General features: G+C 43.5%; 4 protein-coding genes and 1 pseudogene across 30 annotated transcripts in view; 3 read left to right on the top strand and 2 right to left on the bottom strand.

Annotated features, from left to right (window-relative positions):
• The window catches only part of LOC136315237 (acidic mammalian chitinase-like), a 10,851-nt gene extending 5,138 nt beyond the window's left edge, over positions 1-5,713 (bottom strand). The window contains 7 exon segments of the mRNA XM_066246675.1: positions 606-730; positions 1,618-1,783; positions 2,196-2,214; positions 2,217-2,251; positions 3,517-3,718; positions 3,816-3,839; positions 5,680-5,713. Coding sequence (XP_066102772.1) covers positions 606-730; positions 1,618-1,783; positions 2,196-2,214; positions 2,217-2,251; positions 3,517-3,718; positions 3,816-3,839; positions 5,680-5,704 — 596 coding nt within the window. The 5' untranslated portion in view covers positions 5,705-5,713.
• LOC136315236 (small ribosomal subunit protein eS10-like) lies at positions 5,074-7,681 on the top strand (annotated as a pseudogene).
• Positions 7,682-22,906: 15,225 nt separating this feature from the next.
• Positions 22,907-41,456, top strand: DENND2D (DENN domain containing 2D). 3 transcript variants are annotated; one of them, XM_066246350.1, is made up of 12 exons: positions 22,907-23,131; positions 27,527-27,702; positions 28,568-28,680; positions 29,407-29,476; positions 30,200-30,277; positions 31,952-32,092; positions 33,484-33,632; positions 36,361-36,538; positions 39,406-39,447; positions 39,865-39,937; positions 40,268-40,507; positions 40,957-41,456. In XM_066246350.1, exons 1-12 carry the CDS (start codon positions 23,074-23,076, stop codon positions 41,031-41,033), a joined length of 1,395 nt encoding a protein of 464 aa, XP_066102447.1. In that variant the 5' UTR covers positions 22,907-23,073; the 3' UTR covers positions 41,034-41,456. The 3 variants fall into 3 exon arrangements, with proteins under 3 accessions (XP_066102447.1, XP_066102448.1, XP_066102446.1); XM_066246351.1 differs by lacking the exon at positions 22,907-23,131 and adding an exon at positions 26,101-26,901 and having other exon boundaries at positions 33,568-33,632; XM_066246349.1 differs by lacking the exon at positions 22,907-23,131 and adding an exon at positions 26,104-26,901.
• A 912-nt stretch (positions 41,457-42,368) lies between these two features.
• Positions 42,369-82,838, bottom strand: CEPT1 (choline/ethanolamine phosphotransferase 1). Of its 3 annotated transcripts, none has more exons than XM_066246355.1 (9): positions 82,734-82,838; positions 73,920-74,329; positions 64,886-65,033; positions 62,983-63,124; positions 56,799-56,883; positions 45,237-45,368; positions 44,328-44,486; positions 43,703-43,828; positions 42,369-43,129 (listed from the first exon to the last, which is right to left on the bottom strand). In XM_066246355.1, the coding sequence occupies exons 2-9, from the start codon at positions 74,256-74,258 to the stop codon at positions 43,010-43,012; spliced, it is 1,251 nt and encodes a 416-aa protein (XP_066102452.1). In that variant the 5' UTR covers positions 74,259-74,329; positions 82,734-82,838; the 3' UTR covers positions 42,369-43,009. The 3 variants fall into 3 exon arrangements, with proteins under 3 accessions (XP_066102452.1, XP_066102450.1, XP_066102449.1); XM_066246353.1 differs by lacking the exons at positions 56,799-56,883; positions 82,734-82,838 and adding exons at positions 51,620-51,704; positions 82,160-82,283; XM_066246352.1 differs by lacking the exon at positions 82,734-82,838 and adding an exon at positions 82,160-82,283.
• On the top strand, positions 82,356-116,464 carry DRAM2 (DNA damage regulated autophagy modulator 2). Of its 23 annotated transcripts, none has more exons than XM_066246362.1 (11): positions 82,401-82,471; positions 83,500-83,627; positions 84,580-84,631; positions 90,303-90,406; positions 91,449-91,592; positions 95,320-95,387; positions 96,653-96,792; positions 100,849-101,026; positions 101,561-101,643; positions 103,111-103,203; positions 103,723-116,464. In XM_066246362.1, exons 5-11 carry the CDS (start codon positions 91,462-91,464, stop codon positions 103,828-103,830), a joined length of 801 nt encoding a protein of 266 aa, XP_066102459.1. In that variant the 5' UTR covers positions 82,401-82,471; positions 83,500-83,627; positions 84,580-84,631; positions 90,303-90,406; positions 91,449-91,461; the 3' UTR covers positions 103,831-116,464. The 23 variants fall into 23 exon arrangements, with proteins under 23 accessions (XP_066102475.1, XP_066102476.1, XP_066102477.1 ...); XM_066246366.1 differs by having other exon boundaries at positions 91,452-91,592; XM_066246363.1 differs by having other exon boundaries at positions 90,303-90,396.
• The last annotated feature ends 11,652 nt before the right edge of the window (positions 116,465-128,116 follow it).

A 128,116-nucleotide genomic window follows, 5' to 3' on the forward strand; every position in this document is an offset into this window, starting at 1 on the left:
GAGCTACAGCAAGTTAAAGCATATAATAATAATTACTTACCAAGTACTTTATGTTGGATTTTCACTAAGTTTGGCAGAATAAATCTTTATAAAACAACTTACTATAGTTAAATCTATCTTTTTATTTATACTTTGGTTGCTCCGCTATTGCCCACCATGAAAGCTGGAGCGCCCACTAGTGGGCGGTAGGGACCAGGTTGACTACCACTGTAATAATACATTGTTTGCAATCATGCCATAAGGCAATGTGCTTTAGTATTTCCATTTCATTCTTCCTCACGTTTATCTCAAGAATACCTGGTGTATAGAAAGCATACAATCCATAATCGATATAGAGAGCAGCACTCAGACCTTCAAAACTTGTCGAAGTTAGAGACACAACTTTCTCCAAATAGCCTTTTATCATTGAAAAATCTTAGAAAGAGATTTAGAAATAAGTCCAGTGCTCCTGCTGGCTCCTCATATCTCTCAGGAGTTAGGATCATCTTATTCCTTTGGGATAGATCCCTCTGTGTCCAGGATACCTGGGCATTGGCCAATCTATGGGGGAGGTACCAGGGTTGCTTAGCCCTGAACCTGGGCTCCCGGGCTTGGGGTTTACTTACTTAGACATCTCAGGGATCTGGTAGGCGGTCTCAATGGTGCCTTTGCCGGCCGACACGGCTGCAGAAATCAGCAACCTCGGCTTGTGACTCTGCATAGCCTCTTGCTCAAAAGTCTCATACAGTTCCTATGGAACAGAGGACGGTGGACTCAGGCTGGAGGTTCCTGTGATCATGTGACAAGGTCACAGTTCTTAGGAGGAAACCTGCAAAGTGCTCAGTGTAGAGCATAGAGTCCTTTGACCCCAAATACTGTTGTTCGTATCTGGAGACAACAGTAAATTAGTTGTCGCCCAAAAACTTGTAAATGAGGGAACATTGATGACCCTCTGAGCGTTATACTTTAAAATGGATCAATAATGTCCAGAGCAGAAAATTAAAACACACACACACACACACACACACACACACACACACCACGTTATATTTTGACACAGATGGCGCCTAGCTCTGCAAACTATATGTGATTGAATTTAATAATCAGAAAAACCAGCTATGGAAGAAAAGGAAATAAGGGTATCAAAGAAAACATTGGTGCTCAGGCAAGTGTGACCAGGGGAGAGGGTGCCCTCACCCAATAACTGCCTGGTCCTGGTGGCAGGAGGGCCCACGTCTCAGAGTATGGGCTGCTGAACTTCTGTGACCAGCCCATCGTGCCCGACATGCTGCCCACCATGCACCTGTCTGAGGGCTGTCTGACTTCCCACAGCGGTGCCCAGAGATGGGGTGGGAGTGTCTCTGTGCCCTTGGCAGTCATAGTTCTCACTGTTAGCCTATGATATTTCATCAGGTTGCCCAATGTCAGTCTCTATAACTTGGCCACGTGAGTTTTCCCTGAAAAAAAAAAGATCTGATCTTGTATTAAAGAAATTGGACTTTGAGCCAGAAAGGCTGAGAGCGCTACCCTGGGCTGAGGTGTGTCCAGCCTCTGAGAACCCCTACCAGATAGAGACCTTCTCCTTGGACAGTTGTGGGTCAGATCCTCTGTTCTTTGGACATGGGGAGGGCGAGTCACCTTCAACAGGACAGTGAAGAGCTGCTGGGTGTCCGCAGGACTGCCACGGTTGCCCGGATACTCCCAGTCAATGTCCAGCCCGTCGAAGTTGTACTTCCTCAGAAATTGAATGGCTGACTGGATGAAGGTCTGGCGGTTCTCAGCAGTGGCCACCATGTTGGAGAATCTGGAGTCAACACATCACTATGGCCACTGTGGCAGTGATGGGCTTTGATAGGGACTTTCTCAAGGGCAGGATTCTCTCATGGGGCAGACACAATAGTCGCCTAAGGTCCTGGGTCCTCTGCCTTGTCATTGAGCCTCCTGACTATTTGTCTGGATAGATATTCAGTTATTCAGTCATTTCTTAGACATTGAGTAGTGCTGGGGTATAGTGGTGAGTAAAGTAGAGTTTCTGCCTCGGAGAAGCTCATGTAGAAGAAGGCAGAGATAAGTAACTAGAGCTATAATGGACAGAACAGACTGCGGGAGAGCTCTGGCCAGGGAGGTCTAAACTGAGATCAGAGAAACTCAGAGCCCTAAGTAAGCTTGGAAGAGACTAATGTGGGAGTGAGTCAGCCGAGGCTACAAGGTCTTACCCCTGGGTTCCAAAGTTCAGCCACCAACAGAGAGCAGGGTTTTCAGATCTGTGTTGCTGAAGATCAAAAGATATCGATGTGAAATAAATTCCACTGACAAGGAGATACCGTTGCTGGTCAGGCCCTCCGTCCTCCCATCCCACCCCTAAGCAGCCTCAGAGCTGCCCCCTCGCTAGTCTAAGATCTTGGGTTGGGAGCAGAGGTCTCTGTAAAAGCAAGATGCTCTCTTGCCATGGGCACCTCCAGGCACAGGATAAGTAGTCATTGAACAGGCTGTCACTCCCAATTCTGCCAGTGGGTGGACGGATACTGGTATGGCAGGGAGATTCAGAGGAAGAAAAGGCGGGGCATCCTGGGAAGTGGGAGGAGCCTAAAAGCGGTCTCTCAGCACAGGTGGTGGGCAGGCTGGAGTTTAGCACAGGCAGTGGGCAGGCTGGAGTTGTTGGGATAAAGCTGGAAAGAGGCAAGTCTGAGTCTCTTAGAGGGAAGAGCAGGAGTAAGGCAGTGAAATGTCTACCGTCTCCTGAGTGCCTACCAAGTGCTATTGTTTCTATTAGTCTCGTCTGACCTTTAGGTGATATTCAGAGGATAAGCAATGTGTTCAAGATCACCCATCCAGTAAAGTAGCAGAGCCAGGGTTCAAACTGAACTCCTCTAACTCATAGTGTCTCCCAGCAGGCACCAAGAGCCGGTGTCCTTGACCTGCAAACTTACCCGTTGGGTTCCCAACTGGACCAGATTGTTAATTAACCCATCTGATAAACTGGTGAGCCGTTCCTGGGTTCTGCCACTTACTGGGCTAGGGAAACCTTTTAACATCTTCATAGTTCAGTTTCTTTAAGTTTAGAAATTGTTCTTTAAAATTTTCATATGCCTACATTATAGTGTTTGTTATGAGGGTTACATACATAATAAATAAAAAAACACCTAGAAAAACGTCTGACATAGCAGCCACCTGATTAATACGCTCAGCAATTAACTGGCCCAAGAACCATCTTAGGTTATCTGGGGAGCTAGCTCACAGGTTGGTGTGGGATGCACTGTAGCATGGCAAACTCTAGGGGGCACTCTTCACAATGGTCCCATCTGGGCACATCCCGGGTCAGACAGACTACAATCTGGTAAGAAAGTAACCCAGAAAAATGACAGCAACCTGCCACTCCCGGGCAGAACATGCTGACCACTCTGCCAACGAGGCGTGAGAGGGATTGTGGTCGGTACTCAAAGACTGGGCCTGCTGGTGCTGGTATCACTCGGGGAACTTCTGAAAGGCCCGTATGGAAACCTCCAACCCAGCGCAGAGCCCAAGCCCAGGACGCACTAGCTCTTGAGGCCGTTGATGCCGGCGTAGAGGACCTCGTCGTTCCACTCGATGGTTTTGATCCGGCTGTCGGCCATGCCCGCGAAGGTGTAGACGAGGTGTGTGCAGAGACAGGGGTCCACGTTCCCCGGCAGGTAGCCGCCAGCCCCGGGGCGGTACTGGCTCCAGTTGGTGAAGTAACACACGATTTTGGTTGCTGTGCCTGGAATGCAGGAAGTAAGAGATGACCCCGGTGCTGACTAATGTCCCCCTCCCCTGAGGGACCCTGGCACTCCCCGTCCTCGCAGGGGGGCACTTACCCAGCTGCAGCAGGAGGGCCATCCCTACAGAAGAGAAGAGACCTCGGTCAGAGGGTGGCAGGGTCATCCTTGCCCTGGACAGAGAGACCAGCCCTGGGGAGCACCGGCTGGTGAGGAGAGAGGAACATCCGCGGTCTATGTCCCCTCCGCTCCGGGTGTCCAACCTGGACCCTGGCGTCAGGCTTCGGGGGAGGGTGGCTAACGCAGGCATTATGTCCCCTCCGCTCCAGGTGTCCAACGTGGACCCTGGCATCAGGCTTCGGGGGAGGGTGGCTAACGCAAGCATTATGTCCCCTCCGCTCTAGGTGTCCAACGTGGACCCTAGCGTCAGGCTTCGGGGGAGGGTGGCTAACGCAGGCATTCAGAGAGCCACCTGCGAGCTCGGGTGACAGAGTGCAGCTCAGGAACCAGACAACCGATTGTTATTCTTTCAACAAACTCATATGAAGTGCTGTGTGCTGGAGATAAAAAAGAAAAAACTAGACAAGGTCTCTGCCCTCAAATTGCTCACAGCCAGACGGGAAGGTGGAACCCGTGAGCACAAAGGTGCAGCGCAGTGTGACACAATGATAAAATTCAGATGCACACAGAGTCTCGTGACAAACATGGAAGACTTCTCAAGAGAGGTGACATTTGGGCCGGGTCTCTCGGCTCTCTCTCCCTCTGGTGTTGGTGGTGGCTAATCTCCTTCTCAGCACTTGTCACTCTGAAAGATCATGATCTGTCTCTTCCCGTTAGACCGTGAGCTCTCCCAGGGCAGAGACTGTGCTTCCCGCTGAGCCTCCACCACCCGGCACAGAGCCTGGTACACAGTCACCCTTCGATCAACATGTGCTGAATGAAAGGACCCGAATTGGAGCCGAACTGGAGGAGAAGCGGGTTCGGGCAGTGGGTCCCTTCCCACAGCAGTCTCCCCACACTGAGAACTAGCCCTCACTTCTCCCAGAACCGCCTTCGGGCTACTCTTCAACTCAGATGACGCTTCCGGACTGGATTCCCTTTCAAGCCGCCCAACCAGATGCGGACGAGCTGTTGTGCCCGCCGGCTCCCTGATCTTTCCCGTGGGCGGCTACTCACAGCTCAGGCATCATCGCGGGGAAGGAGTCAGCGTGGGAGAAACGGCATTAGCTCTTCAAGGCCTTTCCAGCCCCCTCACCCCTGTCCCTACCTACTGTACACATTCAGATAAAATCTGCCTCATCCACTTTTTTCTACTAATTGCTCCTGTTCTCTGAGTAACCCTGGGTCAAGTCCATGCATGGAGCTCCTGCTCTGTGTCTAGCGGTGAGGAGAAAACACAGAACACGAGGATGGAAGAGGCTAGCCCAAGTCTTCCATCACCCCACCTGGGGGAAATGACCTTGTCCTGGTACACCAGAGTTATCCATTGCCCTCCTATCTGAAGCCCTCGGGTGCTCAGTGGGCCCCTTCTTCCTCCCTCCTTCCTTCCCTCCTTCCCTCCCTCCCCCTCTCTCTCCTCCTTTCCTTCCTCCCTCCCTCCTTCCTTCCCTCCTTCCATCCCTCCCTCCCTCCCTCCCTCTCTTCCTCCTTCCTTCCCTCCCTCCCCCTCTCTCTCCTCCTTTCCTTCCTCCCTCCCTCCTTCCTTCCCTCCTTCCATCCCTCCCTCCCTCCCTCCCCCTCTTCCTCCTTCCTTCCCTCCCTCCCTCCCTCCCCCTCTCTCTCTCCTCCTTTCCTTCCTCCTTTCCTCACTTCCTTCCCAACTATGGGATTACCCAAGGAGTCCGCAAGGGCGACAGGGGAGAGTGCAGGTGGCCGTGGCGCACAGAGTGGGGGTGGGGACGCAGTGAATGGAGAAGGAGCAGCTACTCCGGAAGCTGAACTGGGTCACCTGGGAAAGACTCACCAGCAAGAACCAGCAATTTGCCCATTTCGGTGGGAAGTCCTAAATGCAAGTTCCAGGCCTGAACGAACACCTGAGAAGGTTTTTATAGGGAGCATGGCAGGCCCTCCCTAGCCTGCACCTGGCTCCCTTCCACAGGCAAGGTGGGAGTCAGGAGCAGAGGGACAGGGGGTCACACGGCCCCGTCTACCCTCTGACTTTTATCTGTGTTTGCCTTGTTGGGTAATCAACACAATGGAGACTCCGTGAGAACAGCCCTAAAAGGCTGTTGACTGATGGTATACTTAGGAAAATGGCACAGCTGGCACCGGTACGAGGCTGGCCCAGGGTTCAAAGTCATTTCAGAGTGGGCCCCAAGGGGAGGAGTGTAGACGAGGGGAGTCAGGCAGCCACTGGCTGGCCAGACAATGTGGCCGACCCTGCCCAGCCTCTAACTCCTTAATCCTGTTGTAGCGAGAGATGTCAGGTAGTGGCTAGAAGGATGACGTTTCACCAGGTTTGGGACGAGAAAGCATTACTGGCCAGGGGTGCTTCTGTTTAACTGAAGGTGGCCCGGTTTGCAGAGGCTGGAGGGAATTCCTGGGGGAGGGCAGACACCTCTTATTAGGCTTTGACTCAGAAGGGAGAAGCAGCGAGAGGCCCAGGCCCGGGACAACGAGTCATGCAGATCAGAGAAGACAGCTGCAAAAATGCCTGTGGGTGGAGGCTGAGAATCACACTGCTTTAGGATCTCCCTTCACTCCATTCCCAGCCTTACTGCCCATACAGAAAGGGATGCACCTACAGGAAGCCCACCAGGATGCCACATCCCAGAAGGCAACGAGAGGAGCAAAGGCATGGCTGCTGTCCTCTGGAAGGACGCAGGTCCAGTTAGGACAGGGTGGCACTGTGGGCTGGCAATGTGGTAGCACCTCCCATTTAAAGATCTACCAGATGAGTTCTCAAGATCTTCTGAAAGGTACTGATCAGATCCTTGGGAACTCTGGATCCAGCCTCATTTAAGGACAGTCTGGGTTCACAGGAAATGCGGGAGTGGGTCCCTCAGATGTCTGGTATATGTTATGGAAGGCTGATGGCATTTCCACAGCTATTATCCACAGCCTCCCGATCCTTCTCAGACCTCCAGCTCAGCTGGCTTCTGTCTGAACCCTAGTCATTGACCGCCAAGAACTTGAGGCGTTGCCGAACCAGTACTGGGCCGGTCTTAAAACTAATAAAGGCTAACATTCACTCGGAATGCCATGTGCCAAGCGCTAAACAAGAGGCTCTTTCCTCCTTAATCTTCTGCATGTTTGCAAAGCAAATGGTTCTCTCCTCATAGCAGGTATGAGAGATGGCTCCGGAGAGTTTGGGGCTTGGAGCCCAAGACAGAGACCTCTGGTGGACACACAGGCTCCAAGCAAGGCCGAGGTTAAGGTGTTGGGCAACTGTCCATGATGATCAAAGTAACAACAAACAGAGAACATGTGACCTCTCCGGCTCCAGCCCCGAGGCAGCAGCCGTGGTGATGTTATGCCCAAGCACAAGCAGATTGCCACTGATGAACTCCTTTTTAAGGAGGGGGTGATGGTGCCCCAAAAGGTGTGCCCACACTTAACACCCCGAGCTGGCAGACAAGAACGTGCCTGATCTTCACATCAAAAAAGCCATGCAGTATCTCAAATCACGAGGCTATATGAAGAAATAGTTTGCCTGGAGGCATTTTTACTGGTACCTTAGCAACGAGAGCATCAGGGTCTCCGTGGTTACCTCCTCCTCCCCTGAGATCATGCCTGCTACTTTGCATGCAGCTGGCCTGAGACTGGCAGGCCAAGGCCTGAAGGTCTGGAGGGTGAGTGACCCACAAGATGCATAGCAGAAGAAGCCACAGAGACACCTACAGACAGAACACTGTGCCCTCCGGTGCCCACAAGAAAGCTGAGGCCAGGCCTCAGTCAGCAACCGAATGAATTCCAGTTTAGAGGTGGATTTATTTGGTCGTGGACATGGTCAACCAGCTCAATAAAGTTAGAGGGATTATTTTATGTTGAATTAACTCATGGTCAGAAAATGTAAGCCCAGCCTGTCCAGGCAGTGGCGCAGTGTATAGAGCATCTGACTGGGATGCTGAGGACCCAGGTTCGAGACCCTGAGGTTGCCAGCTTGAGCGCGGGCTCATCTGGTTTGAGCAAAAGCTCACCAGCTTGGACCCAAGGTCGCTGGCTCGAGCAAGGGGTTACTGGGTCTGCTGAAGGCCCGTGGTCAAGGCACATATGAGAAAGCAATCAATGAATAACTAAGATGTCGCAATGAGCAACGAAAAACTAATGATTGATGCTTCTCATCTCTCCATTCTTGTCTGTCTCTCCTTGTCTATCCCTCTCTCTCACTTTCTGTCTCTGTAAAAAAAAAAAAAAAAAAAAAAAAAGAAAGAAAAAGAAAAAAGAAAAAAAGAAAAAAAGAAAGAAAAAGAAAATGTAAGCCCTGGCTGGCCAGTTTGGTTGGTTAGAGCATCATCCTGATTCACCAAGGTTCCAGGTTCGATCCTTGGTCAGGACACATACAGAAACAAATTGATGTTCTTCACTCTCTCTCTCTTTATTTCTCTCCCTCCCTCTCTCTCTAAAGTCAATAATTTTTTTTTTTTTAATTTAAAGAAAATTTTAAAAGGAAAAATGTTTGTGGTGTGTCAGGCACTAGCCTAAATGCTTTGCAAATAGTAACTTACCCCTCATATCTCTGGGAGCTGGGCCCTCTTATTATCCCCATTTTACAGATAAGAAAACTGAGGCACTGAGAAAGTAAATAAACTGCCCAAGGCTACACAGCCTGTAAGTTAGTGACAAAGCCAGGAAGTGAACCTGGGACGTCTGACTCCTGACTATGCTATTTTAACTCTTCAGCAATTCTGCTTCTTGGGAACGTGGTGGCCAGAGGTGGAAAAAGACTGACCCAAGTTAGAAAACCAGAGAAGCGCCCCAAACAATGTCAACTGGAAAGTAAGAAGATCTGAGCATGGGGGCAGCGTTTAGGGGGCTTTGGGGACTAAGTTCCCCCAGTCTCCAGCAGGGCTCACCACCACTCTTCTTTGGTACATATATCCAGGCCTTCTCAATCATAAGGGAATATCCAAAGCAGTTTTGGAATAAATCCCCTAGTATTCCACTCTCGCTCCCCTTTGGATCACGTGGCCATCGCTAAGCTCCTCCTCTGCAGAAATTCGGGTGCTGCCACCACTTACCAGACATGTGACCTTACATTCCTTGAGCCCGTTAGTTCATCTGCAAATTGGACTTACACGACCTCCTTCATAAGCCATGAGGATTTAAAATGCACATCAAAGTGTTGTTCGAAGTGTAGGATAAAAATTGTTTTTCGAGAAGGCAAGGATAGATAAGTGAGAGATGGCGAAAAACAACGTATCCTGAAACGAGAGAGTGTGCAAGCCTTAGACCTGGGCAGCCTCGGTCCCTTCTTTAGCACCGTGCCTGGGAGGAAGAATCGCCAACTTTTCTGTCAGTGGTAAGATAGTAATATTCTAGGCGTTGCAGGCCACACTGTCTCTGCCCTCTTGACCCTGCCATTGGAGAGCGAAGGCAGTCATAGACAACATGTAAACAAACAGCGCTCGGTGTGTTCCAGTAGAATTTTATTTACAAAAACCAGGCAATGGACTGGATTGACCCATGAGCTGGACTGGACTGTGTCCTGCTGTTGAGGGTTCCGCTGTGGTCTTCCTCCAGCCGCACCCTCGCCATGAGGGGAGGAGACTGCAGGGCCGGGCACATCCGCCTGGAGCCTGTATCCCTCCTTCTTGAACCGTGCGTGATGTAGACGCTCCGATTCCTGCCCGTATAGCCTGTGCCCACGTTCAGGGCCTGTGCCGGCCTTTATCCGCTCATACTTATTGGGTTGCTTATCTTTTTTGGTATTGCTTTTTAAGAGTTCTCTCTGTACTATATAAATTTATCTTTTCTCTTCCATATTTAATTTTTTCACTTTCTATTTTGTTCATATCGTCCTTGTGTGATTTAAAAAAAAAATTTTTTTAAGGAGTCCATTCTGTCTCTTTTTATTTATAGTTCCATCTAACCTGGCAGAGCTCTGCTAGGTGGGCTATGTAAGATGTAGGGTGAAGGAGACAAGAATTAAGTGCAAACAGCGCTAGCAGTGCCCCTGATGGAATGGGGGACTGGGGTGAATGGAATGACTATGGGACCGGGACGGGGGGGGGGGGGGGGGGGGACCAGCCCACTTCCTCCAGGAAGCGCGTTTTGAGATAGGATTAGGAAGGTCTGGGCACTGCCAGGGTGCAGGAAAGACAAACATACCCTGCAGCCGGGTCTTAAGGAAGTCTCAGGGGTGTGAAGTCACATCTGGTGAAGAAGTGTGGGCGATGAGGGTTTAGGGGCCCATAGGAACTGGGAGTTGCTGGATGCAATGGAGTATGAAGCTGTCCATTTGTTGGTGGATGAAGTCAGATTTAATGCCAGCCCGGTCACCTCGATTTATTTCCTGAAGCCTCAGAAGGCTTGGTCTAACTTTGTTCCAAACCCCGAGGAGCACCCGAATCCCTAAAGGTGGGAAAAAACTACAAACCCAAGGTTTGGTCAGAGATATGCTTTAGAGACTTGCTTGAGGAGGAAATTCAGAACTCAGTTCTACCACAGATGGAAATAAAAATGAAGGAGGCTTTTATTAGTCAGTGAGGAAACTGAGGCACTGTCGCTGGTCCAGATGGAATCCTGGGTCCAGCCCACTCCTCCAACCCACACGCAGTGCTTCTGCCCCGCCCCCAACCGATACAGGGAGAGAGCCTCATGCAGTGGACCGGGGGACGTGGCGCCCTCTGGTGGTGGTTGGCAGCTGGCTCAACACCTGGTGGGCGCTGGGCTTGTGTCCTGGGAAGGTGCTGTCTCCCCCCAACCTCTCAGTCTCTCTTCTTGGGGTGGAGATTGTCTCAGAGAAGTTGAGAGGCTGAGTAGGGAGAGAGGAGGAGTCCATGACCTGGCTCATGGAGAAAGAGTGGACCCCAAAATGGAGGAGGCAGAGGGAGAACCCTGGGGAAGGTTGAAGGGGACAAGGCAGAAGATCCATTTCTCCACATTCTGCCCTGAGTAGGAGAAATGGATTTTCCTCATCTGTCCCAACACAAACGCACTCCAGAGGCTCGGCACCTTCCCTCCTTGCCTTCTGGGCCTGGTTCAGGCCTAGACTTGGCATTACAAATGGGGCTTTGTTAGTGTACCCTTGGGCAGAAGAGTCGGGCTCTTTCTTCGGGTGTCAGCCTGGGACATGAGGGACGTGTGTGAAGAGAGCCCCTCCACAAAGCAGGACACTGGGGGTGGGGGCGGGGGGGGGAACGAGGCCAGATGTCCAGGAAGGAGAGCAGACTCAGGAAGGCATTTGCTCCCTGGTGAGAGGGGTGGGCCTGGGCCCCCCCCCCCAGAGAACCTAAATAGAAAGACCTGCCCCCTAAAAGAACTAGGAAGGAAGAAAACAAACAGAAGGAAACACTCCAATACGCACGTTGTCTGGAAACCCCTTTTGCATGAGAAGTTACTATCAAAACCGAACTGAAAATCTCTTGCACATTCTTCGGGACTGTGTGTGAGACTGGACTATGGTATAGAGTCGTTTACAATGAACTCTAAGCTTCTGCCTGTTACTAAGTGAAATGTGAGGTCAAGACGGTTTTGTGCTCCCCGCCAGATCTTTAAGACTTGTCTCAGACAAAATAGGATCTCAGTAAGTCACTGTTAAATAAATACACAAGTGGGAGAATAAATGAACAGGTCATTTAGCTGTGTCCCCCCAGCCTGCCCCTGTACATGCAGGTGCAGCAGCCGCAGTTTGTTATTGATGAATGAAAGAATGAGTGAGTGACCTCTTGGGAGCCCAGAATTGGTGGAGTCTTGAAGGGTGTTGCATAAAGCCTTGCCTTGGTTGAACCACTGGTGGGAACTTTGCTCAAGTACAGGATGTGGGCTGCGAGTTTCTCACCTTCCTATTTTCGAGTGTGGGGGTTGGGCACTGAAAGTACTTCTGATTTGCTGGTGGCACCCATGCAGTGGCCGCCAGATTGGCAGAATCGAGAGTTGGGGCAGGAAGGTGGCATGGGACGGTGGCAACAGCAGCCAGAGATGAAGAGGAAGCTGTTGTCAGGGCTCCTGCTGCAGAAGATGGGGCCCAGGTCCGGGAGGGGCCCTGAAATTATCAGCACGTCCGTCCGTCAGTCCATGGGCCTGCCCCCGTTCTCTGCAGGATTGGGATACTAAGATGATCTTCCCTTTAGATTTCTGGTGGGAATTAAATAAATATGATCAGGTGTGTGAGGCACTTAGCAGAGTGCCTGGATCAGAATGGACACTCAGTAAATATCTCATATCCTGCTCCAGTACCTTCTAGCTATTTGTCTCCTTTTCCTGTCACATTGGCAAAGAAGGGAGATGGAGAGGTGGGAGGAGCCCAAACCGGTGGGGTCAGGGTGAGCTTCCTAGGGACTCATCACCCACTCCTTGACCTTGAGGTGCTGGCTGCAGGGGACCCGGACTCCTTGTGCTGCCAAAGCCCATTGGTGGTTTCCTAGGTCATAAGTCAGGTTCTCCAGAAACAGATGTGGAGTCAGAGCTTGGGCACACTTGTTCACATGTGAAAGGAAGGGAGAGGGACAGGCCTGGGCAGCGGGGAGCTGAGACACGACGCAGCTCTGACAAAGCTTCAGCCAACCTGGCCAGGAGCTCTAGAACAAGCGTGTCCATCAGTGTTGTCCTGTTTCACGCTGAAATGCCTGGGCCTGGACTCCCAACTCCTTTAGTCCCTCCCTACACGTGGGCTACCCTGGCAGGGGCCTGACCTTGGGGGAGGAGGATATCTGCAGATCCTGGGAAACCGGCTGGAGCGGACTCTCTGCCTCTGTACCCACAGCTGGGCGGCAGGCCCTAGAACGAGTGCTCCAGGCCCTAGAACGAGTGTTCCGGGCCCTAGAATGAGTGCTGCAGGCCCTAGAACGAGTGCTCCGGGCCCTAGAACGAGTGCTCTGGGCCCTAGAACGAGTGCTCTGGGCCCTAGAACGAGTGCTCTGGGAGAAAGGGCGCCTTTTACTTGTGACCCTCAGCCCCTTGTGGCCCGACACGCAGAAGCAGATGTTTATTGTTCTGATTACCTTCCGATGACTCCCATTTGCTTAAGTGTTGCTGTTTACAACACAATTTCACAGACACGGTCCCAGACATGCTAGAGGCCATCGGAGCAAATCTGAAGCAGATACCAAAGGGGAGAGAATCAAAAAAGCTCATCCCATGGGCTCGTGAAGCAGTGGGTCTTAGTCCTTCTCAATGGTCTGAATACACCTGGGCCCGACAGACCTCTCCCAGCTAGTCTGAAAGAGGTGGGCATGGGAAAGGCGTTGGAGGGGGCCTGGCTAAAGAGGCTGGGATTCCAGGTGTTAGAAGACGGGAGCTGAGGGACAGCCAGTGCTCGGAGGAGCTCAGCTGGGGGTGGGAGGGGATCGGACAACTTGCGTGTGAGGAAGAGCCTGAGAACGTGGAAGACCTGGACACGACTCCTAGTTCCTCACTCTGGGTTTCAGCTCCTCTACCACATGGCAATGAACTCACACTCAACTTCACATCCTAGTAACAGGCGTGGGGGCTGCAGGGCACTACCGATGTCAACAGTGTTTATGGTCAGCCTCAGTTACGACTGAGTAACCCTCAAGCCCTGAACTAGAAAACCACATCCAATACATGTTTTCAGACCGCAGGCAACGTGCAGTGCAGCATTGTGAACCCCGAGAGAGGGAAGGAAACAAATGGAGGTGAAGCCCTACCGATACCCCAGATGTGTGCCCTGGGGCAGTTTCCAGACTGCCACACATGGAAGGGGGGGTCCTGTGAAGAGCATGGTGGTCTCACTGAGCCGAGGAAACAAAAGCTGGAGTTGGAAGAAGCTTGAGATGTGTGGAAGTTGTACAATAGAGTATAAGAGATAAGGGAGCAATACAGAAAAACAGCTCCAGAAATCTGTGCGAAGCTCCCTCGGATCTTTGGCTAAATGTAAAGTTGTATATACATAAGGTGAAACTCCAGAAAAATGGGCAATGGACAATGACCCGGGAGAAACACCCTCCCAGAGAGCTGAAGGCTGGACGAACACTAGAGCTTACACAGGGCTGGGAGACACTGGCCATCAGACTGGCCAGAGGGGGAAGTCTTGGTTGAGCGGCTGGAAAATTAAATTGGGATCTCACAAGGTTCAATCTTTATTAAAGGGCACCCTGGCCCTGAAGAAAACTCTAGACCTTCCCTAACAAAGCTTAAACACAAGCTTCATAATGCTCAGGTCAGTCGGCGAGTAAATTAACTGCCTGGCAACACAATCTAAACATTCGACAATACGTAGTTACGATGTCCAGCATCCAATAAGAAATTACCAGATGTGTCAAAGAGACGGGAAATGTGACCCATAACCACCAGAAAAAAGTCTCAATGGAAACAGATCAGAAGTGACAGAGATTAACATGCAAGGGCCTTAAAGCAGCTATTGTAAGTATGTGCAAGGATTTAAAGGGGACCATGAATATACAGGGAGTCCTTGGGTTATGACGGTCTTGACACACGACATTTTGAGTTTACAGTACTCACTCCCATAAAAACTTAAAGAAATTGAGACATGAGTGTTCCAGCTTATGCCGTTAGCATCGTACTTACGGGACTCCGTGGGTGAGCTGGTTTGTTCGTGCGGAGGAAGAACATGCAGTTACGCGGCCTGTGAGTGAGGGCGTTGGTGTCCCCCAGGACGCTTACCCATGCATCTTGGACTGTTAAAAAGCACAAGTGTTCTGTTTGTGTTAGGCTAGGGTGTGTTTTCGACTTACACCAAATTGGGGTTATGTCACTGTCATAGGAATGGAACTGTGTCATAACCCAAGGACCCCCTGTATTGAAGAGAGGAAAAAGCACAATGTCAGTCTTCCAGGGAAAAAGAAATGGCAAAGAGACCAAAAGGGAGTCTGCCGGTTGAGTCTGCTCCTTTGTACCCAGAAAGGTAAAGCTCCCGGAAGCCACATCCAGCAAGCTCCCCCTCAGACCTCAATGGTTCCTGGAGCCAACCTCAGGAGAATGAGATTCCTACGTGTAGTCTAGGTGAATTGCAATTCATTCCTGACGGCCAGAGCAGGGGGTCTACTCTTCCCCAAATCAAAGGATTTGTGCTGGTGGCTGAACAAACCCGGGTTCTATCAGCGGAACAGAAAGGGCGTGCGCTGGGAAGGATGTCGGGTTGGTGGTGGACGCTTCCTACCTTGGATTCCGTTCTGCAATTTTGTTACCAAACAGCTCCCCCAACCTAGTGTTTGGCAGGTGTATACTGTGTACTAACCATGTACTGTGGCACAGCGACTTAAATAAATCAGCTGACTGAAAGAAAGACATAGAAGGAACATGCAGGGGGAAAGCGTTGGTTGGGAGGGCATGGCTGGTTTCAGATTGTTAAAAACATGGCCTGAGTGGAGCAATGCCCTAGGGACTCATGAAGGCTATAAAACACTGTCTCTGAACCTCAGGTCAGCGGATAACCTTCATACAATATCAGGGTGGTTAACTCTTCCCCAGACTGGCACAAAATTTCTGGTGGATGAGCCCCAGTCTGCGGACCCGCAGTTGAAAACCACCGCTATAAAAGATGGCGGGCCAGTTTGGGAGTGCAGAGTGAAGAACCAGTAGAGCCGTGAGGCAAGAAAAATGCATGCTATATTCAAGTTGGAGGCCTGACCAGGCGGTGGCGCAGTGGATAGAGCGTGGGACTGGGACGCAGAGGATCCAGATTCGAAACCCCGAGACCACTGGCTTGAGCGCGCGCTCATCTGGTTTGAGCCCACCAGCTTGAGCCCAAGGTCACTGGCTTGAGCAAGGGGTCACTCGGTCTGTTGTAGCCCCCCCCCCCCCGTCAAGGCACATATGAGAAAGCAATCAGTGAACAACTAAGATGCCGCAACGAAGAATTGATGCTTCTCATCTCTGTCCCTATCTGTCTCTCTCTCTGCCTCTTCTCTTGTCTCTGTCGCGCCCCCCCCCCAGTCACCCCCCAAAAAAGAAAAAAAAGGCTGGAGGCAGAATTCTTTTTGGAGAAGAAATTTTGTTGTTAGTGTCAGCAAAACACTTGCAATTCAGAAAAGTTAGGTTCCAGGATCTGGTTTAAAAAGCAATAACAAAAACAAAAACAGAAAAAAACTGAAACAAAATGAAATTGTTGGAAAAAATAAAGTAAAAAGCATTTTGAGTTTTGGCTGTTCATACAAGAAGAGAGGGTACGGGAATACTGGGACCTGGGAAAGAAAGGGGAAAATTTTAATGGATGGGAGAGAAAGTTACAAAACCCTCAGAGCTAGTGTTTGTTATACCCTCTCTTCATTTTACAGGGAGCAGGGTCATGCAGCTTTCAAACAGCAGAGCCAGGACTTAAATGCAGGAACTCAAAAGCCCGGTGCTCTTTCAGCTTGAAGCCTCCCCCCCAGGATACATGAGAAGTTCAAGTTTGAGCTGGGAGGTGGTGGTGGGTCATTCATAAATCCTCCCACCTAATCTGTGGAAGAACTCTGAGGTGAAGGTTACAACTAAGTCAGAGGGCTCGGGTCCTCTGCGGAAAGCCCCACAGTGACTTTGGGAACAGGCAGTTTCCTCCGGTTAGTGCTCTGGGTGATAGTCCCACCTCTTCCCCGGAACAAGCCGCTGGTAAACAACCTTAGCTCCGTCTCTGGCCCCCACGCCTCTTGCAACCAGGCCTCTGTGCAACCCAGGTTTTCAACTTCCTGATAAACAGGAGACTGGTACCTGGGCCCCTAAAGAATAAAGTACGGTACCTATTTGCATTTGGTTTCCTTTGTATATGACAAGAAGGAAGAGGAGGAGGAGGAGGAGAAAAAAAACATAAAGAAAACAAAAGCAAAACAAAACAGAATTAATTGCATGGCCCGTTCACCCTGGGAATCTGATTCTCACCGTTTCTCATGCTTTTACAGCTTGACTGCTGCTCAGACCTCAGACCCTCCATGCGGTCCCACAGGTGCTGTGCACCGAGTTCTACTTCCTGTCGGTGGTGAGGACAATAGTGAGCTGTTGCACATTCCATTGAAGTATATGGCAATCAATTAGATCAGAGACTCCAGTTGTTCAAAGCACTTTCATAGCTAAAATCCCCCTTGGTTTTCACAGGACTCCTACAAGGTATGTTGGGTGTGGGAACTCTCTTATGAGCTGAGATAGTAACTCTCCTTGGAGCCAGGTTCAAGTTTGTGTGGTTCATCCTACAGCGCCCAGCAGCATGCCTGGGACACGGGAGACGCTCAGGAAATGACAGCGGCGTGAAGCGAGTGACTGTAAAGTGAGCTGAGAGGTGGAGAATGACGAAGGCTGTGGCCCTTTTCGTCTCTTAAAAGTGTCTGATAAGGGCATCCGCCCAGACTGAGACTGGCCCTTATCCTCCGATCGGTATGGAAGTTCCAGCGTGCGAGCTCCCTGGGCACGAGTTTGAGAGGCTCAGAGTCTGGTTTAGGGACAGGTGTCCATTTGGTGCCTATAATAAATAAATACAGGGGCATCTATGTGAGTGTGTGCATATGTACATACACACACTTGTGTGTATCTATCTCTTAAAATATGACCAAGACAGCCTGACCTGTGGTGGCGCAGTGGATAAAGCGTCGACCTGGAATGCTGAGGTTGCCGGTTCGAAACCTGTACTTGTCTGGTCAAGGCACATATGGGAGTTGATGCTTCCTGCTCCTCCTTTCTTTCTTTCTCTCTCTCTCTCTCTCTCTCTCTCTCTCTCTCTCTCTCTCTCCTCTCTAAAATGAATAAATAAAAAAAAAATAAAAAAAATATGACCAAGACAGAAGACGGAATCATATTCTCTGCCAGAGCCAGAAGAAAGAAGAAGACAGGTTCTGAGACCCCAGTGGCAGCTGTGGTTGTGAGGGTGATGCCAGCCCTGCACCCAGCCTCTCTGCCCAACCACCTTTCTCTCCTCCCTCTGGATCACTGCCCACTGTGACCTTCCCCCTTTCTTCACATGCTTGTCTTGCAAAGCCTTTCGCCATTTCCTTAGCTTCCCCTACACAATGGCTGTGGTCCCTGAGCAAATGGCCCTTCGGTCTTACCGGGCAGGGGTGAGGGGAGAAGGGAGAGGAAGGGAACCCTGGTGGCGTGAGGGTCATACCATCTAGGGCTCTGCTATGAGGGTGCACGTGGACAGCTGGGGATCAATGTCATTAACCGTTCAATGAACCGATGAACAAGTACTTACTGATCCCTGTGTTCTAGGGCTGTCCTAAGCCTTTGCTGCTCTGTTATCTCAGTTCACTAAGTAAAAAGAGGGAAGATCAGAAGACAATCAGCTACCAGCTCTCTTCCCTGGTCTGAAGAAAGGGGCTTGGACAGAGCCATCTCCTGGGTTCTGTCCTGACAGCCACTAGCTAGCTGTGTGATGACGAGACTTCACCCCCCAGCAAGGGTGCCAAGGACTGGCGACTCTCAGTTCTCAAGGTGGACATTCCCTCTTGCCGAGACGGTGCCGGTAGCGGTGTCAGCACTTGGCAGGGACAGCCTGGGGCGGAGGACTGCCTCTGATACTGTCCCTTCTGACTTGACATGCTACAGTTCTGGTTTCTGTCTATCAATAAAAGGCCAGAATGGGACGGTTAATGAACAAACGAGACTTCATTGCAATCCAGGCAAGAACAGAACATTTCAATTCAAATTAGTCCGTTCAAATTCATTTGGAAAACATCTCAATAAACGTTATAAACTATCACTGTTCAAAATAAATAAATTAATTAATTAAAAAGGTCATAGAAGATGCACTGGATTGCAAGAAAGGGTATAGGTTTTGAAGCCAGATGGTAAGAAGCTAGGGAAATTCCTTGGCAAGTAGTATGGGGAAACTGAGACAGCTGAACACACTGGCCGAGCAATTTACAGCCAGACACAGGTCACCTCCCCAGAGGTAACACCTAGACCTCAGTTGTATTTTAGCCCCAGGCCCAGGTGGGCAACCCCAGGAGCAGCTGTGATGCCCGGGGGTTGACCAATCGATGGAGACCACGACCCTGAAAGGACACATCTGGAAAAGCTGACGGATATTCTATTGAAATCCTCCTCGCTATTCCCAGTCTTGAAAAACCCTCGGAACAAAGGAGCCAGCGCGCCCTCCCTCCTGGGAGAGCACCCGTGCCTTTCCCTGCCCACCCTTCTCCCGTGTCAGCCCCCACAGGAGTGTATCTCCTAAACTCTCAGGGTCCCCATAAGACGTCAGGCAGGGGAAGCCACAGGCAGTGGCACTTTGTCCTGGGCTAACAGCTTGAACCTGTCTCTCCAGTTTCCTTGTGTGGGCTCATGTCTCTCCCGGAAGGTTTCTGGAGAGCCACGCAGCCCCTCCGAGGCTTTCCTGCTGCGTCTTCCAACCTCGGCCCCTTCTGGCTTTCCCGTTCCCAGCTTTAAAAAAACATTCTCTCATAATCATCCAGACTCATCTTGTGAAATCTTTCCTTCATGAAGTCAAGAACCCACACACTACCGGTCGGCTCAAGGCAGACCCAAAGGGCCAGGTCCCCTTTCCGGTAATATTTTCAGAACTCATCCAGCATGATCTTGGATTTAATGTAAAAACCTTGTTTTCCCTATCCAGAGTCTCAGACCAAACCCTGATTCTGAAATGTCAGTTCCCACAGTCATGGGACGGAGGCAGTTCTTAAGTTTCCCTTATTTGAATGAGAAAAACATGTCGTTCTGGAAATTGTACTAATAAGTAGTGCTTTGCGTACCGTACCGGGCCACTTGTCAACTTCACAGAAGAGGCCACAAGCAACTGTTGGGGCACTCGTCATCAGCGCCCCAAGAACCTGGAGATAAGGTTCCCATCTGCGTAGGAATTAAAAATTTACTTTATCAGCTTTTTTTTTTTTTTTTTACTTTTTACTTTGGGCAAGTTTCTTAACATCTCTGAACCTGTTTCTACATCTACAAATTAATCAACATCTGTTTCCAGTCTGATTTCTTTTCTTTCCTTCAAACTAAATACCCTTTTCCTATGTAAAGCTAACATTTTCCCTACACCCCTGACGTCCACCTTCTCGCTCTCCTCTCAGACCCTGTTCCACCTGCCACACTGTTCCTCTCACCCCTGCTGGTCCTTAGCCCTAACGCCTATGAACACATTCTAATCTTTTCTGTCTTAACCCATCACTCACAGCCCAGCTCTCCCTCTAACTGTGGACCAGAGAACTTTTCACTGTTGTTCCGCACACTTCTCAAAATGTAGATTTATACTTGTTAACTATATTCCCTTACATCCCAATAATTTCTTGATTCAGTCTCAACTCAAACTAGCTTATATCTCCATTTATATCACCCTGATATCCTAATGAATACTTTAAAAATCTTTTCAAATTAAAGTCTCATATACATACAGAAAAATGCATAGAAGTGTGCAGTACAAAGAATGATCACATAGCCTGACCAGGCAATGGCACAGTGAATAGAGCATTGGACTGGGACACGGAGGACCCAGGTTTGAAACCCCGAGGTCACCGGCTTGAGTGCTGGCTCATCCAGCTTGAGCAGGGGCTCACCAGCTTGAGTGCGGGGTCACTGGCTTGAGTGTGGGCTCACTGGCTTGAGCGTGGAATCGTAGACATGATCCCATGGTCACTGGCTTGAGCCCAAGATCACTGGCTTGAAGCCCAAGGTTGCTGGCTTAGAGCCCAAGGTTGTTGGCTTGAGTAAGGGGTCACTCGCTCTGCTGTAGCCCCCAACCAAGGCACATATGAGAAAGCAATCAATGAACAATTAAGGAGACTAAGGAACCACAATGAAGAATTGATGCTTCTTATCTCTCTCCCTTTCTGCCTGTCTGTCCCTATCTGTCCCTCTCTCTCTGTCTCTTTCTCTGGCATACACACACACACACACACACACACACACACACACAAAAGATCACATAGTGAACACACCTATGTATCTGCCACCAGGTTAAGAAATAAGATATCAGCAGCACCCAGAATCCCTATGGTGTCCTCCCAATTATTACTTCCTCTTTCCTCTCTAAATCTAACATTATCCTGACTTCTCATACCATATATTTGTTTTGTCTATTTTTAATTTTATATAAATGGAAACTTACATTAGGTATTCTTTTGTGTCTGGCTTTTTTGCTCTATTATGTTTGTGTGAAATAGCCATGTCGTTGTCTGTAACAGTGGGGTATTCATTTTTTTTACTGCTGTATAGTATTCCATTGTAAGGATGTGCTACAATTCATCTGTTTCACTATTTATAAACATTTGAGGCCATTTCCAATTGGAAGCTATTTCAAACAGGGTTTCCAGGATCATTCTTGTGCAGATCTTTTTGGTGTACATGTGCACATATTTCTTCATCAGTTTTGAAAGGAAAGAAGTAGTTTGGTTGGGACCACCTTAAAATAGGTTGGGAAAATTAAGGCACAATAATATTCGACCAATTGGATGAGGTTATCATGAAGAAGTTCTAAATTTACCCAGAGATGCCTAAGACACAGGGCAGCCAAGAGAAGGTATTTGGGAAAGACATGTGCCCTTGTACGTGGGAATACACCAAGAATAGGGAACAGAAATACACTGTGTAATTAAGTACAAAATTGCAGAGGCCCAGAGTAGAGGCGACTTTTAGAATTTCAGGGCTAAAACTAGACAGTTTAATACCAGGGCTGGACTCCTCACTTCTGCTCACCCATAGTCTGTGACAAGAGAGTCACCTGGAGGCCAAGCACAAGAGGGGGAAGGGAGCTGCAGCTTGGGGGGGTCACATCTATAGATCCTAGACATCTTACCGCCAGAGCGTCTTCTTCCCTCCGCCTCACACACCTGAAACTGAGGCTAATACCTCTGGGGAAGGAGCAACTGAAGAGGACTCTATTCCTCCCACTCTTCTCACTCTGGTCCTGGGAGGGGAAGGGAGCCAGGGAAGTTGCCCTGGGAGCAAGTGGGGCTTATCAGATGCAGACTTTCACACCTGACAACCGCTAGAGGTCTGGGCATGTCTGGAGGAAACCAGTAGACATGAGAAGGATGCAGGAGGAGCTGAAAGATTGCATTGGGATTTGGGATTAGAAAACGGAGTGTGAATAGCTGCAACTATACCATCACCACCATCCCTTACATGTGTATTACAGAAGAGCTTACAAAGAGCTTTCTGTTCCTTATCTTTGACACGTCAGTGCGGAGAGGGGGGCAGGACAGGGCCTACCCACATTTTGTTCATCTGATCAGGAACACGCTGGCTGGTTTGTTCCTTTTTATTTTATATTCCACATATCAGTGCTATCATACTGTTCTTGTCCTTTCTCATCTGACTTTTTTCACTTTGCATAACACCCTCCAGACCCACCCGTGTCACAAATGGCAAGATTTTATCTTTTTGTGGCTGAGTAGTATTCCACCGTATAAAAAAAGCAGGAGTGAGGGTGGGTGCAGATATAGGTGCTCCATCTTTCTGTAGTCATCCAGTGAAGGAGAAAACGAACAAAAAACAGACTCATAGATACATACAACAGATGGAAGGGGTGTGTGGGAAGAAAAAGAGAGTAAAGAGGGGTAAATACATGGTGATGGAAGGAAATTAAACTTCTCTGGGTGGTGAGCACACAAGAGATGTTGAATTATAAGGTTGTACCTCTGAAATTTATATAATGTTATTAACCAACGTTACTGCAATAAATTGAAGAGAAAAAAAAAGACACAGCGAAGGCAGGGTCTGGACCCTTGGCCACATCTCCAGTCCCCGCCCAGGAGCCCATCTGGCTGTCCTCGGTTCCCCTTGGTTCCTGGGGGGAAGTGGAACAGGGCTTTGAGCAGAGCAGGCACAGACGCCCGCGCTAGAAGGACAAGCACGGCAGAAGATCTGGAACTGACAGTTGCAGGGAAAGAGATGGAGGGCATGGAAAGGCGGAACCGCGCTGAAAAAGCGATCCCCTTACGGGATAAGTGGGGACCGGTCTGGAAGGTGCGCGGGCGGCCACTGGCACTCCTAGCCCGTGCTGGGCTGACCTCTCCGGGACCCCGCGCGCGTTTGAGAACGGCGGGGTTAGAGAGGCGAACTTCCCGGGGCGCTCACGGAGGGTGGGAGCGAGGTGGCACCGCCCCGCCCCGACGCGCGTCGAGCGCCCTCTGTCACCCCACGCAGCGCTCGGCCCGGCCAAGGAAAGAGTGGGCCCGCCCAGGTGCGCCGTGGGTTGGGCCGAGTCCGGAAGGTGCGCCGCCCCGCCCGGGGCGGGTCCCCTCGGCCTCTCCCCCCGCGTGAAAGTGAAAGTGTCAGCCCTCCGGAGGTCGGCACGGGGGGCGGGGCCGGCGCGGACCTGGGACCGGGCGCCGGGCACCAAAGGGCCATGGATGGGCTCGGCCGTCGCCTCCGAGCCAGCCTGAGACTGAAGCGCGGCCGTGGGGGTTAGTGCCGGGCAGGGGCGCGGGCCAAGGGCGCGGGGGTGGCACGGGGACCCGGGCCAGGACACGAGGTGACCGCGGCGGAGGCCGGGGAAGAGGCGCGGAGGGTCGGGATCCGGGAGCAGTCTGTCGTTCACTCGGGAGGGCTGGGCAGGGCTCAGGTGAGCGGAGAGGGCGCAGGTAAGGGTGGACAGCGCCAGGTGAGGACAAGGTCGGAGGTCAGAAGAGCGGCCAGGCCAAAGGGGATGAAGTGGGAGGCGGCAGGGCAGAGGAAACCGTGGTGGGGCCCCGGGGCCACGTGTCCTCCGGCCAGGAAGCTTGCGGTGCAACCACAGAGTGCATGGAGCGCCCTCCCGGGGACCCCGCCTCAGCCCGCGGGTGCCCGCCGCCCCGCCCCCTGACTCGTCCCTGCGCCGCAAATTAGCCACCCGCCAGAAAAACTGGTCTCCGGGACGACGCACCACCCCCGCCCAAGGCAGTCAAGGGGCCACCGAGAGTGTGGCCAAGAGCAGAGCTGGGGTGGCGCCTGCTCTGTGGCTTCCTTCGAGTGTGTGAACCACGCAAGTCCCGCCTCCCCGACCCCCCCCCCCTCCCGGCGGTGAAGTGAGGATAAGTCCTCCCAGTGTTGTGGGGATCGCATTAGAAGTCGATGCTCATTTCCTCCTGCGCAGGGCCACTGCGCTTTGGGAGGAAGGCAGTTAGGAATTCATTCATTTTCTTCAATCGATTGGCAAACATTTATTGCTGCTTACCACTAGCCAGTGCGGTGGTTGAGCAGCCAGAGCCCTCAGTACTCAGCCCGAAGGTCCCTATGTGCGTGGCGGAGAGAGCGATTGGACAGTACGGACCACCTCTTCTAGCACTGGCGAATCAATAGGTTGAGTGAAGCCACCCTGTGCCCCCATAACCAAGCCCCAGAGGTGGGAAGACTGGGGGTGAGCTCAGTGCTCCTGCTATCATCCCAGCCTTGCTAGTCTCCCTAAACATGGGGTTCCAGTATCTGTCATATCACCCCAGGCAAGGCAGAGAGGTCAGAGACCACGGGTGGGGACAGAGGTCTGGAGTGTGCAGTGGCCAGAGCAGAACGCAGGGTAGAGCTGCAGTGCTCTCCTCTCTGGCGAGCACTGGCCTGCTCCTTCCTGGCCCCCCTCACCCCGGAGACCTCGGTGTGAATGAAAGGGTCTGCCATTCAGCCCAGAGGCGACATTCCAGTTCTTTCCACCCACCCTGGCCCCCCAAACGAGGTGATGATTGTGCCCAGAGGAGCTTCCTGGAGGTGGAGGAAGTGGAAGATGAGCAGCCAGTACTACCTGTACTGACATCAGGCAGCTGCCAGGTCATGAGAGTGTGACTTTGTCATCTTCCGTACCTTCCGTCTGTCCTCCACTTTCCTGCAGTCCCCCTCCCTCCGAGGCAGCTGTGCGGTAGGAGGATGTGTGTGTGTGTGAGTACATGGGCACATACAAATGTGTAAATCATCCTGGTAGAAGGAGTGGCAATCAGGGTGGTGGTCTTGGGTTGAGAGTAGCTGAGCTAGAGGAGGGAAGGCCAGCTTTTCAGATGAAGGTTCCAGAAACTCAGCTCACCTATATTCTAGCCAGTCTGGGACTTCCCTCAGGTGGCTGTGGGAGGAGCTTCCTGGTGGAGGAACAAGTGTAACCAGACTACTTTCTTCCTTGGAAAGGGTGGCTCCCTCCTCAATTAAAAACCCCAGGTAAGAATTCCTTTCCAGGGCACTGGGGATTAAATGAGGTGACCTATATGAAATATGTGTGTGTGGTGGGTGTTTTCTCTTCTGCTAACCCCCTTGGAAAGATAGGGGAGAGCTATCTTTTTCTGGCTTCCTTGGGCCTCAGGCCAGAAGTCTTGTCACTTACTTGTTTGAGTTGGTGAGTTTTGCTGTTCTCTTGGCTCTCCTGGTGAAGCAGGAAGGGAGTGGGCTGTACATTGCAACTCAAAGGATTCGAGCAAAGGAATAATTTACTGAGGTTCTGGAATGATCAGAGAAATGATTTTGGTTCTCAAAGTCCTTTGCAAACAGGAGGCATCACACATTTATGGGATGTTCTGTGTGTACTGCACCCACAAGGCAGGAGAATGGGTCTAGGATTCTCATCGTTCCCACCCCCAACAGATTCTGTCAATAGTCCCTGACCTACTTTGCGCCTCAGTTTCCCCATCTGTATCAGCAAGATGTTTATTCCTTAGACAGGTGGTGAGGCATGGGCAACAAACCTGTGCAGTGTGCGAGCAAAGAGTGGCGAGAGTTCTGTGTTCTGGGTCACTGTTCTCATTGTTACAGTATGTGTAACGTCCTTATTTACTGTGATGGGAGTAAATGGTGGGGCTGCTAAGGGCTTGCTTCTATCAGTCCCATGAAAGCCAGGTCCAAAGCTCTTAAGAGCAAGGCAGCCATCGTATCTATTCCAGTATCCCTTTTTCTTCCAGCAGGCTGCTAATTCTCTGCAGGTGTGGCAGACACTGTCACCAACTGCCTTTGCCTCCTGACTTCTGTTAGGCACAGCTTCCTGGCCAAAGTCCTTCTCCCTTACATTGTGCATTTACTCACTCGGGGCTTATATGAGGCTCCTGTGTGATTTATTGCTATTTTTTTTATCTCTCCCCCAGCCCCCAGACACAGCCTCCAGACACCACTAGATCCCCAAGAGGTGCAGCTGCTTGGGGGGAACCATTGACCTAACCCAGGGAAAAAAGCAGGAGTGGGGGTGGGGTGCAGAGAACCCGAATGCTTTCTACTGTCACTGAGTGACCCTCAGGCTGCTGATGCAACCAGTTCCCTACTGTAGGCCAGGGAGAATGTCCTGAGTCAGTGCTTTCTGTTTGCAAGAGGAACTCTTTGCTGGGACCCTGCAATAGATCCCAGTGAGAGAAGTCTGTCTCAGGAGGTGTTGTGAGGGTGAGTGATGCTCCATGCCAGACCTGAAATGTCAGGAACGTTCCAGCCTGGAGGGAGACTTTGCTCTCTGTGTCACCGCCGGGAGAGAAGGCTTTCGGTTCGCCTTGATTTCCAGGTTTCCCTCGTACTAGAATTTCTCCTGGTAGATGTCAGGGAGAGCTGCGGTATCCCACAGCTTGAGGGGAGGGTTTGGTCCTGTGTTCTTGCTTGCGGCCCCAAAGTCCTGCACGTCCCAGTGTGCGGCAGATGTCCTTGCAGGGGTTTGGGACTGCTGTCGACCAGGTTGAGAAGTGAAAGGCCCCAAGAATCAAAGAAATGGGGATAGAAGATCCAGGTCTTGGGTCTAGTGAGGCCCCAGTGCCCACAGTCTGATGTTATCTGGCATTCTCCACTCACCAGAGATTGTAAATAAACCCGGTCCAACCTGCAGCCCAGAATTCAGAGCCCTTAGCCCAGAAGCAGCAGGGCCTTGGAGGTGTTTGCTCATGACCTTTTGTCTCACCACACCCTGGGGCTCTTGGGAGGAGCTGAGGTCTGAGCTGTTGTGCCAGGATGCTGCCTTTGTCAGTGCGAGCCTCCTGCCGCCTTCCTGGGTCCCGTCACATCCTTCTTGCTCAACCATGGGGTGCCCAAGATGGAAACTGCGCTCCCCCATCAGGAAGACAGCGTGGGGCTTGTCTTCATAGCGCTGGGGCCGGACCCTGAAGCAGCGGCCGCTTTTTCAGGCTTTCTGTAGCCAGTTGTTGCCGGAGGAGAGGGCAGAGCTCCATGCCTCGCAGGCCCGGGAAGATGGAAGGACAAGTGGTAGGCGGGATGCTCAGGCTGTTCCGCAAACGGCCTCCTCGACTCCGAGCAGGTCTGGACTGGATTGCCTACTTCCTTCCCACCCCACCCCCCCACCCCCACCCCGCCGTGACTCTCTTTCATGGGGCTGTTCCTTCCTTGAAACACTTCTTTTTCTTCTTCCTTTTAAATCTTGCCCTCCACCTAGTCCCCATGTGACTGGGCTGGGAGGCTTTCCCTGCTGGTTTTTAGAGCCTGTCATGCCCCCGGGTGTGTGTGTGTTGGGGGTGGGGGGTTGTGTGGTCACAGCCACATGGCCCTTGAGCCTCTTCTGATTTAGTAAGTGCTGGTCTACTGGGCATAGTGTTTCAGCAACTGCACTGGGCACCCAATGGGTCGGCAGAGTCTCTGGTACTCTGGGGCACAGGGCCTCCCAGGGGGCCTCCCTGGTACATTTCCTTGGCTTTCAAATCCGTGGTTTCTTTTCTCCTGGCTCCGCGTGACTTCACATCTCCCAGGGCAGGCACGGAAACTCCCCAGCTGGCTCTGACCCCGTTCCAGAGCCTCAGGTGCTGGCTCCAGGGACCTCAGAGTCTCGGCTGGCCGGCCTTCAGGTGCTGAAGCCGCCTGGAGCCGCGCAGTCTCCACCTGGGTCGTGGATCTGTGAGGTAGCCAGCGGCCCCGTGTCTTGGTTTCAGGATCTGTCCAGGACAACCCGGGGGAAGCTGCAAAGGAACCAGAAAGGGCCCAGGAGCCCTGTCTGCCCACCTTCGTTGGAGGACAGCATTTCTTTGAATACCTCCTCGTTGTTTCCCTCAAAAAAAAGCGGTCAGGGGACGACTATGAGCCTACGATCACCTACCAGTTTCCCAAGGTAAGGGCTGCAGGAGGGGGCAGGGGAGACAGAGGATGGGGCGTCTGAGAGACAGCAGGGGTACCCTCGCTCTCGCCGTAGCCATAGCGGGCCGGGCTGGCTCCAGTTCGGAGCTGCCCTGAGCCTGCCTGCTCCTGCTCCCTGCAGGCCCAGCCCCAGTGTTCTATCAGCCACAGAATCTAGGTCTGGCTGCCTTGTGAGGAGCTGACCTGGGCTCCCTGGCCGGGAAACTAGGCTAGTTCTTCCGCCCCCTTTGGAACCCCCTAGTTCTCCCAGATTCCATGTCCAGTCACCCTGCTCTATGGAGAGGATTACCTTCTGCAGGAGCTCCTGGCAGGAATCCCCTCCCTGGGGTGGGTGGGACAGCCGCACAGCTGGTGGCCAGACTCAGCCCAGCCCGTGGCCACAGCCCACGCGCTGGGCTCCTCATGGGCCTCCGGCTCCTGCACTGGGTGACAGAGATTCTCATTAACCCTGAAAGTGCAGCAAGCGAGCTGGCTGCTTCTCTTCTCTGATGTGGTATCCTGTGACGTGGTCCTCGCAGGAAGCCGGGCCGTCTCTGGGCCTCTCTGGGCCCGGGTGTAGCCCTGGCCCTCATGCTGATGACACAGATCCCCGGGACCCTGCATCTAGCTCAGCTTCATGTAGAGCTGGACCAGGGGGTCCAGCCATGGGGTCATTCCAGCCAGCCTCAGAATGAAGTCCCAGTGCAGAGTGATAGGCCGAGGCACGCTTTGACCCCACGCCAGTGGAAAAGCTTATGCTCAGACTTCTTTGGAGCCTCAGAAGAGACCCGCCTGCCCTGCAGCCTTCTCCCGCGGCCCAGCCGCACCATCCACCATTGTCTCCTTCCTGTTCCTTACAGCGGGAGAACCTGCTTCGGGGCCAGCAGGAGGAGGAGGAGCGACTGCTCAGCGCCATCCCTCTGTTCTGCTTCCCAGATGGGAACGAGTGGGCAGCACTCACCGAGTATTCCAGGTAACTGCTTGGCCCTGCGACGGGGCCTCCGGGATCGGCAGAGAAGGGACAGTGTGAGAGCCTTGGGGTGCCTGTCCCCCTCACCTGGTGTGTCTGCCCATTTCTCACCAGCCTTCCTCCTGATGGGAGGGACTCAGTTGATTCATGCATAACCCACACTTGCCTGGGGGCCGGCCCTCAAGGCCAAGGATCTTAGCTAACGGGGTTGGACCAGTTATGTCTGTGCAGAGATGGGCAAGATTCTCGCCTCTGGGCCAGGAGTGACAGACAGTGTCTGTGTTTTGACTCCGCTAGTGGCAGAAGCTAGACTTAGAAGAAGGCCCTTGGCCTTTAAGAAGGTGGGATCGCAAAGACCCTCAGACCATGAGCCCTGGAATTTGACTGCCTGGTTTCGAAATTTCGCTTTAGCCCTCATGAGCTGAATGGGCTTGAATAAGAAATGCCCCCTCGACCTCAGCTCCTTCGACCTCAGCTCCTTCAACTCCAAAGTGGGGATAATGATCGGGCCTACCTCAGAGGGTTGTTTTTAAAGTTAAATGAGATGATGCACTTGGAGTGTGACAGCAATAAGCATGTAATACATCTCTGGTGTTATGACTGCTCTCGTGGCTAATTGGCACTGCCCTGTGCCCTCCTCACTCCCCCTGGGCGCCCCCTCCCCGATGCTGACCCCTTCCTTTTTCACAATCTGTTGAGCAAATGAAAATCCTGTCTGCTCTTTTTCAGGGAGACCTTCTCCTTCGTCCTGACCAACGTGGATGGGAGCAGAAAGATTGGCTACTGCAGGCGCCTCTTGGTCTGTGCAGCTCAGAACTGCCCCCTTCTTTCTGCAGCCCGCTCGGCTCCACAGCTGGGCTTGTTCAAGCCTCAGCTGCAGGAGCCCAGGCCCCCTGGCAGTGGTGGTTGTAGAGAGAGCACAGCCCAGCTCCAGCTGCCATGTTAGTGCCCCTCTGCAGCCCCGCAGGACCAGGGACACATGCCCCCTCCTCGCCCGCCTGCCCAGGGGACCTCTGCTGGCCCTGCTGTGGTCTTTGCTCTCCCAACTTCCAAGAGCTGCCCCCTCGGTGGTAGGGGGCTCCAACCTACCCCTCTCCGCCTTCCCTACCCAGGCCTCGGTGCCTGGCCCGGGAGCCGCCCAGAGCGTAGATCAGAACCGGAACACCTCTGGGCTTCCAGGATTCTTCAGGTCACTTTTACAGTGTCGTCCTTCCTCACTGTTTCCTCATCCATGCAGCACACTCGCCCCGTCTCTTTGCCGACCCCAGATCATGGCAGGTGCTTGCCCACAAGCCGGCCGGCCCCTTCGCAGCCACCTTCTTCCTTTTGACTTTGGTGGCCGCTCTGGCCTCCTTGGTGCGTGTCCCACAAACAGGACCTCTGCAGGCCAGGCCTTCCTCCATCCGGCCCACCTTCCCCCACGAGGTCCCCAGCCCCAGCCCCCGGACCCATGCCCGTCAGCCCCAGTCGGCGGAGGCTCTGGGGACTCGGCGGCACTGACGGAGGCTCCCTGTCCCTGCAGCCCAGCGGCCCCGGCCCGCGGCTCCCCAAGGTGTATTGCATCATCAGCTGCATCGGCTGCTTCGGCTTGTTCTCCAAGGTAGGGCTGGAGCGAATTCCTCCCGGGCCTGTTGGGCCTGTTGGGCTCCCTGCTCTGCATGGCTGCCCGCCAGCCCACTGTGCTCCCTAAGCCCTAGGGCAGGCGTCCCCAAACTACGGCCCCCCCGCGGGCCGCATGCGGCCCCCTGAGGCCATTTATCCGGCCCCCGCCGCACTTCCAGAAGGGGCACCTCTTTCACTGGTGGTCAGTGAGAGGAGCATAGTTCCCATTGAAATACTGGTCAGTTTGTTGATTTAAATTTACTTGTTCTTTATTTTAAATATTGTATTTGTTCTTGTTTTGTTTTTTTACTTTAAAATAAGATATGTGCAGTGTGCATAGGGATTTGTTCATAGTTTTTTTTTATAGTCCGGCCCTCCAACGGTCTGAGGGACAGTGAACTGGCCCCCTGTGTAAAAAGTTTGGGGACCCCTGCCCTAGGAGATGCCTCCCTCACAGCCCAGGTCAGGCGAGACCCCTGTGGGAGGACTGAGGTGGGCAAGGGCTGCGGCTCCACTTGATTTTAGAGAAAAGTGAGAACTGAACGTAGGAGACTGTCTCTCCTGCCCAGTGCCACCGCCCCGTCTCCAGTCAGGTCAGAAAGCAGCAGAGGGGACCGTGCAGGGAGCCCCAGGTTATGAATTGGGGATTTTTCAGTTTCTCCATTTGTCAAATGCATCTAATGTCCCCTCACCATCCTGTCTCACGGCAGGTGTGAGGCTCCGGTGAGGTGATCCCCGTGAGAAAGGCAGAGCTCTAAAGCAGTGGTTCTCAACCTTTCTAATGCCGTGACCCTGCAATACAGTTCCTCATGTTGCGGTGACCGCAAACCAAAAAATAATTTTGGTGGCTACTTCATAACTGTAATTTTGCTACAGTTATGATTCGGAATGTAAATACCTGATATGCATTATGTATTTTCCGATGGCCTTAGGCGATCCCGCTGGGGTCCTGACCCACAGGTTGAGAACTGCTGCTCTAAAGAAATATGGAGACAATTATTATACAATGGCGGGCTTCCTCCGACTCCTTCCAGGGCAGAAGGGACATGGAGGCCTCCAGGACTTCTCCCGCTGGGGCTCGTTTGAGAGCCAGTGCATCTGAGTGGGGATGAGAGGAGGCCCTGGGAATGGATGTAGCGTGTCTTGGTGGCCACGAAAGAGCTTCAGTGTGCTGTGCCCCCAGCAGGTGCCTTGGAGGACAAAGGCAGGGAACTCCGTCAGCCCTGGCTTGGGGGGGAGTGTTCATCCGTGCAGGGCGCTGAGGGACAGAGGCTGGCCTTGGCCTTGGGGAGTAGCACCCAGTGGAAGCTGGCGGGCAGAGTGGTGCCCAAGAGGACTAGCTTCCTAAAAGGCTCCCACTCCAACCAGCACAAGTGAACGTGGTGTCACCACGGATAATGAGTTTACAGTGGGATGACTTCCGGGGGGAAGGGAGTTGGTGTTGGTGTGAGGAGAAGGGAAGAATATGGACTGGTAGAGGGAGGATGTAGAGAAGGCCAGGAGAGAGCAGTAGTCTGGTCTGTGGCTGGAGCGGGAGGCCTGGCTGGGGGAGGGGCCTGGAAGGTCCGTGTAGATTGGCTGGACCAGCCTGGGAGCCTCACACAGGGGGCCTCTGCCAGCCTCCCCATCGCTCTCCGTTGAGCCACGGCTCCTGTGGTCCTTCTCTGCACAGATCCTGGACGAGGTGGAGAAGAGGCATCAGATTTCCATGGCTGTCATCTACCCGTTCATGCAGGGGCTCCGGGAGGCGGCCTTCCCTGCTCCAGGGAAGACTGTCACCCTCAAGAGTTTCATCCCCGACTCAGGCACTGAGGTAGGTTGAAAACAAAGGTGAGGCCCGCCCTGGCCGGAGGGGCGGGCTCCTGTGGCACCTCTTGTCACTGTCCTGCCATTTACCAGTTAACATACAGAGCAACTGAGCCAGGCAGGGACTGGGTCTCGGCTTGAATTATTGGCAGAGCTGGAAATCTAATCCAAATTTTCTGATCCTCCCAACCTGATGCTCACAAGGACCTAGTCACTGTTCAAGCCACCAAGACTTTTGTTTCTAAAACTAAACCATATAAGCTGAGGTTCCTGGTGCTAGAATGGACTTTGTCCCCAACCCCCAAACTGCCACTTGTCCCCAGCCCCACCCTTATGTCCTCCTGTGTCTGTCTTGTATTTATACCTATGGCCTCCATCCGTCTCTTTCTCACCTTCCCACCCCTGAGTCTCCACCCATGCCACATGGGGGATGCCATTGTTTTAAGGCTCTGAGCAGACAAAGCAGCAAATAGAACATTGTTTTAAGAATTCCAGCCCTGGCCAGTTAGCTCAGTTGGTTAGAATGTCATCGGGACAGGCCAAGGTTGTGGGTTCGATTGCCGGTCAGCGCACATAAAAGAATCAACCAATGAGTACATAAAAAATAAGTGGAACAACAAATTGATGTCTCTCTCTTTCTGTCTCTTACCCCCCAAATCAATCAGTAATAATAATAATAATAATAATAATAATAAAAGTCCATTGCTGACCCCTGTTTCTCTTGATAAGCTGTGTGTCACTCTGAACCTTGGCCTCCCCATATAATAAGCAGGGGAGGTCTGGGCTTTCTGACTTACTCAAGAAATGGAATGCTCGCTAGGCACCCAGCTTTGCTATTTTCTGGCTATAACGTGGTGAATAAAAGGAGCATGATCTTTGACGTCATGGAGCTAAAAGTCTAGTGGGGGAGTCAGATGTTAGATAAGGAAACAGACAAATATCTAATTAACAGTTTCAAGATTGTGATGGGGGGGGGGGGAAGGGTGCTCCACAGAGGATGCACATTGCCCTGGCTGGCCATGGAAGGCTGACTCCAGGGAGGACAGGAATGAAGGGAGAAGGGCAGTTCAGGGGAGGGCCTGACCTGGGGAGGACCCCGGGCTGGAAACAGCACGACATGCTCGCGGAACAGGAAGGGGGTGGTGGGACGAAGCAGGCCATGGGGGTGGAGTGTGCTCAGCGCGGCGCGTAGGGAGGCAAGACCACGTGGGCCATGCTAGGTACGATAATGTCAGCGTGATTCCCAAGACCGGGAAAACCGGGCATGGCGTTTTAGCAAGGGAGAGATAGGATCAGATTTACTCCTGTGGGGACAATGGAGGCTGGCAGTGGCCCAGCCTTCTGGGGTCTGCATGATGTTTCAGTGTGGTGACAGCCTCTCTCTCGGGTTTCCCCAAGTTCATCTCCCTGACGCGGCCCCTGGACTCCCATCTAGAACACGTGGATTTCAGTTCTCTATTGCGGTGTCTCCGCTTTGAACAGATTCTTCAGATCTTTGCTTCTGCCGTGCTGGAGAGAAGAATCATCTTCCTGGCAGAAGGTCTCAGGTGGGTCCTGCCACTGAGCAGTTCACCTTAGGTTCAAGGGCATAGCCAGAGGGTCCTCAAGTTTTTTGTTTGTTTGGTTTTGTATGTTTTGTTTGTTTGTTTTTTTACAGAGACAGAGAGAGAGAGAGAGGGATAGACAGGGACAGACAGACAGGAACGGAGAGATGAGAAGCATCAATCGTTAGTTTTCCGTTGCACATTGTGACATCTTAGTTGTTCATTGATTGCTTTCTCATATGAGCCTTGACCACGGGCCTTCAGCAGACCAAGTAACCCCTTGCTCGATCCAGCGACCTTGGGCCCAAGCTGGTAAGCTGTGGTCAAACCAGATGAGCCCGCGCTCAAGCTGGCGACCTCAGGGTCTCAAACCTGGGTGCTCGGCATCCCAGTCCGATGCTCTATCCACTGCGCCACCGCCTGGTCAGCCAGAGGGTCCTCAAAGGAAGCCAGGTTATAGGACCCATGTGCTCACCCTGCTGCCTCTGGGTCTTGATCTGCACTAAACCTGCTTCTGCCTCCAGACTTGATTGTTGCTTAAGCCTGAAGGAGTTTCCTGTTTTAGCTCTAAAAATGCCGAGAAGTGTTCCAGGGACAGCCCAGGTGGGGACCATCAGGGTGGATGCAGAAATGATTCTGCTCTTGAAAGGCTGAGGGAGGGAAGGAGGGCGGGGACAGGTCAGGAAGGGGTATAATGGTATGGAGGTCAGGTCCATCCTCCTTAATGACAAACACGTCCCATCTATCCATTCGCTTACTCAACAAACATTTGTTGTGTGCCAACTGTCTGTCCGATGCCGAGCATTCAGGAGCATACAAACAAGACAGGGTCTTTGACCTCAAGGGATGTAGAATTTGGTAGAGAGTGAAAGCACAGGTGTTCCATCAGCAGAACGAGGGCTCTTCCACCTCAGCTTCCGGTCCCCTTAGGCTGGAGGTTCTTAACCCCTTAGGCTGGAGTGATCTTATCTGTAATATGGAGAGAGTGCTTATGCCTACCTCATAGGGTTGTGGTGGGGACTAAATGAATTAATTTGCATTGGGTACCTAGTACCCTGGGGCCAGACACATCTGAGTCGTGTGAGCTGTTTGTTATCCTTAACGCTAAGCTCACAGTTGAGTATATATCCCTGTGTGCAGTTGGAGCAGGGCGCTGTCATGTCTTGGTCATACCTCTTAGGGGCTTTGAGTCTGAGAAAGACACAGGGGGACATGTGACAAAATGAAAAAGGAAAAAAAATATGTCATAAAACAGTAGGAGGTTAGCCTTCTATTCATGCCTGGGGAGGAGAAAGCTGATGAGACTGGGCTGACAACTCTAGCTCCGTCTTTTAGGGAAGAAGAAGAAGAAGAAAAGGATGTTAGGGACCCAAAGGTTAGTCCATAGAGGGTCAGGTGAATGTCATGGCTTTCAGAGAAAAGGAAGCTTGGGCAGGGAATGGGGGGGTCTGTGGGTTGAACATCCTATAAACATCAGTGACAACACAAGGCCCTAGTTGTAGGCTAATCTTTGAGGGAAGTGCTGTAACCCTTTGCTTTGGAAATAGCTTTTTCCCTCTCAGCCCTGGAAGGAAAGGAGAAGTTTCTGTGTGGCTGGAGCTGAGGTGCTCCTCCCACCCCCACCCAGGGGAGATCAGCATTAGGAAGTGAATGTGACTGCAGGTGACTGCTGGCCTGGACAGGGGCACTGGTTGGCGGCTCTTCCCTATCACACATTCACTTTCTCCGGGGAAATCTCACCTCTCCCCCACTTCCTTCCCACACCAGTTTTCAGGTCCCCGAAACACAGGCTGGGAGGAGACTTCCAGGCAGCCAAAGCCCTGGCTAAAATCTCAGAGACTCAATCTCTCTCTCTCAGGAAGTCTTAGCCTGATACCAAGAATTGGAATAAGAATTGTTTTCCGCACCTCTGTTTTTATTGGCTTTAGTTTGGGGCAACCTGGAGAAAGGAAGAGCCGTGAAGGCTAATGGGCAACAGAGGAGACTGGGGTCTGGGGGTGGGGGTTGGGGGTGGGGGGTGAGGAGTTGGGCCTGAGCTGTGAAACGGACAGCAATTACACAGGGGCTGCTTCATTGGGAAGGGCAGAGGAGCCACTTCTATGGGACTTCCCGGGTAGGAATTGCTGGTGAGGTTCCTGGAATCTAGGAATTTCCCAAGTTAACTGCTTACCAGTTTCCCAACCTGGTAACTTTAAATGACCTTGCGAGGCCAGAGGGAGCCTGGAGGGGTTAAGATCGGTGATGGGGTGGAGAGACAGGAGGAGGAAATGAGGCTGAGTCCCAGTGTTTACACGCTTGTCTCCTTAGCAACACTGTGAGTTCCTTAAAAGCAGGGCCAGTGTCTTTCACTTCCAGCGCTGCATCCTGAGCACGGGATGTGAGCAAATAGAAGGGGCTCCACTGATGATCTGCCGGAGGGAGGGAAGGCGTTTGTTCTTCCCTCCTCCCTTTAGAGCCACTTTGTTTTTGTTGGGTAGTGAGCTGAGAAGACTCGCTGGGAAATAGGAACCAATAGGGCCTTGAGAGGAGCCTCCGCCTCCCAGCTGTGAGGAGGTCTCTGCGCCTCCCCGCCCAGCTGTGAGGAGTCACGTGTGACTCACGTGGCTCCCAGACCTGCTTCTGCACCTGCGCAGGCGGGGCGAAGCGCCGCAGGGGGTAGTGGCACTGCGGGGTGCTGGGCTGGAGGGCAGGGAGGCCCCTCTGACTCTCGTTCTCTGCGCCCTGTCCCCAGCACCCTGTCTCAGTGTATCCACGCCGCCGCCGCGCTGCTTTACCCCTTCAGCTGGGCGCACACCTACATCCCGGTTGTCCCCGAGAGCCTGCTGGCCACTGTCTGCTGTCCCACTCCCTTCATGGTTGGAGTCCAAATGCGTTTCCTGCAGGAGGTTATGGAGAGCCCCATGGAAGAGGTAGGACAGTGAGAAGAAGCTCTGCCCGGGGCCAGGCAGACGTGCTGCTAAGGGCTGTGTGATGCGGCGCAAGTGGCTTTACCTCGTGAAGCCTGAGCTGCTTCTGTGACATGGGGGTGACAGTGCTCAGTTCCCAGGGGCTGTAGGAAGGTCACCTGCACACAGCTCCTCATCTGGTGTGGACACAGCGTGGGGGGGCTCCACAAGCATCAGTCCTCTCCTGAATGATTCCCCTTAGGGCTCCAAGGGCAGTATGTAGCTTATTGAGGGGTCTTCTAGATGTCCTAGGCCTGCTGGCCCACACAGCAGGCTCCGGGCTGTCCCCTGTCTCATCTGAATGGATAAGCACAGCTGGTCTATGCAACACACAGCCCACTGGAATTCACTCACATTCCTTGGACGTGAGCTATCTCAGTGATTTTCAACCATCCTCCCACGGGCCGGTCCATCAGAAATTTCATGCTGGTCCGTGAAAGAGTCAGCCACTCTGATGTTGTATGAAGATTATAGACCCAGTGATCTTAATTGAATTTGCTTATGCTTAGGGTGATTTCTGCCTTAGCGGTCCCTGAAATAATTCTCCTACATATTTTCACAGGTCCCCAAGGGTAAAAAGGTTGAAAACCACTGAGCTGACTAATGTAGTCTCTCTAAAAACTGAATCTTGAAATGCACAGTTTTGTAGCAGACGCCTTCCCAATGAGCTCAGTTGGCTAATCAGGATGTAGCTCTTTGATTTTGTCAGCGAGGACAGCACCCCAGACATACCAACGCGCTCAGTGGTGAAAATGGACATTTGTAGCATTTGTCGATCCCCAGTGTTGGAATGACAACCCACAATGTGTTTTGCTTAGAGTTGTCAATATGAACTCTCAAGAGATCGCATGTTACTCATCTCAAGCAAGAAGAGCTACTTAGGTATATGTGTGTGCACTGGCCAACCTTGCCTCTGTGCAGAGGAGTTGCCAACCCGGGGAAGAGGCTAACAGTAAGCTACTAAGAGGTCTGGAACTAGCCCCAATGGGAAGACTTCCCCCATTTACATAAGAGATAACTGAGGTCTGGAGAACTCGATGACATTGCCAAGGTCACACAGGCAGTGATGGAACCGGCACAGGGAAAACCCAAGTCCTTGTACAAAGTGCTGCTGGGAAGGAAAGAAATGTTTCCCTTCCTTGTTTCCTGGCCCTCCCAGCTCTTCTCAGAACTGCTAAGTACACATGCCCTTTGAACGAGCCTTTGCCTTGTGACTAACTGGGACACAGTATCAGCCCCGTGTTTAGCAATAAGACATAAAATGTCCCAATACCATTAATATGAAACTTCCTGACGCTGCAGCTCCGGCTTCTCAGAAGCTGTGGCTCCTCCCCCGGATGGCGGGGTGGGTGGGAAGACACCCCAAGGCCAGCAGAACCTGGCTCCTGCCTTCCAAGGCCTTGGCCTGTTTTCTGCCTCAGCAGCTGCTCTGTGAAGTGGGCAGGGCCTACGGTGGGTGTGCAGGGAGTCCCTGCCTCCCATATAAACTCTCTGGAAGGGATGACTTGACAGTAATATACCCAAATACTAGAAAGATTTGGGGGAATGACTTCACACAAAACAATTCTTCATCCACACTCTTTTAAGCTCCCAACCTCCCAAAACAAACAGCCTTCCCGGAATGAAGGTATCTGAGCCTGATGTGCTCAATGGAATCAGGCCTGGACTAGTTCAACTTTTGTCCCCTGATGATGGATAATTACAGTGGCTGCTCTGTCTCTTGGCACACTTCCCGGTCCCTCTTTTTTCTTTTATTTGGAAGAGGGAACACCGAGGGATCATTCACCCTGTTGTCAAGAGCAAGAGTCCACACTGAAAAGAGGAGCCCCATAGGCATTTAAGTGACCAACACAGGTGTGGGTGGGATTGCGGCAAACTGCGGAGTATGTGCCCAGCCCACACGGGGCAGCTGCACTCAGCTCCCTCCACATGTCATCCTTTAGAAATGGGGACCGCTGCTGGGCTTCCTTCAGGAGAAGCCCCGGATCCAAATTTTATGTGAAAATTTCCAGTTTACACACTGGACACGAATACAATGATTTGAAAATGCGGTGGGGATCAAAGAAACCGATCTGCAGGTCGGAATCCAACTGGGGAAGGCCCCTGGAGCAATGGTGGAGCGGGTATGGGAGCCTAGGCCCCCAAGATCCAGCCCTGACCTTGTCTGGCCTGCTGCTTATGGACACGTGGTCTCCTCACTGCCTTTCCTTCCCTCTTCCTGTTGACCCTGCGTTCATTTCCTTCTCTTGCTGTTTCCCAAAGCTCCGAGGGAGTTTTTAGACCGGAACTCCACGCAGTTTTACAAAAAGCTGTTGCAAGCATGAAAAGGTGAAAAGCTCTCCATCCCTGTCCTAAAGCCGACCCGAGGGAGGGGGCCGAAGGCAGCAGGGAGAGGGATGCCGTCCTGAGAACAGGGCGCCCTAGGTGTGGAAGCCGGCTCCTGCATATTCGCAGTAGGACCTCAGGCAACTTCTTAGAGTGGGTTTTAGCACCTGCCTCCACAGGACTGTGGGAGGATGGAGATAGATGTGCAGAGGCACGGATCTTGTTTGAAATGCCCAGTCTATAGTAGCAGTTACTTAATTAAGGGAGTGACTGGCTATGACTTCCGTTTCTACCTCACCTCCCTTCCCCCCAATACTCTTTCCCTAGGAAGGGAACTGAGGTTTCCAAGCTGGGGACCCGTGAGACTGGAGAGCCTCAGACAGGAAATGAGAATTGGAGGTGCTGATTTTGTTGCTACACAGGCAGAAATGGAGGTGGTAGGGCCTCCTGAGTTCTCAGGAGAGCGGAAGAGATCAACCCAGCCTATGTTTTGGGTTTTTTTTCAGGTCCTGTTGGTGAATCTGTGTGAAGGAACCTTTTTAATGTCAGTGAGTATCTGGGTTCGGACCCCCTGCAGGTCCACCCCCAACTCAATCACATCCCAGTCCCATCCACGTGCCACTTATTTCAACTTAAGTCCTTTTGTCCCGCAAGAACTCATGCTAATGAGACCTGTCCTCTCTCTCGAGGAGCCCACAAGGGACAGAAACAGAGATAAATTCATGATAAGGCAATCAGTGTTAGTGCCTCCGGAGCAAGGGTATAAACCAAGTACCGCAGGGGGAGAAAGGAGACTTGCTGATGTTCATTCAAACTGAAGACCAAGAAGGAGCGCCTGTCGTTTCTCTCCTGCGCGGCGGATTGTGAACTGGGGGTGGGGGGGGGTGGGGGGCAGGGGTGCGGAACACACGGCCTCCTGCTAGCACCTCCCTTCACACAGCATCCCCGACTCTGTCCCCTACTAGGTGGGTGATGAAAAAGACATCCTACCACCCAAGCTTCAGGATGACATCTTGGACTCTCTTGGTCAGTTAAAAAGTAAGTCCTAGACCCATCTTATTTTGGGTTTCTCTAAAGGACTTGAGGGTATGATTCCCAGCTTGTTCCCTTCTAAAACAAACATGAACCTGGTCAGCAGGCCTCAGACAGACCCAGGGGCCAAGATCCCGGGGCAAGTCTGAGGCTTTATTCTTCCTATGCGGAGGTGGAGAACCATACCCAGCCTCCCATTTTAATGAGTCTGTAATTATGAACCTTACCCTTATCCCTTTCCTGAGCTTTTGGCCTGCAGTGACAGCCCCTCCAAGGTGACAGTGGGTCGTTCCATCCTTCCGCTGCCCTGAGATGGCCTCTCTCTGTCCCCTGCAGCTTCAGAACAAACCAACGAGAATGTTTCAGGCCCTTTTGTGCAGTTCTTTGTCAAGACTGTGGGTCACTATGCTTCCTATATCAAGCGGGAGGCCAACGGGCAAGGCCACTTCCAAGAACGGGCCTTCTATAAGGCTCTGACCTCCAAGGCCAACCGCCGATTCGTGAAGAAGTTTGTGAAGACACAGCTCTTCTCTCTTTTCATCCAGGAAGCTGAGAAGAGCAAGAACCCTCCTGCAGGTATGCAAAGAGAGCCTCCTGTCACCTAAGTCCATGAGGTCACTGCCCCCAAGGGAAGTATGGCCCTAGGAAGAGGTGGGGAGGTGACAGCAGTTCCCTCTAGGGTCCCACAGAACAGCTGTGATCCTGTCAGGTGGGGTAGGGCAGAAATAGCCGGAGACCTAAGGAAATGCACCCAGGCTGACGGTTTGGAGAAGTTGCTCTACCCATGAGCCAGCAGGAGGCCCTTTGCTCTTTGAGTCTGGAGCCCATTCCTACTAATGAGTCTGATTGGAATGTGTGGCTCCCCCGAGGCCTGTGAGGGCATGGGAATTCCCCAGCAAGAATGTGGGTGCAGGGCGGGGGGAGTCCGGGGAGCGGACAGGAAGGGTGTTTCTGGCCCTCACCCCTGAGCGCGTCGGTCTGCCTGGCCAGACTGGGCGCTCTTACACCTGCATCTGAACCCACAGGCTATTTCCAACAGAAAATACTTGAATATGAGGAACAGAAGAAACAGAAGAAATCCAGAGAAAAGGCTGTGAAATAAGAACTGTGGGGAACAGGAGTGACTGGACCTCCAGGCCCACGGTGGACTTCGACCCTGGCCAACACGGCAGGGTCAGCAAGGCTGGCGATCCCCGAATCCGGTCTTCCTCCAAGTCCTGGAAACCAGGTCTGGCTTCAAGCTGCTGTCTTGAATTTGGGATCCCTGGGATCAGCTTTCTCAAGACTCTGGAAGGCTCCAACCTCTGTGCTCACAGAGCAGGGCTCCCTTTCTGCCGAGGTGGCCCAGGGCAGGCACCGGCAGTGCCGGTGTCACAGAGACTCGACGTTGCTCTAACTGCCCTGTCCCAGGAGCCGCCGGGACAAAACCCTCCCCCGAGAACGCGGTTGGGGCTGAAAGGCGCAGGCTCGCCACATAGGAGGGGGTCTGTGGACATGTGAGGGTAAGAATAAAACGAAAATCTTATTGTTGTTTATATGTGTATCTCTGGCTTCCGCTCTTGGGGGAGAACAACAAAACAAGAAACGGATGTGAGGACAAACTGGACAAGAAGTGGAGGGCCAGGTCCCGGCGGCCCCGAACTCGGGCTGTGGCCAAATTCTAGGGTTCAGCAGCCCCACTTCCACCGGGCAAGGTAAGGGATCCAGGTACAAGCAGCACTAGCAATGGGGACAGGGCAGCAGTTCCAGGTTCCGGGGGGACAGGGCGGCCCGCAGAGGGAAGCGTCTGCACCCAGGGTGACCTGAGGGGAGGAGTCTCCGTGGACAGAGGCCAGAGACCGCCACACTGCTTCCATCAACAGCTCAGTCCGCCCCGCACTCCCGGGGTGGAGCCTTCAGTTTAGACATTCGACTTCCTACTTGTTATTTTAGGAGGCTGGTTCAAGTCTTTAGCCAAAGGTGGAGGGATCCCCACACTGACATTTTTTTCCTCTTGAGAAAAGAGAATCCTGAGTCCACAGTTGTTTTAGTGATCACCTAGTCCACTTTCCTTCCACATCTCTCCGACTTTCTGCTTAAACAGTGGAAGGGACGGGGGACTCTTAGAAGAATCTTTGTCTTTCAAAACCTCCCTCTTCTTAGTGTGTGTATGTGAGTGTGGCCCTCAGAGGCCCCTGAAATCTATACAAGGAACGCAGTGTCTTTGGGCGTGGGACAGGTAACTACACCAACAAAAACCTATCAAGAAGGAAATTGAACATAGCTCTCCTACGTTTTAACTGAGGAGTTTGTACAAACTAGAAAGGTCACAGGACATAATGGCAATGCGGCAGACTGAATTTTCTTATTTTTTAAAAACAGAAATTTTGCTTCAAATTTTAAAAAATGACATTAAAACTTTGTTGATCTTTCCACCGAATAAAACTGAGAAAAAGCCTGGCTTTCAGATCATATATTTATTTAAAAAAATAAAACGAATCGACAAAGGTACATTATTCTGCATGCTGACAGGGTTCCCAGCCCACGAGAGCTACCGTTTCTTGAGCAATAAAAAAATTGACTTCCTCAACAATGTCAAGATAAAACCTTTCCATCCAAATTCAAGGTCTTTGCCACCAGCTCCCCTCACAAGCTAGTGGGATATATTTGTGCCCCGAGCTGAGCTCCTTAGTAAAGAACGCTTGAGAAGAAGACACTGAACAAAGATGTCACTAAAAGATGATGATTTGTTAAAATTATAAAGCAACCGTCTTTTGGCCTGCAAATATTCTACATAAGACATCTCCACCACCGAGGACTGGCCCCCCGTGATGACTTTATAGTTATGAACACGTGGTATGTTTTCCTCATGCTTTCTTGGGCCAAACTCTGGGTACCGACATATACATTTTATAGGACGGGACCTGAAGTTCCCATTCTCACAAGGATTGTTAGGGAGTGTTACCAATAACCAAGAATGAAAGTTATACAACATTGATTATTATAAATTACATTTGTTCTTGTCCTCCCCACTCTCATGAATGTGTTCAGATTCTTTGCCGCCGGAAGTGCGTTTGCAATGTGACACCAATCACATCACTAGTGGTGGTTAGAGTGCGCCGCGGAGACCTTGATCCGGAAGACGTGTATGTGCAGGTGAGACGCGATCTGGTTGCAGACGCTGACGCAGTAGCGAATCAGATCAAAGAACGAGAAGACCTGGGGAGACAGAGGCCATGAGCGTCTCAGGACGCTCGGGCTGTCCCTGCGCTCCCTGAGAGTGGAGTGGCTTCTGACTCTTCTCCTCAGGTTCACACTCAACGCCATACAAGTTAGTGCCTCAGTCTCTGCCCGACTCTTCCTTTACACCAGGACCAATGACCTCTCAGAGACACAGCAGTTACCTCAGGCTTTGCGGACCATACCGTCTGTGTCACAGATGCTCAACTGTGCGACTGCAGCACGAAAGCAGCCACGCACCACACATACACGAGTGTCACGGCTGGGTTCCAGGAAAACTTGACTTACAGAACCAGGCTGTTGGCCCACAGGCTGTGCTCGCCAGCTCCTGCTCGTCAGTTAGAAATACGGAATCTACAAGCCCTAATGCGGGCAGAGTTAATAATAACGCAAAGCATGGCTCAAGGACAAAGCCACAAGGAACGCTCACTAAGTCCTATAAAATGTGGTTTTGACATTCCAAATCATCATGATCGTAAGACCTCTCTCTCAGGACTGGCCCCCTCAAACAAGAAAATCAGTTGCCTCCGTATAATAAAATGCAATACCTACCAGGGCAATCCAAAGCACAATATATTCATCAATAAAGCTGTTAAAATACTGGTCCAGAAACAAGAGTGCCGGGCCGATGAATGCTGTGTCATGCAAATGCATTTCACTTTTGGTCATGTGTGCAACCTAGGGATAAAAAAGAATCCATGACGTAGGCATTTCCATATCAGAGCGACCGTGAGCTCCACAGTAAAATCAGTACTGGGCTCGAATATAGTTTCACGAATTCTCTAGCAATATCTGTTGAATTCCCAAAACTGAGAAACTGACAGCATGAAGTGTGTGTGAAGAGCTACGCACCAAAGGGTTCTACCATGTCAATCAAGCTCCCAATAGATGCTTCTCACACGGAGCCTGATTGGAGGTACAGACTGAGGCTGAAGAATGCGGACAAACAGAACAAGCAAATGAATCTGGGGAGAGAGGGGAGGGGCCACTGCGGTTCCGGAGCTTCTGGTAATCTCGCTGGGGCCTCGCAGATGATGGACAGCTCCCGTGCTTGCTGATGCCGAGAGATTCTGATTGGAGGGCAGCAAACTCTAGAACTCAGGACACTAGGGAATAAAAACTGTGGCCATATAACTGGACTAGGATGAAAATTTAAAACAAAAACTTTCATGCTTACCACAAGTTTGTTCGTGATTTTCGCAGATACAAAACCGAATGTCAGTATATAAAGACAGGGATGCTTTTCAAAAAGCTGTACTGCTGATTTCTTGTAGATCATTACAGCTAATGTAATCACAGATCCAATATGGAGAAAAGGAGAAAGGACACTTGTTCCCTGTGCAGAGAGGAGAGGAATTAATGGTATTCGATATTGATCAACTCAAACTTTGAAGAATCCAGCCCTGACAGCCAGCACTTTCTAGAATGGAACCTCAGAACAGCTCATGAAAGCGGCAGCCTGGGCTGCTGAGTTTACTTTTAAGAGGCCAATCTTATTTTATAAAGCAGGTCATACTTTTAAAGAATTATGTGCATAAAATTGTGTGTGTGCACATCATAAAAATATACTATGTGTATAGGCCCTGGCCTTGGCTCAGTGGTAGAGCGTCAACCTGGTGTGTGGATATCCTAGGATCGATTATGGATGTTAGGGTACACAGCAGAGGTAACCATCTGCTTTCCCCCCCCTCCCCTCCCCTCCCGCAACCATGGCTTGATATATTTGAGCAAGTTGGCTTCATATATTTGAGCATGTTGGCCCTGGGCCTTGAGGATGGCTCTGTGGAGCCTCCATCTCAGGTGCTAAAAATAGCTCAGTTGCCAGCAGTCCCAGATGAGCAGAGCACTGGTCCTAGATGGTGGATCCCAGTAGGGGAACATGTGGGAGTCTATCTCCTCACCTCTCCCTTTAAAAAAGTATATATAAGCATATAAATGTATGCACACATCAATAACAATGAAGTTTTGGATATCACTTATTTTTTAAGACTGAGTAGAAACTCCTAGTTAACGAGTGATTTCATACAATTCAAATGAAAAACAAAATGACCAAAAACAGTCAATGGGAATCTTCACATATACTCACTGCTATCGTTGATCCATTTTTCCCAACACCACCTGTGAAGATTACACGAAAGTAATTCGTACAGGAAAATATGGTCCCTGCTACAGTACAAAGTGCAGGAAAGATTTTCACTTGAATATTCAGCACTGGAATCTTTAATAGGTAGAGAGAAAGAACAATTAAAATGTATACAAATTGAAGTAAGAAAACAGAACAAATATTCAGTTCATATTCTGATATGTTCTCCATGCCCTCTAATAAATCCTCTAATGGAAATTTCTCTCTCCTTTCCATTATAATCAATGTAAAAAGTCGAGAGATGAAGCTATATAGAAATCAGTCTCACTTCTGACATCAATCTTTAAAACAACAAACAGAACTGATCCAACTTTCCTAATCTGGGCCGTAAGCCGAGTAGGGACCCTAACACACCGCAGAGTCTGGCCCCAGTGAACCGGCTGTCTTCTGGTGCTTCCATCGAAGAAGTGGACTTCGCCTTTTTCTCTGTGCATTTTTTAACTCTGCCTCTATGTCTGTGATTTGTCACTAATTGTTATGATAGAGTGCGTGGATCATAAAAGACTAAAAGTATTTGCAGCTAGCTTGAAAAAAACAACCACACTGTAAACTAGAGAATGGAAGACAAGAGTTCTATTGCGAAGAGTTCCCAAGGCCACTGTTAGGACCAGGCATCGAGCAGAGCGGCAGCTGGGAAGGCACCCATGGACTCGCAGGGCAGGACGGGGAGCCTATCACAGCTGGGAAGGCACCCGTGGGCTCGCAGGGCAGGACGGGGAGCCTATCACGGCTGGGGAGGCACCCGTGGGCTCGCAGGGCAGGACGGGGAGCCTATCACAGCTGGGAAGGCACCCGTGGGCTCGCAGGGCAGGTCGGGGAGCCTATCACGGAGGAACAGCTCTGCGACTGTGTACCCAGAACTGTGACATGTAAACCGACTTTTCAGAAGCCGTAAATAATACCTTTTTATAGTATACTGAAAGTGACTGATAAACCTACACTAAGGGGGCAGGGCTGAGTGGACTGAGATCACGTATTTCATCTTGCAAGCACGAATCTATCATTTTAAATGAAATACACGTATTAGTTTTTAAATTCATTTAAGAATCTCTCCCTTCCTACCCTCTCCTTTAGCTTTTCTGAAGTCTCAGATTTTGCCCAGTGTGGACTGAAAAGAAAGCAACCACAGAAGGACAGTGCCTCATAACAGGAACAAGACCCCAAGGGCCCGCAGCGGCAGCGGCTTCTGGCAATGAAAACATTCTAACGAGGGCTCTTGACGCTTTTTAGGGCTGCCATCTGCCTACACTTTTAAAATCAAATAGGAAATATGAAATTTCCTATTTGTTTATCTGTAGCAAACAGCAGTAAAATTGGTAGAAATATAAATCTTAATGTTTAGATCCACTATTTCTTCAAAATTCCCAAGAATTCAGTTTGTTTACACATCCCTATGACCTCTTGCAACACTGCAGCTCTAAAAAAAAAAAAAGTTGAAATCAACTGTTCAAATTTCAAGTTTTACTGTGGCAGTGTTTAAGTTCCTAAAATGAAATAGGCCAACATAAAAATCAAGCCTGGAACTTCCTGGACCAATCTAAATGGCTGTCTTCCTTTCCTAATCCATCTCCAAACCCTACAGACCCAACCCAACACTTGTTCCCAATAAGAGAAAATCAACCCCATGGTTGCTCTGAACTCCAAGAGATTTTTCTGCTGTTCAGAAAACCAGAAATATTACCATCTGAATCTGATGCACCTGGCTGAAATTCAGTGTGCTGGCTGGTTTCCTTTCCCTCCGTGACAAAGAACCTGTCTGGCAGGAGGGAAATACTACACTCCCCCGAATTCCAAGAGAAGCAAACACAGTAGCCTGCCTGGGTCGGGGCCAGAGGACCGAGGGAGCGCCAACTCCCGCACAGCAGTACTCTGTGCCCGACCGACCTGAACAGCGTCACAGCTGCACTTAACCTTGCAAAATGCTTTAGGGTCATGGAAATGGTGCCTTTTGAAAAGAAGAGAGAACAGAAGCATTAGAAAAGCCAGGCAAATTAGTAAGCGGTTTGGACCACAAAGCAAGTAAGCAAGCAGGTAAGTGCAGACCCAGAAGTGTCATCCAGTGTTAGGACCCTCTTCACTTCTGTTGTATCTGACAGCTGCGTGCACCAGCACATAGGCTCCTGAATGTAGGACTGGTTTAAATTGATTATTACCTTCTCTCTGGAGCCCTGCATATTGTAGGGGCTCAACATACAGTTGTTCAATGAAGATCTCCTTTCCTCTTACTCTCAATGCAGAACTACAGTTCCCAGAGAGCATAAAGGTACCTTGCCCCACATTAAGAAGGGAAATGGAAATTAGCAACCAGAAAATCTAAGGCAGCGTGGAAGGAAAGATGGGTCAGGAGTCCCAAGACTCTCCAGGTGATCCCTCAAAAATCGGCACCAACTGAACCACTTACAAAAAGCTCTAAAAATGTTGCCACTTTCACCTCACACCCAAGATTAAGGAGGGTGGGCGCGTTCTGTCTTTCCCAATCTTTCTTTCTTCCTCCCAGAACTCATCCAAGGTGGCCGAAGGGCATCTGCTCTATAGAAACCGCCAGAAAGCTGTATGAAAACACCTTCTCTCAGGCCCACCCAGAGCTTGGCGGCCTCTGAGACTGGGAAGGGTAAGAACTCTCCTGGGCAATGGTATCGGCTCTACAGCTAGGGAGCGCCCTCTGGATTCATGCTGTGATATTATGCATCCAAAATATTATCAATCTAATGGAATTTATTTTTTAAAAGGTTAGAAATGGAAAAAAGATCTTAACACCCCCCAACCCCCTTACCAGATTACAATGGACCCAATGAGTAAGTGTAGAATATCAGTTGTTAAACTGTTAGACTAGTTTTCTAGTGAGGACATATAATAAAATGTTCTTATAGGATTTGAAAATTTCAGCAAAAATAGTATCATTTTGAGATTAGATACTTTCTTCCAAAAAATGTGGGATATGACTAATACTGTTAATATAAGTGAATTCCATGAAAACACAATGTTAACAGTAATTACAGTGTCCACCAACTATTCAAGAAAAATCCCACTTCTTAAGTCTTTTAGTTTAAAAAGGAGATATAGCCCTGGACAGATAGTTTAGTTCAGTGGTCGGCAAATCACGGCTTACGAGGCCCCTTGAGTGCTTAGCAAAGGCCATCTTAGGATACTCTAATTAAGTTAATAACAGTGTACCTACCTATATAGTTTAAGTTTAAAAAATTTGGCTCTCAAAAGAAATTTCAATCGTTGTACTGTTGATATTGGCTCTGCCGACTAATGAGTTTGCCGACCACTGGTCGAGTTGGCTAGAGCGTCGTCCCGATACACCAGGATTGTGGGTTCCATCCCCGGTCAGGGCACATACGAGAGTCAACCAGTGAATGCATAAATAAATGGGATGCAAATTGATGTCTCTCTCAAGTCAATAATTATTTTTTAAAGAGTAAGATGTGAATTACTACCTAGTAAGTCTTCAGTTCTACCTAATGAAATAAGGTGTCTCATGGTTTAATACATATTTAATCAACTATTACATTTAAAGAAATCAAATGTCAGTGAACGTAACCATGAGGGATTATTTGTGGGTCCCCTTCAAAATAATGATGTTCTCCTCACCACCTCCCCCCGTTTTAAAGAGTGATATGATAAAAGTTCCAAGACACCCCAAAGGGCGTATTCTTTTGGGGGGAGCAATACGCACACCACAAAAATGTGTTGTTTTGTTTCCTGCGACATGTAAACCATGCACTGACTTTTGTGCATGACAATATTTTCTTTCCTTAAAAAGAAAACAAAAACAAGGCAAAAAAATACCCAACCAAACCAACAAACATGAACTATCACGCTGGTGAAAACGCATCTCTGAGGAAAGAGAGCAGCAGGCAATGGTAACTCACATGCAGCACACTCGGTCACTTACCTCCGTAGACAGCTGATCTTCTGGGATCAGCCGGGACATGCGCGCTGTTTGTGTCTGCTTTCTTACCATAAATTTCCTTTCTAAATATTTAGCAAATGAGGGTTTGGAAAGCAGTTTCTATTTTATGACATCAACCTCAAAAGAAATGGAAATCTCACATCTAGGTCCTAACAAATCTTCTCTCCATTTTGATACACAAAGTGGGAACACTACTTGTAGTAACCATTCTGAGCCAGCGCATTCAGCAGTAAACGCAGAGGGCCAAGTAAAAAAAACAACTGAAAACCAGTGGTCTGAGGTCAATTATGGGATGTGGACTGGAAACTGCTCAAGGAACTTGGCCTCCAAGTAGCACCAGTGATGTCAAGGCATCCCCTTTTCATTTAATGCTGGTAGCGGCAGGACCAGTGCTGCCAATAATAAGACAGGGCCTGGACGTGTTTCCCTGCTGCCACCCAACCTCGCGAATCCTGGAACTGGACCGCTGAGTCTGCGACCTCCACTTAGTCTAGATCTGAGAGATCCTCAGGTTACTTTTCAAAACATTTCATAAAAAAAAGGACAATTATATTAATTATCAGTAAAGATAGGACAAAGGATTTGTTCCTTTGAAGGAAGAAAACTGCATCTGTTATGTACAGGTACAGACTGTATATATAAATCCTAATTTTAAAAAGGCAACAGCTATACTGAGGTAAATTTACTTGCAGGCTAACCCTAAATAATAAGGATCTGTGGATAGCCCATGTGTACACTGCACTTCATTTACAACAGTGCTTTCTGTATTTACATACTGATAAAGATAATTAGGTATATATACCTGATGCTGACTTGTCTCTAGGTGATTAACCCAGAATCTCTCTTTTTGTTACTGATATGCTGAAACTATGGTCATTTATATATGTTTAAGATGTTCAAAATTAATTTATTTTGGGGGGGTAGATTTTGGTATAAAACACAAAGTCTATGAAACTAATATAGTCAATAATATATACAACACATTTAAGTGGGGGTAGGTTTTAGGCTTTATGACCTAGTTTTAGGAAAAGAAAAATCTTTCCTTCCTCTATGGCTAAATTTTTTTAAAAAATGCAGTTATACACATTATATATATAACTATTAACCTAGTGGAGAGCAAAAGTAGTAAAATTCTCGAATGAAATCTATAGATCGCAGATTTCACTGGGGACCACATTGGCTTTTGAGACTCATGTGTGAGAAAGATGTGAATCTGAATGGTATTAGGTACATGACTAAATAGTTTCAAAATTTTCCTGATTGACTATGGATTATTTTTATTCCTTCATCTCCCCGGTCACAACCTTATCCCGCCTCCGCAAAAGGGGGGCATCAAAAATTTCTGGTAATAAGTACTTAGGAAAAGGCGTGCTAATTACACTTCCTCTAATTTACTTTCATAAAGTGACTTAAGTAAGGAAAAACTCTTCCTTACAAACTGCCCTGATACCTTGAAACTAATGTGATTTTTAAGCATTGTGTTCACTTAGGAGGAGTAAGTCCTGGTCAGACAGCACCAAGCACAACCACTGCACTCTGAATGGGTGGTGGCAGTTGTCCGCAGTTCACTGGACCGGGGAGTACAAACTACTCTGACTCAATCTGGAAAGATCCATTCCAACTATAATAACAAAACGGTTGACGGCTTATTATGTGACAGGCGCTGTTCTAAGCGCTTTACACATATTTAATCATTTAATCCACCAAATAAACTGATGAGACAGGTACTATCACTGTCCTCACTGCAGCGGAGGACGCTTGGCAGCAGAGCCGAGTGACAGGTGAGGTTCACATGCAGACAGTAGGGTCTGGGGCAGACTCAGGCAGTCTGTTCCGGGGCCTGTGTTCTTGGCCTCCGTATCATACATATGATAGTCCTGCTTTCTGAGCTTTCAGGAAAACAATTTGTGATTGTAGGGGTCACTCTATTTCAGGTCAGGTTGCAAATCAAGGTCCTGGCCTGTTTAAAAAAATCTTCTAACTCTGGTTTCGATAAGCATTTATTCTGTTTTGGGGCCAGAGTTAATATACTACCCCAAATTTGTTATTCGGCTTTAAGCATGGGACAAGAAAAACAACAACTCAGAGTTCAGAAAGAGAATAAAAGGTCTGACTTAATCTTGTCATTGGTTAACTTGATACACTACCTGCTGCTGTAAAATGAAATGACAAGAATTCAAGACAGCCTTCAAACAGCCCTGGGAAGCCCCCAATGGGCCACATACCTCAAGCGCTAAATGCACCAGGCCCTAAAGAGAAGTTCGTGTCCGATTGTTGCTGTGACTTTGCATTTTCAGAAAGAAAAAAATAATTTTACAAATGACCCTTTAACTGGATTATCCTACATTGTAAATACAAGCAAAAGACAACATGCAGTACATGGGATACACAATGTGAACAAAATTACCATGGATTGCCAAAAAGGAGGTCCTCCAATCACTGCCAGCAAATGCATGATTATTATGAAGATTTGCACTTCAGTCACATCAATTCTGATTAGGTACAAAAAGCCAAAAAAGCAGAATTACTCAAAACAATTTCAGGTTAATTAGTTGCAAGCTTAGCAGCATTCCTCTATCATGCACAACAGGAAAAAAATCTCAAATATTGAGGGAAGGGGGAAAGGAGGTGTCAAAAATTTGTTATGAGCAAAATCAAATAAAATCCAGAGCTTTTTCACTTAATTTGATGAATTTCACAGAGCAATAAAAACCCCTCCTTTCCAAAGTAAATTTCTCACTGAAGTTGAGCTGAAATCATAGCTTAACCTTTCCAACCAAAACAAAAAGGGGGGGATGTATATTAAATTTTGAATGTCAAGCAGAGGATTGCACTGTACTGCTACATAAGATCTTGAAATAAGTGCTTTGTAGGGTCAAATGGAAGAAATGGTGAGTTTTCACTAAAGTAACATAAATCACTGAAACCTTGCAAAACTTACTGCCCTTTAGATCCATTCATTTAATGCCTTCCATGGTACGGGTGTGAAAAAAGTTTCACCCAGTTCTCTACTAGGTCAACTACCCTAAGATTTCTGGAGAGAAGACACTGAAAGCAGCCAAGGGTTAGCTTGAAGGGAGCTGGAAATGATCGTACAGTCAAAAAGAGACAAACCTGATACAAAAACAGGGCAGTAGAAATGAGAAGTCTGAAAGTCTGAAAAAAAGAAGACGGGCATAAAGATTGAGGAACAAAGCACCCCTGGTGTCCCCTCCCTGCTGGCACTCGATCCGATCCCGAGGTCACAGTCCTCAGAGGGTTGGATCCTAATGGTTCTTACTTTTGAGAATTTATCCTGTAGATACGCTTGCACAAAATGTTTGCACAAGGCTATTCGTTACAGCACTATTTATAATAACAAAACTATAAAGGAGGGAGTGCTTACAGAAATTCTGGTACTTTGATGCAATGGAATAGCTCCCTACATAGTGATAGCGAAACATGTCAAACATATATTAGGTAAAACGCATGTTCTAGAATGTGTGTGATACTTTTGGCATAAAAAGGAAAAATAATATTCTATTTTTATTTTTGCCATTAATTACATAACAAATTTCTGGAAAGACACATCCTACACTGAGGACAGCAGCGCCCTGGCGGAGAGGTCAGTGTGGGAACTAGACTGCTGGAAGGTGTGGTCGGGAGGAGACTATTCACTGTGCATCTTTTTATAATGTTAGTTTTTAAACAAAGTGAATAATTTATCTGTTAAGAAAGTACTTTTAAAAAACAGTCTAAGAAAAATAGATAACAACAACAGCAAGGGGCTTCAACTCGCAGAGCAGAGCAGAGCAGAGCCCTCATTTCTAAAACTGACATTGAAAACATTCTATTATATGAGCTTAAGATTTGTAAACTCTCACGCCCATAACAAGTAACTAGGTTGAAACCAGTTTCTCACCATTAAAAAAAAAAAAAGTTGATCTTTATTTGCTCCAGAATGTTTTTTAAACAAGCTTATTAAGCTGCAAACATATAGTGACGCTGTTATCTTGATATACACATTTGGGGAAATAAAATGGACTGAATTAGGCTAAAAAGAATCTGTAGAGCTGACCTGGTGAGTGATGTTGCCAATAAGGGAAATTACACTCAGGAGCAGACTCAGGAGACTAAGCAGGTGTCAAAGATGATCGACTCTGTCTTGGGTGGAGGAGGGCAGGCATCTTACAGCATTGTGCTGGATATATGAAGTAGCCTTTTGGGAGGGGAAGGGCCAGAAGTATAGAATTACAAAATAAAAATGGAGGGAACCTCATGCATTATCTGTACTTTGGATAAATGTGAAAAAGAATAGAAACCATGAAAGATCTTTACAAAGCTCCAAATTGGGATACCTATCACATGCATTTGGTCTGAATTCAGTGTGAACCAAAGGATGTGAAGGGACTTAACTGACATTCTGTGAGAGTTGATAAGCATGATAATCATCTTTTTCCAGAATTTTCTGTCAAATGCATTTCAAAAATATACTTGCACTTAATCTGTAAACCTAAATTTTTTTGTTCAACTATCCATAGTAACTATAATCGTGTTGTAATACGGGTTGGCTACTAGCGTGGTTAACACAACATGTACTAGGGATATATTCACAATGTCAAAGAAACCCTTTGTATGTACAATTTGACTTATGAGCTATTATTTAAAAAGAAGCATTTTGTTTAAAAAGTCATTGAAGGTGTCTGGAATCCTATTCAAAGATTAGATTGCTATTGACTACAGATTTGCAATTATTTATAAATGAGTCTGAAATTCTAGGGAACTTATGCATAACCAGAATATGGCATCATTATATACTTTATCAGAAATACCAAGGGCGGGACAAATACTGGTAGACTGGAATAAAGACTGGCTAGAAGTCCAATATACTGCCTTCCAATGTTGTCTTCCCAGCCTTAATGAGGGGCAGACTGGGGATGGCAAGCTTAGGATAATGTTAATAACATCACCTGTACTGAGGGATAACTACGAGTATTTTAAACTCAAGAGTCATATGCGGAGAAAGTCTAAGCATCTGCTTTTGAGATATGCTGAATTAAATTAAACAGTATTATCTACCACATGAATGGCCATGTTAACCTTTAGATTATCTTTGAAGACTTAAAACAAAAACAAAACCCAACCCATCTAGTTACTTTGAGTAGGAACAGAAAAATAGCTATGGGCTAGAACAGAACAAGTCCTCTAAGAGGAACTAAACTTTATGTCTCACAGTTAAGCCGCAGCCTCTTCTTATCACCTTTGGAAACAGAAGAATTGGAAGAGAGCCCTCTCACCTCACTAATGATCTTGGTGTTAATTAAAGGGTTCTTGGAACTATTCTTCCAGTCAAACAAGCTCAATCAATTCCAGAAGAAATCTGGAAACTATTGGGAGTTACTAACACAAATCTTAAAGTTAATGATAATTACTACTTATTATATGCTGTAGTTAGCATATTACATTTTTAACTCTTAATCTTCAAACCTATCTTAGAAGGTGGGACCTATTTACCACCATTCTATAAATGAGATATTTAGTCACAGATAGGCTAAATGACTTTTCTAGAGGCCCATTGTAAGAGACAATGTGTTGTTCCTACACAGTGCTGACCAAACTCTTCTCATTTTTAGTCTACTATCAACTGGGACAAACATCTGTCACGTTTTAAACTTGGTATCACTAAGTTGTTTATCCATTTCATGATGACGAATCTCATAGTCTAATACAATTTTATGGTAGAACTCAATAGGCAACAGCTGATACAGGAAATTTAGATGCTAATAAGTTAAATTAATTTGGAAACAAATTAGAAATAACTACTCTTTGTGAAGCTTATTTTCCCCTTGAACACTGAATAAAAAATTTAAAAAAAAGCATATCTGACAATTTTATCTCAATGACCAAATCAGTTAAAGCGACAAATATTAAGAGCAAAAGAAAATCTCTGCAAGTTAGCAAGAACTGGTAAAAGTGAAGACAGTACTTCTGATCTGGAGAAAAAAACATTTTTCACAATGATAAAATTAAAATGCGCTAGTTTCTATAAACATTTAAACAGGAAGGTCTCTATAAATATAGGGTACTTTGTCATCACAGATAAAAAAGGTGAAAGTAAATAATATAGTTAATATCTTCACTACCAGTTTCATTAAGAATATCAGTGAAAATGACCCTTGGTGAACGTAATTAATAGTAATAGATGAGCTATCAAAAATTATAAATCTAGACAACTGCAGTGAGTGTAAAGCCCCGGTCTTTGGAAAAAGTTCCAAAGACAGGGCACCTGTAACAAGGGGCGCTACAGCGTGAACTTTTGCACTGTGCACGTTAGTCTACCCTAGAAGGGAATTCCACAGGTAATTGTGCAAATTCACTGTACAGCCAATTGAAAATTACTTTAGTTTTTTGTTCCTAAAACATGCCTATAATACTCAGCATTCTCTGCATGCCAAATTTATTTGGGGGGAGGGGGGGGGAAAGATGTAGAATGTCTCTCACTATTAATTTGTCCCCAAAGCTATCAGTATTGCCATTGAGTAACTGACTGACAACGCTGCAAGGTGACTTTCAGAAAGAAGTCTGCTACCACAGACTCATTATTTCTGTCATGTTACTGAAGCATTTTGGGGCCTGAGGACTCGATGTGGGAAACTGAGGGCAGCCTTGTATTGCTAGAATGATCGGGTAGGTGCTCATATGAACAGTTACTCAACACTCTCTGAACTGCAAAGTAAATAGAATCTAAGCCCTATTTTTCTTGTAAATAAACTTTTTCATACTAAAGTGTGACAGATTCTGGGCTATTCTATTGGGAAATCATTTCCTAATAAATTTTGAAAATTTAAAAGTAAAACGGTCAAAATCACACTTCTAATATATAAAGAAAAAGATACATTACTCTTAGCATTACAGAAATATGTATTTAACAAAAACAAAAACAAAACACCTGAAAGAGAAGGTAGTCAAAGGATGACTATAGTTACAGGAAAGCTCAGAATACTTAAGTTTTAAAAGCACAAATAAAAGAGGAAAACTGTAAACATAATAAAAGTGAGAACAGTGTCTAGCATCAATTAAAAAAAACCCCAAGATAGCTAAAAACTGAGGCAGAAGAATTAGTATTACATTGCTTAAAGGATATAAAGATATGCTAAAGAAGTTAAGAGAATACTATAAATAGAATCAATCTTTTCTACGTTACTACAGAAAGTCTTCTCACCGTAACCTATCTAAGGAAAACTCTGCTTGTTTTATACTGTTTTCAAAACATAAATATCAAAAAATTCTATTTAATGGTGGAAAGGTATTTGTTTTAAAAATATTACAAAAAGCAAAAATGGTATTTGGTACAGTAGGTAAATGGGAAAGAAAATTGTTTTTAGCATCAGATCATCAAAAAAAATTTTTAATTTTAATAGGGTGGATTTTTATTGCCCTATTACATATTAAAATTATTTGTTTTCTAATGACCTGTTTGTCTGTGAAATACCACCAGAAAGACGTTTGATTTTTTGTTTTTTATTTACTCTGTGCATGACAAAGGTGCTGTCTTTACTGAGTTCACGCCATTGTTCATTGGACAGCATGAATATTCTAGCAGTTACCGTGAAGTTCCAGAACCAGGGTCCCAGGGTTCCTGTGAGAAGCTGGCATATTATAATTATGATCTGGGACTCTGTAACATCGAATCTATGCATAAGGAAACAAACATTTCAAAATAACTTTACTCAGAGCTTTTGCTAAAGAGCCCTACTAAAACAGGTAACAAAAATAGATTTAAAAGGTAGCATTCTCTTTATAAAGACATCTAAAGATTCAATGATACAATTTATACAATACTGTTACTATCCAATGCATACATGTGTGTTTCTCCCCAAATCAAAAATAGTGTAAAAGCTTAAAAACTAATTCCATAATACAAAGAATATATGACTTATAAAATCTGCCTCTGGGAACACTAGAACTAAAAACACAGTCAACGCTCGATTGCCTAGGAATGGTGACTACTACTTGCCAAATAATCACACTGTGTGACAGCGGTACCTGTCCAGACTGTCCTGTGCATAAATGCTTCCCGGAAGCCCCAATGTACAGACATCTACATGTTTGAAAAACTACTGACATCTCCCACCCCTCACTGCCCCACAACTCATTACACCCCCCCTCTCTATCTCAGTAAAATTAGCACATGTGTGTAGAAAGGGCAAACGAACGGGAAAGCGTGACTTGTTTGGGAAATGGTTAGAGCAAAAATCAAAGTGGCCACTTCATTGTCCTGTTTCCTGATATCTCTAGTTCAAAATCATCCTTTTCCTTTTCCTCTTCCCTTAATTCCACACCAGCGTTGTAACTCTCCACTACACTGGAAAAGTTTATTACTGGTAAAAATCAGTAAAACAACCAATTCAAACATTAAAATGTTTTGGGTCACAGATGGTAACAGAAAAAAGAAAACAACTAGCGGTTTAGAACAGGTTTCAAATAAAGTGGACACAATCAAAATTAAGCACTGAGGAATACTAATGAGATAGCGAGAGGGTTACAGTTTTCCCTGATGACCTCAGAGTCCAAACTGCACTCCAGGTTCTACGTTAACACCAACGGTTGTTTTGGGGTATTATCTAGAATACTTTGATAAAGTGGGCAGAGTCCAAATGAATGAATCCTTGCTGTGATAAAAGACACAGGAAAACAGAAACTAAGAGGAAAACCTTGGGTATTTAATAATCCATGTGGTAGCTCTCAAACATTCCCAGGTCCGCAGGTCCTTCAAAGGCATTCAAAAGGAAGTTTCCAAATTCAAAGTTAACAGGAAATGGATCAGACATTAACAGACAATGGCTTTTAATGACTACGAGGTCTTTTAATATTTATTCTTTAGAGGTTATTTGGATGAGAAGGTGAATTGGATTTGTCAGACTACCAGTGAAGTATATAGCCTACTTTTTTCATTTAATTATAGAAAAAAAGTCAGAAGTTATTTACTTCCATAGAAAAATATAAATGTGAAATTTCTGTAAGCATGAATTGAAAAATGTAACAAAATGAAAATACTCAGCCTGCCATAATTATAGATACATCTAGTATACTAGATGTAAATCTGTAAGTCTAATGGACTCACAGAAGGAAATTTAGACATCATCTAATCTATGCAGTAGAAAATGAGGCCCATGAAAGCTATGGCCCTTGCCCTCACTGATACACAGAAGGGGCAAATTGGAGAGAACACTTGAGGCAAGATATACTGGTCTGAATTCAATTTACCATAATTTCTTTCTTTCTTTGTTCTTTTTCCCTCCTGAAAAGATAAGAGTATTTTTTCCCCTGCAGTGATAATGTAAGAGAATTTCTACCTTTCATAGTGTGAAAGATTTTTTAAGGCCCGTGTTTTGCATAAACTTAGTTTATTAAAGATTGCTTACAGCATTTATTAAAATGATTCTATATAGACATCTACAAGTTATACATTTAAAAATATCTAAATATGGAGGGTTTAGACCTTAAGAGAGAAAATGTGAACTCTTGCATTTAATATAATCCATAAAACATTTTAAAGAATATTTTACAAGTGTTTACAAATGAGCTTCAACTCCTAATTCTTATCATCTACCACAGACTCAATCCACCTATGAAGTCCTAGCCTTTAAGCCCAGTTCCCGATGCCTGGTCTTTCATATCCAGGCTAATAAAAACTCTCAGGGGTCCAGCTGGGTGGAAGGGTCCCACTGACCAGTACTCCTCCCCAGGAGACCCCACCGGCTCAAACCAGAGGCGCTGTCAGGACAGGGCCTGTCCAGCTGTGCCCAGTACGAAGATGCTTTGTGCCCAGCAGCTTTTACCTGTGACCAGAGCAAAGCGCTGGAAGACAGCTTCTAATTTCAGGGAGAATGTGTCCAGATCACATTGGCTTTCTCACAATGCCTGACTCTGAATGGAATTACTTCGTTAAGGAAGAATTAAGCTACTGTGCTTGTTTTTGTTCAAGATACTGAGAGCACATTTAATAGCAACTAATAGTGACATTAGGAGACTACGAAAAACAAATAAAAATTCCTCATTTGGCAAACACATTATTTTATAAAGTTATTAAGTGTATAACAACCTGAGTTTATTATCTATCAAAAGGAATCCCTGTAAATTTTTTCACTCCTGTGTGTAAACACCAAAATAAAACAATTAAAATAAGGTGCTGAAGGCTGTTCCCACTTCCCTCTGAGTAAGAAAAAGTGATTTTTAAAACTTTCTTTACTCAAATTACATTTGAGAATTGACCTTGTTCTCTCCTAATTAACAAAATAAAGTTTGGCCGTTCTCCTCCATGAACACAAGCTTTTACCTCATTGTATTATGTGCCTATTCTCTCTGCTCTAGAAAACCATGTGAAATCCAAAATGGCGTTTTTAGGACTTCTTTAAAAAATATTGTATTACTCCATATACACTGGCATTTGGGTAAAACACTTGCAGCATCTTTCTATGAATGTTGCAGCTTACTTTTAATTAAAATAAATAAATTCATCATTGCTTTAATGTGAATGCAGGATTTCAGAAAACTGTATACAACTTTCCCAAATTAAAAGCAATCCTTGGCCCTGGCCAGTTGGCTCAGTGGTAGAGCGCTGGCCTGGTGCATGGAACTCCCAGCATGGATTCTCGGTCAGGGCACACAGGAGAAGTGCTCATCTGCTTCTCCATACATACCCACCCTGCCATCTCTCATCCCCTCCCGCAGCCATGGCTTGAATGAGCACACTGGCCCTGGGCACTGAGAATGGCTCCCATAGCCTTGCCTCAGGCACTGAAATAGCTCGGTTACTGAGCAACGGAGCAGTAGGGGATAGGAAGTGAAAGGAATAAATAAGCTCTAGACTGGGCTGCTGGGTGGTTCCCAGTCAGACGAGGGAGTCTGTCTCTCCACCTTCCTACCTCTCACTTGATTAAAAAAAAAGGCAATCCCTTATAATACTATTTAATTTAAATTGTGATGTTAAATTCAAACTGGCCTCAATGTTTCTCTGTATTTTTTCACACCATTACAAGGCAGCACCACAGTCTCACTGAGAGAAGGTCCTCCCATCTAGTCTAGTCCCTTCTGTCTTGACGCTAAACTCCTCTCTAGTCAATTTCCTGTGTATGCTGAAATCTCTCCCATTAAAAACACAAATCCTTTGAGTCCATGTTCTCTCCTCTGACTGATGGCTTGCTGCTTCCCGTCACTGCCACCCATTTTCTAAGTCACCTGTGCCAACCGTGTGCTTATTTATTTACTCCCTTCCCTTCCCATGCCCTACACTCTGGCTTCTCCCCTCTGCTGGAGAAGCCGCTCTGGATGGCCTCACACTGCCAAATCCAATGTGCAATTTTCTGTCCCCATCTGAGTCTTGGCAGCATTCAGCATTGTTCTCTTTCGAAATTCATCCCTCTTCTGGCTTCTCATTCCGGTATGCCTCCTATGCCTCCTCCTACTCTGGCTGTTCAGTAGTTTCATGGGCTTCTTTCTAGGCGTGCTCCGTTTCCTGCTATTCTCATCCTACCTGCACGTCTGAAATCCCTCACACACAGGTTCCAGATAGAGCTCTCCCTTTAGATGGGCTCCTTTCCCTGTAGTGCCTTTCTCCACCTCCCATCCAAGCAGAAGGTGAACTGGGTCCTTCCTGACTCCGCCCCTCATTCATTCCCGCTCAAATCCAAACAGATTGTGCCCCACAGGTCTTACCACTTAGTCTCTCTCCAGCCCCCCCCCACCCCCCAGCACTGTCTTGTGCTAGTTCAGACGTCATTCCTCACAATAATTATGCTGATGCTGCCTAAGGGGTCTCCTTACTTCTGTCACAGCCCACCCCAATCCACTCTCTAAACTTGTTGTCAGACTGAGCTTCCCAAAGGTACTACTACTGTCATGATCCAGCTTCAGGTCCTGCAAAGGTTTCCCGCAGGGCCAGGATCCAAGCCCACATTTCTTGGCCGAGCACAAGTTTCTAGGTCTTTTCCAGCCTTCTCTGCTGCCACCCCCGACAGGCACCTGCTGACCTAACAATATGGATATGCTTGCAGTTCTCCAAGTGGTATCTCGTCAAAGGGACACACCGCCAGGGAAATTCTAAGCCTGGCAAGCACAAAGCTGTGACAGGATCGTTCCTGCACACGCCAGCTGATTCACCCTGCCTTCCCCTGCCTCCACGGTTTTCCCTTGCCTCCCTTCTGCCCCCACAGCTTATGGTTGCTGCTGCTTTCCTTGAAAGGGAAAGAGAATAAATTAGGGCTAGATGATAAATAAGTTTTCAAAATAAGGGCCTGAAAAATAAGGACTCTGAGAAAACACCAATGAAACAAAACATACACAATGTGAAATCCAGATAGTATAAATTCTGCAAAAAAAAAAAGAGAAAAATACTAAAAAAAAAAAATTATTCTATCTTTGAAAACAGTAACATCACTAAAAATTAAAACTTAATTAGGGCAAACCAAATGACCTTAGACCTCTATTATATTTTGTGTGTTTCCCTAATGTAGAGAAAGACTATCAAAACACCAAGATAAAGTAAAAGCTAAGAAAACAATATTGACAAAAATCATTGATATGTAATATACTTTCAATACTTCTTTTTAAAAAGTACCAGAGATTTTCAATATTTTCTGAGCATAGATCATTTTTAAGCTGCTCATGAATGCATACAGCTTTCAATTGGACACTCATGTCCACTACTGTCACTTATAATAAGGATCGTATCTTAAGATGGGCCTTAAACATGTTCTCAAAACCCCTTTATTTTAAAATCATTCTGAGACATGCCCCTTAGTTAACATCCAAAATATTAGTAATAAATGTTACTGTCATAAGTTAAGAACATCTTAAGTGATATTTAAGTAAGGTTAGCAAAAATCACCTCAACCAAACTTGCAGGGAACACTTGAATTTCTATGTCTCTCGATTTTTCAAGGCCTCAAAAACTAAACTTATTAGGGATCTAAAATTTAAAATTCCATGAAATTCGATTCATCTTAACTAGAGACTAGGCTAAGATGCTCTTGTACCATTCGCCATCAGATTTCTTATTTGGACATTTCATGATGTTCACTGAGTCTTTTTTTTTTTCAAGTTCTTTCTCTTTTAATCCTATAAATAAAAGACCAACTTGGGTGTCTGTGATACTTACACACCAGTTGGTGAATTCCATCCTTAACCTCATTCTGAGACTGGTTTACTCATTAATATTTATGGATCACCAGGTTGGAACTTTTCATTTTGAAGTTTGAAAAGAGTTTGTATTTTGTTTTTTAAATTCTTATGTATTTTTTGTTGGCAGTAATAATCTATGTGTGCTCACGTCAACCGAATTATCAAGAGCTTAGATTTTTATAGACTCATAAATAAAACAACATAAGAAGAATAAAGCCGAATTAACCTACTAATATTTTAGATGAGAGTTGCTCTTTTCTCTCATGAACTATCTTTTCTTTCCTGAATATGAATTTTCATATGTGAAAATAAAACACAGAATTCAGGTGAATAACTAGAAAAAAGCAAAATGAGTTTGTCTGATGGAAAGAGAAGATTATGAGTGAGGAGGGGATTATGAGTGACTGGGCGGGTCTAACATTTCCCTTTAAAAACTCTGCTACAAGGACACATAATGGAGACCATTAGGTAACAGCTCCAATAAAAATGGTTTTCAACTTCTTTTATTTACTAATTTTGTGGTCTGACCAATTCCTAATACTCATGTAGCTATAAGCAACACTCTCCATATTGAAAGAGAAAACGAAATCACCATTAAGTTTTACTTACATTCCAAATCGCAGTGTTCCAGAAACGTATGTTTGCCAGTGCGCACAATAGAACATGAATGTCCCAGCAAAACAACAAAAAAACATCCAGTCAGGGTTCGTCCCCAGCTGCACGGCAATGCAAGTCCCCAGGACCACAAAAACTGCGAAGGAAAAGATCACCGTGGAAACTAAACAATCTGAATAGTAAAGCATTGGGCTGAAATGATTTTAGAAGCGGCAAAGAGAAAACATGCTGTCAATATCCAATCTTCCCTCAGTTATTGAAAGTGACAGGAAGGAAGAATATAAGCTTTTACATTATATTTTACCCGGTAATTTCGATCTCTTCTTTAACTATCTCATGTTAGTAAAACCTAACTTTTTGAGAGCAACTCAAATACAAATACGTTAGCTTTTTTTTTTCGAGTATTCTTCCAATTTAATGATGGTGTCCTGATGAGCAGTAAAAAAATGACAGGGCAGAGAGTCAAAAAGAAAGAGAAGCCAAAGGCCCCAAGAATTCACAAAGGGCCTCACTTGCTCAGAACGATCGCTGTCTGTTCTTATTTAGCAGAGATCACTATGGACTTGCTACAAAAGTTGGGAACTCAAACTGCAGTGCAAAAATGACCATCACTTAAAATAAAAAATAAGATACCTATCATTCTGCTGTCACCAAATCAAAATAGCCCTTAGAGACGCCAGCAAGCCTTTATTCAGTGGACACTTTGAGTTTATCTTGCGCCTCTTATGAGTATTTAAGAGTTTAGCTGTTCCTCCTCTTCCACTGAGCAAGCTGCTGTCAGGACACATTAAAACCATGACATTCATGTATCTGCGAATCTGAGTTCACAAGGTAAAACTATCTAGGGTTTTGTTTCTTTTAAAGTATTTTAGTTGCTTATGCCAAAGGACAAGAAACCAGCTGAAGAACTAATTACATGTGTTTGGGGGGGGGGCAGGAGGGGGCAGCCGAGCTCCTGTCAGGAAGACCAGTTAGAAACTGTCATTTAGTTTCCAAACCGCTTCCCTTCCAGAAAAGAAAGTACTGAAATATTATTTTAAAAACAATATCAATAGAAACTATCACCTACAACCTATCTACAATAACTCATCTATTGCTACCACCTTAGTTCATTTTTCTAGTCTTTTTATCCAAGCCCGTTATCATAGTTGTACTCCAAGTCTATGACATAATTTTAAATGTCTACATAATACTCATTTAAATATAAAGACTAGGAATTTCCTAGTTTCCCACTATTGTACTCGTATCTACATATAATTTGTGAAATTTTTGATGATGGCAACTATACCCTAAGATTTTAAAAAATAACAGGTACCAAAACAATAATGTTTATGGTTAAAAATAACTTTAGTAAAAATTAACATAATTTCTAAATTTAACAATACAGCTACTAATGAACAAAAACACTAACCAAATACATTGTTTTTTGAAACTACTAAAACTTATACAAAATCACTCATTCTGATAACTTTTATAAGAAGATAAACCTCTTCTTTATCCTAACATTGTTTAAAACATTCCTTTTGTCACTATTAATCATTAAAAAATCAATGGCCCTGGCCAGTAACTCAGTGGACAGACTGTCAGCCTTGAGTATGAATGTCCTGGGTTCAATTCCTGGTCAGGGCACACAGGAGAAGCGACCATCTGCTTCTCTCCCCCATCCACCCCCCCCCTTCTTTCCCTCTTCCCCTCCAGGAGCCAGTGGCTCGATTGGTTGAGTGTGGCTCCAAGTGCTGAGGATACCTCCAGTGGAGTGCATTAGCCTCAGGCACTAAAAATAGCTCAGTACTTGAACTTCGGCCCAAGAGAGGGTTTCTCGGAGGATTCCGGTCAGGGCACGTGCAGGAGTCTGCCTCACTATTGCCCCTCCTCTCACATAATAAACATATAATACCTGTTGACAGTGAATCACAACCATGATCAAAGAGCTCTCCCAAAGGCGAACTACTGTTGGTTCTTCTTGCCTGTTTCCCATCTATAGCATCCAAAGATTGGTAAATGAAAAGGCCACATGCACAGGCAATATATGCCCACAGAGGTGCCTGTGAAATAAACCAAGAAAAGCAAGGCTATTAGAACATATTCACTACTATGTTTGGCTAGTACAGTACATTTTACCTTCACTCTCCAGAGAAGCTGGCTGGAAGCTATGAGAGAGAAGAGCCAAGTGCTTCACAATGAAAACACCTGCAACAATCTGAATTGTTAAAGAATAAAAGTCCTTGCTGAGTAGGGATGCTCCAGCAGACATTACAGAGACCCCGTGACAGATCAGACTAGGTAATTGCTCTAAGATTTCTTCAGACATTTAGATTCTGAGTCAATTAATGAATAGTCTAGTATGGTTTTTCCCAGATTTTATCTTTCAAGTTGTTTACAGGTATTACATTGGAAAAAAAAGTCCATGCTCAACTCATGTGGGAAACACTGGGTCAAACAATGTTAAACAGATTTCTCTACCGCAGGACTACTACCAGCCACTAAGATCACTAATGCATATTGTGACTATTCAAGAAGGGAGACACAATATGCTGCCATTTCCCAATATATTTGAGCATGTAACTTCCTTTTAAACACACTTCTTCAGTGTCCCATGGAACAACAATAGAGAAATAACAATCTAGTACACAAAGAGCTTAGAACATGATTTTTCAGTTACAGTCACATTTTCAAGAAACAGATCCTTTTTTTTTCTCAGACAGAAAATGAGCCAGCAAGCCTGACCAGGCCGTGGTGCAGTGGATAGAGCATCTGCCTGAGACACTGAGGACCCAGCTGAAACCCTGAGGTCACCAGCTTGAGTGTAGGATCATGGTCACTGGCTTGAGCCCAAAAGTCGCTGGCTTGAGCAAGGGGTCACTGGCTGTGCAGTAGTCCCTTGGTCAAGTCACATATGAGAAAGTAATCAATGAACACTAAGGTGCTGCAAATAGGAGTCAATGCTTCTCATCTCTCTCCCTTCCTGGCGATCTGTCTGTCTGTCTGTCCTCCCCCCCAACTAAAAGGAAAAAAAAGACCAGAACAGAAAAGAAAGAAAATGGAACCACCAATACTAAATTTAAATGTTGTACATTAAAAAAGGAGAGCTTCTATTTGGCTTTTTCTTTTTAAAAGTATAGAAGAATGTTTTGTATCACTTTTCACTATTTCCCATGCCATAAAAAAGTTTTTATAAACACAAGAAATTTTCTCAGATATTGGTTATCAAGTTTAACTGTGGTATTAAATGCCCAAACCTGCGAGTTAAAACTACTCAGAGCTGCAAATAATATTCAGTATACTCCACACTGCAAAGGGTTTGTTTCTCTGATAGAGATCCATTTATTTCTCAGTTATTAAAGGTGAGGATCTTCAACAGTTTTTTGGAGTCTCATACTTCCAGACACTGAGGCTGTTGAAAGGGCTACAGTCACTCCTCCCCCAGGCCAGAGTTCAAACCCAGAAAGCAGTAACGGTGGTTACGTAACCGCAGTGTACATGCGAGCACACTGGACTGGGTGATTAATTTTGGGTGACTAAGGTCCCCCCCCCATCCTCTAGACTTGGGTCTACTGCTTCTTGCTCCTAAAGGAATCCAGTAACTCCCCAGCAGCACTGTGTGGCTATTTTAGTTAAATTCATTAAAATTGAGTTAAAACTAAAAATTCAGTTCCTCAGTTGCACCACACACATTTCAAATACTCAACAGCGACAAGTGGCTATGGCTACCATATGGAGCCACACAGATACAGAACATAACCATCGTCACAGAAATTATCTACTGAATAGTACTGCTTTAGAGGACTAGAAAGCTGGGGACTTCTTGGGGTCTAAATTTAGGATTTTAATGGGGCACAGTGTTACTCTGGAACAGAAACAACTTCAACTATAGTTACCTATATAAGAAAGAGAGAACAAAGCCTTCTTGTCTTTGAATTTTCCTTCTTCCTGTGAATGCTTCTTCCTGTAAACAAGCATTTATCTACTTCTCCCCTTGTTCCCATTACTTTACAACTGTCAAAGGTGTTTGAAGAAGAAAGCCTTTTCGTTTGGGAATTAGTATCATCTCAGCTGGGTTGAGAGCCTGGAGATACAGGACCGGAATGAAGGACTCAACATCAATCAGGAAGCCATCCTACACCCAGGGTGGGCGGGGCTGAGCGGGCATAAGCAAATAACCGGACCACAATCTGGCAATTAACTGATGCGCAAAATCCTGCCGAGACGTTCTTCTGGGAGTCTAATCAGGTAAGAAATTTTCACACACTCAAACACATACATACGCTGGTGTGAGGGATTTTCTTTTCTTTTTTTTCTGAGAGAATACAACAAAAATTGTTAAACGCTATGTATCAGAAGAGGAACTGGAGGTAGGGGTGGAGAGGAAAGGCAGGTAACAAAGGGAAGATTTTATTTTATACCTTCCTGTTTGAATTTTTCTCCTTTCCTTTTTCATGTCAACAGGTGTTAACTGGGCAATGAGATTATAGGCAATGTACCATTTTAATTATCTTTCCATTTTTCTATATTTTAAAATAACCTTAAGTTGTTTTTTTTTTGTAGTGAGTTAAATCAAAAGCATTAAATGCAGCAATACAAAAAACAAAACCCCAAAACAAATGAGTATTAAAACAAAATGCTACCATCATATTATAAAAGTTACATAATGCTCACAAAAATTAGGGGATATTTTATCATTTCATATTCATTTTGAAATATCCCCTAATTTTTGTGAGCAGTATATTTAAACCTGCTAGAGCTCTTACTGGCAACTACATAAAGGTCAGTACTGCTCTTCCTGTGGGTTAAACAGCTAACACCAATTTCCTTTATCTTACATGGCAAGGGTACTCAAGCATACGTAACATAAATCTAGCTGCCAGATAAATTCTAAATTAACTTGTAATACTAAAACCAAAGCTACTAGCTTAAGAAATTTAAACGCTTAGTAACAGAAACAGCATAAGAATATTCTGGGATTCCACACCAAAAGGGCAAGTCTCCATTCCTACCTTAGGAGTTTGAAAAACAAAGATGGATTTTCCTTTCCTACAACTGGAAAGTTTTTATTTTTTCTTTCCTTTCTATTAAGTGAGAGTCAGGGAGGCAGGGAGGCAGGGAGGCAGGGAGACAGGGAGGCAGGGAGACAGTGAAACAGACGCCTGCATGTGCCCCGACTGACCAGGATCCACCCAGCAAGCCCCCTAAGGGGCGATGCTCTGCCCATCTGGGGCTGTTGCTCTGTTGCTCAGCAACTGAGCTTTTTCAGCACCTGAGGGTAGGCAAATGGAGCCATTCTCAGTGCCATTGCCAAACTGCATGAACCAACTGAGCCAAGGCTGTGGGAGGGGATGAGGATGGGGGTGGAGAAGCAGATGGGCACCTCTCCTGTGTGCCCTGACTGGGAATCAAACCCCAGACTTCCACCTGCCGGGCCAATGCTCTGCCACTGAGCCAACCTACCAGGGCCTGTTTTTTCCCTAATAGAAACAGTAAACTCAGCTGAAACCATTACAATAGTGACATTTTTTTTCCACTAGAAAGACTGATATCTGAAATTCTAATGTAGTTGAAAAAATCAGTGACTTAAAAAATATGTGGAAAGTTCTTAATATTGTAGATATGAAATTTAATGCTCACCCACCCATGGATATGACCCCAAAAGAATTAGCGCTATAATGAATGAGAATGTCCCTGGGTAATGAATCTATAGAATCTCTGACTACAAAACAATGATAAAACAAGTAAGAAATTCAATAGATAAACTTGAGATTCCATATATAATACATTATTAGAAGAAATCAGGAACAGAAGGGGTTACAAAAGAATAAGTTATGTACAGTGGTACCTTGAGATACGAATTTAATTTGTTCTGTAACTGAGCTCGTAAGTCAGTCAACTCATATATCAAACAAATTTCTCCCATTTAAAATAACTGAAATAGATTTAATCTGTTCCAGCCCTGTGAAACATCCCCAAACCATCCTAAATTATAAAAAAAAGTTTTTAATTAAGAAACACACATGCATACTTTACCAATGCATAACAAAATATACAAAATTTTTTTAAAAGTGTTATTTAGTACTGTATTCTTACCTTGGAGACAGACGAGTGTGGCTAACGGAGGTGAATGGCGGAGAAGGAAGGAGGGAGGAAGGGATGCAGGCACTGTAGACACATAAACTAAAACTGCACTTTCTTAACACTAAATGTAAACTAAAACTGCATTTTCTTTACTTTAAACAAAACTAAAACTGCACTTTCTTTACTTAAAATGAAACCACAAAAACTTAATTGTAAAATAATGCACTTCTTAACTTTAAACTTAACCTAAGCTTAACATTACGTATTTTTAATTTAATCATCACCTGTTTTTGCCTTTTTGGCTGCACTTTTAGCACTTTCACTAGCAGGACTTTTGAATAAAAATCTATCCAAAGAGGTTTGCTTTTGCCTGCCTTTTAAAATGTTACGGAAATGTGACAAACAAGTGTCATTAAAAAGTGCTGAAGCATGACCAGTTGAAACTTTTTCTGGGTGTTTCTTTTCAATGAAACTTGAAAGCTTCTCCCACATTGCCAGCATGTCTTTAATTTCACTTGTAGAAAGCACTTCCTCCGACTCTACCTCCTCCTCACTACTAATCTCTTGCAGAAGCTCCGTATGTTGCATCATCTGTAGCTCCTTCAACTCCTCAGTTGAGAGCTCCTCCTCATGTTCCTGACGAGCTCATTTACATCACCCTTGTCTACCTCCAGACCCATCGACTTTCCGAGGCACACAATCTCCTCCAATGCTTCTACCTCGGTCTTGGTCTCTGGTTCGAATCCTTCAAAGTCCTTGTCTGCAACAACATCAGGCCATAACTAAGTTCAAGGTTCTCATCGTAACCTCTTGCCATGCCAAGTCAATAATGCATAAACATATCACGATGTTGTAGTGATCTTTCCAAAACTCTTGAAGGGTTAGATTTGTATTCTTAGTCACCTCAAAACAGTGGTGGAACAACTGCTTTGTGTAAAGCTTTTTAAAGTTGGAAATGACCTGCTGATCCATAGGTTGTAAGATGGAAGTCGTGTTGGGTGGAAGGTAGATGACTTTTACAAATTTGAACTCATCGAGAATGTCATCTTCAAGACCAGGTGGGTGGGCTGGAGCATTTTCAAGGATTAGCAATGCTTTCATCAGCAGTTTATTTTCTTGAAGATATTTCTTCACTGCAGGACCAAAGATGAGACTTACCTGTTCAATAAAAAACTGCGTGTAACCCATGCCCTAGCATTGGCACGCCATATAACCTGCAGTTTTTCTTTAAGAATCTTGTGAGTCTTAAAGGCTCGAGGATTTTCGGAATGATACACTAACAGTGGCTTTACTTTACAGTCACCGCTAGCATTTGCACACAATGCAAGGGTCAGATGGTCCTTCATGGGTTTATGGCCAGGCAGCTTCTTCTCCTCTGTGGTGTTGAAAGTCCTCCAGGGCATTTTTTTTCCAAAACAATCCTGTTTCATCACAGTTGAACACTTGTCCGGGGATGTAGCCTTCCTTTGTGATAAGCACAGCAAAACGTGCGATGTACTCCTCAGCTGCCTTAACATCAGCACTTGCAGCTTCACCATGCCTCACCACCGAGTGGATGCCAGATCTCTTCTTGAAATTTTCAAACCAGCCATGACTTGCCTTAAACATCTCTTCTGCTGCCTCTTTTGAGGTTGATGGTTCTTTCTTCTTTAAGTCACGTAATTAATACATGCCTTTTCACATATTACAGTCTCCACCACTGTATCTCCTGCCAGCTCTTTCTCTTTCACCCACACCAGCAGAAGCTTCTCCATTTCTTCATGGATATTTGTCCTTAATTGGGACAGAACTGTAGTTCCTTTCACTGGATTTGCGCTTTTGATGGCATCCTTTTGTTTAAGGATGGTACAAATTGTAGATGTATTGCGGTGGTACAGCCTTGCCAGTTCAATCACTTGTACACCACGCTCATGTTATTCTATTATTTCTTGCTTTACTTCTATTGACATCATTCTCTTCTTCTTCTCACTACTGTCCTTTACACTCACTTTCTTCGGCCCCATGATAGCACACACAAAAGTTAGTAAAAAATGCAAAAATGATGCAAGAATGAGTACAGCGCACAAGTTCGAGTTGATTTTGCGGGTAACACGTGAGAAAGAACGAGATGCTGGTGTTGTGCTGCCAATACTGGACCCGTGTGCCAACGCACCAACTAGCGGCTTCCCAAATCACGACTCATATCTCGGAATTTTGCTCATATCTTGAACAAAAATACAGACCCAGTCACAGCTTGTATCTTAAAATATTCGTATGTTGGTCTGCTCGTATCTCAAGGTACCACTGTACTTAATCTCTTTGACCAATGAAATAATAACCGTCTACTGTTTACTGAGCATTGTATGCTAGGTACTCTGAACACACAATCTTATTTAATCTTCATAATACTCCAAAATAAGACTTAAAAGGATAAACAAACTATGACTTGGAGAATTTACATAACTCACTAAAAGATCACAGAAATAAGAACATATCACGGAAAAAAGCCATGACGCACTTCAATGCGTTCTGATCGAAGCCTAACGAGGATTTCTACCACGCCGCCACCCGTGCACCAGGCATACCCTTGGTAGGACACTGCCTTCCTTGCAGAGCACCAGCGGCTCATCAGTGGCCCAGTCATAACATTTCACCTTAATTTCTCCCAGCAGCAATTCTGAAAAGTTTTCTGTGATTAGAGTAGTTCCTATTCTGGAAATTTTCCCCCAAACTGAACTAATTCTAGGGTAACTCCAATAACGCCAAAGCACTTGAGAACAGAGACTGAGGAAAAGCATTTCAGGAAACGCGGTGTCTGGAACACGCGGGTGCTTCCCGCCCTGCCCCCAGGTGGGTCACACCCGAGCACCCCTCTCCTCAAGCCTGTTCTATGTAAGTCTTCAGTGCCTGCCCAGAAAAATTTTCCCAACTAGACGTAAGAGATCATACTAGTGTTTGCTTTTTTTAAGTTGCCTGATTGAAGTAAAGTACAGTAGTTAAGAAAATGAGAAAAAAAACCTGAAATGTGTCCATACAATCTGCACAGACTGGATTTGCATAGTAAAAGAGGAAATAAAGTTATTCAAGGATGAGGAGGGAAATGAGAAAAAAATCAACTATGAACTGATGAAAATGGAAAGGGCTAGATGATGACAAATTTATCTCAAAAGACAAATCATATGAAAAGACTACTTAAAAAAACTTTTACTTCAAGCTTATTTAAAACAGGACAAGGGGCCCTGGCCAGTTGGCTCAGTGGTAGAGCGTCGGCCTGGCGTGCGGGGGACCTGGGTTTGATTCCCAGCCAGGGCACATAGGAGAGGTGCCCGTTTGCTTCTCCACCCCCCCTCCTTCCTCTCTGTCTCTCTCTTCCCCTCCTGCAGCCGAGGCTCCATTGGAGCAAGGATGGCCCTGGCGCTGGGGATGGCTCCTTGGCCGTTGCCCCAGGCGCTGGAGTGGCTCTGGTCTCGGCAGAGCGACGCCCCAGAGGGGCAGAGCATCGCTGCCTGGTGGGCGGAGCGTCGCCCCTGGTGGGCGTGCCGGGTGGATCCCGGTCGGGGCGCATGCGGGAGTCTGTCTGGCTGTCTCTCCCCGTTTCTAGCTTCAGAAAAAAAACAAAACAAAACAGGACAAGGACTGCTGTGGCCATTACAACCCACGGCTCAGTCACTTCTGACCCCTTTAGCTGAGGATCACCTTCTCTCTCCTTGGGTTGCTGTGACTGACTGCTCTGATTAATATGGGCACAACAAATCAAATAAATGCTTGATTCCTTCACATACCTAACTACCTCAGTTCACTTTTAGACAAGAAAAATTTAAAACCAAAGAAATAAACACCAAGTTACCCATTCTGATGAAAGGTCCTAGTTTCGCTTTTGGTTTTAGGCAGTGGCTTCAGAGGGCAAGAGGAAAGAGCAGTAGAGACTTGCACCTGAGAGGCGCAGGGATGGTGTCTTTGTAAGCAATTCCAGGAATCAACAGGAAATACACCACGCTGACTTTTTCTCAGATTCCTTTTGCTTTTGTTAGAATAACAGATGCATCTGAGGTCTACCAGCTACATATGTTTATAGGAAGAGGAAAGGGATACTGAACAAAATCAGTGGAATGGAGAGGACACTCTAGTAGACTGATTTACTGCCACCTCTCCACTATAGATTGTTTTCTCAGATTGTTTTAAAACTTTGCTAAGACTTTATTCAGCTATTCAAAAAAATAAAATAAATAAAACTCTTCCATAAAAAATTGAGATTTATTGGCCCTGCCTGGTTGGCTCAGTGGTAGAGCGTCGGTCTGGCGTGTGGGTGTCCTGGGTTTGATTCCCGGTCAGGGCACACAGGAGAAGTGACCATCTGCTTCACCCCTCCCCCTTCTCCTGCCCTCCTGCAGTCAAGGCTTGATTAGAGTGAGTTGGCCCCCGGCTCTGAGGATGGCTCCATGGCCTATGCCTCAGGCACTAAAACGATGGCTCTGGTTGCAATGAAGCAACGCCTCAGATGGGCAGAGCATCACCCACCAGTGGGCTTGCTGGGTGGATCCCGGTCAGGCGCATGCAGGTGTCTCTCTGCCTCCCCTCCTCTCACTAAAAGAATTGAGATTTACCAATTTTCAAAGGAACATTTTATATGTTAATCTCCGCTAACGTGAACTTACCTACTGCAAAGAGAGTTTACCCTGACTTATAGTTTCTCATAAGCATAGTGTATAAGGTAGGTTGTAGTGGTGAGCTTTATTAATAGTATGTATGATAGGATATTTTAAAAACAGTTGACAAATAATACAAATAGTTGTCAGACGATCTTCCCTTTAGCTATGACCTAGAAATCCCACTTAGCGTTTCCAGTCTATAACAAATGTCCACACCTGTTAGGAAGTCCCTCTTACCTGCTCTGTAGCTGTCGGGCAGTAGAAGACTAATAAGACAGTTGTGCAGATGTTTATGGACAATCCAATGATAGTGATGAGGTTCGGGGCAATCCAGGAGGGAACTCTTCCAACTAGCCACTCCCAGTAGTGCTGCATTAAGGGCTCAAGCAGGGACCGTCCAGCACTCTGGTATCTGTGCTCTTCTAGCCGCTTCAGCTGGTGTCTCGATAGCGGTGGTGTGGGGAGCTGAAACAACTTGTTTAGTATACACCCCGGAGTACTCATATGCCCGAAGCCCAGGGGGGACTCCGGGTGAGAGTCTCCGCCTCGCTTCCTTGTTGACCGATGCCCACTCATGGACTTTGGCTTTCTTTTATTTGGAGAGAATAATTTATCTTGTTTTATAGCTTTTTGTGGCTGGTCTTTACCTGGATGAAAACAAATAAACAAACACATTTGTCAGCCATTATTTACATTAATATCAGTAAAGTTAAAAGAAAAGGTTGGTAATACAGTAACACATAAAAAACAGGGATCATAAAACCAGGGGTCTGCTTTTAGTTCTGGTTCTTATTGATGGTGTGAGCCAAATGAAGTCATAGAACTGCACCTTTAAGAAAAGAATATTAAGGGATCTTAATAAGTAATGTATTTCCTGTTACCTTACAGTTTGTCTAACTTTAAAACTCATGCTTGCCTGACCTGTGGTGGCACAGTGGATCAAGCATCGACCTGGAACTCTTGAGGACGCCAGTAGGAAGCCCTGGGCTTGCCTAGTCAAGGCACATATGGGAGTTGATGCTTCCTGCTCCTCCCCCACTTCTCTCTCTTTCTCTGTCTCTCTCTCTCTCTCTCCTCTCTAAAATCAAGTCTTAAAAAAACAAACTCACGTTATTTTTCTCTCATTGCTTTCAGTAGTATAATGGAACAAATCTTAGAAATGAACTCCCTGGCCGGTTGGCTCAGCGGTGGAGCGTCGGCCTGGCATGCCAGAGTCCCGGGTTCGATTCCCGGCCAGGGCACACAGGAGAAGTGTCCATCTGTTTCTCCACCCCTCCCCCTCTCCTTCCTCTCTGTCTCTCTCTTCCCCTCCCACTGCTGAGGCTCCATTGAAGCGGGGATGGCCCCGGCGCTGGGGATGGCTCTGTGGCCTCTGCCTCAGGCACTAGAATGGCTCTGGATGCAACAGAGCGATGCCCTGGATGGGCAGAGCATCGCCCCCTGGTGGGCATGCCGGGTGGATCCCGGTCGGGCGCATGCGGGAGTCTGTCTGACTGCCTCCCCGTTTCCAGCTTCAGAAAAAAGAAAAAAAAAAGAAATGATCTAATCATTCCACATACAAAAATATTGAGGTCCAAAGGCACAAGAGAGCTAGTAAGTTAGTATTAATATCAGAGGAATGACTTGAATATCGTGAGTCTTAAACTACATTTTTATTTAATGCTGATAGTTAACATTTACTAACATTTACTAAATATTAAAAACCTCAAGCATGTTTTCTATCTTAACCCATTTAATGCTCACAACAAGGCCAGATCATAAGAACTGCTATTATCCCTATTTTTACAGAAAAGGAAACTAAAGCTCAGAGAGGCTAATTAACTTGTACAATCTCATATGGCTAGTCAGTGAGGTTCAGACAAAAACACAGACTTTTTGTTTACGCTAAATTATGCTAAAACTTCTCACAGCACAAAGGGGTATTCTGTAAATGGTATTCCTGGTGGGGGTAAAGAGCAATGAGAAACATGAACTTTAAGAGGACAGGATGTGCGTACTAGCAGAGGGACCTGATGAAATGAAGGGAGTCTAACTGCATTAAGTGATGACTGTTCATAAAAGACTGTGAGTTCAATCCTGGAAGTACATGCACATGACTCAGAAACAATTAGAGATAACATAATTACGTTATTAAGCAATGTAAGAATACAATGACAAGTATATTTTCAAGATTAATAGGAGAGATGTATATTCATCAGAATAGAGAAAATATCTGAGAACTGTGAGAAAATATTGAGAATATGTAAAAATCGGTATGGAAACCTGAAAGGGTTTTTTTTGGGGGGGGCCTTAAAGTTTTAAAGTGGTGAGGGCTTAGAGTAGGGGGGTAAAAATGGAAATATGAAAGAGAGTCAAATCTTTAAGTAATTTCTATTTAAAAGGAAGAGTCCAGAGAAAGTACTTTGGGATTTGGGAAGAAAAAGCAGTTGTTTATTTTGGCTTTTGGTGGCGGGGCTGGGTACAAGAGAGTATCTGGGGATGGGGGTAGGAAATACACACTCACACCTTTTACGTACAGGTGTTTTAGACAAGATCAAATGACTGAAGTTTGGGTATGAGATAAAAATTTCAAGTTATCACCTTAGCTGCTGAAGTCTAAATAAAGACTAAAACATAGAAAAGTTCTAGAAGAAATTGAAAATAAAGAGAAAACAGAGGCAAAGAACCTAGTAGGAAACTCCCGGTTAGTGAGCAGGAGGAAAAGAAGTCTCAAGAGGATTTTAAAAAACCGCACACACAGAACAATCTTAACAGAACTAAAAGGGTAGTGGCATTGCACCAAGAGAGGTGTATGCTGATTTTCAGGTAGAAAGCTATATGAAATTCCCAGAAACGCTGCACTATGGGAATAGAGAACGTGATGCAGGCTCTAGGCCAGGGGTCTCAAACTCGCGGCCCGCCGAACAATTTTGTGTGGCCCGCACACTAATCCACGAAATTCAAAATATTTTGGATAAAATTAAGTAAGCCTAGGGGCCTACTTGTATTTTTCATTTCTCTAGCATCCTAGCTAGATATTAGCTTAGTTAACAGCAGTTGTGATGCGAACTACAGTTTCTGGTCATTTTGTGACACTGAGTAAACTGCATGTACGATTGTGCTTGTTGTACTGATTTTTTTTTTCAACTGCAGTGAGAAAAGTGTTGCATAACAGTTGCCTTTTGTAGACCTAGTGCGGCCCGCCGACGGCTGTGATCTTGCTCTGCGGCCCACATGCTGAGGTGAGTTTGAGACCCCTGCTCTAGGCCATCTCAACAATGGATCTAGTGTCAAAACATGCCCAGAATTTCTTGCCTTTAACACTGTAACAAACTCCAAAACTTCAATGTCACTAAAGATCTAAAGTGGCACCCAAAATTGCAACCGATCATGCAGTTCATGTGCATGTAAAGGAGGCCAAATCTGACAAGGTGAGGGAAGGCCTGCATGGTGGGTCTTACAAGATCAGAGACCAAAAGTAATCACACAGGATGAGCTGGACAGGAAAATCCCTAACTAATGGTGGATCATGCGGGTAGTCACATCCTTGGCTTGTAGTTTCCTTGACAAAAGTCAGTCTTTACCTAAGTAAGCTTGTCTACTGTCTTCTTGCATCTAAGATAGCATATCCTTGGAATGTCTCCTCTTCCAGACCCCTCACAGCACACCCACTGCACCAGAGCACAGACCACAGCATCCTTCACTGTTATCTGTTCGCCCAATACCACCTCTATATGCTGGAAATGTTAACTACCCTGTAAAAATAGTATGTCTCGCTCTGTTTCACCCTTTATCCAATCTGAGATTTCCGAGCTTTGCTATCTCCTGCCTCCCGAATCGATTACCAATAATTTTCCTGTAACTCCCTCTTACACCCACTCCTCTGATTCTAATGTATGAAATAAGTTTGCAAAACTGCCATTCTCCACAAGCATCTTCCCTCAATCCTCTGAGATTTTGCTTCCTGGCATGTGTTGTCAGTTTGGCTCAAATAAATCCACAAAAAGTCTCTACAGGTTTATATGTTTCAGAAGTCAAAGTGTGCCACAAACTAATTGATTTAAACTGTGTTTAAGCAATATTTACCTAATGTCAAAGAACTGGTTACGAGATCATTTCAGATTAAATGGTAGACTGACAAACACCAAAATACTTAGCTTTGTAGAAAGCCAAATTTTCTACAAACTGAACGATGCATTTTCATATTTGGTAAGCTATAATCAATCAGCTCTAATGGAATTCCACTCAAAGTAGGAATTAAAAGTTTAACCAACTCCTTTTATACTGTATTATTATAGTATTCCATTCCCGTGTCATTTATTTTTTTATAAAGGTGGCATACTGAAGGTGCTGGCCTGCTTTTGGCACTAACAGCTACAAGTAACTGATCCTAATGGTTTTAAGTTTGAGCATTTGGCAGGACTGTACGATAAACTGATACTTTCTGAGTGGTTTCCCTAGCTGACCTAGATTTTTTTTTTAACCCTCTATTCCTCTTTTGGAAAAAAATCTACATTTTGATAAACCTTTCTAGATTTAGCCACTGTAGAGTTCATACATGGGGAAAAAGCCAATGCGTTTTGAACATTTCAATGTGGCAAGATTGTCTCTCTGAAGCTATTAGCAACAACATTGCAAATACACATTCAGATACATGTAGCTCCTGACATACTTTGCTTTTAACACACACAGATAGCCACAGAGGTTGCTGTTACTGGCACAGGTCCGTTTCCAATCTTCCTTCCTCCCACCACACCTGAGATCCTGAGGCTAGTGACATGCCTCTCATCTTAGAGAAAATAGGTGTGCCTAAATTTTAGCAAATGAAAAGCATGCATATTTCAAGCAAGAAGGACAGGGTAGGGTACTAAATAGAAAGATCAAAATAAATGGAGAAAAATGAAAAAGGATGTGAGATAGAGATGTGAAAAAGTACAAATATTACAAAAATTATTTTAGCCACTTAGGATTTTTATCTAAGCCATGCCTATGCTCAAAAGGATGAGGTGGAAAATGCCATTTTCTTGTCACACTACAAGAAACTAAAAAATAAATAAACAAATCAATCAATAAATAAGAAATAAAATTATTGCTGGCTAGCCTAGAAACCTAGCCACCAGTCATAAGTTTTTATGAGAAAATGAATTCCAAGTTCCAAATGCATTCAGCCAGTATCTGAGCGTAGTAAGCAATGGTCCCAGCTCCCATGTCCAATGGGAAAATAACTTGACAGGTAAATAGCCAAATAACATCACATGTTGTGATAGGTGCTATGAGGAAAACAACATCTGGAGCCAGGAAACAGAGGTGGCTCAAGTCTGTCAAGAGGCGGCATTTACATCAAGGTCAGAGGAGGAGCTAGCTATTCAGACAGCAGGAGAAGCCACACAGGAAAAGGGAGCAGGCCCTGAGGCAAGTAAAAATTTATTTTATCGGGGTGCCTCTGAGATCAGCGTGGCTGGAGTGGACTAAAATGAAGTTTGAACAGCGAGACAATGCAGAGGTTTATCGACCACGGCCAGGAGATTTTAGTCTGGTGTTACGGAAAGCCATCAACAAACTTACAAAGAAACGTATAATTCTTTAGCAGAGCCTATTTGTTTACTGAGGATATGTTTTCATAAACCATAACAGTAAAAGTGAATGTTTTAAGCTAAAAAATTCCCATCACCCAGAATTTAGTTTACGATAATACTGATCACCGTGCTATAGCTATTGTAACCTTTCCACCTGTAATCAGCAAATTCCGCTCCTCTGTCATAGCCTGGCTATAGTTAACAGTCCTTTCATGGCACTTACCACATTTTAAACTTTTGGGGGTTCTTGTTCTTATTAGTGGTGGTGTTGGTGTTTTGGTCTTTTGCCCACCTGGTCTGTAAGCTCTGTGAGTACAGGGGCCATACCTGTCTTAACATTCTTTTCCCAGAATCTCAGAGCATTAAGTAGGTAATTAGTACTTATTCGTGGACCAATGAACAAATATGATTCATCTAGTATTCAATGATCACTTAGTTGTTCTAGACCAGCGGTCCTCAACCTGTGGATCACAACCCCGGCGGGGGTCGAACAACCAAAACACAGGGGTCGCCTAAAGCCGTCGGAAAATACATAATGCATATATTACAGTTATGAAGTAGCCACCAAAATTATTTTTTGGTTTGGGGTCACTGCAACATGAGGAACTGTATTGCGGGGTCACGGCATTAGAAAGGTTGAGAACCACTGTTCTAGACAGTTGAGAACCACTGTTCAAGACTGAAATATGCCATCCATGCCCACAAGAAGCTCAAAGGGGGTTGGGGGTCATCTTGTAAACAGCTAAGTTGTAACATACTGTGAACAAACTGTTGAGAGTGTCCAGAGGAGGAGGATACATATGGTCTAAAAAAAATTAGCCTTTGTGCAGGCATGAACATTTTTATGTGAAAAGTCCAACAAAGGCACAAAAATACAATCAGAGATATTTAACGAAAACCTTCACTAAAATTACACACAATCTGTGGACCTTAAATCTATGACGCGAAACATCTGTGCTTATAGCAACTGAGGATAATGGCATGCAGCCTACATTATTCCTGTGTTCAGCATTGAGGAACACCTGACTAGTATCACACTGAAAAAAGGAATCTCTACTGCTCAGCAGAGCATAAGGGAAGCTTACACAATATCCACCTTGTAGTGGGAGATTCCAGAATTCCCAGCTCCCCGTGTCTACGTGTGCCAAGTTTTTAGCTGCACTGATTCAGCAGTATGTTTACAACCCTTTCACAGATCTTGGTAACTACACTGCTCTTTCCAACCTTTATGGTACTACTAAAGGAAAATACTAATGGCCAACACTATTTGGGAGGCAGAGCAAATTGTAAAAAGCAAATTAAAAAAAAGAAAGAAAACCAACAGGATCACAGGATTACATTCAGCATTATTTGACAAGTGATACACAAAACAAGCTAGCAAGAACAAAAGCCTTTTCAGTAGACTTGGAAGCAAAAACAGTACTGTGTAATACAATTTAGATCTACTGTTTTGCCAAAATGAAATCTCGCATGCCTTAAAAAATAGGAAAACAACTTCCTCCAGGAAAAAAAGTAAAGCAAAAGCCTAGCATTTTATTTTCCTATTCCCTTAAAAAAGACAGCACAGCATGACCCTCAAAAAGAAAGTCACTAGCATTTTAGTCAGCTTAAAGAGCATGTCTACTGCTGCCTAGAAAACAAATTGACAATGCAATAAAATGTCATTGGGGTTATAAATGAAAGTTTAGAGTTAATATATATCCAACATTTAATAGTGTTTATAATGTAAACTTTCAGAGAGATTGGGTGTGGGAGAGGAAGGAGAATAAATTTATGAAACCGTAGCTGTAAATATTCCGTAATAATCTACTAACCAAACAACAAATAAAGACGCCTCTGCTGGAACAGGTTAATACAAGCGGCAGATTTATCCAACTTGATTTCTTAAATGTAAATATTATATAAAGACAAGTTGCACAAGGGGCTTTGACTAATGTTTCTCAGCACAGAGCAAATATGCAACAAAATGCTTTTAAGAACCTCAATCTCTGGAATTTTATGTGAACGCCAATGGGTCTAAAGCAGTAATGCTCGAAATGTCCTTACTACAGTCTAACTTGTGTAGTTAATTAACTGAATGCACACACTGAACATATTCCTACTAGTTCTAGAGTAGGAACTGGGTATTTTTGTTCACATACAAAGTAACTATGCATTTGCCTACTATCTTAATAAGGACTCATTAATGAGCTGAGAGACTTCAAGCAACATGATACACTGAATACCACTGATGGAAAAGGGCAAAAATGATACAGAAACGCCAAGCATCGAATTAGAGAAAACAAGTTAAACGTGGCTAAATGTAAAGGTCCGATTGATTCAGAGGTCCTGGGCACAGCGGCAAACACTAGCACCCTTCCTGCCTTTCCCCTTCCAAGAATACTGCTGAAATGAACCCTAGCTGGCGATCTCAGAGCCTGTCGATATTCCCTGAAATTTCTAGACAAGTTGCTGTACAGGAAGCGTGGTCCCCCCACGAAACACCAGCACCAGCACCAAAAGGAAGGCAACCCCGGCACAGGATGCCACACCGCGAACTTGACAGCACTCGAGCAGGAGGGTGTGGACCTGACAGGCAAGGTCGGTTCCGCGCAGGCAGAACCGCCAGTCCTCGGTCCGCCCAACCCTGGCCCGCCGTGGTTCTTCCTACTGCGACCGCCACAGCAGTCCCGGGGTTCCCGCGCTGGCACCTCGCCACCTCCATCTCTCCACCCGGCCCACGGGGCAGTCGCCCCTCGCCTTCCCCACCACCCCGCGCGCGGGGCCACCCAGCGGGAGAAAGGACTGCGTTCGCCTCCCGCGATTCCGGACACAGCTCTCTTCCCATGCTCCACCCGCTCTCCACCTCGCCTTGGGAGTCGTGTCCCCCAACACATCCCTCACACCCTGGCCGCCTCCCCACCACCGAGACCCGAGCCTTACCCGAACCTCAACCACAAGCACCCGCCTAGAATTAACACCTCCGACTCCAGCCGACTGAGTGACTCCGATGGGCGGCAGCACGTTCACGACACTTTCGCGATTGCCGTAAAGGAATACTGGGTCGGCACCGGCGGCGGCGCGGGCGCGCTCCTCGAGGCGGTGAGCGCGCCTCGGGCCCGGCCTGGCCGCTCGGGTGCGCGCCCCGCGGCCCCGCCCCGGCCGCTCGGGTGCGCGCCCACGGCCCCGCCCCGTCTCTGTCCAGCCCTCAGGCTCCCGACCCAGCGGACGTCCCGGCGGGCTCATCCTAGAAAGGTAGGCCGAAAGGGGGATGCGGGGCGGCCCCAGCCCTCCTCAGGGGGTGTGCCAGAGGGCCGGGTGGGTCGGGGAAGTGGACGCATCCCGGAGTCCCCCACCCCTGTGGCGGACTTGCAAGTCGTGTGCCAGCTCGCGGTGCTTCCAGGGGCGACACTGTGAGAGGCGCGGGACAGGGAGCGGGTGGTGGCCGCGGGCGGGCCTCCGGGGCTCCCGGGGGTCGGGGTTGCGTGCAGACGGCGCTCAGGTGTCTGCGCCTCACCTTTGCGTCCCCGTCCTTGGTCTCTCCTCCTCTCCCCCTTCTCCTGTCCCCTGTGTCCCCAGCCGGGCCCAGTTCCACCTCCCGCATCTCTTCCCGGCCCCGAGCAGAAAGCAAAGCGAAGCCTTGGTCGTCGTCCAAGTATTTCGCGCCTCCGGAAAGAGACAGCGGTCTGAATGTGCAATTCCCTGGTTTTGTTTGTTTTAAGTGGTTACCGAGAACCTTTGCTCCAGTCCAGTTCCAGTTGTCACTCCTGGGCTCACATTCCTCGGTGGGGAGGTGGGGGGGGGGGGCAGGTTTGTAATTGAGATCTGTGGTGACCGTGTGTGTTTACACGGAGCTAGACTCCGCGCTATTCTGTCGCGGGGGTGGTATTGGGGTGAGCCCAATACTGAAAGGTAAATGGCAAATCTTTTGTATCCAGAAAAGTGCTTTACTTTAAGATACATGTGAAATCTCCCAAAGATTAACTTATAAGTCACTACCCAAATGCAGTTCTGTAATTTGCAATGCACCATCTGATTCCCCTCCAATTCTCCCATAACGTTTAATCCAGTTTATAAACAAAAAGTCGCTTAATCTTCTAGACTGTTTCGGATTTAACCATTACAAGAATATTTCATTTGTCAGAACGCGAGGCAAGAGTTTAGAAAAATAACCATTTTCTATTCTGCTTTGGACCTGATGGTTCTGTGTACCTCTAAAAGAAGTTTAGGGCTTTTTCTCTTCATTTGGAATATCCAGAATTTTCTTTCTTATCGTTTCTTAGCAGTCACCACTTAGAGGAGACAGCATAAAGAATTCATCTAATTGCCAGTGGCATGTAAATATCTATGAAAATTAAAAATTGTAACTGCAGTTCTGATTCATGGATCATCAGGAAAGCAGAGGACATAGGTGAGAGATGCAAGAACGTTTTGTTGAAATGCTCATCGTGCCATATGAAGGTTATTTCTCTATGTTTTCAAGGATTTTAAAAGGTTTCTTAAATTATCAGTCATTAAAATTGTTCTGGTCGGTGGGCAGTTCACTAACCATGCTTACAGCTTTCCATTGTGAAAATATAAGAGTGATGCTTGTCTTCCTCACCAAATCAGTGCATGCATATTTCTCAGTTGTCATTAGCAAACTGGGCAACCATTTCAAGCCCTCCTTCTCTAAAGTATCAGTTGAAACAGCTAGGACCCTCAAAACCTAAGGAGATACGAACCCAAGATGACTTGTGTATACAAAGAATTAAGTATTGTTATTTCCCATCTCTCTGTCTGGTTATGGTGGCACAAAACTGATGTTAGCTGTCATTATTTATGTTTACTCAGTACTACTCTAATGAACAACCCTTTGAGATGGCTACATTACAAATCAGAATACTGTAACTCAGAGAAGCTAAGTAACTTGCCTGAAATCATACAGCGGAGACATGATAAAGCTGGGATTTGTACGTAGAGAAATCTGATCTCATGGCTCTATTATTTCTGTTGTATCACAGAGAATAGTCAATGCTTTATCTTCCTTAATAATAAGCTATTCTTTCCTCATTTTTGTCTTTCATTCTATAAGGGGAAACTTGGTGTTTTTGTCTTTTAACTCTTTTGAGGACAGTGAAAGGTATCTAATATGGAAAAGGACCAGAGAATTGATATCCTAGACTTAAAATATTTAATGCTAGATGGTACAACATTATTGTGAAACACACAAGTATCAACTCTGTAGGAAAAAGAATCTATTAATAATACCATAGCATAGTGGTTTGCCCATGAACAATATTGGTCCATTGACTTGAAATTGTACATGTTTAAAAGTAAATGGGTTGAAACAATCTCTGATTTTCTTTGTATGTGGATTTCAGGATCTAAAAAAAGGGCAAGTTTGGGCAGATTTGAAGACTGACACTAAAACCGGTAATTCATTTTTTAATATTCTAAAAGAGGAAAAAACTTTTATTAACCATCTATGACAATATATTATCTATATTACCTATTATCCATATTATCTCATTTAGTTCTTCAATAAACCTCTATGAAGCAAGTATTATTTTAGAACATTTAATAGTTAGTACTAAAAGCTACCATTTATGGCCCTGGTGGAGTCGAGCAGTTGGTTAGAGCATCATCCCAATACACCAAGGTTGCATGTTCCATCCCTGGTCAGGGCACATACAAGAATCAACCAGTGAATGCGTAAGTAAGTGGAACAGCAAATCAGTGTTTCTCTCTCTCCCTTCCTTCCTCTCTCTCTTAAATCAATCAATAAATATAAAAATAAAATAAAAAGCTCTTATTTATCATGTCATGAATGTGTTAAGGTCTTTACTTGTGCAGTCCCAGCAATAAATCCCTGGCATAGTCCAACAGAACTTTTCCACGAGAATGGAAATGTTCTATATTTTCACTGTCCTATTTGGTAGCCACTAGACATGTGTGGCTTTTGAGTACTTGAAATATGACTAATATGACAAACTGAATTTTTATTTTATAGTAGTCAATTGGAATTTAGATAGCCACCTGTAGCTAGTAGCTGCTGTATTGGACAACGCAGCCTTTGCCAATAATTGCCAATAATATTATACCTTTTATTCAAAGGAGGAACTGGTTCAGGGAAGTTCATGAAACTTGTGCAAATTCATACTATTTTATAGAAACAAGTTTTTGAGCAGAAGAATGTTAAAGGAATGTTAATTTGGCAGTGTCTATAGAATGGATGGAGGGGGAGAGAAAAGCAGTTAAGCTGAGAAAATTGAGACTGATTTGAGTGGTTACACTGGGAACTGGGAGGAAGAATGGTTGCAAATGAGTGGAGATACAATTGCCATTGCTTAGTGACAGCACGTGAGGGTTTTGGAAAAGAGAACCTAAGGTTACTTTGAAGTCTTAGAATCTGGATAGCCTGGAGAAATGATAACACTGTTTACTGAAACAGAAAAATCTTAAACCTTTTTGGGATTTAAGAGGATTTGGTTTTGTGTGTTTATTCAAAAGATATTTCTTGAGCAAGGCCCTCTGCCATGCTTAGGTAGAGAAGTGGAAGGAGTCCCCCATTACATAGTTTATCCACCTAAACACCCTTCTCTGTTTTCCTGCGGTGAGGGATAATGAGCCGTGTGATGTGCAAATCCACTGTTCTCTGAGGCAGGGGTGCTTATTTTCAGATGCAAAGGAATTAGGGAAGGTGTTGTGGGTGGAAAAGTGGTATTTAAGCTTGGTTTGAAGACTAGGAAGGTTTGGACATACCAATAGGGTTAAATGAGGAGAAGGTTATGCTTCTAGCAAATGTTTTGAAAATCCCTTTTGCCAAAACACCTAAATGCTAAATAAATAATAATAACCTTTTAAATGCATAGCAGGTCTTGTAAGAAAAAAAAAGGGGGGGGGGGAGATTCCCCAGGGCTAAAAAGTCAAAGAGAGAGCTGAGAACAGTAAATTAGCAGTGTGTCTCCTTTGGGGCCAGCTGGCTGCTAGCAGAAATGAGACACAATTGGGGATAGGTAACAGGCTTCCCTGCTCCCCACCCAGGGCAGAGAGATAAAATCCTTCCCCTTGGACCTCTCAGGTATACAGCTTCTAGAGGCACCGTTCACATGGTAGTTGGTGTAAATCAGGGGTCCCCAAACTTTTTACACAGGGGGCCAGTTCACTGTCCCTCAAACTGTTGGAGGGCCGGACTATAAAAAAAACTATGAACAAATCCCTATGCACACTGCACATATCTTATTTTAAAGTAAAAAAACAAAACGGGAACAAATACAATATTTAAAATAAAGAACAAGTAAATTTAAATCAACAAACTGACCAGTATTTCAATGGGAACTATGCTCCTCTCACTGACCACCAATGAAAGAAGTGCCCCTTCTGGAAGTGCGGTGGGGGTCGGATAAATGGCCTCAGGGGGCCGAATGCGGCCCGCAGGCTGTAGTTTGGGGACCCCTGGTGTAAATGGTGCCTGTGTTTCAGGGGATGGGTTTTTCATAAGAAGCAAAATGTAAATATTTGTACATTAAATTTTTACAACTCATGGCCTTGGGCAAGCCCGTTCCCTCAAAGTTAGCCAGTACCCTCAAAAATCTGTATAAAACCAGTAATAGGCGGGCTAGGAAAAAAACAATCTCCATCTTGACAAAGGGAGATCAGGTAACAGCCAGCGGTGCCAGAGGTTAGACCTTGGTCCCTGAGTCCAACGAAGAAGAGAATTGAGAGCTAAGGAACTCAAATGTAAGCAAAGGTTTATTTAGAAAATCACAGAGGTGGAAGAAGTGAGCCAGCAGGGACTAAAAAAGGGGTCCTTGGAGCTCAGGAGAAAGAAAAGGCAAAGAAAACACACCTGGGGGAAGGACAGTGGGAAAGGGGCAGGATGCTCCAGAGAGAGCACAAAACCTTTATCTTTTTATTATTTATTTATTTATTTTTGTTTGTTTAAGTGAGAGGCGCGGAGATAGACTTCTGCATGCGCGCCTACTGGGATCCACCCTCTGTCTGGGGCGAATGCTTTGCCCTTCTGTGGCTGATGCTGGCAACCTAGCTATTTTTAGCACCTGAGGCAGAGGCTCCACAGAGCCATCCTCAGCACCTGGCGTTGATGCACTTGAACCAATAGAGTCATGGCTGTGGGAGGAGAAGAGAGAGAGAGAAGGGCAGAGGAAGGTGTGGAGAAGTAGATAGGTGCTTCTCCTGTGTACCCTGACTAGGAATCAAACTTGAGCTTGGTTTTAAAGATTTCCACATGCCGTATCGAGGCTCTACCACTGAACCAACCACCCAGGGCCCAGAGTCCTTGTCTTTAAGGGCTTTATCTTAAAGGGAGGTTTGGAGGGGAGGATCTCAATAGACTATTCATCAGCTTTCCAGATGTGTCTCCTCAGGGTCATGGTCTCCACTGATTGGTCGGCTCTAGGGTAGGGGGCCATTAGTTGTCACAACTGTTCCTGATGTCAGCTATGGCATTATCCTGCCTGGCCTTGCTGCTTTTCTCGGCCTGGGGCTGAAACACAACTGAGGCCAAGATGTTATCTTTAACCTGACTAAAACTCTGTCTTTGTGGTTAACAGACCCAAGGCTTTGCTCCTACGAGTATTTGATGGGGGTCAGAACCTCATTGTCCTGAGGGCTGAATGCTTAAGGGAATGGTCATGCAAGGGCTTGTATGGGAGTCACATGAGGCTTTCCTCCAGCCCCCTTGTTCTTCCTCTAAGGCATTCTACTACGTGACTAGTGACATGCCAGGGGAAGAATGGTTGGGAAGGTCTAAACCGCATGACCAGTGATATACTAGGAAACAAAAGGTCACCCTGGGGTGAGGTCCCATCTTATAATACTTGTCCTCCCAGTTCTGTCTGCTGCTAGTTGCCAGGTACCTGGGGCTTTCTACCCTGGTGACCTTCCATACCTGGCTTATTATTCCTGCTCTATTCATGTGTGCCTGCCTACTATATCAAAACTACAGGTCTGCCATCACTCAGATTCAAGATTCAAATCGCCATATCTGCATGGGCTAACGAACCTGAAAGCCAGGAAAGTGAAGTTAGCCCAGAATAGTGATATGCCATAGTACCTGGTGAGAATAATTACAGACCCTAAGTACAGTAGTTCAAAATTTATAGCAATTGAGAATTTTTTAAAATTGATTTTAGAGAGAGAGGAGGAGAGAGAGACACTGTAAGGCCAGGAGCCGCCATCGTGGCCATTCACATGCAGGTTCGCATTGGATTCGGACAGTCGGTAAAGAAACAACGGAGCCAAAAACTGGTGGGCCATCATCTTTAATCCTAGCTTGCACCCAGCGGGCAAGTAAAAACACACACTGGGCTCCAAAACCCACTCATTCAGTGCTCACAAAGCTACTGACTTATCCGAGCTTCCTAGAATCAAAGGTTTCTAGCTCACCAGACTTATTCACCTCTGTTCCCCATCTCCTTCCTTCTCCCTGCACAAACTCTGCACAAACTGGCTTTTCCTTCAGCACTCCACCATCTTGGCTGCTTCTCCTGGCCTCCTCCAGGTGGCCTTTCTCTGCTCTCCTTTCTCTGCTCTCTCCTCTTTAATGTTAATCTCAGGAACCAAGAGAGCAAGCTCCCGGTCTGCCCCACTTTATAGTGTAGAAACCAAAACCTTTAATCCAATATATAAACAAGGAAGTCTCTAATACAAAGTCACTTATCTGTGGCATGATGGGATTGCACCACCCCACATCAAAATGGGTGGGAAAGGCTTAGTCCTAAAACCAAGCCCCAGGCTACAAGGATCCTGCCTGCCCACAGCCCACCCCCAACACACATTAATATAACCTGGGCTATGGCTTCCACGTGGGCAGTGCCATCTTTAACAAAGTGAGCATAATATATAATATATTTTATCTGCCCAACAGACAGGGACCAGCCTGACCAGGGATCCAACCGGCAGCCTCTGCACTTTGGGACAAAGCTCTAATCATGTACCTCATTTCATCGAGTTTACGTAGAGACACCCAGTCCAGATGAATTTTGAAGAGTTTTTTTAGAGGAGGAAATTTTAAATATGCCAGCCGCATAAGGCTGATATGAGGCATCTGCAGGCCCAAATCATGCAGTCCCAAAAATAGTTCAGGGGCTGCTTATATACCCTTGATCACACACGGGCAGGGCAGGGGAGAGCATGACCTCAGGTACAAGCTGGCAACATTTGTTTAGGGGGCACACAGAAACATTAAGACTTTCAAGGTAACACAGTCAAAGATGTTTACAAATCTTTCAGGGTTCATCTTCTCTCACTAGCCTAGAGGTATTTTACCCTCAAGATTCCAGGAAGGGGGAGGAACTACAATCAATGCAAGGTGGTATGTAAATTCTGCCTCCTATTGAAAGAGAAGAAGTTTCTAGGTTAACCTTTATTTTAGATTTAAAACTGAATACCCATTGTTCTTGCAAGCTAGAAACTTCTACATTCTTCTCCCTCCCCTCCCTAAAAGAGGGATGGGACAGGAAAGCCTAACCTTTCCTCCCAGAATATCAATATCAATTTTTAGCTTTTTGGTACCTTACAACATAACCAACCGAGCCATGCGGCCAAAGCAGAAATTGTTAATTATTTTCCCAGAAACTTATGCTGGGAAAGCACTGGAAGGAGGAGATATGATAATTGAGGCAGGAAATTACTCAGATCAAGCCTATAATGGTGGCTTTCAGGACAAAGGAAAAGAAACTTACTTGGTAAGATTTAAATATACATATTTAGCAATAAGTCAGATGATCAGAGTAAATGACAAGTGCAAGTCAGAAATGGCTGAGAGTTCATTATTTGGAAAGTCAGTCTGAGATGAGGAAGCCGAGCACATTGGAGGATGGGTGGAGATAAGAGTTGTAAGTTTTCACAAAGCTTTTGGGAAATACTATACTTCAGTCCATTAAACTACGAGAAGATACTCCTCCAAACATGAAATTATTTTCACATGCATGTAAGTAATTTCTTGTCATTTGAAAGTATTTCTATATTTATTTGAAAAAAATCATGACTTACCAACATGGTGGGCCTGGAGTGTGAGGGAGAAGGCGGTGAGGGGTGGTCTGTGTATGTTTAGGCCTCTCTTTTCTCCTCCCTCACGCAGGAGCTGGAAATAGAATGCTGAATGAAACAGGCGGTTCCTGCTCTCACAGAACTTAAAGTTTAGCAGGAAGGGAAGACCAAACAAGCAAGTAATGGTTAAGTGTTGTGAGTGTCCTGGGGGTGGTGGTGGTGGAGGAGTAAAGGTTGCTATGGGAAACAAAGCCAGGGAGACTTGAAAAATGAGTAAGAGGTAGCTGGTGGGAGTAGGGAGGGAGGGTGAGCGCCGGGGTCTCCTCATGGTGACAGCACAGGTGCATGAAGGGCGGAAGATGCTCAGGAGAGCAGGGCACACGCAGGAGAGCAGGGCACACTCGGAGATCTGGAAGAGGTTTGCTGTGGCCATGCAGCGTCGCGGTGGGTGGTAGAGTGGGCCTGCCCGAGTTTGAATCCTGCCTCTACCTCGCGTGACCTTGGGCAGTTCTCTTAACCTCTATAATTCTGCTGTGAGGAGTAAATGATCATGTATTAAAAGTGCTTAGCAGCATTGCTAACAGAGTAAACACTGTATTTGCTTTCGTAACGATGACAAAGATGACGAGCAAGGAAGGAGTTGGGAACAGACAGTGTCCAGAGGTGAATATAGAAAGTTAAGTAGCAACAGACAATGCAAGGCCCTCATAGACCGTGTTAAGGAGGAAAGAACATTTATAAGGGCGTAGGGGAGCCAGTGAAAGTTTCTTTGTAGGAGAAGAGGGTGGTCAGATTGGTATTTTAGAATGAGAAGGATCCACTCTGGTTTTAGGGTGGAGTCTAGATCGATTGTGGTCCCGTCTAGAGGCAGACCGTCTGGTAGGTTATAATAAGAAGTTGGCCAAAAACTGGTGGTGGTTTTGGTAGAGTAGTGGCAGTGAAGATGGAAGTAAGAGGTAGATTTTAAGGACATTTTGGGGGTGGAATGCACAGTATGTGGGACTTGATTTAGTGTTGAAGGATGGGACAGAAAGGTTTCTGAATATGGTAAGTAGGTGAGTCTTGGTTTCATTGACTGAGAAGTCAAGGAGAGCAGATATTAGTAGATGGTGGTGGGGCTGTGATTTCAGAAGTGGAACAGCTCGGTGATCAGTGCTGGGTTGGGGAGTGGATAGCTAAAGTAGAATAGATGGAATACTTGTGAGTAATTTTGTCTGATTTGCTTTCTACTGCTCAGTAGACCGTTTGAGATGTGGTGGTTTCAGCAAGGCCTCAGTTTCCTGCCTTCGGCCCTGGTCATCTGGACAGCCGCAGCTTTCATATTCTCCTACATCACCGCCATCACCCTCCACCACGTCGACCCGGCGTTGCCTTACATCAGGTCAGTCAAGTGTGCTTTATAGGAGAATGTTTGTGTTTTAACGTTGAAGCCCAGATTTAACGTTGGCATTTTAAAATTCACATCTCACGTTTGGCTTTGCAATGAGGAGAGGAACATAATAAGGAAGCTGTGTGTTTGGCTCTTTCTGTGTGATGGAGAAACATGGAGACAGAGGGCTACGATTCAGTTGGGGAATTGCTTAGTGAACTGTGACACTTCAGTGCCTCGTCCTCCAAATAAGTATCTGAAGTTGTCCCAGGACGTAGAATTGGAGTTACTCTCCCCTTAAAATTAAAATGCTGCGGACGACAGTAATGATATTAAAAAGATAATAGTTATGACCAACATTTACTGACCTACTTACTATGAACAAGATAATGTTCTAAAAGGAATGAGTCCTTGAGGCCACCTGTGAGGTAGGGGCTACTTCCTCCATTGGAGGCAATGAGGTCCAAGAAGCTTCGGTTGTTTGTCCAAAGGCACACGACTCAGTAAGGGGTAGAACCAAGATTGGTGTGACTGAGCAGTTGGACTCTAGAGGTCACGCTCTTACTTCTTATGACAGTTGCCTATTCTGACACATTAAGTATCAAATTTTAATCAGTAATATTTTTAAGATTTCCAAATTACTAATAACAATAGGTACTCAATTTCCTATATGTCCATAACCTTTTTATTTCCAATTAGAAAGGCAATATGCGCTTACTATAACAAATCTGAAATAATACTAGAGTGATGAGAGAAACAGAAGGTGACCTCCCTTTTCTGACTTCTCCTTACTTCCTGCTTTCACACAAGCGATGAACGGTTTGGTAGATTTACTTCCGGAGTTTGACCTGTTTTGGTGTTGTTGGAATTGTTTCATTTATTTATTTGTTTACCTTCTGGGAAAATAAAAGCTTTCCAACACAGGAAATAAGAAACTTTTAAAAGAATGATAAACTAAAAGGCTAAATGTATTTTTTTATATACGTCAAGAAGAGACCAAGGCCTTACCATCCACATCTGTTGCTTCTACAGTGGTGTGGTGTGACAGAAAAAAATATCAACAAATTGGGTGCACTGGGTAAGGTTCACAAAACCCAAAGATTTTTCAGTTTCAGATTCCGATGCTAGGAGTCACTTGATAAGCAGTCACCACCGTGTACTACTCTGCCAGAGGGACAGGGAGCTTAAGGAGCCGGTTCATTCTTGAGTAACTTCCGGAGAAGATATATAGAGAAGATTCATGAGGGTCCTTCAGCATTTTTATTTCCCCTTCAAGAACTGGTCTGCTTTTATTTTAAAGAACTTTAAATAATTTAAGAGGCCACATGAGTTCTTTTCAAGTTTCAGTTCTCTGATGGGACTACATGTGATTTTCTGGTCAGTAGTCCCCTAGGCACTCCCTTTCCTGCCCCTGTCCTTCTGTCTCTTTCTTTTTCTGCTAATGAACTTAGTGTCATTGCCCTAGGATCTTTCTCTAGCATGATGATAGATTTCAACTCAGTGGTACTTATTTTGACATTTCTTTTTCTTTCCTTTCTTTCCTTTTTTCCTTTTTGTAAATTTTTTTATCATGTGAAAGGCAGGAAGGCAGAGATAGACTCCCACATGTGTCCCGACCAGGATCCACCCAGCAAGCCCCCTCTGGGGCGATGCTCTGCCCATCTAGGGCCACTGCGTCATTGCTCAGCAACCGAGCTATTTCAATGCCTGAGGTGAGGCCGTTTACCCATCCTCAGTGCCCGGGGCCAACTTACTCAAACCGTTTGAGCCACGGCTGGCTGTCAGAGGAGAAGAGAGAGAGATAAATAGAGAAGGGGGGGGGGGGGGAAGCAGGTCATCGCTTCTCCTGTGTTCCCTGAATTGAACCTGGGACATCCACAAGCCTGGCTGACGCTCTACTGCTGAGCCAATGGGCCAGGGCCTATTTTGACATTTCTTAAACTCATTTCCTTCATCTGAAAATGATCAAGTTAAACTGGTTTCTTTCAGTTCATAGACTCTAACTAAAAGGTTTAATAGTTATAACTGCAAAGGACATAACCAAAATAAATTTCACATCAAATACGATTCTGCTGCAGGTTGGCCTCAGGTGTTCTCTAGGTTCAAGTAGTAGATGCCCAAGTAGGGTGCCTGAGACCAGCCACAGGGGTACGAGAAGAAATTATTAGAACTTCCATGAATATTGTTAAGTCTCGAAATATTTAAATTTAAGTTTAATATATATGTAGTAATCATATATATATATTTTGAAGTTACATGATCAGACTTTTTTTTTATAGTATGTGATCAAAATAGTGTTCTGACTACTGGGTTGAACAGCTGAGCTGATGAGGTGATGGGCGTGGCTACTTTCATTTGGAGGCTTGTTTGTGTCATTGTGTTCCAGAGCCAGGAAGGAGCTCGCTTAGCCAGCCAGCTTAGAAACACATGCTTTGGTTTACTTTAGGGTAACTCAAAACAAGAGCATCATTTGGAATTCAACTATTAGTATTGTGGGAGGAGGTTTTATTATAAGAATAATAGGTATACATTATTCTTGAAAGCTTGGAAGGTAGAGGAACAACAGCAACAAAAAGCCATAATCCCTGCCTCTGTGAACTTGATCAGAGAGTAACAGAGCCTTTTATATCAGAAAATATATTTTAGAGTAGGAAGGAGCAGACCTCAGAATTCATATTTGATACTTTTCACCAGATCTTCCTGATTCCTTACCAGAAATGACTTCCCGTTTCTTTTTTATTTCCATTACATTGTCTTAGTTGAGCTCCGTATTGTCTCTTTCCTACAGAACATCAGCTCAAGGCCAAAGACTTTGTCTCTTGAACCTTTATGGTCGTTTGAGGGAAGGGAAAGGAACTCACATTTAATGGGTCCCCTGTGTGCCTGCTCCTCCCGCAGATATTTCATATGCGTCAGCACAGTTTCAGTTCCTCCTGTCCAGCCGATGAGGCTAGGAGGAGATTCATAGCTCCATTTTGCACATAGTCTTAGAGAGATAAAGGGACACACCCAAGGCTCCACAGTTAGTCAATAGTGGGCTGTTCATCTGGATCTGCACACCACACTGTCCTGAAAGGCGGGCACTGCAGTGCATCGTGAGAGCTGGTTTTAATAGAAGTCTGGACAGAATGCTGTGCAAGTCAGCATTCTGGTGGAGAATTAGTCTCGGCTCCAGAGGTGAGGGGTGGGCTGGGCTGCTCAGAACTGGTCTTAAATGGAAGGTCTGGGAGGCCAAGGGCTTTGTCTCCTTTACTTATCACCATATTCCTGTTCCTAAAATGCTCTCTGGCACATGGTAGGTACTTGATAAATATTCTTGTAATTAATCAGGAAATGATTAGGTGTTAATTGAGTTATAGGCAGAGTCAGCGACAGATAACAAAAGACAATTGTAAAAGGACCTGTGATGTTTAGAGGATATTCAGGAGAGACAGATAAACATATCTGCCTGATAGATGTGAGTCAGTAACACATCCTTAACAAGCTAAGAATAACATCAGTTTGCATTGATTTCTATTATGTGAAAAAAATCTTAAGTGATATGAAAAAAAGTGAATGAGGCAAACACTGTGAACTCAAGTTGTCACGAACCGTTATGAAATCTTCAGAGTTGAATCCGTAGATTCATAAAAAGATAAAGGACGTGATGTAATTCCGCATTTCTTATTCCTTAGAAGAAATACAGGTGTATATCTAGTGTCAAAAATCCACAGAACTTCTTTTTTTCTTTTTCTTTCAGTGACACCGGTACAGTAGCTCCAGAAAAATGCTTGTTTGGGGCAATGTTAAACTTCGCCGCAGTTTTATGTAAGTAATGAGAGTGGTTTTAACAATTAAAATGAATAGCTAAATTGTCCCTTTCTTCTTTAGACAAAATTGCATTACTTGTTTTACAGTGTCGTTGCTATACTTGAGGGGATATTATCACTAAATTATCAGTCTCGAGTATGTTCCTTTTATAAAAAAAAAAACACACCCCAGTTTCTAGAAATGCTGAATTATGGACATAAGTCTTTAAAATGATCTATAGAGCTATTTGCTCATTCAGCTACAAGTTGTAAAGTAGAACCAAATATTCCTTGAGGCTTTAAGTGGATTTCGTAAGCAACCAGTAGAGGACAAAGAGCTGTAAACACATTGACCGCAACTAACCCCAGCTAAATTCCCTTAGGATAAGTAACGTAGAAGTTGGAGAACAGTAGTGGAACCACGTTTTGATTTTTGAGCCATATTCTAATACCGAAAGAATGGAGTTCTACAGTACTTTGCATCACTATTAATTACTTAGTTTTGAAGCAAATTTTTATTAATGGTTTACTAAAATACTGTTTTTTTCCACCAATGGTGACTGTTTTAAATATTTGCATTCTTTCATATGAAGTCAAAATTAAAGTCAAGTAAATGATTTCATGTACAGAAGCCCAGCTGTGACTAAAGTCTTTAAAAACATGTCTACAAAAACATGTTGTTTTTCTATACTTTGGAGTTCTTTGGTAATATTTTTGCAATGGAAAGTTTAATTTGGCCCTTTCTTTTCTAATAAGGATAGTAAAGTGTTCTATTTTATTTTGTTTTTTTGTCCCTGTAACTGACTGCTCTGTTTGAGGCAAGTTGTAGTACATAATTTGAAATAAAATGAAAGGAGAGGGAGACAAATAATATTTTGCTGGTTTTTGCCTATGCACATTTTATCCATATTCTAGAACTAATTACTTTAGACTTTAATATTAAGCATATAAATACTTTGTGTTTTATATAATGTTTATCCTTAGAGGTTTTCAGAAATCATCATATTAATGACCTCTTAAATTTTATCCTAAATATTTGTAAATATGAGACCCACAGGTGCAAGTGACTTACTCAGACTCACAGAGATATCAGTAGTTCCATAATGCGACCTTTAAATTTCTTTAAAACCCACAGCTTTTGTTTGTGGGGTTTTTGTTTTGTTTTGTTTTTCATCTCTCAGATTAACTTTGACTGGAAAATCTGTGTTTCTGGATAGCAGTGACCTTTGTGAACTCTTTATTGGCAACTTTATTTCTTGATGTTTTTGGATTCTCTCTTTTCAGGCGTTGCTACCATTTATGTTCGTTATAAGCAAGTTCATGCTCTGAATCCTGAAGGAAATTGTATCGTCAAACTAAACAAAGCTGGCCTTGTGCTTGGATTGCTGAGTTGTTTAGGACTTTCTGTTGTGGCAAACTTCCAGGTTTGTGTTTGACGCAACATAGGTATTTTCCTGAGGTTACCGAAATGTACACGTGACCAAGAAAACCTGAGCATTTGGTTACATGCTGTCATTGCTTCATTGCCTTAACAGTTAGAATCCACTGTTTTGAAATTATCTGACCCTTTTAGAGATAGCCACATACACAATTAGAAAAGTTTATTCTCAATAATATCTTGCACACATAATTTAGTCTTTTTAAATATCTACAGGACTCTGACTCTTGATTACTAAATAGTTGGAAAGTACTCCCAGACCACAGAGCATTGTTATAAATCTTAAGTGACATAATTACAGGTTTAAATTATTTTTTAAATATGCCTGACAAGTTACTTATTTTCCTATTTTGTATTCTTGTTTAGATGTTTCCATTGATCACCTACATTCCTAGGTAGGTGCCCAGCCCTTAGGTGAGGATGAGATAAAGAAAGGATCTTTAGTTCTGTCAGATTTTTCTCAGGGAATTAAAAGAGCAGTTGACTTTCACTAAGTATTTGCAAACTCTCCACATTTCCGTCTATTGATGTTCTTTCAAATAAGCCTTTGATACTACCCGTTGCATCCTGGACCTGTGGTGCTTTTTGATTAATTTCTCAACAGTCTTTAAAGTTTTCATTTAAACATGTAATAACCTAGATAGACATCTATAACCAGTCAAACATAAAGACACACATTATAGAAATACATATATAAGAGGCACGTACTGTCTCTTTATCTTATTTGAAGTTCTGCATTCAGTGGTAGTCAACCTGGTCCCCACCGTCCACTAGGGGGCGTTCCAGCTTTCATGGTGGGTGGTAGCGGAGCAACCAAAGTATTTATATAAATAAAAAGATATATAAATAAAAAGATAGATTTAACTATAGTAAGTTGTTTTATAAAGATTTATTCTCCCAAACTTAGCGAAAATCTGACATAAAGTACTTGGTAGGTAATTATTATTATATGCTTTAACTTGCTATAACTCTGCTTTATAAATTTTATAAAGTAAAGTGACTTCCCTACTTTATAAATCACCATTACTGTGGAACCGGTGGGCGGTTAGAAAATTTTACTACTAACAGAGATACAAAAGTGGGTGGTAGGTATAAAAAGGTTGACTGCCCCTGCTAGTGTAATGCTTCTGATCAGTCTCTCCCATTTTCCAGTGTTTTAGTAATGGTTAACACTGGTCATCTCTGTAGGTATAATCCACGTGGATATTAGGGTCGTGCTTGCTACTTTAACAAAGCCCAGAATCCCAGTGTCTTAACACAATTACAATTTATTTTATACATGCATACATCGTGGATAGACAATGGAGACATTAAGAAGAGGCATCATGCAGAATGAGGCTGGAGGGGTAGTAGCAGCTCGACCATGCAAGACCTTTGAGTTAATTAAGCAGTGTGGCAGTTTATCAAATTACTTTTTCTCTCTTGATTGCATCTCTCTTCGTGCATGTCCAGGCCTGTAGAACTTTGAGCAGGGGGACAGCCTCACTCTGAGTCATTCCCCTTCCTATGTTTCCATTGTGTGTACACTGGCCTTCCTCCATCGCTGTGTTGTTTCTTCTGTTGGTCATTCGACAACCCCAAGCCTGAACAGTCAGGCATCTTTCAGGTCTCAGTACAGATTATCTTTCCTCAGGGGAGTCTTTTTTGTTGCTAGACTTACTCCTACGTATTTCAAGTTTTCTTTCTTTGTGTGCTCCAAACCTCTGGAAATTAATTCTTTATAGCACTAGTACAGTCTGATTTTATTTTCGTGTTTTTTAAATTTTTAAAAGACTTTTTAGTCAATAAATTTCTCTATTAATTATAAGCACAGTGGTTTTTTGACCATTGTATGTTCAACACCTGACATAGGGCTTAGCCCAGACATGCTCTCATTAAGTGTTTAGTAGCTAACTTACTGAAGCCAAAGGGACGAAGCAGAATGGATAAAAAGCTCTCTCGCTATAACTAGTTTCATTTAAAGAGACCTAATAATTATAATATAGCATTTGAAAAATCTGTGACTTAAAAATACAAATTTAACTTCTTTGAAAAAAAGTATGTATAATAATAACTAGCAAAACAAATGAATGGTAAGTATACTCAGTCCCTACTTAGAGGACTTTTTTTCTTCCTAGGAAATTTATCCTCAGGGAAACTTGGAAGGGTTAAGTTGGCAACAATCTTTATTAATTTCCTAGAGCTACCATAACAAAACAGCACAAACCAGTTTTCTATACCTCTATTTTAATTAGAACAACAGTAGTAAATGCTGTCCATTCTTTATTTACTTTTTAATTCACAGGATTATGTTGATAGGACAGTATACCGATCATAGTGGGCATTGATCAGGTTATATCTGTGTTTAGCTTTATCGATATAAGTGAGAGTATTTTTTTTCTTTGTTTTCTTCTTTTCCAAGTGAGGAAGGACAGACTCCTACATACGCCCCAAGCAGGAACACTCAGCAACCCCTGTCTGGGGCCGATGCTCTGCTCATTTGGGTCCATGCTTGCAAATGAGCTATTTTTAGCACCTGAGACTGAGGCTCCACAGAGCCATCCTCAATGCCCAGGGCTGATGCGCTCTTACCAATTGAGCCATGTCTGCAGGAGGGGAAAAGAGAGAGGGAGAGAGAGAAGAGGGAGGGGGAAGGGATAGAGAAGCAGATGGTCAATTCTCCTGTGTGTCTTGACCGGGAATCAACGCAGGACACCTACATGCTAGGCCAATGCTCTACCACTGAGCCAACCAGCCAGGGCCTGAGGATATTTTTAAGAGGGAAAATTTACCCACTTTTCTGTTCTTATCTCTAAAATAATTAATTTCATCCTGGCCTATATTTTTCCAGCCTTTATCCATATATTTAACTAAATCCACCCAATTATGAACTAAGAAAATATTACCATTTTGTGTTACATTTTACAGATGCTAATTTTTTTTTCTTTGTTAGACGAAGTGGTAATGACTGAATTTTTTTCTCCCCTTAGTGGCTCATAACTTATTACCAGTTTCAACATCCAAAACCATGTCAAAGTTACCCTTTCTCTCTCTAAAAGGAAAACAGTAACTTTGACAAATAAATTGTTATATTTTACTTCTTTGTACCAGAAACTTTCTATGTCTTCAACCAGGAAAATTGGACTCTGTTTGCAAATGGGCACCTTGATTGTAAAATGAGGGGCCTCGTTTTGTAAGAACTGTACAAAGCCCCGACCTCCATTCTGTTGTTGTTTCGATCAGACCTCTGTGCCAAGCGCTGTGCTGGGCACTTTCTCTACCAAATGAAACACAACATCTGTTCAGAAAAATAGAGTGGTTTCAGGGAAAACTTTTGGTTGTAGAATTTTTAGAAAGCTACTGTCACCACGTTTCAAGCAGAAGGTGTTACAGTAAAAAGTAAAGTGTAGATGGATACTAATAAGAGTAAGGTCCAGGAGAAAAGAATTACAATTTATGATAATCTCTTGTGGCAAAGTTTATCAAAACCAATCAAACTTGAGCCAGGAGGGAATGTTTTCATTTCTTGAGCCTTTAAAATGTACTTACATTTAAATTAGATTTAAATGGAAAGTTTCTTCCCCTAGTATTCCCAGTCGTCCTAATCCTCCTTCCCGAACTCTCTTTTTCTCTAACCCTTATCACCAGCTACCATACTACGGAATTAACTTATTTCTCGAATTTATTATTTATTGTTTGTGCTGCTTCCCTTGAACATAAATCTTGAGGTTGAGGTGGTTGTTCATTCTTTTCACTAATATATCTGAGTACTGAGCAGTGCTTGGCATCTGGGGCACCTAAATAAACAAACAGTATTAAATGGATAAATAATTACTATCATATTTTTAGAGTGGCCTGTCAAATAGTTTGAATTACTATAGCCCACAGGTTTATGCTGAATATTATGAAGGGAAATTGCCTGAGGAAGTAATTTGTAGAGTCTGCAGAGTTTTTCCACTCAGTGAATGTCCTACTGAAATCGCTGGCTTGTACTTTTAAATACTGTGTTGGCGATGTGTGTCCAGTTTTTTAGATTTTCTTATTTCTTCTTTCTACCTCTCAGAAAACAACCTTTTTTATTGTGCATATATGTGGAGCTGTGCTCACCTTCGGTATGGGCTCATTGTATATGTTTGTTCAGACCGCCCTTTCCTACCAAATGCAGCCCAAAATTCATGGCAAACAAATCTTCTGGATCAGACTGCTGTTGGTTATCTGGTGTGGAGCGAGTGCATTTAGCAGTATCCTTTGCTGTGAAATGTGGCTACACTTGCAAGAGAACTGAGTAATGAAATTTAAGTGAACATTGTTGGCATGTTTGTAAGCGGTCCTTTTGTGGACAGTGAGAATATTGGGTTAGTCATCTCTGTATTCAGGGATTTGAAACATGGAGTTCAAATTTTACATAGGACCTCAGGAACTGAGCTAGGAAGAAAAGTAATGTTTTAGGTTAATCATGCTCACTTCAGAGATGTTGTAGGTGAGTTAATGTCTTTCCTGAGAACCATGATGGAGCAGGACCTTGTGAGAGAAGTGCCGAGTTACTGGGCAAAGGGGTGTTGACCGTGCCAGCTAACCATTTCATAGTGATCCTCTGGGCACATTTAAAATTTCCCCACCACCGTGTAACATGAAGCCTTTAAGAAAATGGATTTGGACCTTGGAAACAAATATGTGAGTAATCCTTTTGGACCTTTAAAGCAATATTTGTTTTGAATCTAATTTAAACTTGCAGCTGTTCGCTGGGAATCTTCCTTGACTGGTTCTTCTCATAGTGCTGATCTGCTCGTCGCTTTTGTACAGCGGCAGCTCGAGCACTGATATAGTCCAGAAACTGCACTGGGACCCCAAGGACAAGGTGAGAATCCAGAGTCTAAAACACTTAGTTCTGTATTAAAGATGACTACTAGTTTATGTGTTTTTCATTTCATCACTAACAACGAAACATTTTCCATAGAATAATCAGTTATGTATTAAGATTATTTTCAATATACCAGTATGATGTTTATGTAGAACCATTCGTGTTCTCCATCCCCTGTGGTCTGTGCACATTTTTAAGACATGAAGAGAATTGTGGTGGCAAATAATTTTCTCAGCAACTGACTTCTCAAAATAAGGATATAGTATACAATATACCCAACTGAGATCTTTTATTATTAGAATATTTGTTTTCTGAATTGAAAAAATATCTTTTCCCTCTTTTTGTTGTCTGAAGAGTATTATTATGGATTCTGCTTTTGAGGTCCAAAATAGTGGATATCTAAATAGAGATAGTATCTTTAATCCTAAGGGAAGAGAAAAGAGGGACATATACTACATAGGTAATACAAGGAGTTTATGTGTTTTCACAAGCCACTTAGTGGCATTTTATTTTAAATTATTTTTAAAGAATCAGCCCTAATAGGACATTTTAGTGAAAATTAATGAATGAAATAATTTACTGGATTCTATTATTTAAAGGTTTTTTTCTTTGTGAATCTATGGCTTTGAAAAAGGCAGTAACTTATTGATTGTTGAGTAGAAGTTTTCTTATTCTTAGTTATACAAATAGAACTTTTATGGGCTCTAGATACAATTGTGATAGCTACATCATTTAGGAGGACTTTTCTGTTTGCCTCTAATTCTCAAGATATATTAAAAAATTAAGGGTTTATAAGTTTTTGTTTGTTTTTTACAGAGACAGAGAGAGAGTCAGAGAGAGGGATAGATAAGGACAGACAGATAGGAACGGAGAGAGATGAGAAGCATCAATCATCAGTTTTTTGTTGTGACACCTTAGTTGTTCATTGATTGCTTTCTCATATGTGCCTTGACCTTAGGGCTACAGCAGACCAAGTAACCCCTTGCTCAAAACAGCGACCTTGGGCCTGACCTGTGGTGGCGCAGTGGATAAAGAGTCGATCTGGAAATGCTGAGGTTGCCGGTTCGAAACCCTGGGCTTGCCTGGTCAAGGCACATATGGGAGTTGATGCTTCCAGCTCCTTCCCCCCTTCTCTCTCTGTGTCTCTCCTCTCTCTCTCTCTCTCTCTCTCTCTGTCTCTCTCTCTCCTCTCTAAAATGAATAAATTAAAAAAAATTAAAACAGCGACCTTGGGTCTGAGTTAGTGAGCTTTGCTCAAACCAGATGAGCCCACACTCAAGCTGGCGACCTTGGGGTCTCGAACCTGGGTCCTCCGCATCCCAGTTCGATGCTCTATCCATTGCGCCACCACCTGGTCAGGCTAGGGGTTTATAAGTCTTGTGGTGTTTTTATTTGAGAGAAATTATAGCCCATTTAAATGAAATTTCACAGAATTATTCTTTCTTTCTTTTATTGTCACTCAAGGGTTATGTGCTTCATATGATCACTACTGCAGCAGAATGGTCTCTGTCATGTTCCTTCTTTGGTTTTTTTCTGACTTACATTCGTGATTTTCAGGTAAGCAAAGAATTAGATTTACATGGTCAAATGACCTTCAGGTGGTATACGAGAATTTTCTAAAGGCAAGTCTCCAACCTTTGGAAAATAAACTTTGTAAGCAGTGATGGCAAAAGAGAAACTTTTCAGATGAATTGTTTCCGTGTTTGCAAAAGTAGAGCGTTACTAGCGAGATTCGGCTTTGAAAATAGGGTTGTAAAGCAATCACATTTGTAGAAATTCTTTTACAGAATTTTTATCAACTCTGCCTACATGTATATTGGCCGTCCTCAACGTTTAGTTTTACTGATTCTTCATAGAAATGAATGAAAAACGAAGAACCGAGCAGAGACGAGTGGTTTTCCCAGCTATATTAAGACTACTGATAATAGCTTTCTCAGTTCAACAGCTGTCTCATTCTTGTTACTCGTTAGAATTAATTTCTATACTTAATCCCCAAAGATAGTCCTCAGGACATACTGAAGATGTGACTTGTCATTAAGGGCAAACATCTATACATAATTTTCTTTTCTGTTCCAGAAAATTTCTTTACGGTTGGAAACCAATTTACATGGATTAACCCTCTATGACACTGTTCCTTGTCCCATAAACAGTGAACGGACACATCTACTTTCTAGAGAGTTATGATGCAAGGATAAATATTTCTGTGATGATGATTATTCTCAGGGATTGGGAAAATACTCGTAAGTCATCTCTGCTCTGAAATTTTCAACCAGTTAATCAAGGCTGACTGTGACATTGATGGGTCCTGATAATCAAGAGACATGAATGATGCCATTTTATAACTTATTTTAAACAATGTCTTCGAGAGGATCATGTAAAAACATTTATGCCGATACTTCTTTTTAATCCCAGAAAATAAAACCAAAGGACTAACACACTGTAGATTTTTTTCCCTACTTTATTTAAGTGAAACACCAGAAGAGCACCAGTCTGTCTGCAGAACCAGCCTTTTCCCTTTTAGAACTTATTGTAAAGCATGTTTTGTTTGGAGCACTTTTATGCAAGACATTTTCCAGGACACCAAACAATCACCATTGCTCAGCAGCTCCTTTAGAACTGGGTTTTGAAGCAATAGTTTTACCATGTTAATACATTTCTTACAGCCTTTATAATTTTTTTCTGGACTCCACCTAAAAAGGGAAGCAGACATGATGAATTCAACCTGAGCACTGTCATCGTTTAAGTGAGATTTTGGTGGTATTGATGTGATTCCCACCACAAAGCTGGATACTATGCTAACTGGTCTATCGCACGTGTGGTCGCAATAATTTCATGAAGCTTCATCTGTGGTATGTGATATTAATCAAAAATGAGAAAAGTAGCTATATATATATAGTTAAATTAACTCCAATCATGTTTTACATTAAAACAAAAGTTACTGTTCATTTATGAGGCTAAGAAGTTTATAAATAACAGCAGATATCATTAATAAAAGTTATCTTAAACAGTAGTCAGGAGCCTCAGATTTTTTTTATAGCATATTATAATTGTAAAAGTAGCCTTGAACAGGCAAATGATGAGCCTTTTAACTGGGATGTGATCTTGGTAGAACTCTATTCTAACAGACAAAATGAGCAATCTAAAAAAACTAGGTACAAAATAATTGTGATGTACCCACCAAAACAGTGTTCTATTTCTGGGTGTGTGAGTGCTTAGATAGCTTATACTTGAATCCCTCTCTATACAGATAAATAATGATTTATAGAGTGCAGATAAAAGTCCAAAGAAGAAAATGCTCATCTGGAAGGTGCCCAGTGACAGACTGGTTTGCAAAGACAATCCTTGAAGAAAATTAACAAGGTTTATCTTTTTAGAAGAAATGGTTCGACACCCAGAATGAAAGATGGTGAAAACAAATTTAAAGTGTGAGAGGGGGCATTTTAAGAGAACATGGTGATATGGTGGAATCAGAGAGTTTGATCATGCCTGAGTTGCTAGAATAGAACTAAGTATTTCTGAAGACTTCTAGACTAAGACAAAATGGAATAAAATACTGTTTATATCAAGCAGTAGTGACATGGGAGACATTTCAATAAACATTGATTGGCATCACTAGAAAAAAATATGGATACAAAGTATAAACATTTTTATTATGTTTTAAATCATGGCATAAGCACATCCAGTAATCAGCATTCAGTCCTGATTTCTATGCATCAAAGGAACTGTAATTCAATTATGAAGACCACAGTATGGTGAGGGCAAATTGATAGAATTAAAATTCATAAAATTATAAATTATATGTGTGTAAGATGGCACTGAAAAGAATGTGGCCTTGTATGTCCATACTAGAACATTAGGCTTAGAGATGCATATGAACACATTAAAGAAATTATTTCAAAACAAAAATATATACTTTGGTGGTGTTTTGGTTCCATTATTTAACTTTGGCCATTATAAAGAACAGGTTCAAAATATTAATAAGTTCAAAAAGGGGTGATAAGTAGACGTTTTAAATATGTGTTTATCCCTTACCTTATGGTAGAAGTAATGGAAGATAACCATATACTTCTTCAAAGTATACCTTGCCTCCACTGTCAGATACTGTAGAAAGATTAACAGATAGGGTATTTCTCTTTCATTCAACTAACATTTTCATATTGAATGGTTAGCTTTAAGACAAAGTTTTAAGCTGACAAAATGAACAGACTGTGTGAACTGATAGTGAAAATCTATTTCCTGTTTGTCCTAGGTGACAGCAAGACAACATTTCTCAGACACCCTTTCAATTAAGAATAGGCATGAGATTGAATTTTAGCTGGTAAAATACAAAGGAAATGAATGTGTTTAAAAAACAGGAATGCTCCTTCCCAACTTTTTCCCCTTAACACCTGTTGGATATTGATTGGACAAAAACAAGATTTTAAGAAATGGCACAGTCACATGGTAGAAGGAACCTGTGCTAGTCCACATTTAATCAAATCTTAGAAAATCAAACGAGATCTAATATAAGTTAGGAACTCTGTTTTTATCCTTCCCAGTTACTGAGGTTACATTGTATATTTCTAGAATAGTGTCATATATTGTAAATGCTACATGGATTTATGAAAGAAAAAGACAGCTTTTCTTATCTCTTCTGCAGTGTCCTGTACAGATTCACTGTGAAAAAAAGTTATTATTGGCTTATTAGTATCCTCGAAAATCCATGATGTACATCTTGCCTCCTTTGAAGCAGACATAGTGCTGGTTTTAGAAAGAATGTACTCATTTATTAGAATCTCTCTGAGGTATTGAGTCTCAACAGTGTAAGCAACTCCATCCTCCAAAAAGCTTGGCAATTTGGAAGAGTTTGCCTACCAGAAAGGTGGAGTAGAATACTATGAGAAGGGCTGAAATTCAGCCGAGCTGAAAAGCACAAAGATATTACTAAAGTCTCACCAATGCTCAGATCTCAATCCCTGCTGAAAAGAAATCTGTCCACTTAAAATATGTGAAGCAAGTGATAAGGTGAAACAAAGCTCATCATCTCAACTACAAACCCAATCAGATCAGCCTCCCACTCCAGGGGTTTGACAGAGGAACAAGCATACCCTTTTCTGGAGGAACTTACTTTCACACCTACTCCAACTTTATACAAAATATCCAGCATACAGTAAGAAATTATAAGATATGCAATGAAGCAGAAAATATTAATCCAGAGAGGAAACAGTCAATGAAAGCCAACTCAGATTTCCTGGATGTTACAGTTATCAGGGGCATATAACTGATAAAAATGCTAAAGGAACTAATAAAAATTATGGACAATGTGCATAAAAAGATGGAGACACTCAGCACAGAAATGTAAACTTTGAAAAACACAAGAAAAGAAAATTCTACAATTAGGTATGATTACATGTAGAGAAAAGGACCCATAACTTGAAGATGACATTTGGAAGTCTAAAAACATATTCACCAGTGTCACCCCAATAAATTCAATTTTAAAAGTATTAAAATTGAAATGTGAAAAGAGTGAAAAAATACAGTATATGAGTTTAGAAGGCAAAATCAAATGGCTTTATATCTTATAATTGAGTTTCAGGAGAGGATCAAGAAAATGGTACAGGAGAAATGTCTGAAGAGATGTTGACTGAGAACTCTTCCAAAATTACTGGAAATGAATGAAGAGAAAAACCAATAACATCAAGTGAGTTTTTTAAAATGATTAAAATTGGATAACATCTAGCAAGACTAACATACAGGGTTGAATAGTATTTCCCCAAAAATCCTGTCCATCCATACCTTCAAGATGTGATTGTATTTGGAGATAACAGTTAAGATGAGATCAAACTAGATTAGAATGAACCCCAAATTCAATGACTGGTGTTTTTATAAGAAGACCACATGTGGCCCAGTAATAGAGAAGGCAAAGTGAAAACAGAGATTGAAGTAATGCATCTTCAAGCTAAAGAATGCCCAAGATGACCAGCAACCAGAAACTAGGAAGAATCAAGGAAGGATTCTCTCTCACAGTCTGGGGAAAGAGTCTTGATTTTGAGTATCCTCCAGAAATGTGAAAATAACTTTGTTGTTTGAAGACACCCAGTTTATGGTAATGTGTTATGACAGCCCAGGAAACTGAAGAAAACTGATTAAAACTGATCAAGTCAAAAAGAGAAAGAAATACTGATACTAGGACTTCAAAGAGAGGATATCATTACTTAGCCTTTTGATATGAAAGATAATGTTATGGACAACTTTATGATCATAAGTTCAATAGTTACAAATAAATATACAAATATTTACTGAAACAAAGCTTGTCAAAGAGGTGCAGGAAGAAAAAAATCTAAAAACAGCTCCATATTTATAAAGTATTAAATTTGTAATCACAGGTCTTTCCCAAAAGAAAACTCCACAGTGTGAAGTTTATCAAACATTTTTGTTAGAAATACTGCCTGACCAGGCGGTGGCGCAACAGACAGAGCATCAGACTGGGAACATGGAGGACCCAGGTTCGAAGCCCTGAGATCACTGGCTTGAGTGCAGGCTCATCTGGCTTGAGCAGGGGCTCCCCTGGCTTGAGCAGAGGCTCACCAACTTGAGCGTAGGGTCACTGGCTTGAGCGTGAGATCATAGACATGACCCCATGGTCGTTGGCTTGAGCCCAAGCTCACTGGCTTGAGCAGGGGTCACTTGCTCTGCTGTAGCCCCCCAGTCAAGGCACATATGAGAAAGCATCCAGAAACAACTAAGAAGACCAAGAACCACAACAAAAGAATTGATGCTTCTCATGTTCTCCCTTCCTGCCTGTCTGTCCCTGTTTGTCCCTCTCAGTCACACACATACACACAAAATTACTACTAAGTTCTGCACAGACTCTTTCAAGAAATGGAGAACTTTTCAAATTGTTTTATGAGGCTGGCATAACCCCATTAACAAAACTTGACGAATACATTATGAGAAAAGAAAAAGATTTTTATCCCTCATGAACACAGATACAAAAATGCTTAACAAAATAGTAGTAAATAGAGTTTAGCAATGAATAAAAAAAACATGACATATCATGGCCAATTGGATTTTATCCCAGCAACATTATTCACCACCTTAACAGAAAGAAGAAAACTCAGAACCAAAAACAAAAAAAAATTGACAAAATGGAACACGCATGATAAAAACTCCCACCAAACCAGAAACAAAAGGGAATTCCAGTACTTTATAATGGGCACCTATAAAAATCTAACAGCTAATATATTTAATGGTTTAATATTAAATCCCTTTTTTCTAGGATTAGGAAGAAGGCAAAGATAATCCTTGCTTTCTATTCAATATTGAAGTAGAAGTCCTAGTCAGTTACTAATAAGGCAAGAAAAAGAATAAACGAATAATGTGTTCACAAAAATCCTATGAGGTTTTAAAAACTAATTTTGGACTAATAAGTGCACTTAGGAAGGTTGAAGTTGAATAATAGTGATTGATAAACTGCAATTCTGTATTAACAATAAACAATTGAAAACAAATATATAACACTATCTACAATAGTATAAAACAGTCATAATTAGGAATAAATATAATGACATGTACAAGTCCTTTACACTGAAAGCTACAAAAGTTGCTGTTAAGAATTTTATAAAAAGAAGTGACACAGAACTTTTTAAAATGTAATTTTTCTGTTTATCAAAATGGGCAAGAATCTACATGGGCAAATTACAGAGTGGATGAACATATTTACAACATATATATTTTACAAAGAACTTGTATGCAGAATCTGTAAAGAACACCAACAGATCAATAATAAAAATAATCATTTAGTTTTTTAAATGTGTGAAGGACTTGAACAAATAATTCATAAAAAAAAAAGATATATGAGCCCTGGCTCGATAGCTCAGTTGATTGAAGCATCGTCCCAAAGTGCCAAGGTTGTGGGTTCAGTCCCCATTTGGAGCACATAGAAGAGTCAGCGATGATTGCATAAATGAGTGGAACAACGACATTACTGTAATGGCAATATGCTACAATGAGGCACCACTACATACTCAATAGTATGGGTGTAATAAGAAAGACTGACAACACCAAAGTATATGAGAAACTGGACTTCTTGTGTTGCTGGTGGACCAATCTGGAAAACAGTTTCTTCCAAAGTTAAACATATCTACTCATTGATCCTGCAAAATCCATTCATAAGAATTTACCTAAGAGAAATTAAAACAAGTTCACAAAAGACTTCTCAGTAATTATACTCATAATAGTCCAAATGTGGCAATAATCAATATGATAATAGATAAACAAGTTGAGGTATATTTATGTAATGGCTTATTGCTTGGCAGTAAAAAGAAATAAGCTAAAGATATGCATAGCAACGTGAATAATTCATAAAGGCATTGTATTGAGCAGAAGAAGCTACACATAGACACAAATACATAATATATGTTTCTATTTATTTGAATCACAAGAGTAGACCTAACTATGGCGTTAGAAGTCAGAACGTGAATGCTTTATGGGAAAGACTGACTGGAAAGGGGCATGAAGGTTTGTTATGTGCCAAGTTGTGATACCCTTCTCCCACTTATATGTTGAAGTTTTAATTCCCATGGAGATAGTGTCTTTAAATAGGTAAATAGTTAAAATAAGGTCATTAGGGTGGACCCTAGCCCAATATGACTTAGAAGAAGAAATTAGGATGGAGACATATACAGAGGGAAGATCATATGAAAGCACAGGAAGAAGATGGCCAGCTACAAGCCCAAGAGAGCTTGTCAACACCTTGATCTCAGACTTCAAGTGTCTGAGATTGTGTAAACAAGTTTATTTAAGTCTCCTAATCTGTGGCAGCCCTGGAAAAAATACAAATATTTCACTGGGAATGATGCATTCTCCATCTTGAGATGGATATATGTGACAGGTATATACTATTGTTAGCTCATCATACCAAACATTAAGATCTATATTTGAACTTCTGGTCAAGAAAGCAGAGTAGGGAGATCCTGGTTTCACTTCCTCCCATGAGCACATGAAAACTATAATTAGCTGTAGTACAACTATGTGAGTTCAAACTGAGGACTAGTTGAAAAGTTTGTCTACAACTGGGAATAAAAGCCACACTGAGATGTGTAGTAGGGGCAGAGAGACTGTCTAGTCAAGACACACTCTCAGTGTGGCATACCACAGGTGTGAGGAATATTACAGCTGCAGAGGACCCATTAGATGTGAAGGTTTCAAGACCCACGTCAGGCTTCTCAGCCCAGGAGACCAGCACCAGCATCAGGAAGTGGAGCTACCATCTGGTTTTGAGGACCAGAGAAGCTTGTCTCCAGGGAATCTGAGGGATTGGGAAAACAAATATCTGTTTTAAAGGGCTTGTGCAAAAACTCACTCTTAGTCCCAGGACAGAGACTGCAGTTTAAAAAGCACCTGAATCATGCATGAGGCAGATAGACTGACAGATTTGGGGGCATATGCTAGAGGGTTGGGATCTCTTGGAACTTTATCCAGGGACTGAGGCACTGGCAAGGTACCATTTTATCTTGGTTTGCTTTGTTTTGCTCTCCTTCCACCAAGCTGACCCCACACTAGTGGGGACGAGTCCTGGCACTCCTGGAGTTTGCCTCCATTACTCTGAAGACCCAACTTCATCTTGGCCAGGGAAAACTAAAGCCTCTCTGGGGAAGCACCCCGGCCCCCCAGCACCTAGCTGGAGGCCCTCGGAAGACTTGGAGCTCCTCCAAAGGATACACAACTCTAGGGGTACAGCCCTCATACACCATCATGCCCACAGTAGTAGAATCCAGCCTCACAGCCACCCGGGAGACCTGCACCACACACCAGTGTGCCCACACCAGCTCATCACATCACTGTGAATGCAGCAGTCTCAGCTGAGCCTCATACAGAGCCATGCTGAAAACAAGCCTACGTGACAATGTGCCAACAGCAGTTGCTGTCAGAGACAACTAGGCCAGGGCCTGCTTCACCCAGTATGCCCACAACGGTTGTGGCACAACTGCAACAGGAGGGCACAGAGCCTACAAAAGGGATACCCCTGGAACACGTGGCTCTGGTGACCGGGGGAGAATGCATCACTGGGCCCCACAGAACATCTTCCATATAAGGAATATTATGGGATGTATCTGATCTACCTAATACAGAGAAACAAACACAGTCTTGGGGAAAACAAGGAGACAAGAATATGTTTCAAAAGAAAGAATAAGGAAAACACCAGAAACAAAATTTAACAAAAGAAATAAGCAATCTACCAGAAGATAAAGGGTTCAAAGGAATGATCATAAGAATGGTCACCAAACTCAGAAGTATATATAAATGAACACAGAACTTCAACAAAGAGATAGAAAACACTAAAAAGAACCAAGCGGAACTGAAAACTACACTAACTGAAATGAAGAATACATGAGAGGAAATCAGATTAGATGATGCAGAAGAATGGATCAGTGATATGGAAGACAGGGTAGCAGAATTCACCTAATCAGAACAGCAAAACATAAAAAAAGAAATTTTTTTAAAAATGAGGGGGGGAACCAGGAACCTCTGGGACAACAAGCATACTTACTGTCATATTATAGGGATTCCTGAAGAAAGAGAGGGAAAGAAGCTATTTGAAGAAATAATGACTGAAAACTATTAACCTGGCAAAGGAAACATATCCATGACCAGGAAGCCCAAATTCCCAAGCAATATAAACCCAGAGAGACCCACACCAAGATACACCATAATTAAAATGTCAAAAGTTAAAGACAAAGAAATCTTTAAAGCAGCAGGGCAATAAACTAGTTATATACAAGGGAACATCCATAAGACTGTAAGCTGATTTTTCAGCAGAAACTGCAGGCCAGAAAAGAGCAGCTATTTCAAATGAAATTGTATTTGTAATTTCCCTTTCAGATTGTTCATTGTTTAGTGTTTAGAATTGCAACTTATTTTTAAAGTTGACTTTATATCCTGCTCCTTTGCCAAAATCATTTATTCTAAGGTTGTGTGTGTGTGTGTGTGTGTGTGTGTGTGTAATCTCTAAGATTTCCTATATATTAGAGTACATTATGTGCAGAGGTAATTTTACTTCTTTATACTTTGAATACCTTTTATTTCTTTTTCTTGATTACTTGCTCTACCTAGAACTTCCAGTACTATGTTGAATCAAAGTGCTGAATGTAATTGTATTTGCCTTGTTCCTGATCTTACAAGAAATGCTTTCACCATTGAGTATGATGTTCACTTTGAGTTTTTTATATATGGTTTTTATTATGTTAAGGAACTTTTTTTCTATTCCTGGTTTGTTGTGTTTTTATAATGAAAACTGTTAAAATTTTGTCAAATGCTTTTTCTGCATCAGTTGAGATGATCTTGTGGACTTATTTACTTTTATTCTGTTGATATGGCATATTACATTGATTAACTTTTATGTCAAACTATCCTTGCATTCCAGGAGTGAATTCCACTTGCTCATGGTGTCTAATTCTTTAAATATGTTGGAAAATTTTTGTATTCTAGAATTTTGTTGAGGATTTTACATCACTGTTCACAAGGGATTTTGACCTGCCATTTTAAAAGTGTTTTTGTCTTTCTTTGTTATAAGGGGTAAATGCTGACTTATAAAATAAGTTAGAAAGTGTACCTTTCTCTTCAATTTTGAGGAAAGTCTGAATAGTGCTGGTATTACTTAAAAAAAATATATTTGGTAGAATTCACCAGTATAGCCATCAGGTTTAGGGGTTTTCTTTGTTGGGAGATATTTTTATTACTGATTCAGTCCCCTTACTATTTTTAGTTCTGTTCAGGTATTTTGTTTATTCATGATTTAGACTTTTATGTTTCTAGAAATTTGTTCATTTCAAATAGGTAATCCAATTTATTGTTATACAGTTGTTCATAGTGCTCCCTTTAATCCTTTTTATTTCTGTAGAATCAGTAGTAAAGTATTTAATTTTATTTCTGAGTTTAGTAATTTGAATCTTCCTCCGTTTTTAGGTTTCTTTGGTTTCCAAAGGTTTGTCATTGTTGTTGAATCTTTTAAAGAACCAACTTTTTGTTGCATTGATTTTCTCTACTCTAATTTTGTTAATCTCTACTCTAATCTTGACTATTTCCTTCTTTTTGCTACTTCTGGGTTTTGTTTTTTTTTCTAGTTCTTTGAATTGTGAAGTTACATTGTAGAATTGTTGTAATAATGTACTTTATTACATCTTCAATGTAAGCATTTATACCTACAGATTTTCCCCTTAGGAATTCTTTTTTTATGTCCAATAAGTTTTCATTCATCTTTAAGTATTTTCTAATTACCCTTGTCATTTATTTTTTTTGTTAAGATTGTGCTGTTTAATTTTCACAAATTTGTGAATTTTAAACTTTTCTTTTGGCTATTAATTTCTAATATCATCCTACTGTGTTCAAAACTGGTAGTTTATTTTATCTGTCTGTGTACAGCCCTAACAAGCTAATACTGTTTAATCCAAGAAGTGGGATGTTGCTATAACAAATATCTAAACAAAAAGTGTCTTTGGAATTGATGAGTAGAGGAGAAGAGTATTGAGGTGCATATTAGAAAAAGGTCTCTATTGCTTTGAAAAGACTATTGGTAGAAATGTAGATGTTAAAGATGCTTCTGATGGGACCTCCTGTGGAAATGAGACTCTTATTGTAAACTGGACCAAGGAATGGTTATTCATGCTATAACATGAAATGGCTTAAAAGAAAAGGAATTTTTAAAATTGAGGGTAGAAATAATCTGTTAAGTCATGTGGTCCTGGACTTTTACTTGTTGAGAGGTTTTTTGTTTTATTTCTTCTTCAATTTTATTGCTAGTAATAGGTCTGTCTAGCTTTTTCATTTATTTCTAGTTCAATGTTGAAAGGTATGTTCTAGAAATTTGTCCATTTTTTCTGGATTGTCAAATGTGTTGCCATATAATTAATTGTTCATAGTAATCTTTAATGTTTTATTGTCTTTCTGTGGTGTTGGTTGTAACTTCTCTTTCATTTATGATTTTATTCATATGGGCTCTTTATTTTTCTTGGTAAGTTTGACTAAAGATTTGTCAATTTTGTTTTTGTTTTATTAATCAAAAAACACTTTAGTTTTATTTATCTTTCTCATTTTTTAAATCGGATTTTATTTCTATTCTCATCTTAATTATTTTCTTTTTTCTGTTTGTCTTCTTTTACTAGGTCTTTGAGGTGTAAAGTTAGATCGCCTATTTGGGGTTTCTTTTTGTTTCTTGAAGTAGGCCTATATAGCTATTAACTTCTGTCTTAAAACTACTTGTACTGCATTCCATTAATTTTGAAAACTTGTGCATTTATTTTCATTTGCCTCAGGGTAGTTTTTGATTTCCTATTTGATTAATTGGTTGTTTAGTAACATGATGTCTTTGTGTATTTGTGGGTTGGTTTTTTTTCAGTTTTCTTCCTGTAGTTGATTTCTAATTTATGCCATTGTCATCAGGCAACATTCATTTTCTTGATGGTATCTTCCAATGCCCCCAAATTTGTAATTTTATGAAGTCCATTTTATCTATTTACATTAGTATCTTATGCTTTTGGTGTGTCATTTATAAGAAACCATTGCTGAACCCAAAATTATGGAGTTTTATTTCTAACTTCTAAGAATTTAGTAATTTTACCTTTTACATTTACTTAGTTGTTCATTGTTTTCCTCAGTTTTTTAAGCATATTAAACAGTTAATATAAAATTTATATAATTAATTTTACTTTCTAGACTTCCTCAAGGATGATTTATCAATTTTTTTCTTTGAATAAGTTATACTTCCTTGTTTCTTTGAATGATTTGCAATGTTTTTGAAAGTTATTGTTGAAAACCAGACATATTAAATATTGTCACATAATAACTCTGGAAATTAAGTTGTCCCCCTTCCCAGAGAGCTCTGCTGTTGGTTGAGGGGGACCAAAATCATTGTTTCTTTAGTGGCTTTTTAAAACTATTTTTACAAAGATTGTATTCCTTGTCGTGCATGGTAACTGGTGTCTCTGTTATACTATCTACATAATTAGCCAGTAATCTTACAAATATTTTCTTAAATTCCTTGACCCAAAGGGAAAATAACAGAAAACAGTGTTCTGCCCCTTTAAATTCTTTAGAAAGATGCCACCTGGACATCACTTCTGCCTGAATTATTATTTTTATTATTATTGATTTTTAGAGAGGGGGAGAGAGAGAAAGGCTGTGGGGAAGGAGTGGGACACATCAAATAATAGCTGTTGCTTCTTGTATGTGCTTTGACAGGACAAGCTCATAGCTGTTGCTTCTTGTATGTGCTTTGACAGGACAAGCTCATGGTTTTGAACCAGCAGCCTCAGCATTCCAGGTCAACACTTTATCTATTGTGCCACCATAGGTCAGGCACTTCTGCCCGAGTTTTAAATGACTATCCTCTCTGTCCCTTCACTGTACTGCCAGCCAGATCAAAATAGACAATCTTGATTTTTGGAGGACAATGTTCTTATTGTCCCCCAGGAACCAACAAGTCACACAAGAATATATAGACCACTATCTCCATGGCTAACTGCTACTGGACTGAGGCTAGCGGATGATAACTACTGTGCCAAGCATAGAAATGTACCAATATTTACCAGCCTCTTTCTTCATCTGGACTCCATTGATCACTGCCAAGTTTTCATCTACATTTCACAGTTCCAAAATAGTTGATTTTGATAGCTCTTGTCATCTCAGTAGTTATTTTGCTGGTACAATAGATAACTTGAGCTTCTTGATGCACCATTTACCATGATGACTCTTTTTTTTCTGTATTTCCATGTCTTTATTGTTTCTGTATTTCTATTATTGACTTCTTTTGTATTAAATATATCATACATATCCAGTCTAGTAGTTTAATTTGTATATTTTGTTGTCATTTTAAAATTATTTTCTCAGTGATCACCATGAGGATTATAATTAACATTTTAATTTGTCATTTTAGTTTATATTAGTACCAACTTAATTTTTATTACAGTCATTGTCTTTCAATATAGCTATATTATCTCTCCATATCATTTGTACTACTATTTTTGTATGAATTATATTCTTATAACACCATTACTCTATAGTCCCACCAACACAATTTTATAATTATTGTTTATGCAGTTGTCTTTTGGATCAATAAGGAAAAAAAAGATTTACAAACCAAAATATATTTTAGTGTATTTAATATTCACCTATGCAGTTACTTTTAGCAGTACCCTTTATTTCTTTGTTGAATTCAAGTTACTCTCTAGTGTTCTTTTATTTGGGCCTAAAGATTTTCCTATTGTGTTTATTATAGGTTTGGCCTGCTAGTGACAAATTATCATGTTGTTTTTTTGTTTGTTTGTTTTGTAGGAAACATCCTAATTTTATCTTCATTTTAAAAGATAGGTGTTTGGAAGTAGAATTCTTGGGGCATTTTTTTCCCCCCAGCACTTTGAATATGTTATTTTATTATTGCCTGCTGACCTTCACGGTATCTGATGAAATGTCAGCAGTTAATTTAAATGAGGATGTCTCATATGCCTCTCCTGGAGGAACCAGACTTGGAGACTCTGGAAAAGACTGAGTTGTTTGGCTCTGGAGTAGGGACCACTTTCCCCTCATTGAATGCCTAACCATGTAACCCCTAAGTAGGGGACTCACCCCATTTCCTGACCCTGGTTTCCCTGCACTACTGAGCTCCCAAACAGTTGGAGGGTCTTTGGGTAATGGACAATTTGTGCCAAATCTACACTCTTTCTTTGGAAGGCTCTGGAGGAAGACCAGGCAACCTCTGGGAGAGATGGAGTAGCTGATAGGTGGAGGCAGACCTCAGAGAGACTGAGTCCTTTTAAAGATCTGCTTCCATCTCTAAGCTGGAGCTAGCTGACTCTTATACAGGGGGTCCTCAGGTCATGGCACAGTTCTGTTCCTATAACAGTGATGTAACCTGAACTTTTGTGTAAGTTCAAACACATCTTAGCCTAACACAAACAAAACACTTGCACTTTTAACAGTTCAAAATGGTGTAGATAAGCATACTGGGAAACACCAACTCCCTCACTCATACGCCAAGTTACTACATAGTCTTCCATCACACGCAACCAAGCTAGTTAGCTCATGTAGTCTCTAAGTATGATGCTAACAGTGTAAGCAGAAACATGTCTCAATTTTTTATGTTTTTATGGGAGTGAGCGTCATAAATTCAAAATGTCCTATGTCAAGATTGTTGTAACCCAAGAACCCCCTGTACACAGATTGACCTTTCCTGTGCATACCCAGACCCAGTAGGCACAGCCACAAACAGTAAACAGTGTGGTTAGCTCCAGACAGGTGGCCCAAGGCTGTTTACTCATTTCTGATGTTAACATGTATCTGACCCCCCCCAAGTAGACCCAGAACAAACACAACCAGTGGTAGTGTCAGACCACACCAGAGCTTGACCCAGATAGTCACACAATCCACACATCCAAGGGTTATTCTGCAGGCATCAGGCCCTGCTGGGAACAAGTCTTCCCCAGGAGGCAGCCCCTGCATTGCATTTCATACGTGGTGATTGAGGTTTATCCTTATAGTAAGCCAGCCTGAAGGGCCAACAGCATTCAAGACCACTAAAACAAAAGGATGCACATAACCCACAAGGAACATTCCTGGAGCAGAGAGCCCGGGTGATCTGGAAGATTATGTCACTAAGCCCAACAAGACAACTTCATCATAAAGCCATCATAATAAGTTTGGAAGTCCACCTTATAAACAGAGGCAAAATGGGGAATCAAAGAAATATGTGCATATGTGAGCATAAGAAACATCCCAGAAAATGAATTAAATGAAATGGAAATAACCAAAATACCAGGTACACAGTTTAGGGGAAGAATGGATTATCTTCATGAGAATGCAAACAAAGAGATAGTAATCATTAAAAAGGATATAGGAACCATAAAAAAGAACCAGTCAGAAATTATGAATACATATTTCACTCAGTATAATATTATCAAGGTCCATCCATGTTGTCATAAATGATACTATGTCATCATTTCTTATGGCTGAGTAGTATTCCATAGTATATATGTACCACATCTTCTTTATCCAATCCTCTACTGAAGAGCACTTTGGCTGTTTCCATGTCTTGGCCACCGTGAACAATGCTGCAATGAACATGGGTATGCATGTGTCTTTATGTACCAATGTTTTTGAGTTTTGGAGGAATATACCTAGTAGAGGGATCGCTGGATCATATGGTAGTTCTAGTCTTAATTTTTTGAGGAACCATCATACTTCCATAATGGTTATACTACTTTACATCCCACCAACAGTGAATGAGGGTTTCTATTTACTTGTTATTACCTGTCTTGTTAATAACTATTCTAACAGGTGTGAGATGGTATCTCATTGTAATAGTTTTGATTTGCATTTATCTAATAGCTAATGAAGATGAGCATCTTTTTATATATCGGCCATTTGTGTTTCTACTTTGGAGAAGTTTCTGTTCATGCCCTCTTCCCATTTTTTTATTGGATTGTTTGCTTGTTTGTTGCTGAATGAAGTAAGTAAATCAGAAAAAAACTAAGAACTGTATGATTCCATACATAAGTGGGACACAAGTTTGAGACTCATGGACATAGATAAGAGTGCAGTGGTTACCAGGGGGAGGAAAAAGGTGGAGAAGGAGGAGAATGGGAAAGAGAGGGGCATAAAGAGAAACAAATATAAGATGACGGAGGATGATTTGACTTTGTGTGAACATTCAATTATATTATACAACATAATTGAATGTCCAAATGATGTGAAGATGAGGGTTTTTTTTAAATCTATGAACTCTAGTTGAACAATGTCACCCTGTTAAAATTAATTGTCTAAACAAAAATAAATAAAATAAATGGAAAAAAAATAAAGAATACAATATCTGAAATAAAGAATAGACTTGAAGGAATCATCAGCAGATTAGATGAAGCAGAGGACTGAATCAGTGATTTAGAGGACAAGATAATAGTAAGCACACAGCAGAGAATCAAAAGGAAAAGAGAATGAAAAGAAATCAGGAAAGTCTAAAGGAGCTCAGTGACAACATCAAGTATAACAATATATGTATCACAGGGGTATCAGAAGGAGAGAGTGAGCAAGGGTAGGAGAATCTATTTGTAAAAATAATGGTTGAAATGGGGGTAGTGAACACACAATACAATATACCAATGATGTATTATAGAATTGTACACCTGAAACCTGTATGATTTTATTAATCAATGTAAACCCAATAAAGTCAATGCAATAATTGTTGATTGAAAAATTGAATGGCAGAAACATTTCCTTATCTGGTGAAGGAAAAGGTCAAACAAGTTCAGAAAACACAGAGAGCTTCAATCAAGATGAACCCAATGAGGCCCACATTAAGACAAATCATAATTAAAATGCCAAAGATTAAAGACAAGGAAAAAAATCTTAAAAGCAGCAAGGAAAAAATAGTTACCTACAAAGAAGCTCCCATAAGCTTGTCAGCTGATTTCTCAACAGAAACACTTTAGCCAGAAGGGATTGCATGAAATATTCAAAGTGTTGAAAAGCAAGGACCTACAACAAAGACTACTCTATCCAGCAAGGCTATTATTTCAAATTGATGGTGAAATAAAGAGCTTCACAGACAAAAACAAACAAACAACAACAAAAAAAAACTAAAGGAGTTTGTTATCATAAAACCAGTATTGCAAAATGTGTTAAAGGGCCTGCTTTAAGATGAAGAAAAAAAAAGAAGAAATTGAGAAAGAAAGGAAGTAGGTATGAAGAATAAAATGGCAGTAAATAAGTACCTATTATTAATAACCTTAAATGTAAATAATTTAAATACACCAGTCAAAGAATGGATAAGACAACATGACCCATATATATATTATCTACAGGAGACCCACCTTATAACAAAATATACAGACTGAATGTGAAGGGATGGCGGGAAAATACCATGCAAGTGGAAATTTTAAAAATCTGGGGTATTAATACTTCTATCTGATAAAATAGACATCAAAACAAAGGCCACGACAAGAGACAATGAAGGTAACTACATAGTACTAAAGGGATCAATGCCACAAGAGCATATAACTGTTGTAAACATATATGTACCCAACATAGGAGCACCTAAATATATATAGAAAATCTTGATGGACATTAAGAAAGAGATCAGCAGCAATACAGTCATAGCAGGGGTTTTTAACTCCCCACTGTCATTAATGCATAGATATTCCAGATGGAAAAATCAATGAAGCAACAGTGACTTTAAATGACTGTCTGGATCTGAAAGATTTAATTAAAATTTTATCCCAAAGCAGAATACACATCATTCTTAAGTTCACAAAGAATGTGGAATGTTCACAAAGATGTGTTAGGTCACAAAATAAGTCTTAACAAATTCAAAAAGATTGAAATCATATCAAGCATCTTCTTTGACAACAAGGTGTGAAACTAGAAATCAACTGCAATTAAAAAAATATGTGGAGGCTAAATATACTGCTCACAAAAATTAGAGGATATTTAAAAATGAATATGAAACTATAAAATATCCCCTAAGTTTTGTGAGCAGTATATATTATTATTAAACAATGAATGGGTTAACAATGAGATTAAGAAAGAAATCAAACATTACCTGAAAACGAAAATGAACACTCATGCACAGTGTGCAGAGATGTGTTATAGAAACCTGTATAATTATGTTAACCAATGTCACTCTGGTAAATTCAATAAAATAAAAGAAAATGAACACACAACTCAAAATCTGTGGGACACAGTGAAAGCAGTCTTGAGAGGGAAGTTTATAGCATTACATGCTACCTCAAGAAGCAAGAAAAATCTCGAAGTCTAACCCTACACCTAAAAGAAATAGAAAAAGACTAGCAAACAAAGCCCAGAGTAAGTAGAAGGAAGGAAATGATAAAGATCAGAGCAGAAATAAATATCACAAAGGCTTTAATAAATACAAAAGATCAATGAAACCAAGAGCTGGTTCTTTAAAAAGATAAACAAGATTGATGAAACTTTAATCAGTGTCATCAAGAAAAAAAGAGGTCCTACTAAATAGTTCTGTTGGTTAAAGCATCATCCTTATATACCAAGCTTGCAGGTTCAATACCTGATCAGGGCACATACAAGAGACAGCAAAGAATACATAGAGAAGTGGAACAACAAAAAGATCTCTCTTTCCCTTCCTTTGTCTCTAAAAAGGGTAAAATAAAAAAATAAGATACAAAAGAAGTAACAACTGACATCACAGAAATACAAAGGATTGTAAGAAAACACTATGAACAACTGTATACCCACAAATTGGACAGCCAGGGAAATGGATAAATTCCTACCATCTTCCAAAAATGAAACAGAGAACCTGAATAGACCAATTACAACTATAGTCCCTGGGTTGCAAATGAGATAAGGTTCTGTAGGTTTGAAAATGTTTAAGTATTTATATGCACAGAGAGGTAAAAATAAGCACTATGTTAAGACAAACATCTAAGTTGAATTTAATAGGTAAATGTACATGTTCCACCTTTCATTCAAATTCATCTTAAGAACAAACCTACAGAACCTATCTCACTTATAACCCAAGGACTGCCTGTAATAAAATTGAAGCAGTAATGAAAAAACTTCCAGCAAGCACAAGTCCTAGACTGGATGGCTTCACAGGTGAATTTTATGAAACATTCAAGCCAGAGAACTAACACCTATCCCTCTCAAACTGTTTCAAAAATTTCAAGAGGAGGAAAGACTCCTAAACTCTTTTTACTAGCCCAGCAATTTTCTAATACCTTTACTAAAATCAGGTAAAGATGCTACAAAGAAAGAAAATTATAGGCCAATATCCCTGATAAGCATAGATACTAAATCATCAACAAAATATTAGCAAGCTGGATTGAGCAATACATTAAAAAGAGCACACACCATGATTAATTGGGGATGCAGAGTTGGCACAACATTCATAAATCAATAAACATGATACATCACATAAACAAAATGAAGGATAAAAATCACATGATTATATCAATACATGAAGAAAAAGCATTTGATAAAATCTAACATTTATAATAAAAAGTTTCAACAAAGTGGTAATAAAGGGATCATAGCTCAACATGATAAAGGCCATATAGGATAACAAAACCACAGACAACATCATATTCAATGGGCAAAAACTTAAAAGTGTTTCTCCTAAGATCAGGAACAAGACAAGAATGTGTTTTAACCACTCTGATTCAACAAAGTAGTGAAAGTCCTAGCCACAGCAATCAGACAAGAATAAATAAAAGGCATCCAAATTAGAAGGGAAGAAGTAAAACTGATTATTCACAGATGACTTGATATTGTACATAGAAAATGCTGAAGACTCCACCAAAAAACTATTAGATTTACACATGAATTTGGCAAAGTAGCAGAATACAGAATTAATACTCAGAAATCAGTGTAATTTTTATACTCCAATAGTGAACTCAGAGAAATTATAAATCAATTGCATTTACTATTGCAACAACAACAAAGATAACGTAACTTGGAATAAATTTACCCAAGGAAGTAAAAGACCTGTACTCAACTATTTATAGGATACTGAATAAAGAAATTATGGAAGATACAAATAAGTGGGAACATAAACCATGTTCATGGATAGAAAGAACATCATTAAAATGTTCATAGTACCCAAAGCAGTCTATGGATTCAAGGAAATTCCTATTAAAATACCAATGGTATATTTTACAGATCTAGAAAAATATTCCCAATATTTATATGGATAAAAAAAACAGACCTGAAATAGTTTCAGCAATCTTGAGAAAGAAGAACAAAGTTGGAGGTATCACAATACCTGATATCAAATTATACTACAAGGTCATTGTAATCAAAATAGCCTAGTGCTGGCATAAGAACAGGTGTATGAAGAAATGACGGTGTGGGAGATACTCCTAATCTCTCCCCTTGAAATTTCAACAAATTCTACAACTATACACAGAGAAAAAACCCCAGATGAACCTGAAATATACACACACCAGACAGACAAAGGTATGATTGCGTGAGAAGGCAGGCCAAAGATACAATCTGTTCACGGAAGAAAAAAGCCAGAGGACTGAGTTTTTCCTCTTCCCTCACTGATCTGAGGGAGGGAGGCATTGTTAGTGCAAGCTTTGACTCAGAGCCAGGAAAAAATGAGGCACGGAGGGGAAGGAGTGGAAATAGGCTGGCAACCAAGACTGGGAACAAGGCTGTTTCCCAGCGTCTGCCGCACCCATTTGTGATTGCAGGTGCTGAGTGCCCACAAAACCTGGGGAGTGCTCCTAAGAACTGTGCATGCAAATAGCGAATGGAGATCTGCACACGGGGTGCTGAGGTGTGCTTGATCTGCAATCTGTGCCCCACCTGCTCCTGAAGCTCAGCATTGGCTCACAGCACGCAGTCCCTGCCCTGCCCAGGGCTCCGATTTGAGTTCTTAGAGTAGTATCAGAGGAGGGACCAGGTTGTATCACCCCAACCTCCGGATCCTGCATTGGTCCCTTTGGTGTGCGAACAATGGTGGTGGCAGATCCCCTCAGCTGGGTGTCCAGGTTGCTCTCTCCTGTGAGAGGCAGGGGTGCCCAGGGAACTTGATCCCCTGCTCTATTGGGACATGAGAAGGGGTGCTGGACGACCTCTAGATAGCCATTGCTAGAGCCATAAAATTGCAAAGCCCTAACAACAAGCCCCTCCTACCAACATGACTGCAGCCTTGCCTGCATCATTACCACAGCAATGCCTCAGCAAAACTCTGCCCAAGAATCTCACAGAGGCAAATCTTGTAGTACAGTGCCTCCTGCCAGAAAAATGAATAACTTACCTCTCAAAACTGGAAAAAATACCTTTCCCCCCTGCTTTTTCTCTTTTTCTCTTTTTCTTCTTTCCTTTTTCTTCTCTTTTCCCCATTTGAACGTCATTATCATTAGTTGTTATATTTTTTATTCTTTATTTTTGCAAGGGTTTCATTTCTGACACTTTCTCTTTTACTCCTTTTTCTCTCTTCCTTCTCTCTCTCCTTTATTTTTCTCTTTGTTTTTTCCTCTCACCTGAATGTCATTTTTCATTAAATTATTATATTTTGGACTCATACTTCTTTTTGTGGCATTTTGCTTGTTTTTTACTGTATTTCTTCTTTTATAAAATTTTCTTCAGTTTCTGCTTTTTATTATATGTAGTTTTTTGTTCTACTTATTATTTATAGAATTTTAATTTTTTCATTGTATTTTTTTAATTTTAATTTTTATTGTTTATCTCTTGTTAGTTTATTAACAATACCACTTTCAAATGCCATCAAGGAAAAAGAAATTAAATATGGATATACAAGGCAGAAACATAGCTCACATAGATGATGAAAAATCTCCAGAAAAACATCTCAATTACATGGAAACTTTGGACCTAAAGACAGAGAATTCAAAATTGAAGTTCTAAAAATACTCAATAAGATAATAGAAAACACTGAAAGGCAATTTTATAAGCTCAAAAAACAACTTAATGAACAAAAAGAGTATTTCACCAAGGAAATTGAAACTATAAAAAAGAACCAAACAGTTGAAAAACTCAATACACAAACTGAAAAGTGAGATAACAAGCTTAGCTAATAGAGCAGTCCAGATAGAGGAGAGAATTAGTGACATTAAAGACAGGCAACAAGAGATACTACAGAGAAAAAAAGAGAGAGACTCATGGATTTAAAAAAATGAGAAACCCCTACAAGGATTGTCTGACTCCATCAGAAAGAACAATATAGGAATAATGGGTATATTAGAAAAAGAAGAGAGGGAAAAGATAATGGAGAACATATTTAAATAAATAATCAGTGAGAAGTTCCCAAACCTGTGGAAAGAGCTAAAGCCTCAAATCCAAGAAGCAAACAACACCGAGTTACCTCAACTCAAACAGACCCACTACAAAGCACATTGTAATAAAATTATCACAAATCAGTGACAAAGAAAGAATACTCAAGGCAGCTAGGGAGAAGAAGAATATAGCATATAAAGGAAGGTCCATTAGACTATCATCAGATTTCACAGCAGAAATTCTATAAGCCAGAAGAGAGTGGATTCCAACATTTAAAGTACTGAATGAGAGGAACTACCAGCCAAGAATACTATATCCATCAAAGCTATATTTCAAATATAAAGGAGAAATGAAAATATTTATGGACATACAGAAGCTGAGGGAATTTATCATCAGAAAATCCCCACTACAGGAAATACTAAGGAGAGTTATCTGACCAGGTACAAAGAAAACAAAATAAAACAAGTAAAAGCTCCAACAAGACTACAATAAAAACAAGGATAACACTGGGGAACAAAATTTTTGTTGCATCCACAAAAACACTTGTTCTTACCGAATTCGAGTGTGCTGATCTCAAATCTGGCATTAGTTTTTCTCTGTAAGCTACAGGGTTTTTTTGCAATTCAAGATTTTATGTTTTCATCTTATTATAAAATTTTCAACATTTAGTTTAACATAACGAAGTAGAATGCCTTCTTCGGCATCATCTTTGTGAAAATATAATAGTTTATATAATGCAGTAAATACACTAACACACTAAAGGATATGATTGCATCAGAATTTGTCTATAATTTCAAAATAGAACATATTAAAATACTTATTTTAATCATAAAATGTGCGCAAAACTTATTTAAATTCTATTCAGAAAAAAATTTGCATTTGTAGCTCTTGCGTTTTTGTACTTGTTGAGGATAATCTCGTTTGATGCTCCAGCAGTATTCTGTTCATCACTAACAGCTCCAAGACTTTTGGGAAACTTATCAAGGTGACCGTTCAGGAAATGAATCTTAATGGTTATGTTACATCCAATGTCACAGAAAGCCAACAGTATCCATTGAACCAGAAGTTCACAGTGTTCTGCTTTTTTGTTGCCAAGGAAGTTCTTTGTAACTGCCACAAAAGACTGCCATGCTGCTTTCTCCTTCTTATTCATCTTCCTGGCAAATTCTTTATCCTGTATGAGGGTTCGAATTTGAGGTCCATTGAATACACCTGCTTTTATCTTCTCGAAAGACAAGGCAGGAAAAGCAGAAGTAATATGTTGAAAGCATTCACTTTCTCTATTCAAAGCCTGAACAAACTGCTTCATTAAGCCAAGTTTGATGTGAAGTGGGGGAAAAATGATCCTCTCTCAATTAACTACAGGTTCATTCACAATATTTTGCATCCCTACTTCCATAGCTTCATGTTTCGGCCACTCCTTTTGTGTCCAGTGTTTCTCCCAAGCTCAGCTGTCCCACAAACACAGAAAGCAAGGATACTTTGTGAAACCTCTCTGTTGTCCTAGCAGGAAATTTACCATTTTAAGATTCACACAAATGATCCAGTTATGCTCCTCATACTTCAGAAAGTTGAGGACAATTTTTATGTCATTCTTACTAAGTCATTCAATTCTGGTTGGCTAAACTGCTGAGGGGTTAATGACTGCTTGGCATCAGAAGAAGACCCTTCAGTTTCTACAACCATTTTCTCATGCATCTTTTCAAAATACACTTGATCACCATGTTCACTTTCTTCATCCGTAGAAGAAATAAAACTATTGCAAACTGGAACCAGGAGTGCCTCAGAGTGTGGGATAGGTTGTATTGCTGAAGAAATACTAGGGTATGCGACCATATTACGTTTTTTCTTGCTGATGCCCTTTGTATGGATCAGACAGAAGTAACAGTCACTGCTGTGGTCCTTAGGTTCATGCCAGACCATGGAATACCAAAAGGCATTCCTTTTGTCCAGTCATGAAGCATTTCCTCACAATTATGACACACAATATGAGGAGCCCAATTCTTGTCTTAACCACCAAGAGGAACTTGAAAATAGGCAATATATGCACGTGTTGCAAATGATGAAATGATTGCGCCTTTGACGTTGAAGTGTGTCACAGCCACATATGTAATAGAAGGTGTCAGGACTATTCTTAAATTTATGCCTACTCGAAGAAGCCATGATTCAATCTTGAAACAAAATAAGAAGGTGTTTTTTAATCAGATAATAACTTTTTACATTTAAAGACAACTAAGATTATGTAAAAGTGATGTTTATAAAACATTAATTGCCTTGTGGTTATGTTCAATCCAAGAGTCGTTGCCTTTTAACTCCAATTTAAAAACCAGTGCATGCCATTAACTATAACAAAAAGAAATTAAAATTGCATAAAAACTAGAGCATGCACCAAAAAACAGATCTCAGATTTGGAATCAGCAGTGCAGACGTATATAGAAACAGTTCTAAAACCTCATGCAACAGAAAATGAAAAAAAAATTGTTCCCCAGTGAATCTGTGACAACAATAACATAAAAGAGGAGAGGATAAAGATCTGCAGTAGCAAATGAGGATGAAGTGCAGAAGAACTCATAAGATAATGGACTCTAATAAATATGATAATTTTTCTTTTAATAACCTAATAATAACCACCCCTGAAAATGCCACTATTGAAACACACAGCTTGAAAAGAGAAGAAACAGAGGACAGAAGTATGGAATTCCACCAAACAAAAACAAATGACAGTAAAACA

Source organism: Saccopteryx bilineata, chromosome 11 (assembly GCF_036850765.1).
Source record: "Saccopteryx bilineata isolate mSacBil1 chromosome 11, mSacBil1_pri_phased_curated, whole genome shotgun sequence".
NCBI lineage: Eukaryota > Metazoa > Chordata > Mammalia > Chiroptera > Emballonuridae > Saccopteryx > Saccopteryx bilineata.

Excerpts from the sequence above, each read along its gene's own strand:
- DENND2D (XM_066246349.1), top strand. The coding sequence starts at position 26,814 with ATGCCTCGCAGGCCCGGGAAGATGGAAGGACAAGTGGTAGGCGGGATG. Across the intron at positions 32,093-33,483 it reads TCCCCGACTCAGGCACTGAG|TTCATCTCCCTGACGCGGCC; the intron begins GTAGGTTGAAAA and ends GGTTTCCCCAAG. Across the intron at positions 39,448-39,864 it reads AAGGAACCTTTTTAATGTCA|GTGGGTGATGAAAAAGACAT; the intron begins GTGAGTATCTGG and ends GTCCCCTACTAG.
- CEPT1 (XM_066246355.1), bottom strand. The coding sequence starts at position 74,258 with ATGAGTGGGCATCGGTCAACAAGGAAGCGAGGCGGAGACTCTCACCCG. Across the intron at positions 45,369-56,798 it reads CCTGGTTCTGGAACTTCACG|ATTCCAGTGCTGAATATTCA; the intron begins GTAACTGCTAGA and ends TACCTATTAAAG. Across the intron at positions 44,487-45,236 it reads AAAATGGATCAACGATAGCA|GGAACAAGTGTCCTTTCTCC; the intron begins GTGAGTATATGT and ends CTCTCTGCACAG.
- DRAM2 (XM_066246378.1), top strand. The coding sequence starts at position 91,462 with ATGTGGTGGTTTCAGCAAGGCCTCAGTTTCCTGCCTTCGGCCCTGGTC. Across the intron at positions 96,793-100,848 it reads CTGTTGTGGCAAACTTCCAG|AAAACAACCTTTTTTATTGT; the intron begins GTTTGTGTTTGA and ends TCTACCTCTCAG. Across the intron at positions 101,027-101,560 it reads TGGAGCGAGTGCATTTAGCA|TGCTGATCTGCTCGTCGCTT; the intron begins GTATCCTTTGCT and ends TTCTTCTCATAG.